This window comes from Ambystoma mexicanum, chromosome 7p, assembly GCF_040938575.1.
Source record: "Ambystoma mexicanum isolate Mex_15411 chromosome 7p, UKY_AmexF1_1, whole genome shotgun sequence".
Classification (NCBI taxonomy): domain Eukaryota; kingdom Metazoa; phylum Chordata; class Amphibia; order Caudata; family Ambystomatidae; genus Ambystoma; species Ambystoma mexicanum.
In genome coordinates, this window is record NC_090939.1 from 188,682,257 (window position 1) to 188,826,435 (window position 144,179).

Here is a 144,179-nt window from a genome sequence, read left to right on the forward strand (position 1 = left end):
GGGCCAACCAGTTCGCCAATCACCTTCCAGGACCTGCCTTGGTCGAATCGCCAATGCCCTGCACTCGGAGACCGGATAGCCAGGCACCCGTCCATCACGGCCGCGATTTAAAGGAGTGCACCTTTTATTTCGTTGGGCAGAACCACGCTGGTTTCATCTCTGAGCAGTGCAGTAACTCGAACCTTCCTCCACGATGAGAGCCTCTCTTCCTCTGCTGGATCTCCCGAACTGCAGGAACTGCCAGGGACTACCGCCACCGCAGGAGCCTCTTCTGCTTTTAAGGTACATTGTTCCGCCAGTCCTCCTGTTTCGTTCGTTAATGCTAAATGTGTTTTAAATCCTTTACCTACCTACTGGGTTGGCCGCTCCTATCATCTAACATTGTCTTTCACCTTCTGCAACCGCCTTTTCGAATCGTTTAACAAAGACTTGACTGCAGCTACAAGAACATTTTGCTCCTGGGCCCTTTGCCCTGTACCACTGATTCTGGCACAGGCCTTTTGACTCTGGCTAAATCTGTTACAACTGCCTTCTCTAGATTGCTTCTCACCTAGAAATGTGTTGGTGCACCTAACTCTTCTAACCACCTTTTTCTTCCTTCTTTTTAAACTTGTGAAGTGCCATTTTGCTCGGTTTTCACCTCAGTAGTATACATGCTAAAGTACTGCCTTTCCTAACTTGTTCACAATCTTCTTGGGAAGTGTTGCTGGTGTGTTTAAGAGTATATTCCTGTATAACTTGGCCTTTCCCTCCCTTTTGAGAAATTGATAGAGTGCCATTTCAGCTTGGTTTTCACTGTGCTGTTTTGCTCAGTTTTCACTTTTGCTCAAACTTTTCTACAATTTAAATAGGGAGTTGTGTATACTTTTCTCGACTGATTTAACTTGCTTTTATAATAGTGATTTGTGTCTGAACATCAGAGTGTGTAAAATAAATATATATATTCTTTTTGATACATAGCTTTGGTCAGTGTTTCCTTGTTCCATAGTATTGTAGACCTAATGTGTAAACCCTGAATACTGCTCATCTCCCTCTTGAGATAAGTCTGACTGCTTAGCCACATCTACCAACTAAATCTTTGTGGTACAGACTGATATCAAAGGGGATTTATTGCATTTACCTGTAGTCTTAATCTGCTGTAGTGTTCCCCAAGGGAACTGCAGTGGATTCTGCCGAACACCCGGTACCGAGCAAAGCTCATGCCAGCCAGACCTACAACCTCAATGTTTAGGGCCCTATATTCAATTTGTATTACAAGATCAGCTTAATCTGTAATTGCATCCGATTTTCTCCTGTTTTTTACTTGCAACCTTTCAGTGGTTTTAGTTTTTCCATTGTGTACTATTATTTATAAACCTTATTTTCTTTATTTCATAACAATTTTGCGTTATGCTCGCTGTTCCTTGCATACCCCCTCATCTCTCGCAAGGCTAAACCTTGATCTCAGTCAAGCTACCAACAGGGAGAGCCAAGCTCACCTTGGAAAGTCTTATGTCTCAACTCTATAAATAGTTGGATTAGGGGCCTTTAGAGGCATAGGTAGAGCAAATGTATTTTTTTGATCTTCTCTACCTGTCCTGATAGCGCCTTGTGCCTATCCATAATCGTGTGCGCGCACACAGTCACAAGCACACGCACGCATAGACAATAAAGGTTGTTAGGAAAAAACAGCCTGTGTTGTATGTAGTTTGCTTCTCTTACACTTCCCAGCTAGAAATCTTGAGACTAGAGTGCCTCAAACACAACCTGTACTGTCCTGATACCATATAATATCACTCATAAGGGTTTAGTAATGTTGGAAATTAGGTCTTGCTTTTATCTTTTAAAGTGTGTTCGCAATGTTAATATGAATATAACCATAGGTATTGTACTTTTGTAGCGTGTTTTGAAGACTGTATCACATGGTCCCTAGAGTTTCTGATCTCAAACGTTGACAGTCATGTTAGTCTGCGTCTAAACCTTTTTTTTTTGTTTTTATTGGTTTGTTCAAACCTACAAAAAGAACAATAACAACATTTCTCCACCCTCCCTCCTGTTCACATTGTCAAATCGTAAATCCGCAATTAGCTCGCAGTACTCAATGAGTCCGACAGACTCCTACGTCAAGTTTCTCTGATGTTTCTCTGATGTTAGTTGAGCAATAAGTTTACTTTCTGCTCATCCGAGTGGGCTTTTAGTACTCGAAGAAAATGTGTTAGTGCAAAGAGTACTGATCTATTTGATCCATCAAAGAGTGCTTACCACCACTCCTTGACACTCATGGTTTGATGTTTATTAATCACTGGACCGAAGTTGATTCCTCTTTGTTGCTTGAATGCCAGGAAAAACAATGTCAAATGTTTTAGGGTCTCCTTGTCCTTGCTGCAAAATTGACACGTGAGGTCCAGTTCAACATGCTTAGCCCAGGTGCCTACACGTTCTTTAGTTGCCAGTATGTTTAGCCTAAAGCGCATATATAATGCTCTTGCATGCTGATCCGGAAGACGAGTTAGGTAGGTGTGACGCTGACCGTAAGCTTTTGCTTCTCCTGGGACCTCATACATCAGTTTCGATTTGAATCTTAAATCGCAGGTGTTAATCCAGTCAAGTCTCCAAATCTTCCTCTTTGCCAGATCTGGATTTTCTATTAGCATCAGAAGAGTGATGTCATACTCTTTTAATAGATCTTGACAGAGGAGGTTCCATTGGGAGAGGATGGTATACACTTTGTTTGTGTCTGGCTTGTGCAGTATTTGAACTTGGGCCACTGGAACCTTCAACATCGTTTTTCAAAACAGGCTCAGTAAGTTCCATGAGACTCTTGCGTGGATTGAAATGAGGCCCAATTCATAGCGTAAACAGGCAGTTGAGGTGCCCTTAGGAAGCTGTAACACTCGAGTCCAGAATATATCTTTGAGTGAGTTCCACTGGTCAGTTGTACATCCAAAGGCATTTTCTCCTCCATAGATTAGCGCCGGAACGACTTTTTGCTCGAAGAACATGATAATTGGTTTCAATGAGAATTTCCCATGTTTTTTATTGATCAGAGAGGCTTGGCATGTCAGCTGCCGACACTTGCTTTTAGCAACTTCAGCCCATGGAGCATCGTTTCTACTGGCTCTGATCCTCATGCCTAAGGATGTGGTATTTTTTACAATCTGCAATTGTTCTTTAGCAAGGCACCAGTTCAACCTCTTTCTTCTTCCGCTGAAACCTGATAGTTTCTCAAAAATTACAATTTCACATTTTTGTTTGTTAATGTGAAGCCCCTTGATTGTTATATAGGCGTCAAGGAGATTCAGTTTACGCTGAAGTCCTATAGCTGTCAAATCTATCAAGATGAGGACATAAGCGTAGATCAGATAGTGAATGGGAGAGCCCTGAATTTTCGGAAGAAACGTGGCTGCGCCATTGAATGCCTCATTTACATCGGATATGAATAGATTGTAAATAATGGCTGCCAAGGGGCAGCCTTGTTTCACACCCTTGTGTGTACCAATTGGGGCAGATAGCGTACCTTTCGCATATAGTCGCATCTTGATGGAGGTATCCGAGTGTAGTTCACAAATTGCATCCACTATACTGGGGGGACAGTTCTACGTAGTCAGTTTTTTCCACAGCATCTCTCTGTTAATTCTGTCAAAAGCATGTGAAAGGTCTATTGGGGCCTAGTATATCTTAGAGTTTGATCTAATTGCTTCCATCTTTAGCAGGTTCAGTAAATGCAGGTTTAGGCCGCATCCAACCCCTCTTACAAACCCAGCTTGTCTAGGGTCTACATGATTGGATTCTTTAGCCCATTTTAAGAGTTTTTTTGTAAAAGCGTGGCATAAACCTTCCCCAAGACGTCTAGGAGCACTATGGGCCTATAGTTTTTTGGATTGGTTCAGTCCCCCTTTTTAAAGATTGGGACCACCACGGCGCTTTTCCGTGACTTTGGGGTAGATCGACTCTTGGCAATTCTGTCAAATAGGGTTACACAGAAGTCGGCCCATAGTTCCGGATTACGCTTGATAGTATAGTTCGTTAATCCGTCGGGCCCGGGAGCTCTGGAATCACGCACATTTTTGATTGCGTGTAAGATGTCTTCCCTCTTGAACACAAGGTCCCATTGGTTTAAGACTGTGGGTTCCCAATCTACGATTAGTGCATCTCTACAGAAAACATTTGTGTACAACTCAGCCCATTCTGCTTCTATGACTGCATTGGCCTGTAGAGCATGTTGAGGTGCCATGTTGTTTATCAACCTCCTATAGTCGGCTGAGTTTTTTCCTACCATTTTTGACAACATGTCTTCTGAGTCGTTTTGAAACATGGTGGCCGCGTGTGTTTTAAGCCAATTCTTGTATTTTTGTTTGATCACCCTTTTGCACTCACGCTTGGTTTTATTGTTTGGCCCTTTTAATTTCCTTATTTCTTGTCGCATGGATCTCTTCCGTTGGAGAACAGTCACGTTGCATTTGTGTTTTGGACAAAACTCGACACGTTTCAGAGTGTGTTTACGTTCTTCAAATTTGGACAAAAGATGTTGGTATTCCAAGGACTCTGATTTCTGCTGGAAGTTAGTTGTGATAGAAGATACTTCAACGTCTAAGAGGTTTAGACGGATCCTGCTAGAACCCGTGGTCACCGCCACCGCATACAGCCAGATCACTTGAACACAAGGGGTGTGGTGATCGAGTGTAAATTGTACCATATCGTGATCACTGTGGTTCATTTTGATGACGCCTAGGTGCATAGCCCTCTCATGGAGATTTTCAGATACAAATATATAGTCAAGGACCGAGTTTTGGTCAAGCTGTCACCACGTGGGCTGAGCCGGGATGTCACCTGCTGTGTTGCCGTTTAGCATTATCAGCCCACGAAGGTCCATTTCCAAGCACCATTGGAACACTGTCTGCTCTTGTTGACTCGCACCCCTGTTCTTGCCACGAGATGATTCTGTATTGCGGAAGCAGTCAATATTTCGGTCTCCACATATAATTAAGTCCAACGGATGTTCCTTTACAAGAAAATCATCGATCACCGTTGTTACTTGATCGATAAAGGTCATCACGTCATTGGTCAGATGATTCAAGTATAAGTTGATAATATGTAAGAGTGTGCGCTTGTTCTTACCTTTATATAGGACACTAATACTGGACAACTGGATAAATGGCGATATGTTGCAAGATTTCAGGATCCGGAATCCAGATACTTTTTTACAGCCAGGAGAAGACCTGCCATAGGTCTACCCTTTGGCTGGTTTATCGCTGGATTAATTGCTAGTTCGAACCCTTCTAGGAGAGGACTTTCGCTCAACCATGTTTCTTGTAAACGCAAGAGGTCAAGGTTGTTTGCCCACGCTGTTGCAAATAGATGCGTAAAGCCTCTAGTGTTCCAAGAGCCCATAGTACAGACACTGTTGCCCTCAGATGCCTGGCGTTACTTGTTCGATGTCGTATTTAGGGATGCAGCCAGCCAGGACTGATCGTCGGCTTTGCAGAACACATTGTCTTTAGGCTTCCCATCATCTCGAGTAGTGGTTGGACTCTGCATTCCATTAACTGTTATCCTTATACGTTCACCCATATGAAGTGACTCCAAGGAGTCCGAATTGGGAGGACTTGTGAACACAGGGCCCTGTGTCGATGCTGCGGATGTTCTGCTTTCCATTTTGTGTACTTGGTTCTGACTCACTGCGAGGTCTATTCTGCTGCCGACCCCGTCTTTAGGAGATTTAAACCGGAGGCCTTCATCTGCTTTAGCTATGTCGAACCCCAGGGACATCAGCAACAGCCCGGCTTCAAGCAGAGCATCAGCTATGAGTTTGGACTGTAGATGAAGGATCACTGCATCATTTTTCCTTTCGTTGAGAAATTCAACGATTTTCAGATCTTCAGATTCTATCGCTCTTAAACTGGGAATCAGGTGACACAACCATAACACGTTTAATTAAGTCGTCAGATGATTCTATGCGTTCTAATAACAAGCAATGGGGAGCTTGTAACGTTTGGGTTTGTGATTTTCTCCCTTTCCCATTTGTGTTTTGACAGTGCGACTTTGCGATTTCAGCGTATCCGATTGATTCTTTAGCTGGTTACATGGAAACAGAGGCAACCTGTTGTCAGGTTTCAGCTCTTTTAGTCTGCCGTTAGGTACAGGGTGTACTGACCGATGAACGGCTTGCAGCTTATTGGTGCCAAGCAGACGGTCTGTAGCGTCTTTCGCGCTTGACGATGCACAAGTTGGAAAGAGATTAGCAGCCAGCATTGTTCGTTTCTCGTCCAGAGTCAGGAATTGAGGCTCTTGTCCAGCTTTCACTTTTTGGGGCAAGAGCAGTGGTTGAATCAGTTGGCAGAATCTAGACGCTTTCTTGTATGGGGCCTCGTTGTTAGACTCCTCTTGGGCAGCCTATGAAGGAGGAACAAGTGGCAACTTGCCAGCACCCTGTACTGGTCTAATATTCTCTTCTTGGGCATCCTGAGAGGGTAAATCAGATGGCGTCATGAAGACACCATGTGCAGGATCCACGATCAAGACCATGTCAGTGACTTCTTCGTTCTCATATGTAGACACATTCATCAGATCATCAGATACGTCACTGATGCAAGTGTAGATTGCCCCTGGTTCCATCAGCCTTACTTTGGCGGCATTCGCAATCTGCTTTCTTTCTGTAATTGTGTCTTTTACAAAAGAGCCGTTGACAGTTACATTTACTGTTTTTATGTTATGCAGGAATTTCCGAGAGTTTACCCATCTCACTTTCCTTGCTGGTTGTTTTTTTTTTTTTTTTTGCAGATCCACTCATTAGTTGGGGTTTGACCGGAATCGCCTTTTGACTGTCCACCGGCTCCATAAATATGTCGTATAAGGCAGGAGCATTGCCCGGAACAGTTGGTTTGACTGGCGGCGTTCCGCGGCAAGGCTGCTCTTGGTTGATGATTTTCTTCGAAGTTGAAGCCTTTTTTGGGTTTAGTAAGGCTAAGTTGGCTACGGCCTGACAGTCCTTTACAACAGCTGCAAGCAAACTGCTTGGCTGGTTAACCTCCACGATTGTAACAATTGGTTGTTGTTGAATGGGAGAGCGTCCTTCTTTCTCCATGTTTGCAGGCAACAAGACGGGATCAAGGTGAGTGGTTGCGGCTGGGGGTATCGCACCAGACTCAACAAACTTCTCGTCAAAGGGTATAGCATCTGCTCGCACAGGAATGAGTCCAGAGACTTTGAGAGTCTCCGCTGTGCCACTAGACGGCCTTGGCTCTCTCCCATTTAGGAGAATGGGAATTTTAGAGGGTGAAACCTTATCGGAGAGAGTTGTAAGTTGACACTTTGCACAGTTGGCATCTGCAGCTGGACAGCCGTGCTCCTTTTTTTTGTTGAAAAAGATTCAGGGCTTGTTTGGCTACTTGAGCCAATAATTTCTTGTCCAGGTTTGCGTTTCTGGTGTGTTCAGTCATGGCTTCGAAGGCCCAGTCCGCCTTCTAGTGCATCTCATGGAGCACTTCCTTACAGTAAGTGTTATCGTTTCCCATGATCAGTGGTTTGTTATTCATAACAGCAACTACGGATGAAAGATCTTTAATGTTCTCGTTAAGGTGCTCATACATTTTGATAATTGGAGCAATTGATATTGACATGGAGGACATTATTATTGCCTGTAGGTCTTTCTCATGTTGGGCATTTCCCAATCCTTCTGCATCTTTGCCTCCAAACCGAGGGCTGCCCCTCCATCGTTTTACTGGCCGTCTGATCTTTGGAAATGGGCGTTCCATCAGAGAAGAGTCTGAAGAGGCTTGGTCAGATGAAGAATCACTCGTCGTCAATCGGGCGTCAACAATACCTCGACCTGGTGGCAAGTACACCATTGGAGAGACCAAGGAGTTTTTTAGGGAGATGTTAGACATTTTAACCTTTTTATTCTAGGAACAGCTAATACTGGGCGAGATGTTAGAGTCTATTCTCCTTCGTTTAACTAAGCATTTAGCCCTAGAAGCTTTAGTCTGATTTTGCTTTGTAATGGATCGGGTTTCAACGACAGGTGTACTCTTCACAGGCTCCTGCACAGCGGATCCTCCGTTTGATGTACTTTTACAGGTTCTTTCTTTATTGAGATGAGTGAGGTCTGTTAGCAGTTTGTTAACAACGTCCAAAGAATCTCTTCTCTCTTGTCCATATGGCATTTCAAAGTTAGATGGATTCAAGACGGGTTGAGGCTGAAAGCCATCTTGGCTTTTGTCTCCCCCCCTTGCCATACGTTCTTGTTGGGGGCAGAACACTGCAGCCTCATCTCCGCTGATAGGGGCAACTTCACAGGGGAAAGGTAACATATCTCCTGAATTCCCTACGTTGTCCAGCGCACTGTAAAACCAATTTCGCGGTGACTCAAGGTTGGGCTTTTAATCTGTTCAGTGCGTGGGTCGGAAAATCTTGGCGTGAGCGGGTCCCTGTCCCATGCAAGAACGGGTTTGCTGGGAAGCCGCCCCTCGTCGCTTACCAATGTCGGACGACCACGTTTGTCACGCAAGCATACCATCAGGCCACTTAGAGGGGCGACAACACCGGCAGCCGGCGCTGTCAGGTGGCTGGAAACAGTCAAAACATTGTCATGCCCGCCAGGCACAGGGGTTGCAACCACTCCACGCCGACCCCACCATCATTGCCACCATCATTCGCAATCGCAGTCGAAGGGAGCACACAATCCACGCCTGCATGTGGGTCCATGAGGTTTGGACGCACAACAATGGCGGGTGGCACCTCCATCGGGCAGGTACCAGCATTTGTTTGGTTTACACTACAGTGCGTGTTAAACAGACTCCTTCCACATTATCACTTCCTTGTTGCACAATTATCGTTGTCAGTGTCGTTTTTAAGAAAGTAGACAGAGGCACTGCAGGTCGTACACAAGGTCGCGATCTCGGGCACAGTCGTTTTCTTGCTCCATAGGCGCCGCAGCTTCGAGCCTTCATTGAGTGCAGGTTTTGGAAAAAGAGACAGCCTTCAGGCCGTCACGCATTGTTTGGCAATTCTGCGAGGAGTTCCAACTGCAGGCACAATCTAAGCACAGTCCAGTCCACCAGGCCACTAGTTCCACGGACTTCCTCGGACTCCTTCGACTCTGCCGTGACTCCGCGCTCATTCCACGGGGGGAACGAGTCTTTGTAGGTTAGGCACACCCACAGGCACACCCATAGCAAGTGGTAGACTGGGTAAACAGACTTGGGCTCAACAGCGGTTCAGCTCCAACAGCTCCTTAGACTCTGCCCTGACTCTGCGTCCGCTCCGCGGGGGGAACAAGTCTTTGTAGGTTAGGCACACCCACAGGCACACCCACAGCAAGTGGTAGACAGGGTAAACGGACTTGGGCTCGACAGCGCTTCAGCTCCAACAGCTCCTTAGACTCTGCCCTGACTCCGCCAAACCTGAATCAATTAGCCTCAAACTCTCCTGCTGCATATGTTTTTGACCTGGGGTGGTATAAATTGTTGTCCAGTCATGCAGTACAGAACTTTGGGGTGCCTTGTTTTTGATCAGGTGTGTTGCATTATATACACCCCAGAGAATACAGGTTTACTGATGACCAGTTCAGTGTGATTGCAGGATCGCCTCAGCTAGGAGATCGGATTAGGAGCTTTCTGCTGTGCAGCCAGACCACCACTGCTAAGAAAGATACAGTACTTGTACCCGACGGAGGGGGTGCGGCAGCCTCTCAGCTGATGAGGAGGCTCAGAACCAGGCATTACCAGCGGTAATCTGCTCCAAGCCGCCTCACAGCTCGATGCTGCCATCTTCCACCGCCGGGGAACGAAGTAAGTGTGGTATTCCCCCTCTCCCTTCCCTCCTCCCCAACCAAAGAATTCTATCCCTGCCCCCACACCCCACCACCCCCACTTACCTTCTTTTCAGTCCATTTCGGGACCAGATGTGCTTGGAAAACTTCTGTCCCCTGCGCGTCCACTCCTGATCTCCGGCAACACGTAGTCCCTTCTCTCCTTTCCATGGCAGACATTTTTTTTTGTTTACTTTTTTTCAATGGCGGCCATGGAAATGGACTCTGTTTTCCCTTCCTCAGTGGCCATTTTTTAACTCTTTTTTGTTCTGTTCCGAAAACGCTGGAGCGTTTCGAAACAGAAAGAAAATGCTTTTAGTACCCCGGTCTTACGGGCCAGGGTACTAATAGCAATAGGCCCCGAGCAGGGGGACATTACCACCTGAAGTGGTAATGCCCCGCGCCCCTGATCGGGGCTTATGGCTTAAGTAGATTCAAACATTTGCAAGATACCTGCCCCACCATCCTTGTGGTCTAATATTGGAGCTTTATGGGACTCTAAATAACTTTGTGTTAACTACGTGAATCTACAGCTGTGCCAGTGAAGTATTTGTCGTGTATCTAAAAAGCCTATTCTGTTGGGATCAGGTTATTGTCATAAAAAAATGGCACTATGCCATTGTTTTGTGTTTCAAAAAATGAATGCTGTTTTTTTTTTTCTTCTTTTCCTTCCAGATCAATCACTCGGATAACAACAAGAACCGCTACTCCGGATGGCCAGCCGAAATCCAAATAGAAGGCTGCTTGCCAAGAAATTTAAAATGAGTACGAATACCTCCAAAATGAAAACGTCTCCCCTTGTATTCTATGGTCATTCTTCAGCTTTGTTTAAGATGTAAACCAAATGTGTTAAGTAATACTTTTAATGACTTACTAAAGAAATCTGTAAATATTTTTCATCCTGTTTCGTGTCATTTATTGTACTTCAGTACTAAGAGTGTCTAATCACAAGATAGAAACTATGTGGGCCTCATTACACGGTAGGCAGTAAGGGTTAACGGTCACTGGTAAGGGTACAGGTGACCGTTAACCCTTACCGCCTTATTACGAGGTCCCTTTGCGGGTTGGTACTTTAACACCTGCTTTTAGCAGGCGTTAAAAAACGAACCCGCAAAGGGACCTTGGTGCTAACTACGGTACCGCAATTTGCGGTACCGTAATTAGCGCCTTCCCTATTCCCATTATGCCCTATGGGGGCAAAAATGGGAATGGGGAAGGACCTTGGTGAATGGGGAATTACCGCCCCGCTCACCTTGGAGTAGGGCGGTAATTCCGCCATCCACCAAGGCGGACACAGTAAAATACCGGCGGCAACCATGGCGCTAATAACGCCATGGTTACCGCCTACCGTGTAATGAGGGCCGTCACAAGCATGGAATGAGCTCAGACAGTGTGGGAGCTGCCGCCGGCGACCCCTGCGGTCTTTGCCCTTTAGCCGTCTTCTTCTGCCTCCCTGCCAGTGTAAAGTATTTGTAGGAAACGCCACAGTTGAAATTCAGACAGAGGTGGGGGGGGGAAGGGTGAAGCAGGAGATAGCAGGAGAGTCAGGGCATGAGCGGCAACTCTGATTCAGTACCCCACCATGCCCACCTCCACAGCTACCACATGTTGGGTATAATCTTTCCTGATTGGAGTCATCCACATAGTTCTCAACTTACATGCTTTTGGTGGGTGTCACCCACCTTGCAATCAGCTGACTCACCCACCAAGCCCCCTATACTCCCATTCACTTAGATAGGCTTGCACCCGCCCCAAGAAAAATCTTGATGACACTAAAGGTTGAGAGCTATGGCTCCATACATGCCTTAATGTGTGATGTTGTGTGGTGTTCATATGACTTTGTATGTACATTACGCCAGTTACGTTCTTTAAGTAGGTTCGCGCCACAAAGCCTGTCTGAACATGGCAGACCGTTTTGGTTTCAGGCTAAGAGCTGTTAAGGAAACCTGTGCAAAGTCATTGCGGAGTCCATACCCATTAAGAACAGGGACAGGGCTTTAGGCCTCTGACAGGAGGGTCCCTCTAATATGGACCTGCAAGAGCTGAAGCAGTCCACTGTCCCAACATGCATCTTATTGCGACCAGTTGCCACAACCAATGTCACCCATGTGCTTCCCTCACTTTCACCTACCTCACAGCATAGCTGCCACTATCCCATCATTTTCCATTATGGCAATACCACTACTCGGCTATCTCCAGCAAAATAGTAATTATCAGTGAAAAGAAGATGAAGATACTGAAAACAAATCGAGGACTACAGTATTGCCCGTTGTCCAATGCTGCTCTTTTCATGTTTTCACTACTTTTCTCACAGCGCAGTGTGATGAATGACCAGGGTATACGATTCAAAGTCAATGCCAGGTTTATAATAAAAACAGAAAATGAAGGGATTAGGTTAACAAATGTCCCTTGATGAGAATTCAACATAATTCAAACAAATTGGGCTTTTCCAAAGGCACGTGGACTTCAACCTTCCCTCTCTCCCTTAGGCCTCACATTCTCAACAAAAAGTCACTTAGCCTTAGGATTTTTAAGTGCTTTGCACTCCTTGGTGGTTGTAGTCACTTGCTTTGCATCTGTAGGTAGTGTCCGGATGCCACAAGTCCTCTTCAGGGAATACCTTCACCACTTCCACCTTGGGTCATCTTGAAAGGAGCCAAAAGTCAGACACTTTAAGATACCTTGCTGGACCAAGGTGGGGGCTGGGGTTGTTAAGCTTAACCCCTTCACAGTCAGTCAGTGGCCCACGTGGGTCCTACTCCTCCACCAAGCTAGGCGTCTCTCCAGGAGCTCAGGTCTTGTTCAGTTCTTGGTCTGGTTGCCACTCTTGTTAGTCACCTCCTACTCCTTATTGTTTCCTCCTTTCGGGATGGTAAAATGGATATGACCCAACGACATAGAACGTTAGGGAAATGTAATATGAATTAGAGTTTTAAGACGAACTGAACAAAATTGATGAGCGGAATTAAATATGTATAGGAATATATGCCCACATTATGTGTCTTGTCTTATTTTCTTTTCCCCTCTACCGTGACACGCCGCTGACCTTGCTTTTGACTCGTACGTATAAATTATCTATTATGTGCAACAATCATGCTCAGATGAATGTTATAAGAAGTTGGTTTGTTAGTCCTGAAGAAGACCAAGAGTGAAAGGTCAAAACATGTGTTGGCATTAACTATAGGATTGTTAAAGCATTTTAACATAGTTTGTAAAATTGCTAAGGTGACAAATATTGTAAGAGTGTCAAGACCTAAAGGCAATAATTGTACAATTGTCAAGATGTAGAAGATGTAAACTGGAAACTATCTATAAATTGCACATGATGTACCTATTAAAAAGTTCTTCAGTGTTTGGCACACTGGGAAGGCTTAGTCTTAATGAAACATGTATGAGTCATTTGAGTGACCAACTTACATTTTGAAATAACGTTTTGGAGTTTTGGAATAAGTCTGAAAGTTAGGGTTAATATACATGATTCCATACACAATGGACCATAAAATGAGGCCTAGGGCGGGGTTAAAGCGTGAATTTGTGTCTGGACTTATTAAACAAAAGAAACACTAAATAGTGCAAGATTGTACTCATAATATTTTTGTTCGGCATCAGTTTGCAGCCTTTCGGTCTTTCTGGTACCAGCATGTGTTTCATTAGAAGCGAGAATCCTTTGTATCCCTGCAATGCACTCGCTCACCAATGAACGTGTCTTATTGCACAGCATCGGGAACAGAGGCACCTGGAATTTGTGTCTGGACTTGTCTTATTGCACAGCATCAGGAACAAAATCACCTGGAATTTGTGTCTGGACTTATTAAACAAAAGAAACACTAAATAGTGCAAGGTTTTACTCATAATATTATTGTTCGGCATCAGTTTGCAGCCTTTCAGTCTTTCTGTTACCAGCATGTTTCATTAGAAGTGTCAATCCTTTGTATCCCTGAAATGCAGTCGCTCACCAATGATCTTGCCTTATTGCACAGCATCAGGAACAGAGGCACCTGGAATTTGTGTCTGTACTTATTAAACAAAAGAAACACTAAATAGTGCAAGATTTTACTCATAATATTATTGTTTGGCATCAGTTTGCAGCCTTTCAGTCTTTCTGGTACCAGCATGTGTTTCATTAGAAGTTCACAATGCAGTCGTTCACCAATGACCTTGTCTTATTGCACAGCATCAGAAACAGAGGCACCTAGAAGGGGCTGCAGTCCGCTCCTTATTGTTGGCTCAATATACATGAATGAAAATGGATGCGCATAGTTATTCATGAATATAAATGAGCTTGGAAGGCAGCTGATCCCAAGCTAACCATACTTGAAGTGCCAACATTTCCATATCTATTTTGAGGCTTATCATGGGCTTATCTCATCTGCCCACTTCCCGGGGAAGGTACCGTGTGAATTGTGGCCGCAACAGCCAGAGAAACCACAGGCAATGGACTCCAAAGCAGCTACCATTCCTCCCAGCCCCTCACCTATGATCTATCCTGCCAAGAGTGCATAACAAAATGTTTGAAGTCTGTGTTGATGTTGAAATGTCCTTACCACCTTCTCAGATGTCTTATATTCTCTCAATAGCATGGTAACTCCAATGGAAGCTCAAGAGGCCCCCACTCTGAGTCTTCAGTCCCCACAATTAATCTATAGTAATTAATTTGGTGCTTGCTGCTAAAAGCACTGACCCTGGAGCATAGGGAGCTGGGATTGTCACTATCTGCCTCGCTCAAGGTCTGGGGCATGTCATCTAGACTGCTGCTGGTGGCTATGACAAACCATCTTTCACACTCCATGGACACATCTTCCCTTATCATCTCATCAGAAGGCCATTTAGCAACTCGTTTACGGAAAGTATGTTTGTTTTTCAAACCTCTCGCAATGCTTCCCTTCCTCAACACCAGAGCTTGGGGTACCAAGCCAGCCACTCGCTTGTGTTCAAATGTACAAACTCCAAATATACATAAATGGATAATTATAAATGCTACAAACACATTTACAAAACAGAATCACATGCAGGCATGGGGTGCATAGCAAAAACGTAATTCAGCAAGTTGTGGTGTAGACATTGGGGGGTATAATGTGAAAAGTTTTGACATACTGACTCGTGTAAACATGTCACCATTTCTAGGCAACATGGATACATTATTGTGTGCCAACTACTCACAGGTCTCAGTGGCCACTCCTCTCTGAGCTCTTCTTAAAAAAGCAGAATCAGGTGGACCTCCAGACCAGAAGACCTCTTGATTCTAAGTACATAGCCACCTCAGAGCTGCTCCACAGGCCCCCAAACACCTTCACAAACAGGCTTCAATGGCAGACTGCCACAGATGGACTTCCAGTTCATTGGAATTACCCTAATGCACTACTACCATCTAGAGGGCAGCTGTGGACAGTGCAAATAACACATTCAAACATTTCAACCACAAGTGCGAGTACCGTGTAAATGGTACTTGACCTGCCTAAAATGTATTCGACTATGCTAGTGGTCGAGTGGATTTTGCAGGGCCTGAATTATAGGTGCTACTTGAAACCGTTCATTTCTTTAAAACAGTTAAATTGTTTATGATGTGATTCAACGTACATTTCATATCTTTTATATACAAATTATTTAACTTTTAATACTAAAGATTTATGTTGGCTCCTAGTAAAATTACTTTTTAATTAATTGATTAACTCAAATTGGTTTATTCACCCTTAACATGTTTTATGTAATATTTACATATGTGAATTTTATCAATACTGCATGGAAAAAAAAGTAATATACCCACAGTTGTTTTTCTGAATCGTCAACGAGCTACAATTACGTTCTCTTCATTTTTTTTAAAATAACATAATGACAAATTGCAAGCAACTACATAACTTTTCATATACACATTCTTTTTGTGAGTATGTGTGTGTTAGTACAAGAAACTCTGTCAGCTTGTTATATCAAACCCATTTTCCAGTATTCTATACATACTCCTACGTCCCGTCCCCTTTCCTCCATACCTGTGGGACATTCCGTCCTTCGGGACGGGACCAGAGCACTTTAGAGCATTACAAAATTAACTTGTTTGTTCTTCTTTTATTTTTACGTGGGACCACTGCACGTGAAGGTAGCCCGCCTTCCTGAGCTCCTCCCCGTTTGTCGCCCTTCAGTCCTTTTCCCTGCGCGGTTGTTGTCGGACGCACTTGCATCACAGGGAATATTTTTATTTTTGTTCCCTTGTCCCTCATTCCTGCTCTGGTTCCATGGTCATCTTTCCTCCATCTATGTCTGAGTGTCTGGGATTCGTATCCTAGTCATCATGCGAATGTCATTTCGCGAGGGGGATCCCCACTCTCTTTGCCTGGAGTGCTTAGGCCCGGAACACCATTGGGACTTGTACTTCTACGGTTACTCCCTTTCCTTCCGGGCATTCCAGCGTCGGCTTGTTAGGTGGGATGAGTTGTTTCAACGCATTCCTCCACCACATTTACAGCAGTTCATTGAAGGAAAAAGGAAACGGGCGGTTAGTTTGTTCCTTTTTAGGGCACCCCGGCCAGGGAACTCCTTCCCAGGTGTCTTCTAGTTCCGGGAGGGGCTCAAACGGCTCTATTACCAGGGATCTCCCCGAGGTGTCCCGAAAGGGATCTGACTGGCACTCCGGAGTTTCCTCCGAGGACCCCTGCAAAGGGGCTGACAAAACCGGATCTTCTTTCGAGGTTTCCCTTTTTGGTGGCTAAAGCTAGGCCCAGTACTTCTGTGGCTGTTGTCACCTTAGTCAACCCTGAGGTTTCCACATCTGGAACTAAGTGTACCAAGTCTCGGCTGAAGGTCCCTCTCAAGGTGACTAAACATACTGCGGTTATCCCTGGGATTCCCCTTCTTGGAGCTATATCTAAGACCAGCAAGATTGAGCGGCCCCCTTTGAGGGTTCTGGCTTCAGGGGGTGACTCTAAGCCTTCCCTATGGTTGAACCGATCCTGCTGAGGGGGCAAAGAAGCCGGTTAAGAACCCTAAGTCTTCGAGTACCATCTCTGCCAAGATTCCCTCACTTGGGGCTAATTCATCAGCAGTCTCTAAGGTGTCTCAGAAACACTCTAGATCTGCTAGCACCAGCTCTGCCGAGGTTCCTTGTCACACGGCTAAAATGGAATATAAGATCCCTGACTGCCCTGTGGTAACCACGGCCTCATACCTGTGATGCAGTTCACCTCAGGCGTTAACAAAATGGCAGTCCAACCCTGCGGTCCACAGTGGCCATTATGACTACCTCTTACACCAACTATCACCACGGCTGGTGCTGAGGGGCCTATTTGTGGAGCAGAGCAGCCTTTTCCATGTTTTGTGGATAGTAAGAACTCGTTCAGCCCTCCAATGGATTGGCGTGCTCTGTCTTGCTGCCACATACAGTCTGGCTCCCTCAAAACCAAACATACTAAGTATCACTGCACTAGATAGGACAGCTAAGTTACCTCTCTACGCTGCCTCCCTCATCATATTAGTGGTATTATCACTCTCCTCCCTGACCATGCCTATTCCTCAACAAACCATTGGACCTATAGTAAACCAATATCAAGATGACACTACCACATACAGGGCCTGTAGTACCATAGACAGAAACCTCAAACTTCGTGCTCGCTTATCAAAATTGTACGAACTTCCAGCAAAGCAAATTGAACAAATCAACTTCCTAAAAATGAACATACTGCCGAAAACCACTGCAGAACACACTAGGAAAGCTCATATCACTAAAAGACCCACACAAAAATGCTCCAAACCTACCATTATAGCAAGCACCATGCTCACTAAACATCACCTCAACGGTGCACTCATAAATGCTAGGTCCCTAGTCGCTCATGCTACAGAAATCTCAGATATTATTCTCGGACACCACCTAGACTTCCTAGCCATATCAGAATCATGGCTTCATGATGCAGCGGGTCCCGCCCTCTCCTTAGCAGTTCCCGACAATTATACCATCATACGAGCTGACAGACACACCTCCCGAGGCGGGGGTCTAGCCATTATTGCCAAGATCAGTCTCGACATAAGAGTCTCCACATCCCCCATCACAAAATCTTGTGAATGCCTCTCGGTCAAAATGGCCACCGCCAGCTCCCAAACACTAAACATTGTCCTGCTCTACAGACCTCCCGGTCCTATTGGAACCTTTGTTGAGGACCTCTCCACCACCTTGTCCAACAATTTGAAAAACACCTCCCAAACCATAGTGCTAGGAGACCTCAACCTAGGCTACAATGATATTAAAGACACCCAGTCCACAGCCACTGCTCTGATCCTAAAAGAGCTGGGCTTTGCCCAAAGAGTCACCTGTCCCACTCATAATAAAGGTCGCATCCTTGACTGGATAGCTGATCACAACTGTGGAGTAACCATTACAGACACTGTTCCCCAGATCTGGACGGACCACTTTCTTCTTCTATTTACAGTAGATACTAACTTAGCCACAGCCAAGCCCACACCTGCCCCTCCTATACCCACGAGGAACAAAAAGCTAATAACCACGGAAAAAAATTGTTGCCAATCATACTACCCCAACTAAACTCGCTCCCAGCTAACACGGAGCCTGATATGCTAGTTGATCAATTCAATGAAACTATGAACTCAGCCCTTGATCACATAGCACCGCTCAAATTACGGACTAGTAAACCGAAAAAACATCTCAACTCATGGTTCACCCCCCACCTAAAAAATCTCAGGTTAACCAAAAGAAAACTAGAATCCAAATGGAGACTTACTCCTACAGTTGAAAACAAACTAAACCTTGCAAAGATATCATCCCAATACAAAAAAGATATCCTACTAGCCAAACAGGTAACATACAATACCAGAATATCCCAATCTAAATCAAGTGTCACAGAACTGTTCACTATCTTGAAAGAGCTGGAAACACCCATCATTCCCCAAGAAAACTGCACCAAGGACAAAAAATGGTGCTCAGACATTCAATCTGCCCTTATCAACAAAGTAGTCAACTTACAAACCAAAATTGCCCTAAAAAAAGCATCTCTCACACCTCAGGACGCCCTAACCCGAGCACCCCTACTTAAAGCTAAACAAATAACACGTTTCTGCTTCTCCAAGGTTTCTACCATTGAAGTCGAAAAAGTGATCCTGGGACTTAAACCGTCCTACTGTAAAGGTGACCAATGCCCTGCCCAATTAATTAAGGATGCTGCAAGAGAACTATCGCCATTCATAGGTAAACTCATCAACTCATCCTTCACTACCGGCATTGTACCGAAAAATCTTAAAGAGTCGTGGGTCTTGCCACTCCTAAAGAAGCAAACCCTCGACCCTGCCATTCCTACCAATTTTAGGCCTATCACGACTGTGCCCTTTCTTCTAAAAATTTTAGACAAAGTGGCATACATGCAAATACAAAATTTCCTTGAATCCAACCACCTGCTCGGAACCCGCCAATCTGGATTCCGTCCCCAGCATGGTACAGAGACCGCCCTTATCGATCTCAAGGCCCAAATAGATCAATGTAGGGACAATGGCCAAGCAGCCTTACTCCTCTTGCTAGACCTCTCAGCAGCGTTCAATTTAGTCGACCATACCGTCTTATGCAGCCACCTAGACTCTGCTGCTCACTTCTCTAAAAGGCCATATTTTGGATAAAATCCTTCCTGAATAACCGTACCATGAGAGTCTTCTCTCCATCAGCCTCAGCTGACCCGATCCCTATAACGTGCGGTGTACCCCAGGGATCTTGTGTATCACCTACCCTCTATAACATTTTCACAAAGCCGCTCTTTGACGAAATGGATCATCTGGGTATCGCCTACACCAACTATGCAGACGATACCCAGATCCTCCTTCCGCTTTCAGGAGATTACGTCGTGGATCTGGCTTTAGTGAATAAAATTGACAGCATCGTTCAGGCATGGATGGCCACACACGGCTTATGCCTGAACGACGACAAAACTGAGCTCATAATCCTAGGCACCCCGACATACATAACTAAACTCAACACTGACTATGCCAGCTTCATTATCGATGGGAACAATATCAAAGTAGCAAAGGAAGTCAAGACCCTAGGCTTTTACCTTGACGCCACCTTAAACTTTGGCAAACAAGTCAACTCCCTAGCCTCTTCCACAGCATATACTTGCAAACTCATTAGAGCCAGCAAGCAATTCCTCTCTACAGACAGCTGCATCACGATTGCCAGAGCCCTTATTCTGTCCAAACTGGACTACTGTAATGGTCTTTACATTGGGGCTAACAAACAGACTATCCAAAAATCCAGGTCCTACAGAATAATGCCTTGAGTGCCGCACTTAAGATCAACAGGAAAGAGCATATCTATAAGAAGAGAATATAAATGGCTATCCACTCAGGACAAAATCCAACTTAAAATTGCCTCCCTTACTCACAAGTGCCTCAATAACATGGCACCACCCTACCTCATGGACAGGATACACTTAAGAACTTCACTTAGACCAACAAGAATGGTCAATGCAAATTGCCTCTATGTCCCTCGCTTTAAACGTGCTACTATTGGAGGACATAGCTTCGCAGTCAAAGCAGCACAGCTTTGGAACTCCCTACCACATGACATAAGAGAACCCCAGTCCTTTGCGAAATTTAGGCAGAATTTGACCAAGTGGCTGAGAGCTAATGACATCTAACTAATCCGACCTGCTTGACCTGACTGTCCCTACTAGCTTTCCACCTGCATGCCCCAGTTCTGATACCACTTTCTGTATTTTACTCCATTGTATATTACTGTACCTATTCCACTGTATATCACCTCCACATTGTGAATATTCCTGTACTTTGATCACCTCCTGTCTCAACCTTGCTCCAGCCCTGCTCATTCTTGCTTATTGTATACTGCATTATGACCATGCACATGTACCTGTATATATTTTATTTATGGCAGAATGTATTATGTTTATGTAATTGTACCTGTAACAAAGCTGAGCATATTCTTGTCTTGTGCGCCCTGATGCTCCAGGGCCTGGCGCGCCCTACAAATAATAAACTAAACTAAACTAAACTAAACTAAACGTCCGTGCCTTTGATCTACATGGATCCAGTTGGTGGGGACCATCCGGGTAACAATCCTCTTTGAGATCCTGGGGGTATGCCCCTTCCGAGCGGCCTCTAACCACTCCAGCGCCTAGACCTTCATCTGAGGATGCGTTTTTTGGCAAGTTTCAGATGCTTATGCATTCTGATCCCATGAAGGCGTACTTTAAGGATTTATTTAAGGAAATGTATCCTAAGCAGCCTGAACCTGCTCCGGCAATCCCTATGCAGGTCCTTGCACACCTCCTCCACCACGTCCTGTGGGGCCTCCTCCACCACGTCCTGTGGGGCCTCCTCCTCCACTGCCTCTTCTGCTTCAACTTTACCCTGTGGAAAAGACTCTCGTTGCGCAGTCAACCGTACCTTCGGGCCTGAGAAGCCACGTGCGGCAGATCAGACTTCTGATTCCGCCCCATTAGATGAGGACCAGGTGGACCAGGACAGCGATGACCCGCCCCACTATATTAGAGCCTTTCACGACCGGGTTGTGGATATGATTACTTTGCTAGTTATCCCAATACATGCGCCCCAGGCTCCACAAGAGGGGGTACTTTCTGGAGCCTTCACTCTGTCGACACAGGAGCACACTGGCCTGTTCCTTCAGAAGGACGTCCTGGCCGAGGCCTGTAAGGTCTGGGAAAAACCTCATTCTGGGCTACACCTTAAAAAGAAAATTGAGGCTCACTACGAGCTACACGCGTCTGAGGACATATCCTTGTCTGCATGTTCACTTCCCTCATCGACGTTGGTGGCAGCAGCTACGGTCCAGTCGAAGCCGGCCTCTACATCCTCCACTGCCGCATCTCAGATCCTTTCCAAAGAGGAAAAGCTTCTTGACGCCATTTGGGGAAAAAGGGGTTTTCCAATTCAGCTGTTCAGCTGCATCAGACTAATACCAAGCTTATCCTGGCCGCTGCTAATGTCAAACTGTGGAAGAGCCCGTGGAGTTTCAGGAATGTATTCCTCCTGATAGGCTCGAAGACTTTAAGGGCGGCTTATCCGATGCCAGGGTTCTGGCACATGATCTACTTGAGGCTACGGCCCATCATGTAGATACTTCCGCACTGGGCGTTATGGTCGGAGTAGACATCTCCCGCCAAACGTTGCTGTATGCTACGAAGTTTTCGAAGGAAGTTCAGGACAAGGTTCTTGATCTCCCCTTCGAGGGTAAAGAACTCTGCCACTTCTCCACGGATGAGGATCTCACAAAAACCAAGGCAAGCACTCAAACTGCCAAGTCATTGTCGGTCCTTGCGAAAACCTCAGCAAAGGCACCTTATACTCCGAGATCGGGGTCTCAAACGGGTCCTTCGCTAGTTTCAGAGGCTTTCAGAACCGCTGTACATGCTGTGCAGAGGCTCCAGCTGGTGGCCCTGCCGTAAACAGCAACGGTAAGGTGGCTGGCTGTTCTCACGGCCAACAGCCTCCGCTTCAGCAACGGGTGGTCTCTTCGCCGATAAAATACCTAAATTATATTTTCCATTGGTAGCATGAGACTCTGGTGGGAGGACGAATTTCATCTCATCTGGAGGAGTGGCAGACCATCACAGAAGACTGACAGGTTTTGCCCGTCGCCCGGGTGGGCTACTGCTTGCCCCTCCCCCCCTACTCCACCCTCTCACCCTCTTCTCCAGAAGACTGGGTTGCCCTCCCACAGAGCCGTGGTACAGAAACTAATAGACCTCAGAGCAGTGGAACCTGTTCCCCTGCGGCAGCAAGAGTAGGGCTATTACTCCCATCTGTTTACAGTGCCCAAACCCAACCAGGCTGGCCTGCACACAATCCTCGACCTCTTTAAGTTCAATCCCTTTCTACCCCAAGAGAAATTCAAGATGATTACGCCCTGCCAGATAAAATCCTCTCTCCGGAAGGGCGATTGGTTCAGCGTGGTAGACCTTCAGGATGCATGCATACATATTCTGATCTGGAGCCCGCATCGAAAATATCTGCGGTTCTTGTGGGAACAGAACACTTCCAGTATCTTGTGCTTCCGTTTGGTCTCAGCTCGGCACCACGTGTCTATACGAAGATGATATCTGTCATCGCAGTATTCCTCAGACTGCAGGTGGTTAATGTATATCCATACTTGGACAATTGGCTCCTGTGCAGTCCTTGCCCACAGGCTGCTACAGCCAATCTTCAGTCATTCCTTCATCTCCTGTTCCATCTTGGGCTGTGGTGAACTGGCAGATATCGCTGATGGTCGCTCAAGACCTGATCTTTCTGGCTTTCCGTTGGGATACTGTCAGTACCAGAGTGTTCCTGATGGAGGACAGGATTGCTGACCTTTCGAACACGTGCCAGCTCTTCCTGCAGCCCTCCCACATGTCGGCCTGGTGGTTCCAGAGACTCCTTGGCCTCATGGCCTCTTGCGTGTTAGCTCTACTTCTTGCACGCCTGAAAATGTGGCGCACTTCACTTGCTCTTTGGAGCTGCTGGTCCCAGGCTACAGAACCGGATTCCAAGATGATTCCAGTCCCATCCTGCATGACAGCAGATCTTCAATGATGGTCATCCACCAGAAACCTTTCAGTGGGGATCTCCTTCCAGGAGCCCTGCCCACAACCAATGGTTACTACAGACTCCTCCCTTCTGGGTTGGGGAGCGACACTGCATCACCTCGAAGTGTACCATTTGTGGACGCCTCAGGACAGGTGGTTCCATATCAATTACCTAGAGCTCCTGGCAGTTTTTCTGGTGCTCAAGGCTTTCCAACCCTCTATCACCAACAATGTGGTTCGAAATTGCATGGACAATTCTGTAGCAATGTTCTACATCAACAAACAGGGGGGCACCAAGTCTCCCCTCCTGGTGGACCTTACTATCCAAATTTGGAATTGGGATAATCTGCGGCGAGTTAAGAGTGGAAGATAAACACCGATGTTCTCACCAAGATCTTCCAGCAATGGGATACTCCAGCAGTGGACCTCTTTGCAACATCATGAAACAGGAAACTTCCTCTTTATGCTTCCAGGTATGGGCTTGGGGTGTCTTGCTCGGGGGACGCCCTCGAGATCCCGTGGGACAGCATGAAAGCTTACGCTTTCACTCATTTGCAGGAGTGCATCGAACTGCATTCTTCTCTTCATAGCTCCTTGGTGGCCAGCCAGGTTCTGGTTTTTGAAACTGCAGCACCTGTCTGTGTCCTCTCCGATCAGGTTGCTGCTAACGCCCAACCCTCTTCACCAGAGCAATCACCAGTTATGGTAGCCCTCCCCACAATCGTTCAGCTTGGCGCCCTGGTGCCAGAGTTCCGATCGTTAGCGCAGTTCAACCTCTCTGAGGACAATATGCCTATATAAGTGGCACGAAAACCCTCTACGTGAGCTCAATACAGGAGCAAGTGGCTCCTTTTTTGTCATTGGTGTCTAGTTAGAGCTTGATCCAAGGCATGCGGCATGCTTCTATTGACACTTTCTTGTCTTTTGTATCTGATCTTGTAGCCTCTGGCATCCATGTCTTATCATGCAGGACATATTTGTACGCCATTGCGGCTTACCTGTCTACAGACAGTTGCTCTCTTTCACAGGCTAATCCAGTCATCAAAAGACACTTTGCAGGTCTTCTCCATATTTTTCCGCCGGTTTGGACCCCTCGTCCCAAATGGGATCTGAATGTGGTCCTCACCGCTTTGTCATAAGCCTTTTGAAGCTATGGCCACTACCGAACTCAAGTATCTTTCTTGGAAGGGGGCCTTTTTGATTGCGGTAACATCTGCAAGACGAATAAGTGAGCTTCAAGCTCTTTCTGTGGAACATCCGTTCCTAACTTTCCCCAAGGATAAAGTTGTGCTTCACACTCAACTTTCCTTCCTTCCTAAAGTGGTTTCTGAATTACATTTAAACCTGTCAATATCTTTACCGGTCTTCTGCCCGAATCCGGTCTCTGATGCCGAGAGGGTTTTACACAACCTAGATGTCAGACGAGCTCTGAAGTTTTACCTCGACAGAACAAGTGAACTCAGAAGCTCGTCACAACTCTTTGTTACATTTGGTGACCCAAAAGGGAAACCAGTCTCAAAAGCATCCATCTCACGTTGAATTGATTCATGTATTTCTGAGGCCTACAAGATTCAAGGCCTTCAACCACCAAAGGGCATTCACGCACATCTGGTCCATGGCAAAGTGGCTGCTGTTGCCTTCCAAAAATACGTCCCTTGGGAGTCCTTCGCCAAGGCGGCTACGTGGGCCTCCTCATCAGCCTTTTGCAGACATTACTCTCTTGACCTGAGCTGATGCCCAATTTGGTCAGGCAGTTCTTCAGAATTTGTTCCAATAAGGGACATTTCCATCCACCTGTAATACCTATGGTCTGTGCTTGGGAATCTCCTACAAGTATGGAGGAAAGGGGACGGGACATAGGAGTATGACAAAGTTACTCACTGTACTGACTACCTTGCTCCTAGTCCTTAGTCCCCTTTCCTCCACACGCCTGCCCGCCGTCCCCTCTAAAAAGTATCCTCTATTATTGCTCCATGGTCCTGGACCTGGTGATAGAAAAGTACTGAAGGGCAATGTGCGGGGCGGAGCTCAGTAAAGCGGGGCTACGGTCACGTGCGGTGGCCCTGTGTAAAATAAAAGGACAAAAACGCTAATTTTTTGATGCTTTAAAGTGCTCTCGGCCCGTCCCGAAGGACAGAATGTCCCACAAGTATGGAGGAAAGGGGACTGTGGACTAGGAGTAAGGTAGTCACTACGGTGAGTAACTTTGTCATACCTGTCCCTCAAGGCACACACTGTATTAAATACAAAGATCATGGGGTTATCATAAAAATACATGTTGTTCAGGATCATGATTTAACCCCTCTCTTTAGCTTTTCATGTTAATGATATGATCTTTTTCCCAATGCGCACTTAGCGGTTGTCGTTCCTCTTTAGAACGTATCATGAACAACATAAATTGCCTAAGTTTAGTAAAGAGTGGAACTAAATCCTTGAATCCATTAATCTTGAAGATTAAATTTAAAAACTAAAAATCATGTAATGTTCTTTTATTTTACTTTTAGTCTCATCCCCTTTCCTCCATACTGTATGGGCGTCCCTTGCTAGGCACGGGAGACAGAACCTATTTCACCAGAAAAAACCTTCTCCCGCTTTAAATTTAGAGGTGTGCTCCCCTGACTCCGCCCACCAGTGCCACTCCTCAGTCCCCTTTTCCACATCGACGGGAACGGGCTGATTTCACCACCACTCCTGGGTTTGGCTTCGGCCATGTAATACCATGTGCTCTTCCCCGGATACTTTCTTCTGTGTTTTTGTCAATCTAGTACTTGGTCCTGCAGCGCCACGCTCCTCTCCGACGCATGTCAACTTCAGCGGGCTTCAGAGGGTGTCCAGTGTGCAAGGGGCTCTTCCCTTCGTCTGATCCCCATGCTCTTTGCCTCGGATGCCTTAGCCCCCGGCTGGGAAGGTTGTAGCACGTGCGACACACTTACTCCATGCTCACTGAAAAACAGGCTAGCTCGGTGGAGGGAGCTCTAGAACGGAGATCCCGATACAGAAGGACATTGTTGCCTTGGCCAAGAAGGGGTGGCTCAAGCCACACTAGTCCCAGCCTGTCAATCAGTGCCTCGATGCCAAGTATAGGCAAATGGAGGAGTATCCACTCTTGGTGTCGGCACACCCTCAACCGCACTCTTCAGTGATTGCTGCAGTGTCACTCTACTCGAAGCCTCAGTTGTCCTCGGCCACCTCGTCCTCTGTGCTGCTAGGCAAGGAGGAGAATATCTTGTAGGCGTACAGAAAGAAGCTGTACTCCAACGCCTCTCTACACCTATGTCAATCCAACACGGATTCCATGCTGGCAGCCGTTAACCAGAGCCTTTGACCGGAAATAGCCGACTTCCTTCCAGAACATCCGGTGCAGACCCAAGCACTCTTCAAGGCAGGGCTGGCAGAGGCCAAACTGGTGCCGTAGAACACCATGGAGCCCACCATGGCCCACATCGATACCTCTGGCCGGGCCATATACATTGCCACGGACATGAGACCTATTAGGGAGAATTCTCATAAATGGCTGATTTCCCTTACCTAATGAGTCCCTCAGCAGCTTTGCTGGATTTCTAGGATTTATTTTTTTTCACCTCGTAAGAGTGTGAGCCTTTTTCCCACTCTTACATGTGTTTTCCTGAGTGTATTTCTACTTTTTGTGTGATCTTGAGCACTGGAGCCTCACCTACTCCATGGCACCCTATTTTTCATGAGTGTTACACAGCACCTTCAGTGCAGTGACACAGGGTTGTCTTTTTGACTTCCCCCTGACTCCATTTTCTGGGGCTGACTACTGTCCCCAGAAAAGATAAAGTTGCCATTAACTTTATAATAGTCACTTTAACCACAGACCCAGTATACCCCAACTTACATGGAGTATTGGAAAGGGTTAATTCTTGTCCCTTTTTGTCTGTGTCTCTTGGAGCATAGTTTCGCTCCCTTTACACTAAGACTTGGCTGATGGCAGTGGTATCTACCCTATTATTTATACCGCAGTTATCTTAAATAACTATGGTATTGTTTTAGGCTATTATATTAGCCTCAAACATAATCCGCTTGACCATATATATTTTATTACGGTTCCGGCTCTGTTTATTTACCATTTCTTTTTGTAAATATCTTTCTCGTGTTTTACCCTCCGTGCCAAACCAGGTTTGGTCCCTTTGTTCGCCGTCTTTTCACAGGCTTCTCAGGCTTCTGCACAGAAGCCCTCCTTAAGGCGCCTGAAAGTCTTGGAGGGCAGGAAGAGAGGGAGGGGTTTTAGGATCCCTGCCATGGGCTCCCTTGGTAGCCCAAGTCGCACTTCTGTTTGATTGGCTTGGTGACAGTCCTTGCCAGGACAGCCACCCTGCTGTGTGATTGACAGCCAGGCTGTGTGAATGGGGGAAAACTGCATAAAAAGCAGGTCTCTTGACTGGAAGAGCAGAGTCACCACTGGAAGGAAAGAACCTATGAGGAACTGATGGAATAGGACCCCTACAACGATTGAACCGCCCGGTGAATCCCTGCTGCAGATCCGAATCTTCAGAATCCGACGACAGAGAAGATCTTCCAGGAAACTTCTTCCCTTGAGCTGGTTGGACCAACCAGTACGCCCAAACTGCAAGCCAGGACCCCTCCTCTGGTCAAATTCGCTGTACAGGGATAGCCAGGAGCACACCTTTTATTTGTTGCTTTGCTTTGCTGCTGGTTTCCTCCCTGGGTAGTGCAGGACCCTCCAGTCTTCCTTCGTCTGATCAGTCTGCTTCAGGAACCGCAAGCCTGCAGGAACTACAAGGAACAACTGCTTCAGCTAGAGCTCCCTCTCTGTTTTAAGGTACTGTGCAAATCCGGTTGTTCGTTTTGTTCAGCCGCGGTGAATGTGTTCAAAATCTTTCTCCAACTCGAGGGCTTTTCCTTCTCTTCTCTATGAACTAACTTTTCTACCAACCAACCTCGTCAGGAATCCGTGGCACTAACTTTACAGCGAACTACACTGAACTGTATTATCTTGAGCAAAAGACCTTTGAACCATTGACTTTGGCCCTAAGCCTTTTCTATCTGATTTTATCATTGTAGTATCATTGCCCTAAGTACTTACCTGTTAGTGTGATTCAATTTCTGTTAACTTCTGTCTTTCCCTCCCTTTTAAATTGCTGGAGTGCCATTGTGCTCCCACTTCATTTTGTGAGCTTAACTTGTCTGGAATTTAAGGGAAGTGGTGTGGTGTATTAAGAGTGTGATTTTTAGACTGCTTATAATAGTGTAATGTTATATAACTGAAGAGTGAAATAAATGTATATTCTTTTACTTGAAAACCTTGAGTCAGTGTTTGCCTGAATCATAGTAACTGCTGTCCTTTGTGTAACTATTTGATACTGCTCACTTACTCATGAGATCAGACTGGCTGCTCAGCCACTGCTACCACTTTAACTGTGTAGTACAGGCTTGTACCAAAGGTGAAATTGTACTGTCACTTGTATTCTTAATTGTGTGTGGTGTTCCCAAAGGGTACTGCATATAATTCTGCCTAACACTGGTGTACAGCGGTGAGGATCAAAGTATAGTAATTACACTGAGAATGCTGCTATTACCTTGGATCAATTAACCAAAAGGCTAACATCACTTAAAAGCAATATTAATCATGTCTGGTATGGGAAGCCACAGTCAGGAGATCCTCCTGAGTTACACTGCTGATTATTTAAGAAACATGTGTAAAGAAAGGAAACTCTCTGCCAAAGGCAAAACGTCTGAATTGATTGAAAAATTGTTAAAGAGTCCACGTCTAGGGAGTGGGTCTGAAATACCTGACTCCTTAGCAAATGTGGAAGGTATTGAGGATGATAATGTATCTGTTACTGATGAGTTGGAAGAAGTAGATGTGTCTCCTAATGTAGGTCTCTCTGCTCCCTTGCCTAATCAGCAACCTCAACCCTTGTCCACTGGGACCTCTAGAGGTCCTACACTCAGTCCTGAATTCATTGCTCTAGAGAAAATTAGGCTTGAACTGGAATTCAAATGTTTAAATGCTCAAACTGAACAAAAACATCAAGAACTGAAACTCAGAGAAATGGAGTTGAATCATGAACTAGAAATGAAAAGATTGTCTCTTAAAAATGCTTCTCTCCCAGAGTCCTCTAGGTCTTCCAGTCCTAAGAGACCCCGTATGCCTAAAGAAATTGTGGGTATGTATGAGGTTAAGCTTGATATTTTCGATTGGTTGGCAATGTTTGAGTATAACCATGGTATTCAAGGTTTTACAGGGAATCAATTACTTCCCTTGCTCTTCTCTAGGCTACCACCTGTTGCATCTGATGTTGTGATGGAGTTGGGGGAGGTGGATAGAATGGATTATGAATGTGTGAAGCTAGCTTTAATTGCTAGATTCGGGAAGACCCCTTCCCAGTACCTTAAGAGGTTTATGACCCTCAAAAAGCATGATGGTACCCCTTGGGCTACCTGGGTATGTGACTGTTTGAAAAACTTAGCTTAGATGGTTAGATTAAGGGTTACAGAGTAAACACTTATGAATGAATGAGAAATCTTGTAATGTTGGAGTCTATTTTTGATGTCTGCTCTCCTGAGTTCAGACAGCACTTGGCTGATTCTAAGGAGATGTATCCAAAGAAGCTAGCTAAGGCTGCTGACTTGTGGGTTGCCAACAGGGCTACTCACGAGGATTCTGGGGCTACTCAGACAAAAGGATGAGGGGAAACAGCCAAGGAAGACAACAAAGAGAATTCTAATACCTCCAATCCAAAAGAGGGCCAGAAACAACAACATAAGGGGAAACCACAAGGGAAACCAAATCAGGCTAGTGCACCATCTGGACCCAAACCAGATGGAGGTCAGAACAAACCCCCATTCATCAAGACATTTGTGAAATGTTATGTTTGTGGGTCACCTGATCATGTGAAAGGGGATCCCAGATGCAAGGGTAAATCTTCAGGGGTCCACACTGTCTCCTTAGCCTTCTCCCCAGAGGAAGAAGCACCTATGGCAAGTGGAAACTTTCACTTACTGGCTGATGAACCCATGAGAGTCTCAGCTAGTGTTTCTTTAGTGTCCCTGGGCTTGTGGGAACAACAGAATTTAGATGTCTATAATTCCATCCCAGAGAATACTAAAGAGTATTACAAAGATAGTGTTCTTGTGAATGGTCAGGTAACCCTTGCCATCAGAGACACTGGAGCCAGCATTAACTGTGGTGGATGAATCATTTTTCAAGGTAGAGGATTTTGCTAAGCACCCAAACACCTCACAAAGTTAGCTGGAGGCCCTGTGCAAATGTTTCCCCAGTTACCAGCTCTCATCCAGTGTAATGATATGATTGTCAAAATACCTGTTGGTGTTCAGAGTGACGTGCCTGGGAGAGTCCTGTTGGGTAATGACCTGAAAACTCTTGGAGTTGTGTCAAGCACCCCAGGCCTCCCACCAAGAGGAAACAGGAGCTCACTAGGTCTGCAAGGGAGAGAACCTTGAGAGGCTCTCCAGAGGAGTTGATAGGGTAAACTATCACTCCCACTCCACAGGAGTTGCTCACTGCTATTTCTAAGAAAACAGAGGCAAAGGGGAATCCCAAGACCTCCAGGAAAAAGACAGACAGCACCCCTGTGCTACCAACAAGGACATCACCGAGATTGTCCAAGATCACACCTGGGATCCCTCCACCTGCTGAGGCAGAGTGTGAGGTGCAACCTTGTGTGTTTGAGCCAGTTTCTGAAGAGTCAGATCTGGAAGAAGACACTGGTGGTCATTCCGAGTTTGGTGGTAGCCATGGTGCTATTAGCACCATGGTTTCCTCCAAACTTGGGTTCAGGTCCATGGTGTCGGAATGGGGACTTACCGGGACATTCCGACCTATGCGGACACGGTAAGTCCCCATTTTGAAAACCATTCCCCATTCCCATTTGAGCCCCCATAGGGCTCAATGGGAAAGGGGAAGGAACTTATAACGGGCCCGCAAATTGCGGGCCCGTTATTAGCTCCATGGTCCTTTAACGGGTCCCGCTAAGGGTGGCTGGTAAAACCAGCCGGCCATGGCGGGACCCGCTAAGGGACCTCGTAATAGGGAAGTAAGGGGTTAACGGTACCGGCATCCTTACCGGTGCTGTTAAACCCCTACCGCCAGGGTCGGAATGACCCAGACTGTCTTAGTTGGGGATCTTGACCCTGTTGACCATCCTGAGCTGCAGTCTTTACTGGCAGAAGGTGGACCCAACAGGGCAGACTTCAGTAAAGGACAGAGAGAGTGTCCTACTCTTGAAGGTCTTCGTCAACAGGCTGCTAACCAACTTGATGGGCAAGAAGTTGGAAAGCACAGGTTAAGCTGGGAAGATGGCCTCTTCTACAGTGAACCGACTGAGTCTACCCCTGTGGACGGCAAAAGACTTGTAGGGCCCCTTGCTAACAGACTCCAGCTCCTACAGTTAGCCCACAAGATACCTTGGGCTGGTCACTTGAGTTTCAAAAAGACCAAGGAAAGGCTCTCTCTTTACTTCTACTGGCCTAAGATGGGTTCAGAAGTTGACAAATTCTGTAGGAGCTGTCACACTTGCCAAACCTCTGGCAAGAGTGTAGCCAAGAATGTGGCACCCGTGGTGCCTCTGCCAGTGGTGGGAGTTCCTTTTGAGAGGGTGGCCACTGACATCGTCGGTCCCCTTGACCCTCCCACATCTTCAGGGAACTGGTTTATCCTGGTTGTAGTAGACCATGCTACAAGATACCCACAAGCCCTACCTATGTGAACTGTTATGGCTCAGGCTGTGGCTAAGGCTCTACTTGGTATTTTTAGAGGTCCATTGGCCCTGATCAAGGAGGGGTTGGAGAGTGCTCCTTCCCCCAAGTCAGTTAGAGTGACTGACTATATGATAGGTCTCTGGGGGAGAATGTCACACATGATAGCAGAAGCAAGTAATAACTTGAAAGCAGGTCAGTCTCTGGTCAAACATTGGCATGACCAGAAGGCCAGCATGGTTGAGTTTACTCAAGACCAGCTTGTACTAGTTATGGTGCCAACAAGGCAGAGAGCCTTGCAGGACAAGTGGATAGGACCCTTCAAGGTTGTGGGCAAACTTGGAGAGGTGAACAATTTGGTGGACATAGGCAGACCTAAGGAGGCGCCCAGAGTCTTTCACACCAAACGTTTATAGGCTTATGTCTCGAGACCAGAAGTGGGAGCTTTGCTTCTAGCTTCAGCTCAAGAGGAAGAGGAGAGTGAACCTCTACCTGACCTCCTCAGAGGCCAACCTTTAGATGAAAATATAGAAGGAGTTAATCTCTCTTCTCAGCTGTCTTCTGAACAACAGGAGGAGTGAAAAGTTCTGTTGAATCAGTTTGCCTCCCTGTTTTCATTATCACCAGGCTTGACCCCTTGGGGCCAGCATGATATCCTCACTAGTGACTGTTTACCTGTGAAAAGCATAGGTTATAGAATTTCAGAACATGTAAGATCCCACATCAAAGGAGAGGTCAACAAGATGCTCGATCTCGGGGTTATAGAGCCATCTACAAGTCCATGTTCTAGTCCAGTTGTTCTAGTACCAAAGGCAGGATCCAAGGAGTTGAGATTCTGTGTGGACTATAGAGCTCTAAATGCAGTCACTAAGACTGATGCCCATCCTTTGCCAAGGACAGATTAACTGGTGGATAGACTTGGTTCAGCCAAGTACCTCAGTACATTTGACCTAACCTCAGGCTATTGGCAAATAGCACTGACAGACCATGCCACGGAGAAAACTGCATTTTCCACCCCAGTAGGTCTCTACCAGTTTAAGGTTATGCCTTGTGGACAAACAATGCACCTGCTACATTTCAAAGGATGGTTAATCAAGTTCTGAATGGGATGGAGGACTTCTGCATGGCATACTTGGTTGACATTGCAGTGTTCAGCCCCACATGGAAACAACATATTAATCACCTTAGATATATTTTGCAGGCTCTTCAGCAGGCCCATCTGACCATAATGGGAAGCAAATGTCAAATTGGTCAGAGTAAAGTGGTCTACCTTGGTCATGAGGGAGGAGGAGGTGAGATAAGTCAATTTCCCAGCAAACTACAAGCTGTGCAAAACTGGGCCACCCCTACTACTCAAACCCAAGTGAGAGCTTTCCTAGGTCTCACTGGGTACTACAGGCATTTCATAGAGAACTATGGGTCCATAGCTTCTCCTATGAATGTGATCTCCTCTCAAATGCCCTAAAAAGGTTATATGGAATGAGGAGTGTACTCAAGCCATTGGAAACCTGAAGAAAGCCCTTTGTCAAGCTCCAGTCGTAAGAGCTCCTGATTACCACCAACCCTTCATTGTGCAGACAGATGCCTCCAAAATAGGTATAGGTGCAGTCCTTAGTCAACTGGATGAGAAAGGTAGGGAACACCCCATTTGCTTCATCAGTAGGAAACTGAAGGAACCAGAAACAAGGTGGGCAACCATAGAGCGTGAATGCTTTGCCATTGTGTGGGCTCTAAAGAGGTTTAGACCATACTTGTATGGATCTACCTTTGTGATTCAGACAGACCACTAACCCTTCCGATGGTTAATGCAAATGAAAGGGGAAAACCCAAAACTTCTAATATGGTCAATCTGCCCGCAAGGGTTTGATTTTGCCGTTGAGCACAGAGCAGGATGTCACCACCAGATGCTGATGGTCTCTCTAGGATGTTTGTAACTGACTAGAGGTAGAGATTCATCCAGGAGTGGATTAAATCCTCCTGTCCCTTAGTCATTAGGGGGCGAGTGTTAGGGAGAATTCTCATAAATGGCTGATTTCCCTTACCTAATGAGTTCCTCAGCAGCTTTGCTGGATTTCTAGGATTTATTATTTTCACCAATTAAGAGTGTGAGCCTTTTTCCCACTCTTACATGTGTTTTGCTGAGTGTATTTCTACTTTTTGTGTGATCTTGATTGATTTTTTTGATTGATATTTTATTTCTATTGTGCTCGTACACAAGTGTTTCAGAGCGCGACAAGGCAAGGGAGGGGAACAGGGGAGAACAAAACAGCGATCTTACTAGGCCCAGTGACATTGAGAACGCACAAGTGCATGGGAGAGGGGGGAGGGGAAAAGTGCATGGAAGGGGGGAGAGGTGGAAAGTGCGAAGCAGAGGAGAAACAGATAAATAACAATAAATAAATAATAAAGGCAACAAACAGTGGTAATGCAGCCAGCAATTTGCAAGTGCTAGGTTTAAGGCAGCAGACAGGGTTGGTCTGATAAGTGCAGGAAGAAAAAGGGGGGGCTGTATGGGTACAGATACAGACCCCAGTGCAAGGGGTGACCCGGAGGCAGTGCGGGAGGGTGGCAGGATGAGCAGGTACCTGGGCCCAAAAGACAGAGGGTGGCCAGGTGCACGGTGCCAAGAGAGAACAGATCAGCAGGGGAGAGGGAGAGCGAAGGCAGAAGAAAAGAGGAAGGTCTTGAGGTGCTTCTGGAACCGGAGATGGTTCTCCTCAAGTTTTAGAGTGGCAGGGAGGCTGTTCCAGAGGGAGGCCTCAGCTGAAGACAGAGCTCTACCCCCAGCTCGTTTCTTAGAATAATAACTGACCCTGAGTGAGTTGGAGGTAGAGGAGCGAAGAGCTCGAGAGGGGAGGTATTTGCGGAGGGATAGCTGAAGGTATTTTGGACCCAGGCCCCAGAAAGCCTTGTGGACAATGCAGAGGGTTTTGAACTTAATCCTTGCATCCACTGGGAGATAGTGGAGAGATTTCAGAGTTGGAGAGATACGATCCCAGGGCTTGAGGCCAAGGACAAGTAAAATGTATTTATTAACTTAAATGTCAGGATGGTCTAAGGCCTACCTTGCCCTATGCTAAGGTGGGATTTTGCTACCTAAAGAAATTCAGGATAGTCCATGTCAGTAAGTTCAACTTAAAAGTCTGTGTCCAAAACCTATACTTGCCCTCACAACTAAACTATACAATGTGTAGGAATGTCAGCAACAAATGAAATAGCTTTCTAAATAAAGTTTGGAGCTTCCTCCAGCTCTAGGTTTACTCTCCAACTCCCCTTCCCCAAAGTCAAAGCAGTTCCACAAAGCCTCAGGGTTCCTTTCCCCAAGTAAACAACAACATTCCAACATAGCCCCAGGACTGCCTTCCACAAGGCTATATCACAGCTCAAAAACGGCCTCAGCGTTCATTTCCCCAAGGCAGTAACAGTTCCGAAAATGGCTTCAGGGTTCCTTTCCTCATAGTAACAATTCTTCCAGCTTGCCAGTGTGCAATCAGTTCAAGTCTCAATTCTCACGACCAGTGAAGTTTCTTTATCTGAACTTTCCTTGACTTTTCCAGACAGGGATCTCTCAGTTGTTGGACCACACAGTCCATCCATTACAGGTCACGCAACCGATAACCCCAGGCTTCTTGACCACAGAGTTCTCTCTAATCACCCCTGTGCTTTGGTTTGCATACTCTCTGTATTCTCCTTGCCAGTCTCTTGGCTTTGCCATACGGTGGTCTTCCAACCAACTCACTCCTTCTTGCCATTCGCTTGACTTTGCTACAGTGTGTTCTTCCACGCACTTCACTTTGTGGTACTCATTCTCTTTTAACCACCTTGTTTTCACAAACTTCATAAATGTTCATCACTGATTTTTCACCTCATTCATAACATTTCATTCTGTGCCCTTTTGAAATATTCATAACGTGTGTGCCACACCTGTTTCCATGTCATTATTGGGTTTCTTAAAGGTTCCTTTAGTTCGGTATTCAATGATTCTCGTAAAGCATTTATTTACTTGGATTTTCAATAACACATGCCTTTCACTTTACAATTCAGCGTTCTGTTTGTAGCGTTCAAAACCCCTTTGCTTAAGGCTCACAGTCACTTGCACAGACATTGCCTTTCAATCGTCATCATTGTGGCTCATTAACAGGTTGCAGGTGCGAGCCCTTGTGTGCAATTGCCTGACTAAATTTACTGACATGCTCAGGACATGCCTGACACATTACAAAGGTTTCCAGGCCGTTTCCTCGTCTCAGTACCAGCGAGGTGCAACTGTAGGTTACTGTGTACAACTTCTAGTCGCCTCTTCCTCATCCCAGTACTAGAGTGGCCTAAATGAGAAGAAACAAAAGGAAGTGATTGGCAACCACATGTAGGGGGAAGATAAGGTTTGCTATCATAAGGGAAAGGGAGATACCACGTCTCACCTGCAGACACCATTTCCTTCAACCTTTTCCTATTGTTATAAGCTGGGTGGTATTTCCCAGCATTTTTCTGGAAAGATGAAAAGGGAAAAGGATGACCATACCCCATAAAGGCTGCTGGGACTGAAGGTTCACCATGGAATGGAAATGGGGGATACCGCATCTCACCCAAGGACGCCCCCTCTCCATTCCCCAGGTTCTCTCTACCCAGGTGATCCTCGCTCGCATCTCTACCCCCAGGGTCGGGATCCAAGAGTAGTGGCCTTTCCCTGGCCATCTAAGCAGAGGATGTTGGAGAGATGAAAGTGAGGACGCCCTCAGGTTCCTCACAGTACTTACAGATTAGTACCAGGGCATAGCAAAGCAAAGGCTCATAGGTGAAGAGGCAAAGAGGCTGATTAATGGCTGTTTTTCACACTTCACCGTTCCCCCACTTAACTGGGATGCCCCTGACTGGATGCTCCTATGGAGTTCAGAGGGGATGACAAACACAAAGCTGGGATGTCTTACCGACTGTGTGAGTGCCTGTTGGCCGTGAGGGGCTGGACAGGCAGCAGCTGTCACACTCAGCCCCTGTTCTCACCTGTTTGCCCTTGGTCGTCTTCTTCTTTGGAGATCTTTCTGTGTTCCGGGATGTCCAGGATTTATACAGGTAAGGTCGATGATCTTCCGTATCCAGCGTGGGACTGTAGGCAGACTTGGAAGGAGACAGGAGATCAGGATTCTAGGAGGTAGGAATCAGGTAGTTTATGTCCGGAATGAAGCGTGGAACCAGGAAGGAAATGGCTCAGTTCACAGAAGACAGGGAAATAGCTGCGAGCGTGGGAGAAATGGGCTGGTTTCCAGGAAGGAAGGAATGAGCGGCCACAGGCGGAGGCGAAGGCCACACTTAGAACTCCATGAAGGGAGAGGTAGGAATGAATATCCAATGGTTGCTACAAGGAGAAGGAAGGAAACAGCGAGCACACTAGCCGCAAACTCGAAGGGGAGCCTTGAGACGCGCAGTGCCGTAGAGGCGTGCCCGTTTTCTAGGAAGCCAGAGTTCCTGCGTAATCGCTGGACCGCTACGTGTCTGAGCCGCAGGCCATGTTGGGAGGATCGTGGCTCCAATGTTGCGGTGCACCATGGACCAGGTGTGGAATCAGAAAAAATACAATATTACGGCTGTTACACCAAGCAAAGGAAAATACACTGACACAGGCTTGTAAGGATTCCCAGAATCTTTATTACAAAACTGAACAGTATTCAACAAAGTACACAAATAGCTATTTGGCCGTCAATACATCACAGAGACCACCAGCAGGGTTCAATGTGAGCAGTGAACAGAATTTCCTAGCTGGACATCGACGCATTTATACAATTTGTAAAAATGATGTCCAGCCTCTTACAGGTTAATAATACACTGGGCTAGGGTCGGGCCAGGTTCATTTTCCTAATTTACATATCTCGTGCATGCGGTTTACTTTTGAATATATTTACTAACACACTCCATTATTCTATAATTTAACGTTACACTCTTTATATACTGTTTTAATACAGACCAAACAAATGTTTCACATATTATATTCGGATAGCATTACTGTTCTTGTATACTTGTAGTTTAACATTGCTGATGCAAGTAATCCCCTGCTCCCGAGGTCAACAAAGGACGAGGTCTACATGACCCTAACATGTAGCCTGAAGGCAGGTTGGACATTAACTCTCCTACAGAGGTTGGAGAGGTTAAGGCAAGAACAAGGGCACACGAGACGGCCATTTTAGATTACAGGGTGACTTTGTACAAAAACCCCAAAATGGCAGTTCTAACCTAAAATGCAGGCTTGATTCAAGATGGCGGCTTACATCAATTCCTAAGGTCAAGACCTTGCCGTAGAGAGTTATTCACGTACAATTTTAAGCAACTTGGCGTAGGCCAATATACATAAAAATCGTTATAATAGAAGGCATAATTTAATATCCAGTTTGACAAACCCTCCTTTTGGCTTATGCCAAGTGCCAACACTACTTCTGATCTCCTTGCAAGTAACTCCATACGTCATCGTCCGTACACCCTGAATCATTGTCTGACATATCTATTGCCATTAGATCTGACACCAGAGTTTCTTTTAACACATACTCTTTGGAAACCTTCTTTGGGGCGTATATTTTATGCCCTAATACACTTGTTGCTTGCACGCAACACCCCCCTAACACTGAGCATATACCAGGGAGACACTGTATACAACAACAAAGAAACATAAAACTTCCCAAGATAATCAGCAGGGCCGAAAACAACTTCCATCCCCATGACCATAGGAGGTCCCAAAACCATGTACCAAGTTCCCAGTTTCCCTCAGGAACATGTACTTCTGAACTAAGAACATGTAGATTTTGGATAGCCCTAAAGATCGTCAGAGAGGAGTCTGGTACGTAAACGCAGCAAGCGGACCCCACTAATTTACATACTCCTCCTCGCTCTGCCAGGATGACATCTAATGCCATCCGGTTCTGAAGAGCCACTAATCTTATTGCTCTCTGCTCTAACGTCATATTATAGAGTATGTCAGTGGTCCGGATGATGGTTCTCTCCAATACTCTCGCTAGTCCCCTGATATCTTCTGAATTCGTAATTTGCCCAAAAAATGGCACAAAGGATTTCATAATATCTCCTAGAGTTTGCGCTGGAGTATCCCCTTTCACACCTCATCGTGGACGAGTCTTCAAAATTTCTACAGTACTGGCAATAAATACCCCAGGTAATAGAATCCCTAAATAACAGGTTCCTTGCCAATCCCTGGGCAACCATGGAAATGCCACATTACCGCAAACAAAATAGACAGGTTTGCCTACGTACAGAGGTCTGTTTTCACTAGTCAAATTTGCAACGTTGGCGCACTTTCTATAATTACCCATGGACCGTGTTCCATTCTCTGTATGCAGAAGGATACTGAATCAGGGCTATGATTAACAGAATAAGATGGAGGCGTGGCATCCCTTTTGCCTATAGGAGCCATTTTGAAAGAGATTAAAGACTGAAAGGGATGAGACAATCTATCAGAGGGCCTAACAGAAGCAACGTTTGGCTTACTTCTATTTGCAAAAAGCGAGCATCCCAGGGGCATCAAAACATTATTTTCAAACTATTTAAATTTGTACCATCAAAATTCCCTGAGATGCTGTCATTCCATCGACCAAAAAATAGTGCTCTAAGAGAAGCGTAACAGGCAGTTGTCAAAGGTAAGGGATAAATATACCAACCTAGCCCCTTATCCCCATGTTGCGGTAGATGTGTGCAGATCCAGCAATTGGTCTTATTAAAAATTGCATGAGTGGCATTCATTATTAACAAAAAGGTGTTATTCTGATAGTTCCGTCTATGAAAAGAATCTCTAGGCGACAAAGTATGCAATTGCACAGAAGGAGTGGGAATAACAGATGCATTTTCAATAGGTAAAAAGTCCTCTAACGGATATGCTTCCTCCAGATACCATAACCCAAACCCAACAGTTACTAAAAATCCAGTAATTATCACAAAAAGGCAACAATACACTTTGGGGGTCCCCTTACATGCTTGATCATTGTCTCTGCTAGTCAAATGTTTATCTAAAAGTTTGGTACGAGTGGTTGCGGGTGCAGGCATTGTCGTCTTCAATCGAAAAAACACCAATTGTTTGTTTGCTGGCGACTCCAGTCACGCGTCTTCTTAATGTCTTTTCCACAACCCTTAGCCAACAGAATCTTCCCGCACAGTCGGGCCAAAAGGCAAGCCCTCAAATGATTTTCTCAATCGCACAGTCAGACCATGCTATACATTTACTTCCCTGGGCGAAAATTATATTTTGCAGTTTCTGGTGAGGACAAAGTGTCCTCACTTCCTCCTGGAAGTGGCGAATGGATGGAAATGGGATCAGAAAAGGATTGATCCGGAAGTTCCACTGTTGGGGAGTGCACAGACAAGATGGCCGTTTTGTCTGGCCTTGCGGATTCTGAAGCGGTCTCCGATTCTCCCTTGTTGGTTGTTGCTGTTTCAGGTACACTAGTTACAACAGTGGGAAGGGATTCTGTGTCTTCTGTATCGTACGGCACAGGCTGTGGGATCCGTTTGGTGTGCGTCGAATGGATCCAGTGTTTACGACCCGCTACCCGCACGGCAATCTGGGTGACTAGCAGGACTTGGTAGGGACCCCTCCACCGAGGTGCAAGGCAAGATGACCTCTCAAAAACCTTCGTGAGGATCCAGTCCCCCGGTCATAGACTGTGACCAGGACCCTCGTAGCGCACAGGTAATGCCTCTCGCACCTGGTGATAAATTAAAAACAGATTTTTAGTCAACTGGTTACAGTAATCTGAAAGAAGCACATTTTCTATATCCTGTAATGAGCGACTTTTTGGCATACCCCAAATATTAGCAGGTCTCCCCATTACCACCTCAAAGGGAGAGAGCCCAGTCTTAGTTTGAGGGGTTGTTCTCATCGACAGTAACACGATCGGTAAGGCGTCCGGCCATTTTAGCTTGGTGCCAGCACACGTTTTAGCGAGTTTGTTCTTTATAATGCTGTTGTGCCTTTCCACTAATCCGGCACTTTGGGCATGTCTAGCTGAATGGAACTGCTTGTCAATCTGTAATCTTTTGCAAATTTGTAGGATTACAGTGGCAATAAAGTGTGGCCCATTATCTGACCAGATGACTCGGCAGCCCGAACCTAGGAAAAAACTCTTTCAACAGAGTTTTTGCCGTGGTTATGGCCGTTGCATCTCTAACCGGGAAGGCCTCAACCCACTTACTAAAGGCACAAATAACAACCAATACATATTTAAGATTGTTACACCGTTCCATTTCAATAAAATCAAAGTGAATAACCTCAAACGGGACAGAAGGTGGAGCAAAACTTCCTCTAGGAGTCGAGGTACCTTTTCCTACATTGTTCTGCAAGCAAACCATGCAGCTTTGGACAAAACACTCCGCAGTTTTGAAAATATCATCATTGGTCCATACACTGTGTAACATTTTAGTCAATTTCCGCGCACAAACATGTGTCGGACCATGAGCCATAATAACCATCATTGTAATGAAGGCGTCAGGGAGTAACCATTTCCCTTCAATATTGTCTACCCAACACCCATCATCATCATCCAATCTCCCTGCACCCTCGATCCTTCTCTTAGTTTCCTCTATGGTAGCATCTGCTTGAATATTTTTTACAGCATCGATACTTTCACCCAAAGTGCAAACATTTACAATTTTTTTTACAGCATACATTTCTGAACTGAAAATCAGTGGCAGTTTGTTTAGCTATCTGATCAGCGAAAGCATTCCCTTTTCCTACATCATCTGTAACCTTTTGATGTGCTGAACATTTTGTGATAGCTAACTGAACAGGGAGTGCGAGTGCTGAAAGTAATCGCACTATTAAAGTGCCGTGCTGGTTTTTCGTTCCCTGCGAGGTCAAGAAACATTGTTCTTTCCAAAGTCTACCGAAATTGTGGGCCACCCCAAAGGCATACTGACTATCGGTATATATCGGTATATATATTCACTGTAAGCCCTCCAGAAAGTTCACAAGCTCGAGTTAACGCTATAATTTCTGCGGCCTGCGCAGATTTATGCATTATTCTTTTAGTTTCCACAACCGTGCTTAAAGTAGTAACAGCATAGTCTGGAAGTTTAAAACAAGAGCCATCACAAAATAGCTCTCCTTGTGGGCTATTCAAAGGTGTGTCTTTCAGATCGATTCTGCCTTTAGTCTCTTGTTCTGTCATATAAAGGCAATCGTGTGACGTATCGTCACCATGAACAGTATCTTGCGAGATAGGTAAAAGTTCAGCCGGATTTAATACACAACACCTCTGAATTTGAATGTGGGGGCAAACAAGATCAGTTCATATCTTGTCAATCGTGCAGAAGTGAGGTGTTGCGTTTGAGTTCTATTCAATAGAATATCTACAGAGTGAGGTACCATTAGGGTTAACGCATGACCCAGGACCATTCCCTCACTCTGTTTTACAGACGCAGCAGCAACAGCGTGCAAACATCTTGGCAAAGCGCATGCTACAGGATCAAAGGCGGAGGAATAGTAGCCGCACGGCCTTTCTTCCCTCCATTCTCCTGCGTTAACACAGCCAATGCACATCCATCACGTTCATGCACAAACAATACAAAGGCCTTGTCATAATTCGGAGTTCCTAAAACCGGCGCTGAACAAATGCTGTCTGGTGTTCCAAAGTCCATGGCAATGGCAAAGAAATGCCCTTCTTTGTCAAAGCCAGCACTGGTTTAATCGTTAACGAAAAGTTAGGGATCCACAATCTACAATAAGAAGCCAAACCTATCAAGGCTCTAACTTCCTTTTGCGTATTTTGGACAGACATGCCAGAAATGGTCTTTATTCGTTCAGGTGTCAACCGTCTTCCCTCCGTTGACAGGAGGTAGCCTAAACAGGCGACCTCCTGACAACAATATTGGAATTTTTTAAGTGAAGCTTTGTGGCCATGTTTTGCTAGATGACAAAGCAACAACACAGTGCCTTCTTTACAGGCGCTCTCAGAATCAGCAGCCAAGAGGAGGTCATCTACATACTGCAGTAATGTGCAAGTAGTAGGCAACTCGAGGGTATCGAGCTGCTCTTTCAATGCCCTACTATAAATACTTGGACTCTCAGTGTACCCTTGTGGTGCACGAGTGAATGTAAACGAGCGTCCACCTAGGGTAAACGCAAACAAATACCTGCTATCCTTGTGTATGGGAATACTGAAAAACGCGTTTTTAAGATCAACAACGCTAAAATGAGTGGTAGAAGCCGGAATCATGGTTAGTATCGTTGTAACATCAGGTACAATAGGAAATTGAGGAGCCACAATTTTGTTAATAGCGCGTAAATCAATTATAAAACAAAAGGGAATCGCATTATCACCTTTTTTGTATACTGGCAAAATGGGGCTGTTACATATGCTACCCGTAATCTCCTCAATTACTCCACGATGTACAAAATCAGAAACTATACATTTCAAAGCCTGTTTGCCTTCAACTGAGATCTTATATTGCGGGATGCAAGGCAATTTTACTCCATGTTTCAAAATAATTTTAACTGGTTCAATTTGAAGAATGCCCACATCATTATCATCAATTGCCCATAAGCATTCTGGAACATTACTAAATTCTGGCGGTAAAGGTCGAGTCAAAAACTGAGAGGCGAGTGATTGCTGAGGTGAAATTGTTAGCCAAATTCCGTCCAGAGAACAATGTATTACTGCATGCAATGCCTTCAACAAATTTAACCCCAGCAAGTTCTTCCCACAGTTTGTGGTAAGTAAAAATGGACACTGTTCCGTGAAGGGACCCAGTGTTATCGGTACCGGCAAAGAAACCGGGCAAACTACAGGTGTCCCTGAAAACCCTACGGAAACGTTGGACTGCCCTGAGAGGGGAATATTTGGAACCCGTGAATGATCAATGGAACATTTCTGTGCTCCCGTATCTACTAAAAATAGATGCTTCCTATTTCCCACCGCCATCTCAACGTAGGGGCCTTTCTGATGAACGGGAATAGGCGTAGGTTCCAAATCCTGCATTGGGCAATCCTAGGGAAACAGAATATTATCAAAAGGAAGCTCTTCAGAGAGGTACGCGGCAGAAGGGTGATCAAAAATGTTTCTATTATCCACATTCGAAACTTGCTTATCTTGTGAAGGAGGTTGCTGTGATTCTGGTGCAAACTGACCTCTGCCAGGGCCCCCTACACCTGGGCGACTTCTGGATCGTCTACCCCTGTTTCCAAATGACCTTTGCTGCAAGGTCGGACATTGTGCGCGCCAGTGGCCTTCCTGCCGGCAATAGGCACACTGGTTAATGGTTACCAGAGCCAAGGGCGCACTTCCCTGTGGAATGTACTGACCTCTAAATTGATTACCCCCTCTAGGGCTTCTAACAATCTGCTGTAATAAAACTTTGGTTTTCATGTCACCCTTTTTTTTCTCAAGTTTTTCCTTTTCAGTATTTACACAATTTTCATAGCACTGAGCCATATGCAGTACTTCTGATTGAGACTTCGCCTGCCAAGCGCTTTCAGAAGACATAATCTGGAACTGGATGTCAGGCAGAAATCCACGTACAAATTTGTCGATAAACAACCTTTTCCCTGACTCTGTGCCTAAGTCTTGTCCACTGAAATCTGAGAATACCTGCTCTAACCGATTGAAGAAATCGGTAGCACCCACAGACTTTCCTTGGACACAGGCCGTAAGCTTGTCCCAAATTATTCTTTTTTTCTGGAACCATAGTTTTCAATTTTACAATAATTCTATCAGGCAAGGTTAATATCACTTGGGGTGGTCGTTCGCCAGCTGGTCTTTCTCTGTTTAGCCTAACCATGTTATCCCATGTATCTCCCAACCCAGGTATGTCATCTATAGTCCTAATCTGTTTCCACAAATCTACTGGCAGGAGTACGGGAAATAATAGGTCAATATCACTTAAAGTGAATACCGACGACTGTAAGACCGACTCTATTTCTTTATAGAATCCGGTCGGATTCTTTCTTATATCGGGAATAGATTGCTTTATGGTGTTCACTTCCTGTCGTGAAAACGGGACGTGAACAAACTGTGAAACGTAATGTGCAGGAATTTCTCCGGCGACTAGTCCTCGTCCAGCATCGGCCGCAATCTCAACTTTCGGGACAAATGTTGGAGGGACCTCTCTCAAAGGCAACTGAGAGGTAGGCAGCTCCGAACGCTTACTAAGCAACAGAGCCAAATCAAGCGCTAAGGCAATCGAAGAAGTATCAATCGAAAAGGCTCTCTTATAAACACTGAACAATTCTGCGGGACAACAAATCTTTCTTCTTACACACTCATTCAGCAGGTGCTCTACCATCACCTGCATCACTTTCTTTTGCATTTCTAACATATACTGACTATATGTGTCATATACTTCATGTGGAGTTAGCGACATATCCGAAATCCATCTTATCGCATCCTTTATACAAATTCGCGCTTCCTCTCCTTTTAATTCTCGACAAGGAGAAAACCGTTTCTGTAAGTAAATAATACCTAAACTACCACCATCTGCTTCCTCATTCTGTAACTCTTCCAACTCCTTCCTATACTCAAAAATCCTCTCAACATGCTCATATACCTTCTCCGCAGTATCTCTGGAGAACGCTAAGGCGTTCAAATCCCGTAACCCTTGTGGGAAATCTACATCATTTAGTCTATTCCACATTATACTCAAATGAGTCCCTAATCCTTCAATAAAAACATTTTTCTCAGGAATACCTTTTAAATTTTCGAGTGTGGAAAAAACATCAGCTTGTTCACCCTTCTCCATACAATGTTTAGCCCAAGCAGTCAATTCACTCTTTTTGTCTGGGGACACAGTATTACGAGTCACAACCCTTGGTCTCGCTCCCTGGTCTACTACAAGCGATGCAGAATCACTTGGAAGAGGAAGAGTAGGCACATTCTGAATAACAACAGGTGAAGGCAAGGGGGCAGGCAAAGGAGCGACGGCTGGAAGAACAACAGGAAGAACAGCAGGGAGGACCGGAGGAACTATAGGAGGTGGAACAACAACGGGAAGGGGCAAAGAGCCATGAGGAGGGACGTACGGAGGAGGCGCGGAGGCATTGGGCCTTCGTTCATGCAAAAGTTTATCAATTCATCTGACGTATGAAAATCTTTTGAAGGGTAGATTTTCTGAATGCCTAATTGAAACGCCCTGTCCATGTTCCTAACTGACTCCAATTGTTCATTTTGATCATATAACCGTGCCTTTTCGACACTTGTCATATGTCTACGCATGTGTTTCTCTCTACTCTTTTGTTGCTGCAAAGCTTCTGTTTTCCAACTGTGTAACGCGTCAAATGCTGCAGGTCTAGCCTTTTTCTTTACTAATACAGCCACTAAATATTCTATACAAGGGATTTCAAAACTACCATTGGTTGGCCACCGAAGATTAGAATTATGTCTGGTCTGTCTGTGCCAAATGTCATTAAATGCTATACTACCAAAGCCTTTCTTACAGTACATAGCACATGCCGGCGACCCCTCTTGTGGTGTGGGACGGCTATCTTCCAAAGATTGTCTGTCGCTGCGGAATAATGCCCTAAAGCAGGCAGACAATTTCCCAGGCATATCAAAGTTCTGGTGTTACCTGGTTAAATAATTGTGCTCGTGAGTACAATGCTCCAAATTCAAATTGTCAGGGTTAGATTAAGAATCGGGACATGATTCACCTGACCAAAGGACTGGGAGGCCCGATCGGGTTACTAAGGACAATGCTAAGGACCCACGTGTCTGGTGATTTTCGGCAAATTTACCCACCTCAAATATATGGACCGTCGTCAAGACGTCGTCTCGGGCTACAGCTCACCGTCCAGGGATCGGATTGTGCAGTTTCGTCGAGGAATTCGCTTCTCGTCTAGAGGAGCCGTTTCTGTTAGCACCATCCGATCCCGGTCCGATAGCTGAGCCAAACTTCAACGAGACAAAGTCAATCTTGAGGGTCCCAATTCGGGCGCCATCTGTGGAATCAGAAAAAATACAATATTACGGCTGTTACACCAAGCAAAGGAAAATACACCAACACAGGCTTGTAAAGATTCCCAGAATCTTTATTACAAAACTGAACAGTATTCAACAAAGTACACAAATAGCTACTTGGCCGTCAATACATCACAGAGACCACCAGCAGGTTTCAATGTGAGCAGTGAACAGAATTTCCTAGCTGGACATCGACGCATTTATACAATTTGTAAAAATGATGTCCAGCCTCTTACAGGTTAATATCACACTGGGCTAGGGTCGCGCCAGGTTCATTTTCCTAATTTACATATCTCGTGCACGCGGTTTACTTTTGAATATATTTACTAACACACTCCATTATTCTTTAATTTAACGTTACACTCTTTATATACTGTTTTAATACAGACCAAACAAATGTTTCACATATTATATTCGGATAGCATTACTGTTCTTGTATACTTGTAGTTTAACATTGCTGATGCAAGTAATCCCCTGCTCCCGAGGTCAACAAAGGACGAGGTCTACATGACCCTAACATGTAGCCTGAAGGCAGGTTGGACATTAACTCTCCTACAGAGGTTGGAGAGGTTAAGGCAAGAACAAGGGCACACGAGACGGCCATTTTAGATTACAGGGTGACTTTGTACAAAAACCCCAAAATGGCAGTTCTAACCTAAAATGCAGGCTTGATTCAAGATGGCGGCTTACATCAATTCCTAAGGTCAAGACCTTGCCGTAGAGAGTTATTCGCGTACAATTTTAAGCAACTTGGCGTAGGCCAATATACATAAAAATCGTTATAATAGGAGGCATAATTTAATATCCAGTTTTAACATTGCTGATTCAAGTAATCCCCTGCTCCCGAGGTCAACAAAGGACGAGGTCTACATGACCCTAACATGTAGCCTGGTGGCAGGTTGGATATTAAGGGCCTCATTACGACCCAGGCGGTAAGTTACCGCCTGGGCCGTGACTTTACCACCATGGCGTAAACTATGTTTACGCCATGGTGGTTGGCGGACTTACCGCCCCATTCCGAGGTTGGCGGGGGCGGTAAGTCCCCAATCCCCATTTACCCTTCCCCATTCCCATTTTTGCCCCATAGGGCATAATGGGAGTGGGGAAGGCGTTAATTACGCCACCGTAAATTACGGTGGCGTAATTAACTCCATGGTCCCTTAGCGCCATGGATTTTAACACCTGCTAAAAGCAGGTGTTAAAAGCGCCATGGTGCTAAGGGACCTCGTAATTGGCGGTAAGGGGTCGGCGCAGCTAACGCTGGCGTAAACCCCTTACCGCCAGGGTCGTAATGAGGCCCTAACTCTCCTACAGAGGTTGGAGAGGTTAAGGCAAGAACAAGGGCACACGAGACGGCCATTTTAGATTACAGGGTGACTTTGTACAAAAACCCCAAAATGGCGGTTCTAACTTAAAATGGAGGCTTGATTCAAGATGGCGGCTTACATCAATTTCTAAGGTCAAGACCTTGCCGTAGAGAGTTATTCGCGTACAATTTAAGCAACTTGGCATAGGCCAATATACATACAAATCGTTATAATAGGAGGCATAATTTAATATCCAGTTCGACACAGGAAGTCCAAAAGGGGCATGAACGGCGAATCATGACAGCATGCCCCCTCCTGAACCTTGCTCCACCGGGTTTGCCTGGATGAGTTAGATGGAATCTCCACACCAAACGAGGGGCATTCATGTGGGAGACAGGTTCCCATATTCGTTCGCTGGGGGGAACCTGTTGCGACCTCTTCTATATCTAGAGTCACAAATCCTAGAAACCTCGAATTCAATCTGATCGTTGACAATCACAGGGTTAGGGCGATGAGTGGATCTGGTGGATTGGATATAAGGCTTGAGCAAAGAAGTATGAAAAATGGGATGTATCTTCTTCCAGGTGTCTGGTAACTGAAGTCGATATGCCACGGGGTTGATAATCTCTTTGATAGAAAAGGGTCCATAGAATTTGGGGGCCAGTTTATTAGGTCGTAGATGTCGAGGCAAAAGTTTAGAAGATAGCCAGACCTTGTCACCAATTCCATACATGGGACCAGGTCTCCGTTTAGCATCAGCATATCTTTTGGCATCCATCCTGGCCTTTTCTAAATGTTCTTTTACATCTTTATGTATAGTGAGCAGTCTGTCAATCCAGGAATCAACCGATGGAACCGGGGTGGAATGAGGTAGGATTGTTGGTAGGACAGATGAATGGAAACCTTGACTGCAGAAGAAGGGGCTTGCCTTGATGGTGGAGTGATCAAAATTGTTATAGGCAAATTCGGCAACTGGAATCAAAACCGACCAATCATCCTGGACCTTGGCTGAAAAACATTGCAAATATTGTTCTAGGGTCTGATTCACTCGCTCAGTTATTCCATTAGTCTGGGGATGGTATCCAGAGGACAAGGCACATTGAATACCTAACATGTGACATAGGTATTTCCAGAATTGGGAAATGTATTGAGGACCACGGTCTGAAATGATCTTGGAATGAAGACCATGCAGCCTAAAGATGTGATTTAAAAATATTCCTGCCATTTCTTATGCTGTTGGCAATTTGTACAAGGGGGTGAAGTGAGCCATGTGGCTGAATAGATCGATAGTAACCATGATGGTAGTGAACCCCTTGGAAGGGGGCAATTCCACAATGAAGTCGGTAGCGACTACTTCCCAAGGACGCTTTGGCAAAGTAGGCTGATGGAGAAGACCTTCAGGTTTTCTGTTATCACTCTTATTCTGACTGCAGACAGGGCAGGTTTGGACATAAGCCCTTACAGCGTGGATCATTTTTTTTTTAATTTTTTTTTTTTTAAAACTTTATTTTTAGGTATTTAATCCTCAATACAACTTCACACCCACATTAGGGTGGACTTTAAACTTTGCGCCATGACCCAGTACCCACCCGGTGGCCACCCCCTCACCTCCCCAACATCTCCGCCCCCCCAGATACAATGTCATCTCCTGCTGCGTGTGGGCCACCCCCAACTCACACTCCAAGGATATGGAATTACCAGAGGCCAGCCCTCACCGCTGGATAACTTCAGAGTCCGAGGAATCAGACAATTGGTCCTCCGCTTCACCTCTCAAGAATAGTGTCAATGGTCCCCAGATGTCAGGTGGCCGGGCATGCAGTGGGAGGATTTTGATGAAGTCTGTATCAACATCTTGGAAATAAAGCAGGTCTCTGCGCCAGGCGGCGACCGTCGGGGGGGGGCCCGACCCCAGGCCATGGCAACCCTCCTCCAAGCCAGAGTCAACAGAACCTCGGCGAGTTTTCTTGTTGGAGGTGAGAGCAGCCTAGTCATGCCCAACAGGGCCGCTGTATGGCTCGGTTGTATTGGCTCTCCCACAACGGCAGCCGTCGTCTCCAGGACTTGTTTCCAGAAGGACGATAGTTCGGGGCAGTCCCAAGCTAGGTGCACAAAGTTTGCTGAAGTTGTCCCGCATCTGCTGCATTTCGCTTCCGCGTCTGGGTGATGTTTGTTGGTTTTTGCTGGTGTGTGATAAGTTTGATGGAGGAAGTTGAAGTGTACAAGTTTTAGGCGTGAGTTAAGTGCCACTTTTTGAGTTTGTTTCAGACTATAACACCAGTCTTCGTCTGAAATGTTAACGTGCAATGACTTTTCCCATCTGGCTTTTGCACCTGCGATGGCGACGGTTGGATTGGGGATGAGAGATTTATAGATCTGTGACACCAGTCTACCTTCACCCTGTGCTTGGATAACATTATGCAATAGTTGCCAAGTTGGTGGTTGACGCGGGAAGTCTGGCAGCAGCGCCTGAATAGTGTAGCGGGTCCTGAAGTAAAGGAATACATCCAATGCAGTGTTGCCCCCTTTGTTTTTGGCTTGTTCTGGAGTTAGAAAGCCCTCTTCCGTGAAAAGATCCCCTAGGGTTCGTATGTTCAGTTTTTCAACCCACTGGTGGAACACCGACTCTGAGGTCAGTGGGACTCCGGGAATAAACTTGACGGGTAGGAGTGGGGAGTACCGAGAATGCACTCCAAGTTTCTGGGCCAGAGTCTTCCAGACTTTGTACGTCGTGAGCATTACGTTCATTGTGGAGCTGGGGACCGGTGTGTGACTAAGGACGACCGCGGTTAGGAAGTTCGGTGTGGCGAGGGCACGTTCGACTTGTACGTGTGGTCGGGAAGCTGGAGAGGCATACCAGTGGCTGAGGAACTGTGCTTGAGCTGCCCAGTAGTATCTCTCGAGGTCAGGCAGCGCCAGTCCCCCGTTTGTGACCGGGAGTGTCAGCGTGGTGTATGCCACTCTGGCCGGCTTGCACGCCCAGAGTAGTTCAAGGACCAGGCTTTTCAATTTTGTAAAAAAGGATTGTTGCAGCAACAAAGGGATATTGTTGAATAGATATAATAGTTTTGGTAGAATCACCATCTTTACCAGGGAGACCCTACCCCAGAGGGTTAGTGGAAGAGACTTCCATCGAGAAATCCTGTCTTGCAGAGACTTGACTGCCTCTTCGTAATTATCACGAAACACATCCTGACACTTTAGGGATAATTGTATGCCGAGGTACCGAACCTTGGAGAATTTCCATGTGAATTGGAAGTCGTCTGGAATCCGTTTGGTGGCTGGGGTCAGAGGGAATACAATGGATTTAGTCTGATTGATTTTTAAGCCTGACGCTGCTCCAAACTTGATGACTTCCCTCATGACTGGATTCAAATTGTCCTCGGGGTCTCGGATGAACAGTGCAACGTCGTCGGCATAGAGAGAGATGATGAGCTTGTGAGGACCAATAATGAGTCCCCTCTGCTGCCGATGTTCACGGAGTTTGGAGGCCAGTGGTTCCATCACCAGAGCGAAAATTAAGGCCGATAGTGGGCAGCCCTGTCTCGTGCCTCGTTGTAACTCTATTGGAGCTGACTTGGCTGTACCCACGATGATGCTGGCGCGTGGCCTGGTGTAGAGAAGGGAAACAAGGTTGATAAAGCGGGCTCCCAAGCCCATCCTGGTGAGAACCATGAACAGAAACGGCCACTCCACTGAGTCGAAGGCCTTTTCGGCGTCGAGAAGAACCGCCACAGCCTGTAGCGAGGGGTCCAGTGCGGCAATGACCCCGAACATTCTCCTGATTCCGAAAGTCGTGTTGCGGCCAGGTATGAAGCCGGCTTGGTCTGCCAATACGAGGGCTGGCATCAATGGCATCAATCTCCCCGCCAGCACCTTGGCGAGAATTTTATTGTCAAGATTGAGGAGAGAAATTGGTCGGTAGGATGAACAATCTTCGGGGGCTTGCCAGGTTTGTGGAGCAGAATGACATTGGCTTCACGGGAGGAGGGTGGGAGGTGTCCCCTTTCCAGTGCCTCTCTATAGACTTCCGCCAGGAGGGGGGCCAGGGTGCTCGCAAATGACTTGTAAAATTCTCCTGTCAGTCCGTCAGGGCCCGGCGCTTTGGAGCTGGGTAGGGACTTTATGGCTTCTCTAATCTCTTCCTGCGTGATCATTTCATTTAAGGGTTCACGGAGAGCCTGTTCGACCCAGCAGAGCTCTGTGTCTTCCAGGTATTCTAGTGGGGCGGTTGAAGACTTGCTGAGTTTCGCACTATAGAGGTCTTGGTAGTAGTTATGGAACTCCTCTGCTATATTTTCGTCGGTGTGAACCGACTCACCTGTCTTGGTCCGAATCAGATCGATTTGCACGTGCTTGCTATCAGCTCTGATTAAATTTGCTAGGAGGGCTCCAGGTTTTTGACCTTCACCGTGTTGACGGACTTGGTTGTTGCGATTCAGGAATTTGACCTCCCGGTCTGCTGCGAGATTAAATTTTAGCAATTCTTCTTTCAGGTCTGCTGTTATTTTGGGATCTGCCCCGTTTTTGGCTTGGAGTTCAAGAGCTTTTAGCCTCTCTTCGCTGGTTGTGAGCTCGCGCCTGATGAGTTTTAGGATGCCGTTTTCCTTGGCGTGGCAGATTCCTCTGATGAAGCATTTTAGGGACTCCCAGATTGTACTTGCTGAGGGGACTGATCCTACATTGACCTCGAGAAACATGTTGATCTCCTCCCTTAGTTCAGAGGCAAACACCTCATCTCCCATTGCGCCTGTTTTGAAGCGCCATCGCTGTAATGGCGGGGAAGGAGTGGCAGGTGTGAAGCTGAGGAAAAGAGGGGAGTGATCGGAAAGTGTTCTCGGATGTATGCAGCAACGATCACCTGAAAATGGACTGCTGGCTGAGACAAAGAAATAGTCGATGCGGGAGCTCGTGTTGTGTACTGGTGAGTGAAATGTGAATTCACGCGACCCGCCGTTCGATACCCTCCAAATGTCTAGCAGGTTGAAGGCCTTGCAAATTTCTTTTATTTGGAGTCCCGCTTTGGTAGGAGGTTGTGAAGAGGCTTTCGATCTGTCTCTTACTGGGTCCAAAACAGTGTTCATATCCCCACCCCAGATTACGGAAGCAGGGTCCTGCATGGAGAGCTGGGTGAGCACCCATCCAAAATTGTCTGGGCCATCCGTGTTTGGAGCGTAGGAGTTCACAAGGGTCACTTTCTGGCCTGCTATTATGCCGCTCACTAGGATCGCTCTCCCTTCTGCGTCTTTCGCCGTGCGTATCATGCGGAAGCTCAACCTCCTGTGGATGAGAATAGCGACTCCTCTGGAGTAAGTTGAGTAGGAGGAGTAGTATCTGTGACAGCCCCAACTCTTGGCCCATTGGTTGTCCTTCCCTGGGAGGAGGTGGGTTTCCTGAATCTTCGCCACGTCAATTTCGTGCCGTCTGAGGTATTGCAATATTTTCCTGGATTTAGCTGGAATGTTGCCGCCTCTTATGTTCCATGTTAGAACGTTGAATGGGAGGGGTACATCTTACTATATGACCAGAGATCTTCACCTGAGAATAGCCGTGGTGTGGCATCGGGGTGGGTTTTGCTGGAACTGGTGCTGAGGAGTTGGAACACAGCTTGACAAGACGACCCCAGCATCTGATTGGGAGGCGGAGAACAGAGGGGTGATTGAGAACTGGAGGCGCAGAACTTCCCTGATAAACTCAGAGGGCACCGGTCATGGGTAGACCCCCAATGGCCCGTGGTTTTTCTCTCTTTGAGGTGGGCAACCCCCAACTGGCCCACAGGGAGAACCCTCAATAACCAAATAGAACGGAAAGCGAAACATGTGGATACCATGTCGCTGTAAGAACTTTACCCCCAAGGGACTCAGCTTAAAACAAGAAAAAACTAAACTGGACGCTGAGTGAACTTTGGAGAATGAACTGGAGCTGTGCTAGGGGCGCCTGGGGCGTTCTAAGCATCCCTGCCCCGCGTTGTAAACAAGAAGAGTTGTACCTGTACTTATTGCAACTTATTGCGAGTTTGCAAGCCGACTCTGGTCGCTCCGGTTTATGGTGGGTTCCTGAGATTTCTGTCTCTTTGGGGCCTGGGGCGGCCGGGGCTCGGATCAGGGCAGCCCATCTGGTCGAGAAACATGCCTGCATCTTCGGGTGATTGGAAAAAATGGACCCTTTCTCCTTGCTGTACTCTAAGACGTGCAGGATAGAGCATCGAGTAGGGTAATTGATTGGCTCTGAGTCTTTGTTTGATGGCGGTGAAGGATTTCCTCTGGGTTTGAACTGTAGGAGAGAAGTCAGGATAGATATGGATTTTGTCACCATCATGGAACAGATCTCCTTTCTCTCTAGCTAGGCGTAAGATGATGTCTCGGTCCTTATAGTTAAGCATCCTTGCGATGATTGGCCTAGGCGACGCGCCGGGGGCAGGACGGGCAGAAGGGATCCTGTGTGCTCTCTCTACGATGAAAACTTGAGACAGTGCCTCTCTACTGAAGAGTGACGTGCAGAGAAACTCCACGAACTCCTCCATTCTACCTTGTGGCTGCTGTTCCCTCACCCAGATGATTCTTATGTTATTTCTCCTTGATCGGCCTTCTAAATCTTCGCATTTGGCCATTGTTGTTTTCATTTGAGCTTCGAGCTGCGAGACTTTGGTTGAGAGGGTCGAAGCGCCATAGTCTAGATTTGACACTCTTTGTTCGACCTCATTTAAGCGTTCTGAGTGTGTGTCCATGCGGTGTTGAAGGAGGTCGACTTTGGAGGCGAGGCCGTCCATTTTGTTGTTTAAATTTCCAATGCCAGCTTTCAGTTCCAATAGGAGTTCTTTGATTTCAGATGGGTTACCCTCTGATTGCATCTGGGGTGAATTACTGGGGGCAGGAATCTGATCCTCACGATTAACGGGGGCTTTAGGAGTCGCACCCCCCTCGAAAGTTAACTTCCTCTGAGATTTGTCGCTTTTCCCCATTTCCAACGTGAATCTGGGGATCTTAGAGTGAGACCAGCAGTGCTTTACTGTGCTATGGGTGATCTTTGGACCCACCCGGCTGGACCAATTTGGGGGGCTTTCGGTTGTATGGTGTGTTAGCTCCCCTCTCTTGTGCTGTGTTTCGTGCGTTCTGCGAAACGCTCTGTGGGACCGATTTTGGCTGACCTGGGCGGGAGGAAAGCGATGCACAGTGTGTTTTCTTTATGAGAAGCGCGTTGCTGAAGTCGCTATGGGGGGATGGATAACGCTGATGTGATGGAGCTACTGCGGCCCGGCAGCAGAGTGTGTGCGGAGAGGCCCGAGTGGAGCAATCCGCCCTCGAGTTGACACCTGATTTAGAGCTAGGTGGGAGGGGAGAGCGAGCTCTATACCCCGAAATCCGATCACTCCAGAGCCCTTCAATGGGCCCAGTTCGCTGCCCCGAGTCCACATGTAGCAACTTTTCCGGAGTGCCACGGGAGGCACGACAATCCCTCCGGCCCGGCGTGGTAGGGGGGGCAAAAAAGGGGGGGACGGGCCGGCTCGGGAAGGCCCGACTATTTCACGAAGCGCGACCCCCCCCTCCCCTCCGTACCTGATGTCTCTGCCGCACGTCGACGTTCGCCGAGGATCTCCGCTGCAGGGGAGCTTCACTGCGGGCCCGGGTGTCTCGCAGGAAGGGGGGGCGGGCTCCAGCGAAAGCCGCGCGCCGGGGGAGCGGATGTTGGGCCTCCTCCACTGCAGAGCCTCTGCGGCCCACCACAGCGCTGACGGGCGAATCCCCCGATCCGGCCGCTCCACCAGGCAAGGTCCGGGACGTCTCCGGGGCGGCCCCCCACAGACGCACCACGGGCGGACCCCTCTCGATCTTCGGGCACCCGCCGCGCCCCACGCACGCCGCTGATGCCTCTTCGGGGGTCCGGTGCGCAGTCCTCGAGGCGGAGGGGGTGTACAGCGCAGGACCAGCCGCCGCTGGGGGTCGGGCCCGCCACGCCGGTCTCGGGGCCCGGGTCACGCTGGGTCCCGAACAGGTAGGAATGGCCGATTTTCGCCGGGATTCCACTGGTAGGCTGCTGGGCCGGGCGGGTGACCAGGAGTCGGGAAATCAAGGCTTTTACGTACAGGAGGTGGGAGGATTGTGCAGGATTGATGCGGGGCACAACAGGAGCTCAGACCATGGCGGCCATCTTGGTTGGCCCTCTAGTGCCCTCTTACAGCGTGGATCATGTTAGGCCACCAGAACTGTCTCTGAACGAAGCAAAGAGTGGCAGTAACGCCTCGATGCCCGGAATGGAAGGTGTCATGACAGAGGTTTATAACCTTGGTTCTCAATCCTTGCGTGGGTACCGCCAGTCTCTTATCTTTGAAGAAGTGCCATCTTTCGCGACTAGGGTCCATTGGTTTGTCTTGATGTAATCCTTCCAGAGATCAGAAGGTGGTGTTGCCGAACGGATATTTTCCAATAAGGAGTTGGCTTGGGCCACAAAAACCGTGTCGGGAAACATCTTCGGGAAGGCGCAGGCCTCAACCGGCTCGTAATCAGGGCGCCTAGATAGTGCATAGGTGATTACGTTGTTAGTGCCAGGGACATGGTGTATGCAAAACTGATACTGAGCAAAGAAAAAGGCCCAATGAGCTTGGCGACTGTTCCTGCACTGTAAGGATTGCAGGATCTGCAGGTTTCTATGATCGGTTCGCACTTGGATCGGAAATTTGTCACCCAGAAGCAAGTGGCACCACTCAGTAAACGCCAGCTCCCGATCTTGAGTGGAGCCCAACTTCGGGAGTTGCATACTTGCTCCGCTTCTGTTCCTTCCTTGAATTCTCCCTGATTGAACACTTTGGTGGTCCTGCAAACATCCTTGTCAACCACCAATAAGGAAACTCATTCTATCCTGGCTCTAGTGGACTGTGGTGTATCAGGTTTTTGGGCGTCTCAAACTCTCACACTCAGCCCCTGTTCTCACCTGTTTGCCCTTGGTCGTCTTCTTCTTTGGATATCTTTCAGTGTTCCGGGATGTCTGGGATTTATACAGGTAAGGGCGATGATCTTCCGTATCCAGCGTGGGACCATAGGCAGACTCGGAAGGAGACATGAGATCAGGATTCCAGGAGGTAGGAATCAGGTAGTCTATGTCCGGAATGAAGCGTGGAACCAGGAAGGAAATGGCTCAGTTCGCAGAAGACAGGGAAATAGCTGCGAGCGTGGGAGAAACGGGTTGGTTTCCAGGAAGGAAGGAATGAGCGGCCACAGGCGGAGGCGAAGGCTGCACTTAGAACTCCAGGAAGGGAGAGGTAGGAATGAATATCGGATGGTTGCTATAAGGAGAAGGAAGGAAACAGCGAGCACACTAGCTGCGATCTCGAAGGGGAGCGTTGAGACGCGCAGCGCCGCAGGGGCGTGCCCCTTTTCTGGGAAGCCAGAGTTCCTGCGTAAACGCTGGAACGCTACGTGTCTGAGCCGCCGGCCATATTGGGAGGATCGCGGCTCCAATGTTGTGGTGCACCATGGACCAGGAAGTCCAAAAGGGGCGTGAACGGCGACTCATGACAGCAACTGGCTGAAATTAAATGGGGACAAAACGGAGATCCTGGTGGTGGGTTCCCATTCTGATTCTTCTCTCTGGTATTCTTTTTGTTTGGCCCACTGATTTCGTGGTCTTAGCCACTCCGGTAACGGTGGTCAAAAAGTAAGGGTCCACCTCACTTCCTCTCTATCTAGTATGGCTCAGGTCAACGCATTATGCAAGTTAGGTCACTTCCTACTGCGTGTACTCCAGGAGGTACTGCCTTATCTCCCCATCCATCTACGCCCCCGGGTCGTCGCTGCAGTTGTCATCAGTCGTATGGACTACTGGAACGCCTTGTTCTTGGCCAAGCCATTGCGTGTGATCCTTCAGCTGCAACGTCTCCAGAATTTGGCTGATAGGGTGGCCCTCTCCACTCCTTACAGTGCCCATATTAGTCTGGCACTTCGTGCCCTCCACTGGCTCCTAGTGGAAAAAAGGATTATATTTCAATCCTTGTTCATGGTGCACAAAGCATACTATCATCACTTTGATCAGGTGATGCTCTCCTCGTGGCCATTCCGAGATTTCATCGTCTGAGAATTCGGGGGTGTGCTTTCTCTGTCTCTGCGGCCAATCTTTGGAATGTTCTGCTCACTCCTCTTAGATGGGTTGAGACCCATCTGACCTTTCATCAGTTTCTTAAAACCTGGCTCTTTTAGGCCTGTGGTGGCCTCGATACTTTGTGTTTCCTCGCACCATGGTGCCTTAGGGTGACTGTGCACGTTATAAATGCTTTTACCACAAGATAACATAGCACTCATCACTTGATCACCTAACCCCATCACTGTCCGGTCTCTCTGATTTTGTCCTTTGTGTTGCTGGGATAAGGCGATTTCTTACTCATTGCTGTTCCCTGAGTTCATTCTTTACATCTCTTTTGAGAATTAGGTTTTCATGCAACTTGGTCTATCCTAGTGGATGCAATTACCTACCACATTAGAGGTCTACTTACAGGTGATATAATGTGGCTGGCTGTCCACAGGCAGTAAGGACAAAATTCTACTAATTGAGTACCTGGAAATTGTTACCACCCATTCCAGTCTGCTTTGAGATGCTCACATTTAAACTGTATATGGACAATACAGATTACACCGTTATTGGGCTTTTTTTCATATTGGTAGGAGATGTGTTTTGGTTTTCAAATATGTACGTTGGGAAACATCAGAGCCAATCATGTCTGAAAATCCAGCAAGTTATTCTAATTGAATCATGTATTATGAAGAAGCAATTGGGTGTAATACATCTCTAAAATTCACGGTATATTTCAAAAGTTATTTTCAACGATTAACAAATATATTTTTGCTTGCAGGCACTTTAGTAAGCATCATATGCATCTGCAATGCGGATTTGGAATATCATTATCGTAGTGCACGGCAGAACACTCAGTATATCCTTGCAATTAATTCCCCTTTCCAAGCAGGCGGGCTCCGTCGTCGTAATAGGTACTTCCGGTTTCACACAGCGGGCTTATAAACTTGGAACAGTGAATCACACGAATGCCGAGTTGAAATCCATGTGAGGCCAACTGGCAAGAGAGTATAGGTAGGCTTGCATACATATAATAATGTTTCCTTTTAATAATGTGAACGAAGGATAGCACAGGGGCAACGTGCTGGTCTTGGAAGCAAGACCACGCAGAGAAACAGACTAAATAGCTGCGTTTTTATGACTGTCGAATGTATTACTTTACACAGACGCGAATAATGTTGTTATTTTTCCAATTTTCAGTCAACAACCTAAACCCCACTGGCAGCATATTCATTTGAACATTCAAGTTATGTGTATCACTGGGGTGCTGTGACCGAGCCACATTCGTTAGGCACGTTTAGTTGGGTACCTTATGGTTTGTAATTGTTTGTTTCAGGCTCTTAATTGTGTACAAACTACCCAAGAGTGGATATACATTAGGAATAGGCTAAACTGCTGCTGTGGTGCTTGTTTCTTTTTGATTACGGTCACTTGGAATAACTCACTAACTGCAGGCATTCGCCCTCACGGTTAAGGTTACCAGATGAAGTGGGTATTGTAGCTAGAATAATGCACGAGGGGTTAGGACACTCACTGCAGAAGGACTCAGCTTTGCTCAGGTGTTAACCAAATTCGGTTTGACAAAAAAGACCCATCTCGTGCACTAATTACGAAAATGGAGTGGTTTAACTAGAAGTGTGTATAATTTGCCCTAGGTCATTTTGACCTCTAATTATCTGTTTTGTTTAGTTTTTCTTCACCCTTCTTTCTCTTATTTACTTGTTCATTGTCCATGTGTGTTTTTACCCAATGTTGTTGAATATACTTTGCCCGGGTCTTGTTCATGGTCCATGTGTGTTTTTACCCAATGTTGTTAAATATACTTTGCCCGGGTTCTGTGTTTGGTTGATTGCAATGATGCAACATGATTCACCATACGTAGGGCTTCATCACGAGTTTGGCGGTAACCCTTACATGCGGCGGTAATGCTATTGCTCCGCCAAATCATGGGCTTGGCAGATTTTCCACCAACTCTGAGCTGGGGGGTAAATCCGCCGTGATTTTGCCGATTTCTGTGCTATTCCGGCGGTAATAGCGCTGAACATTCCCCATTGGGTCCAATGGGGAATGAGAAAGTCCCGAATGGGGAATGGGGACTTAAAGTTCTGCCAAAACCGTGATCTGGTGCTAATATCGCCAGGGGGTTTGGTGGTAGGGCTAATAGCCCCGGCGGTAATACCGTCTGGGTTACCGCCCAACTCGTGATGAGGCCCTTAATGTGTTAAAATAATTATGGAAATGTATTACTTTAAATCATGATCTGTGAATGGCAGCCTGGAAAAAGACCTGTGGTTGAAACACGTGTTGGCTGTTTCTTTCATGATTAAAATTGTGTTTTCTCGTCTATAAATTGTTCAGCGCAGTGTGGTTGTGTATCCATTGAAATATCATATTTTGGACTCTTGGGGGCATAGAGTCCACCTTGAAATGACCACATGCAGCAGATACACATTATTTGGAATAGACGCAATTGAACCCCTTTAGAAGTCCTGGCGAGCGCTCTGGATCCTAGTCTCTTGCTCCACTATTGTACAATGTTCCCAGAGGAGTCTCATGTGGCCTTAGCCTGGAGATTTGGCTGATCTAAGGTATCCACAGGAAGTGATGTGGGCAATCCAAGGTGGCCACTTGAAGCGCTGTCACTAATCAAAGATGGCAGCTGGAAGTTGCTCCAAATAGAAAGAGAAGCCAAAAACCAGAAGGGATGACACACGCTCTCGTCACCTGCCATCAGTGTTTGGTCTCTCTGATTTTGTCCCTGGTGTTGTTGGGAAGAGGCGACTTCTTCATCATTGGTGTTCCCAGAGGAGACTCGTATGGCCAATCAACTTGATCAATGAATGTGGTTAGATGCATATTCTTTTTAAACCGTAACTATTTATTATAATCACAATCTTATTTATTAATCACTGTTTAATTAAGGTTTTCCTGTTTATAAGAATGTGTATAAAGTGTGTTTTTAATAAGTGAAATAAAAAAAAACGAGCATAATTACATCAAGGTTGATACGCTCTTTCAGGATGGGTTTTGAAACCAGTGCTGAAACGTAGTGCAGCACAATATTTAAATGTGGCAAATGGTAGTTATCGGAGTCCCAAGAGTTTATTAAGTTTAAAACCCATGTCTCGGTTTTTTAATTTCAGAAAACACTGCCTCGTTTTTTTGGGTTGACGGGTACTTGGATCACTTTGTGATCATGCGCAAAGCTGATTTACAGGCTCTGTGCATGCTCACAATTCCGTCTGCAGTGCCCTCCATGCTTCTCTCGAGATGCATAATTATGACAGTGTGGTCCTGGCTTCACCGGGCATAAGAGATCGGCCTGCCGGGGTTTCCGAGATGAGTCCCAGCTTTAAAAATGCTGGTCCTCCATTATTTCAGTTCCCTGTGGGGCCTTTTAAACTCCATCAGGAGTGTAACGGGATTGTGCACTCCTCTCTTCTTGCACAACCGCAAGGATTCCTGGACCCACCGCATCATCATACAGGTCAAGTTTCGCTAGGCACTGACTAGCGATCCTGGCTCTGCAGCCACAGCTGTAAACACCAGTTCCATTACCAATGATTTTTCAGTTGTTTGACCTGTAATGAGCACTCCATCTAAACTCATACTGTCACTCTGGCTCCGCAGCTGTGCCTCATCAAACCCTGAACCTGAACTACCGTTCACCTTAGCAGACAGGTCTTTGGCACTGTTCCCTACAGGATTTCAGCTCATATGAAATGCCAGAATGGTTGTGGGGTTGAGCTGGCCAACTAGGTATCCGGCCAGAATCGGCCCCAAACAACCCATGCCATGAGAGCGCTCTGCGCCGGCTGGATTGTTAAAAGAAAAAAAAGCTCACCCGCTACGTTACAGAGGAGGAGGGGGGGAGGATCAGCACATTGGCGCCATGAGCGTGTTTCTGGCTCCATCACCCCTAAGTATGTCACACAGACGGACACCAGGCCAAAGGTTGTTTTAAGGATGGCTGGGACTGAGTGCATTACCAAGCCGGCGAAGGTGGGGGCCAGCTCGGTGATCTAATCTGCCCTCCCCTGTGCGAGCGCACACTGTTAACACACAGAGCAGATTGCTCTTTGTGCACAGTGCTCACACAGGGAAAATTAGATCTCTGAGCCCCCACCTTGGTCTAATCTGCATTTTTATTTACAGTGTTGCAAAACTGAGGTACACAGCATACATAAAGTAAGTGTGACAAAGGAGTCATGTTGATACAACACATAGAAGGGAGAGGAATTCAGTTTGAAGAGCTATAAAATGTTTTATTGTAATAACATATATTGGGTGCACCACTGCCGTGGAAGTGGAATTGATACATAGGGCCTCATTACGAGTTTGGAGGTAAGTAACTGTCCTTACCGGCATGGAACAAATACCGTGTTAGTGTAGTAAAGAGCCTGCTAATAGAGGCTATTAAGAGTTCGTGGGCACAAGCTTTGCGCCATGCGGTAACGTCCAAAAAATGAACCTTAGCGGCATCATGGAAAGCGCTGACAGCACTACCGGCATCAATGGATACAGCATTAGCGGTGACCGTAAGTAAGCGGAACCGGAAGTAGCGTCATCGCACAGGAACGGGAAAGAGCACGGCGGCCATCTTGAAAAACACAATCCATTGCCATCCTCAGCACCCAGTACCTGCGTCAGCACAACAGCAGCCCCAACTTCACCTACCACTCCATCACCATGCCCAAGGCCCTGAAGAAAGGTGCTGTGTACCAGCGCAAGGTCCGTTTTTCGGTGGAGGAGCTAAACATGCTCACGGACACCCTTGCCGAAAATGGGGAGGTCGTGTTTGTGGCAGATATGCGGCGAGCTGCCCAGATGAGAGAGAAGGAGATCTGGGAGGAGGTGGCACGCAAAGTCATTGCGGCCGGTACCACTCCCCGCACCGCAAAGGACATGCGCAAGTGCTGGGTTGACCTGCGCCTAAGTGTCGGGAGCATTCTTGCAGCCAATCAGAGCCAGGACATTGGAACAGGTGGCGGAGGAGGCTCACCGATCAAGATGACTCACTGGGAGGAGACATGTGCCAGCACAATTTCCATGGAGACAATTGAGGGAGTGGGGGAAATGGAGCGTGGAACACCGTCATCGGCTGATGGAGGTGAGTGTCCACACAAACCACTGTAATGCAAAGCATGATGATGTCCCCCAAATGTGACAGTGAAATGTGCCAATGCATGGGCCATCACACACACATGTACACAACCCTGCCTATGGGCTGTCCACAGCAACATCACATCCACATGCATGCAGCACCTCATACTTGTGTCACCCAGATGTATGCCTGCATGACCCACCCATATGGTAAGCATCCTGTATGTCACAACTCCAAGTGCAAATACCCTCAAATGTAGAGAACTGCAACAATACCAATATATGCATGATGCACGTAGAACCATCACCAATGCGGTCCCTCTCTTGGTCCCCCACAGGCTCACAATCTGACAGCGAGGACCAGGAATCCGCGGCACAGGCCACAACACCCATGAAGAAGGACAGGGGCACGGAAGGAGGCAACAGGCCTACCACATCAAGGGGCATAGGCAAACCTGGACTGCCACAGAAGCCCAAAGCAGCTCAGGATGCAACGGCACCGAGACGTGAAAGGGGCACTGACATTGTGATAGCACCCACACCAGCTGCTACCACCGCAGAGGAGCCAGTGGCTGATGGCTCACTGTCTGTTGCCAACAGTTCTGTTGGACAAGCAGCTGCCACGTCACCCCTGTCGGATGAAGAGGTACACTGCCAAACACCCGGAACACATGGCACAGCCAGCCTGCAGCTGTCACACCACCTCATCCCACACCCCACATCCAATGCCAGCAGCCATGAGCTGTCTGGAGATGAGTGATTGCCAGGGAGATGGAGCCCCACGGAGAGCACACATGATGGGGGACCCATGCCCCATCAACATCCACCGGTGTCGGGGGACAGAGACCAGGGAATCGCCCTCATCCAACAGCGCCAGGAGGAGCTCACAGCGCTGGTCGGCCAGGATGTGAGCGAAGGTGCCCTGGTGAGGGAGGAGTGCCGTGAATATGGTACGGCCATTAAAGTCGCAATAGAAGTGAGTACCACACGCATCTGTGATGAGTTGGCTGCTGTGAGGCAGGACCTCAGCCGCATTGCGGATGCCATGAAGACCCAGCGTCCCGCACAGGGACTGGAGCAATCAGGCACCTCCTTCTCTGCAAGCTCCAGGCAGACCAGCCCCCTGCGCAGGTCTGCGAGGACCTTGCGGCGGTCAGACATGGCGCCACCCGATGCTGGTAGAGGACATGGGAAATAGGGGCAGCCTGATAATGGGAACTCTTGCAGACTAATGCTGCACTGAAGTGCACACTATGTGTGGGCGGAGGGGGAGAGGGTGTGTGGGGGAGTTGGGGGGGAGGGAGAGGAGGTAGAGGGGGGAGAGGGTGTGTGGGGAGTTGTGGGGGGAGAGAGAGTGGGGAGAGGGTGTGTGGGGAAGAGGGTTTATGCACTTTCTATACACTTTATGGTTAATACATCCGTTGTATCAAGGAAAATAACATAACTGGACATTGGTTATTGTGTATGTGTGCTTTATTGGTGAACAGTGCACAGTGTCCATGTCCTACCCACACCCAGTGCCCTGAGTCCCACCTCCATGGCACCCTCCGCATCCATGTGTATTAGAAATATTGGTCTATCACATTCTGGCGCACAGCACGTCCCTCCTGTGCATCACCACCTGCCTGACGTGCAACCACATCATCTTCCTCCTCCTCAGCCTCACCTGGCGGTTGCAGTTCAATGTCAGGGGGCAGAGGCAAGTTCCGTCGGATGCACATGTTGTGCAGCATGACACATGCCATGATGATCTTGCCACCTTCTCATGCCCGTACAGGAGTGCCCCACCCAACCTGCTGAGGCAGCCAAACCGTGCCTTCCACAGGCCAAAGGTCTGCTCGATCACCACACGGGTATGGGTATGTGCACGATTGTAGGCCTCTTCGTGCCTGTTCTGCGGGTTCCGGACAGGGGTAAGGAGCCACCTCTTCAAGGGATAGCCAGGATCACCTGCATGGGTGCAACATTGGTTATGTGTGAGTGATATTATGAAATGGAACCTGTACGTATCACTCACAAGCCTGCAGTTATTTGTTGCTCACATCCACATATACCTGCATAAATGGAGATGTTCAAAGTAACCCCAGTGTGTGAAGTCACAGGGTCCACAGGTGTGGGTTGCATCGTCAAGTTGATGCAGGGGGTCCTATTCCTTGCTAGTGTGGTTGCCTATGGCAGTAGTTGCCATGATCTATGTGATGTGTAGTTAATTGTATGCATTGATCCCGTCACCGTTGCCACCAGACTCTTAATGATCTGCCATTCCATGCTTGATGTTCTCATGCTGGCATGCTGCACTTCTGTGGTGGTATGCCAGTGACAATCTGTGAATTGCCTTCGTGTGATTCCTTTGTGCGCACTCATGGACGTATGTCCGGTGTGATACTGTTCAGCGGTCATTTGCATTGGGCATACTGACAGCATGTTGCTGCATTGTGTTGCAGAGGGTACGGTCTGATGATGTGCAGTGTACGTGTTGATGGATATGGTATGGTTGCAGTACTGGCATGTTGTGATTGTTGTGCAGCTTACGTCTTGCATATTGTTTTCAGGTGTCTGGGAAACTTTAGGGCACAGTGTATTGCAGTATGGGCATTAACCAGTCGCACATCTAATACCACCCAGGTGAAGTATGCATCTCACCCCCCTGCCCCCCAATCTCACCCAGGTGAAGTATGCAGCTCTCCCCCACCCCAATCCCACCCAGGTGAGGTATGCATCTCCCTCCACCACACTGCCATGTGCTTGCCATGCAACTCACCAAGTAGCCAGGCACGTCGTCCAGCATGTCGCTCCATGTTGCGTGGTATCGTGGAGTTCCGCAGGGCCATTGAATCATGGGTTGATCCGGGAAATCGGGCACAACAATGTGTGATGATCTTGGTTGAGTCACATACCACTTGCACGTTGATGGAGTGGTATAGCTTACGGTTGCGGTACACTACCTCCATGGAATGTGGGACCACCAATTCCACATGGGTGCAGTCGAGGGCACCGATGCAATTTGGCATGCCTCCAAGTGCATGAAAGCCAATTTTGGAATTGGAGATATCCTGGGCAGTCCGTGGTAGGGATATGTGGTCGCTTGTGTGCTTCGGGAGGGCATCTAGCACTTGGTTCAGCATGTGTGAAAATCATGGTTGTGATATGCCATGCATCTGCCCCACTGTGTGCTGGTAGGTGCCTGTGGCCAGGAAGTGGAGCACAGACACCACCTTCAGTAGAGGGGGGATGGCGGTACGAATGTCAATGAGGCTGGCGATGTCGTTGTGTATGATGTCCATGATGGTGGTGATGGTGTCCCGGTCCAGACGGTACTGGGTGTGGATCTGCTCAGGGGTTAGGTTGAATGGATTGGCTCTGATGCGAGGGATTGGGGGCTGCCTGTGTGGTACGACTGGCTGCACTGGTGGGGCATGCTGAGCCTGTCTCGCCCTCCTCCTCCTCCTGTGTCTCCTCTGTGGTGCCTGCTGTTGTTGTTGTTGTTGCTGTTGCTGGTGTAGCAATGCAAGCATGTCCTCCAGCCCCAGTATTGCTACTAGTAGTGGAATCATTTTGGTGTGGGAAGGGCTGTGGTGTGTGCTTTTTTTGTGCTGGCCCAGACTCCATTGCCTTCACCTGTGCTGATTGTGTGCACCTGTGGCAGTTGGGAACACTGCACATAGCAGTTTACAGGTGCTTCGCGATGCCGGTATTGCCGGCATGCCGGTATCCCCTATTAGCGCCTTCATGATGCCGGTATTTGCATGTCCGTCTGACTTGTGATGTCCTCCCATTAGCGGCATAACGGTATTGCCGGCCTGAAGGCCCGCATGCTCGCGGCCTTGCTGCCAATAGAGGCACCGTTATTAGCGGTGCCTCTAATACTGGGTTCTTAGGTCAGAATAGCCGGAGCGGTATGCGATGCCGTTAATCCTTTACCGACATTGTTTGTCCCTTACCTCCAACCTCGTAATGATGCCGATAGTTTGGGGTTTGGAAAAGAAGGAGCATGAAAGAAATTGTGCTGTTTTTGAACTAGTATTCTGAACATTTCCTTTGATCAGTGGTCAACTGCCAGCTCCACCCCCTCTGAACCCTGCCTCTTCGGACTCCGCCCCTCCTCCATACCCACCCCCACTGCCCGGCCTTTGTGGGACTCCCCTCTGAATGTTTCCATTTCCATGGGGTGGGGGTTCTAAATATACAAACACATTGTCATTGCATTGTAAATACTCGCTGACAGAGCAAGTCACCTGCTGTTGCGACGTGGCCGGGCACTCCTACGCAGCCGGTGTGAAGTCCAGCTGTCCTTCTCTAATAATGTTAATACGTAAAATTCTCAGTAGAGCTCTCCACACCCTCCAGGTCCAGATCCCACCCCTCCTCCTCACCTGAACCCTGACGTGCGTCTTGAGTCCTCTTCTCATTTTTCTTTCCGATGGCTCCTTTTTTTTGTAGAGATAAGGCCTACTCCGAGAAGTAGCCACCGTGGAAGCTGGTAGGCTACAGCGGTCCACTGGCTCCTCTCTCGGGACAAGCCCACACAAGGGGAAAAAAAGCTGGGCGGCTTAAAAAAAAAAAACCTACAGAGATCCTGGATCTTGAAGTGGATCAAGTACTGCAATGGACAGTAGGATTCTGAAGTCCAAGTTGACAGCACGGACAGCAAGCAGCAGCGAGGTATTAATGTAAGCGGTAGGCAGAGGGCGGAACTCTGGAGAAAATGAACGGATAACTTCGGTTGTCCAAAAAGGATCCGCAGAGATAGATAGGCGGGACAAGGGTAGGAAGAGAGGCATGGAGAGGAAAGGGGGGAAGAAGGAGAGAGACTGAGGAAGACAACGGAAAGGGGGGGAGATACTCGGGGCAGAGCAAAAGAAGGGCAAGGAAGGAGCACAAGTAATGAAGCAGAAGGGCAGCATATTCACCAAGGCTGGGAAAGATCTGTGGTTGCAACGCAATGGCCGCCGGCGTAAACAGGAAGTTAAACCTTCCGGCGGCCGTGCGACGCAACCACTAGACTGAGGACGAGGGTTGGGCTTCTGAATGTAATGGAATGCTTAATGGCGTCTGAGCCGCCAGCGATTCCATAAACGTTGGGAAGCCCAGCGCGTGACAGTATGCCCCCGTCCAAAGTCTGTTCCTCCAGGTTTACCCGGGTGAGCTCGATGAAACTTTCTAACCAACCGTGGGGCATGGATGAAGAATTTGGGCTTCCAAGAGTCTTCCGAAGATGGGTAACCTTTCCAGTGAATGAGATATTCCAAACGCCCCTTACGGTAATGCGAATTACATATTTGAGATACTTCATATTCATCAGACAAAGGATATAGGGGACAGGGACCCTCACCTTTAGGCAGGGATGCTGAACCTGGAGCTGTGGATTTGAGGAGAGAGGAGTGGAAGACTGGATGGATGCGGGCAGACTCTTAGGCAGTTTAAGGCGATAAGCAACTGGGTTAATCTTGGCAAGTATCTCAAAAGGTCCCAAATACCTAGGAGACAGCTTGGACGGACATACCCACCGGGGCAAGTACTTAGTCAACAGCAATACCCTTGACCCTACCTTCCACTCAGGGCATACTCTTCAGAAGCGATCAGCCTGGGCTTTGTATCTGTTACGAGCCTCCGTTGGAGCTTTACTTGCTCTCTGATGTGCGGCAGCAATGTTCTTGAGGGTGGCTACTATCGTGGGAATGTTAGTATGGATCGTAGTGTCTAAAGGTAGGCCTTGAGGATGCAGACCATAAGTACAATAAAAAGGACTGATACCTAAGGCCGAGTGCACCGAGTTGTTGTAAGCGAACTCAGCTGTAGGTAAGAGTGGCACCCAGTTGCCTTGAAACTGATTGGGATAGCAGTGAAGATACTGTTCTAATGTGGCATTGAGGTGTTCAGTTTGTCCATTTGTTTCGGGATGGAAACCTGAAGAGAGTGCCCTATCTATCCCTAAGGAATTACAGAGAGCTGTCCAAAAACGAGAGGTGTACTGACTTCCCCTGTCAGAAATAAGTCTCCGGTAGGCCATGCAGGCGAAAGACATCCCGAATGAACGTTTCTGCCATCTTGGAAGCTGATGGCACCCCTGCCAGGGGGGAAAAATGCGCCAGCTTTGAGTAAGAGTCCACCGTGACCATTATGCAAGTACACCCCGGAGATTCTGGAAGGTTCACGATGAAATCCGTGGATATCTGTGACCAGGGCCTGAGAGGGACCGGAGTCTGATGGAGTAAGCCGGTCTTTGAGTGCTGTACTTATTTCTGGCACATACTGCACAGGCCTTACAGAATGTGTCTACATCACTAGCCATCTTAGGCCAATAGAAAGAGCAGGACATTTATTTGAGTGTGTTCTTTACTCCTCGATGCCCGGCGGTCTTGCTGTCATGGCACCACCGCATTATCTTCTGTTGAAGGAGTGGAGTGGGTATGTAAACCTTCCGGTCAATGAACAAAATCCCATCTTTTTGTTCAACCTGGTGGGAACCCCGAGGTAAAACGGTTTGTGAGGTGGCTGTAGCGGTCCTTAGGTCTTGCGAAAAGAAAGCCACCCGATAGACAATCTTGTTTCGGGGAAACATGGGGTTAGATGGTTGTTCAGTGGGACTGTCAAATGACTCTCTACGAGAGAGAGCATCCGCCAACACATTCTGACTGCCAGGGATGTAAGTCACAGTAAATTCATAATGACTAAAGAAATGCGCCCATCGGACCTGCCTAGAGTTGACACACTCCATATTCTGTAAAACCATAAGATTTTTATGGTCTGTGCGGATGAGGAAGGGACAAACTCCTCCTTGGAGCAGGTGCCTCCACTCTTCGCAGGCTGTTTTAATTGCCAATAGTTCCTTTTCGATAACCGAATAATTCTGTTGGCTAGCCGTGAAGGTCTTCGACAAATAGACTATTAAATGTGCCACCCCATTCTTTTCTTGGAGAAGGACCGCCCCTAAGGCCCCTGCAGAAGCATCAGCCTCAACGATGAACTCTCTGGATTGATCTGGTTGACATAGAATTGGAGCTAAACAGGAAAGTTCTTTAAGCTTCTGGAAAGCCTGTTCCGCTTCTTCGGTCCATCGAAAGGGATGGCTTCCTTTCTTCAAGAGTCCCGTGATGGGTAACACAACTTCCGAAAACCTGACAAACTTCCGATAAAAGTTGGCCAAGCCTAGAAATCTCTGAATTTCCTTAACAGATGAAGGAGTAGCCCAGTCCAGAATGGCAGCTACCTGTGCAGGATCCATCTTCATTCCTTGTTGAGAGAGAATATATCCCAGATATGGAACAGTGGAAGCTTTGAAAACACATTTTTCTGGCTTGACTAGCAATTTGTTTTCCAGGAGTCGGTGTAGTACCGCCTGAAGATGCTGGTCATGTTCCTGAGGATCTCGGGAGAAGTCCAGGATATTGTCCAGATACACTATGGTATAGAGGTATAGGAGATCAGAATACCAGCGGTCCATGAATCGTTGGAAGATGGCCAGGGCATTCACTAGACCAAAGGGCATAACCCTGTATTCATACAGGCCGTAGGGAGTACGGAAGGCTGTCTTCCATTCATCGCCGCTCCGGGTCCGGAGCAGATGGTATGCACTTCTGAGATCCGACTTGGAGAATATTGATGCTCCCTGAACGGCCTCCAGGATGTCTGAAATAAGGGGCATGGGATATCGATCCCTAATCCTGACCTTATTAAGGCCCCGGTAATCTATACAAGGTCTGAGATCCAAGGAATTCCGTTTGGGGATAAAGAATAGGGAAGCGCCTGCTGGCGACCTGGAAGGCTGAATAAGGCTGTTCTGTAGGTGTGCATCCAAGTCCGCCCTGAGAGCCTTCTTCTCTACCAGAGATAGGGCGAACATCCAAATGGAACCAGTGTGTTGGGGATCAGGTCTATAGCGCAGTACTGGGCGATGGGGGGGGAGGGGTGAATCAAGGACAGTCTTGTTCACAAATACCTCCTGATATCTTTTCAATTCTGATGGAATGCAACAAAAACCCTTGGTTTGGTCTTTGTGGGTTGGCAACACTTGGGCAGTGTCCTTGGTTTCATGGGAAAAACAGTTGGCAATACAAGGAAAGGAAAGCCTAGGAGTTCTTGCACCAATTGATAGTCAGATTGTGCCTCCTGATCCAAGACACCCCTAGGATCACAGGGAAGTGTGCTGCCCGTATGATGTCAAAGGCTAGCTTCTCAATATGTTGTCCCACTGTAATCAGCAGCGATTCTGTAGTATGGGTGATGGGACCGGAGGTGAGGGCGTGCCGTCCATGCCTTTGACCTTTTGGTCTTCATTGCGCCTGAGGCGACGCAATTGCATTTGACCCACCCAAAAAGTGTCAATAAAGTAGCCTGCCGCTCCGCAGTCAATCAGAGCAAGGGCTTCAATGTTCCTTTCTTGTGCATGTATTCAGAGTTTGACTACCATCAAACGGGAGTCCTCTGAGTCATTCGGAGGTGCCACAGATAAGGTCACAAAGGGACTGTTAGAAAAACCTCGGTAGCCCGTCCCCATTAGGTCTGAGGTCGTTCGTTTCCTGATCTCCGGGGAAGAACCTCAGGGCAGTTCTGAAGCAAATGTTTGTCTGAGCCACAGTACATACATAAACCAGTATCTCTCCTATGACACCGCTCTTCCTGAGTCAATGGTCCCCTGGCGGCTCCTATCTGCATCAGTTCTTCTTTAACCGTTCGCTTCAAGGTGGGAGGCGGTACAAAGCGTGATGGGCTAGAGGCGGACAAGACTCGATTCTTTTTCCTCTCAGATCTTCGTTCTCCCAGCCGGTAATCGATCTTTAACACCGTTGATAGGAGATCGGATAAAGTTGCAGGTCGGGAGATTCGGGCCAACTCATCCTTTATCTCTTCTTTGAATCCCCTCCGGAGGATCACATACTGCGCCTGCTCAGCCCAACCGGCCTCGGACGCCAGCCTTTTAAATGTGGAGATGTAGGTAAGTAGAACCAAGGAAAAAATAAAGGGCGCCTGGCAGAGTCCTGATATGCCCAGGAGGGTACATATATTGATAACAAAAAATAATCAGGATGTGAGATCCTCACAACAATCCACAGTTTTTGGACATATTTATTTCAATCTCAAAAACCAATGTCTTAAAGTATTACAAAGCTTTTGCTAAGCACGAAAGCGGTAACGGTAAGATTTCAATACAAAAAACATAGGGAAGTGCAGTTGTGCACCCTCATCAGGATGTGGAGGATGAGTCCCCTATTGACAAGCACATATGAGTATAGAAGGTTGGTGAAACAAGTAACTCAAGCGAGTGCTGCCCGAGGCTGTTTTTCAACCCCTGGGGATTAAACATGCTTGAGTGGCCAGCGGGAAAAACACAGCATTCTATATAATCGTCAGCAAGTGTTTTGACCCTGCCAGTTGCTAGATGGTTCCTGAAGCATTTCTTGCTTTTTATGGCCTGTGGTGAAAGGGGAAGAGTATCTGCCTTTTGATGAGCAACCTAGCTGTGCCCGAAGAGTGTAGTGAGTCCTGTTGAATATCCCTCCAGCAAAATTGTACGACCTATGGTATGTTTATCTTTGAATTGACATCTATGGCACTCTCTCAAGGAGTACGTCCAAGAATCATCAGCCATATCTCCTTCAAAAGCAATGATTAACAAAACCACAAAATACCTTGCGGACTCCAAACAAATATTGTCATCCTTCAAAGGAAGTGGGAAATTATGGTATTCCCTCCAGAAATAATCTGAGACAGGTGTGACACCAGAGGTTAGGGCACATATAAAACAACTCCTCTGAACGAAAGAACAACCCCACAAAGAAATGTGCAGAATCTTTCGCTCATCAGAGGACCTTGCATAACTAGAACACCAAGCTGGTGATAAGTGAAGCCTCGGTGGCCTCATGCGTGGAAGAAACATGTGCAGCATGTCAGCTGAGGCAGAATAATCATGAAAACCGTAACAGAAGCAGCAACTTCAATATCAGAGGGAAAACCTTGAAATATATGTTTAAGACTTTGATCAATATATTCTATAGATCCAAGAATATATGTAAATACTAAATCAGACCCCTGGGGTTTTCAAAGCATCAAATGTGGAAGAATCTGTGCCCAGATGTTATCATTGGAGTCCACAACTTCTGGATTAAGGAGGACATCTTAAGCAAGAAAAGGTGGAATGAGGAGGGATTTTCCGAAGGGCGCAACTTCAGATCTTTCAAGATCTCCAACAACCCACAATGGCAAAATAAGGAGAGAAGACCAATGACTTGATTACTACAAGAGAAGGGGTGCGCTACTAATTGGACTTAACCTGTGTGTAACTTTTTTTAGTTTTAAGGTTCCCATTCTGCATTCTACATTGTAGGAGTGTGTTGCCAAAATTCAGAGCATTTTGTTGGATGAATGTTAGGGAGAATTCTCTGTAAGGCTAATTTCCCAAACATAGTGAGTCCCCCAGCAGCTTTGCTGGATTTTTGGGGTTTATTTTTTTTCTCTCCTGCTAAGAGTGAGATTCTTTTGCTCCCACTCTTAGACATGATTTGAGGTGTTCCTTTAACTTTCCATGTGTTTTATGGGCTATGGGGTCTTTTACTCCATAGGGTCACATGTGTTTTTTTGATGTGTGTTGACGTGCCGTAACCCAGGGGTGTAGTAGCGACCCCCCAACATAGACTCCATACCCTGGGACTGACTACTGTCTCCCAGGGCATGTAAAGTCACCATTGGCTTTGCTAGTCCCAAATTATGGACAGAAACCAGTACAAACCATCATATCGTGGACATACTGGTCGGGGCAATTCGAATGCCCCGTGGTCTGTTGTTTGAGGGGGCACGTCTCCGTCCCCCCTGGTCGAGTTTTGGCTGGTGGCAGTGGATACTACTTTTTATATTCGACCGCGAATATATCTCTGGGATTTTCCCATTGTTCGAGGCTACCAACTTTAATTATTTAATTCTTATAGCCTCGAACATACCGCTGGTTTATTTATTTAATATTAATTCACCGGTTGGTATTTTTTGCCAGAACTCGATTCTAAAATAGCGTTTGTGTTCTCTTCCGTGACTCCAACCCAAGTCGAGCCCTTTGTTCCACTTTTTGGCGGGCTTCTCCACAGAAGCCTCCAAAAGTGGTGCCACTCTGTCTGGGTACCGCAGGGAGTGTGGGAGGAGGTTTAGGCACCCTGGACTGAGTTACCTTGGTAACTCAAGTCGCATTCTTGTGTGATTGGTCCAAGTGGTGAGCCGGCCGGCTCACCACTTAGCATTTTTGATTGACAGCTAGGCTGAGTGAATGGGGGTGTGCTGCATAAAAGCAGGGCTTTGGGGACTGGAACTTCAGAAGTTGCCACAGGACCTAAGAATCCGAGGAGGGAGAAGCTGAGCCAGCCTGCAACGACAACACCACCGGTGGAGCCCTGCTGAACCGTCTCACCACTTTTCCCAACGACAGAGGAGATCTCCAGCCCGGAGAGTCTTCTTCCTTCCACTGGTGGGGATAACCAGTCTACCATCTTTTCGCCTTCCTGGAGCATCTTGGGGCCGCCTTGCCTGTGCCAAGCACCCCGGCAACCGGGATACCACGTTTTCACCACTACTGCGAACCGAAAGGGTAGTACCTTTGTACCGGAGAACTCCGCGGCTGGTTTCTTCCCTGGCAGTGCAACGACCTTCATCCTTCCTCCACGACGAGATCTTCTCTTCCTCTGGACAACGCTGTGACTTGCACCCACTGCCAGGAACAACTGCCCCCGCTGGAGGATCCTCTCCATTTAAGGTACCGTGTTCCGCCTGGCTTCCCTTGCAACCATTTGAACGGGTTGTATTAAATCCTCGTCTCTCGAACCTGGGTTAGCCTGGGACACCTTAGCTAACTTTTCTGCACTGAACTAAACCTTTTTCGAACTACCTCCACAAACTTCGAAGACTCTGTGCAACTGTCTGATCTTGGGCATCTTCCGCCTGGCTCCCTTGAAAGTGGACCTGGCACCCAAACTTCCTTGCTCACCAGTAGATTGTGCCTTCCTAAACTTGCTGTGGGTCTTTAAAAAGTGTTTAGTGTGTATGCTTCCATAATTCTGCTTTTCCCTCCCTTTTTATCTAACTTGTTTTTTATTTATTTATTTATTTATTTATTTGTTTGTAAAGCGCTGAAAGCCCACGGGCATCAGAGCGCTGACAAAAAGACAGGACAACGAATGGTGAAAAACAGGACACAATGTGAATTGACCGATTTCCTCAAGAATGATTTAGCCTGTTTCGCGAAGTTAATTGAAAAGTAATGTTTTCAATTTTTTTCGAAAGAACATGTAGTTGGACTCGAGCTTCAGTGAGGTGGGAAGTTCGTTCCATTTTTTTATGCTTAGAGTCGGAAAGGCTTTTCCAAGTCCCTGCTGCTTTTTTGTTGTGGTAGTTTGCAGTTGGCCTGTATTAGAGGATCTGAGCCGCCTCGTTGGCGCATACCACTTGAGATGTTTCTTGAGGTAAGCTGGTGCATTGCCGTATAAGCAGCGGTGAACCATAGTGAGAGATTTAAACGTAATTCTTTCTTTCATAGCTAACCAGTGGAGGGCCTTCCTTTCGCCAGTGATGTGCTCCCTCCAAGTTCTTCCTGTGATGGTCCTGATGGCGTTATTTTGGATTATTTGACATTTCCTCACGCAGTTGCTGTTTGCTCCTAGATGTAGGGCATTACCATAATCTAGTCTGGATAGTATTGTAGCCCTAGCGATGGTCGTGCTATTCTTTTGGTCTAACAATGGTCTAATATTTTTTAGTAGTATTTGGTGATATTGACAATTTTTCTTTAGGTAAGCTGTGTGTGCTTCAGCACCTAATGAAGCTTGAAGGTATACTCCTAAAGTCTTCACTTTTCCTGAAATCGGAATTTGGGTGTTTTTAATGGAGAATGAGGAGTAGAGTGGGCTCAATTTTTTTCTGACCTGTGTAGAACCGAATATCATGAGCTCGGTTTTAGAGCCTTTTAAACACATCCAATTTGCTTTCATCCAGCATTCTATGGTGTTGTATAAAGATGAGAGCGTGTCACTGCCCTTGTTGTAATCCCCACTGAGTTCGAAGACTAGCTGGGTATCATCAGCAAAGTTCGTAAAGAATATACCCATTTGGGAAAGCATGATACAAAGGCAGTGCATGTAAAGATTGAAAAGAAGTGGGGAGAAACTGGCTCCTTGTGGGACGCCACAATCCACAGGTTTGGTATTGGATGTTTTATTTCCCCAGACAATCCTCGATTGCCTGTTTTGAAGGAATGAAGCTATCCATTCGGTTGCCCCTGGTGAGCAATTTCCTGATTTTTCCAGGGCTTCTCTGAGTTTTGTGTGATCCAGCAAATCGAATGCTGCTGAAAAGGTCCAACAATACCAATAGGCCTGATTTGCCTTAATCTAATATTGACAGCATTTCTGTCTGAAGGTCTAGCAGAGCAGATTCTGTACTATGGCTGGATCTAAATCCGGACTGCTGTGGGTGTAATAAGTTGTTTTTGTCCACGTAGCTTTGTAGTTGTTCTGTGGCCACCATATCCAGAATTTTCAACAGAAAATTACAGTTGGTTATGGGTCTAAGGTTGGCTGGGTCTTGCTGGTTAAGGTCCGGTTTCTTTGGCAGGGGAGTGACCGTGACTGTTTTGATGATGTTGGGTACTATTAAGTCTCTAAAAGAAGCGTTAACCATTCTTCTAAAGAAGGGGGCGAAGATAGCTATGTTGTCCAAGATAAATTTTGGGGATAATACATTTTCCAAACACGATGTGCATCCTATGCTGGAAAGTGTTTTTTTTCATTTCATCAAGAGTGATAGACCTGAAATGAAATTTGGGGTTTTCTGGTTTGGTCTTATTCTCGAAAAGATTGGTGTCAATTGAGGTATTTGTGGTCTGGCAATTTATGATATTTTCTCTAGCTTTGACAATTTTATTATGAAATGCGGTTTGAACTTTCTCGTAATCCATATCGGTGGGTTGGAATGGTGGAGTGAGAGTGGTGGGTTTGTCCAAAGATTTTAGGATATGGAAGAGCTTTCCAGTGGAGTTTGCCGCATTACTAATGATGTTATTATAGTGATTTTTCTTCAAATCTATAATTTTGGATTTGTAGATGCGGTCTGCATTCTTCCAATTTGCTTTATTAGTTTCTGAAGGTTCTTTAAGCCATTTCCTCTCAAGATTCCTTTTGTCCTTCTTGAGTTCAATAGCTTCTGCATTAAACCATTTTTGGTGATTAGAGTTGAGTCGGACTTTCTTGTTTTTTAGGGGGGCGTGGAGGTCTAATAATTTTGTCATGCCATGATTGTATGTTGATATTAAATGTTCACAAGAGTCTTCATCATTAGTGATGTTCATCATTTTCAGCATTTATTTTGATAGCATGCTACTCGTAATTTTTTTAAAGTCCCGGTCCAAAACTGGTTTCGGTATGTTAGATGGTTTTTCTTTTTTAAAGTTCAAAGTCAGGGAAATTTCAATTTTGAAATGATCTGACCAGATGCATGGATAAGTGCCAAGCATGGTTACTTTTGAGCTGTTTGTGACAATCCAGTCCAGCTGGTTTCCTGTGATAGCCGTAGGGCCTTTGTTAATGATGGCAAAATCACTATTTTGTAGGTCCTCTTCTAGGGTTAGGGCTTGTTGGTCATGTTGATTTCCTCTCCATCTATTTATGTCACCCATCAATATAGTTTCTGTATTGGTGTATTTGAGGTTAGTTAAGATGCTCACAATTTCATTGTTAAATTCTGATGTTAGAGATGGGGGTCTGTATATAGTTATGATGTTTATACAGTTGTTTTGGGTGGGGGTCAGTTTGAGGTGAATAACCTCACATCCTGAGCACTGAATCGGGGTGGCAAAGAGCTTAATTGAGTTTTTTGCGAGTGTTGGAGTGCCATCGAAAGTTAAGCGCTCACCTCTGTCTGGAAATAAGTGGTGTTAACTAAGACTTGTCCAACAAGTAATCAGGGATGTACATATGATAATAGTGATTGTGTTTTGAACTCATCTTACCAATTTAGTGCTAGTGTGTTTTATAAGTGTGTGTTAAATAAATAAGTATATACTTTTGCACCCAAGCTCTGGTCAGTGTTTGCTTGTGCTACTGTATTTCTGTACCTATTTTGTATGCCCTGTATACTGCCTAACTCTTCTTGAGGGAAGTCTGACTGCTCAGCCACAGCTACCAAGTGAATCTGTGTGGTACAGACTGCTACCAAGTGTTTTTACTGCCAAACACCTGTAGTCTTAAATCTTTTGCAGTGGTCCCTAAGGGAACTGCACATGTTTCTGCCTGGTGGGATTTGTATTGAGTATACATTTTAGTGCGCTTAGAGATACCTTAGTGCAACTAACCACAAAGCTTAGCACTGAAAGAAGTATTTTCTAAAAACCTGTCAACTATGGAAAGTTATAGTCAAGAGTCCCTTGCTACAAACACTGCTGATTGTTTAAGAGTTCTCTGTAAGCATAAGAATCTCCTGACTAAAGGCAAGAAAATGGAGCTAATAAAAAGGTTGTTAGCAAACCAAAGTCTGGATGGTGGTTCAGAGGAACCTACCACTCCAGCAACTGTAGATAACAGCAATGATATTGATATGAATGTTAGTATTGATAACTTGGAGTCAGAAGCAGAAGAGGAGTTGGAAGATGTTAGAGTTGTCTCCCCTGGGCCTCTACCTGCCCTGCCAGCTGTGCCTACTGGACCCTTACCAGGTCAAACACTAAATCCTCAATATATGGAACTAGAAAAAATGAAGCTTGAATTAGAATTCAAAAGAATTAATGCTCAAACAGAACAACGGCATCAAGAACTAAGGCTCAGAGAAATGGAGCTCAGCCATGAGCTAGAAATGAAAAAATTGTCTGTGGAAAGTGCTTCTCTCTCCGAATCCTCTAGGAGTTCCAGTCCCAAAAGACCCCGGATGCCTAAGGAGTTGGTGGGTATGTATGAACCTAGGTTGGATGTGTTGGACTGGTTGAGTTTGTTTGAATATAATCATGGACTCCAGAACATTCCAGGAAATGAGTTACTTTCCTGGATGTTCTCTAGGCTGCCCCCTGTTGCAACTGATGTGGTAATGGAGTTGGGGGAGGAGGATAAGAAGGATTATGAATGTGTGAAACTAGCTTTGATAGCTAGATTTGGGAAGACCCCTTCCCAATACCTTAAGAGGTTTAGGACCCTCAAAAAGCATGATGGTACCCCTTGGGCTACCTGGGTGAGTGAAAGTTTGAAGAACTTAGAGGGATGGATTAAGGGTTACAAGGTGAACACTTATGAGGGAATGAAGAATCTTGTGATGTTGGAGTCAATTTATGATGCCTGCTCTCCTGAGCTCAGACAGCACTTGGCTGATTCAAAGGAATTAGATTCCAGGAAACTAGCTAAGGCTGCTGACTTGTGGGTTGCCAACAGGGCTACTCACAAGGACTCTGGGGTAACTCAGAAAAAGGATGAGGGAAAGCAGCCAAAAAAGGACTCCAAAGAGAATTCTAATAATTCCAATCCCAAAGAGGTCCCCAAACAGAACAATAAGGGTGAACCACAAGGGAAACCAAATCAGAGTAGTGTACCCTCAGGTGGTAAACCAGAAGGAGGTCAGAGCAAGCCACCATTCCAGAAAGCATTTGGTAAATGCTTTGTTTGCGGCTCGCCTGACCCTGTGAAAGGAGATCCCAGATGTAAGGGTAAACTTTCAGGAGTCCAGCTTGTCTCCTTAGCCTTCGCTCCAGAGGGGGAAGTACAAATGGCAAGTGGAAACTTTCTACTGCTGGCTGATGAACCCATTGGAGTCTCAGCCAGTGTTTCTTTAGTGTTTCTGGGTCTGTGGGAGCAATAGAATTTAGATGTCTATAACTCTCTCCCAGATAATACTAAAGAGTATTATAAGGACAGTGTCCAGGTGAATGGTCAGGAGACTCCTGCCATTAGGGACACTGGGGCCAGCATAACTGTGGTGGTTAAATCTTTTTTTCAGGCTGAGGATGTTGCTAAGGCACCCAAACGCCTCACCAAGTTAGCTGGAGGGCCTGTGCAGATGCTTCCCCAATTACCAGTTCTCATCCAGTGTAATGACATGACTGTGAAGATACTTGTCAGCATACAAAGTGAGGTGCCAGGAAGGGTTATGTTGGGTAATGACCTGAAAACTCTTGCAGTAGTGTCACATACCCCCAGACCTCCTAGTAAAAGGTTACAGGAGCTAACCAGACCTGCAAGGGAGAGAACCATGAGAGGTACTCCCCAGGAGATGATGAAGAAAGATATCACTCCTACACCACTGGACTTACAACTTTCTATCACTGAACAAAAAGAAGCAAAGGGGAAACCCAAGACTTCCAAGAAACAGCCAACAGCAAGCACTCCAGTGCTTCCAACAAGGACTTCCCTGAGGTTGTCCAAAGTTACACCTGTAACTCCACCTCCAGCTGAGGCTGAGAGGGAGGTACAACCCTGTATGGTGGAACTAGACTCTGAAGAAGAGCTAGTGGAAGGCCGGGAACTCATTGGAGATCTGGATCCTCTTGACCATCCTGAGCTGCAGTCTTTACTGGCAGAAGGTGGACCCAACAGGGCAGACTTCAGTAAGGGACAGAGAGAATGTCCAACTCTGGAAGGTCTTCGCCAACAGGCAGCTTCTCAGGCTGATGGGCAAGAGCCTGGGAAGTATGGGTTGCACTGGGAAGATGGCCTCTTCTACAGTGAACCAACTGAGTCTGCACCTGGAGACTACAAGCGGCTTGTAGTGCCTCACGAAAACAGACAACAGTTCTTGCAACTGGCCCATGAGATTCCTTTTGCTGGTCACTTGAGTTTCAAGAAGACCAAGGAAAGGCTCTCACTCTACTTTTATTGGCCAAAAATGGGGGCTGAGGTAGATAAGTTTTGCAAGAGCTGCCATACCTGCCAGACTTCTGGTAAGGTTGGGTCCAAGAATGTGGCACCTTTAGTGCCTCTCCCAGTAGTGGGTGTCCCATTTGAGAGGGTAGGGATTGACATTGTTGGTCCCCTTGATCCTCCAACCTCCTCAGGCAACAGGTTTATCCTTGTTGTAGTAGACCATGCTACTAGGTACCCTGAGGCAATTCCTATGAGGACTGTTACAGCTCAGGCTGTGGCTAAGGCCCTCCTTGGTATTTTTAACCAGGGTTGGGTTTCTTAAGGAAGTAATCTCTGACAGGGGGTCACATTTTATGTCCCACTACATGAAAGCCATGTGGAAAACCTGTGGAGTTACTTATAAGTTCTCTACCGCCTACCACCCTCAGATAAATGGGTTGGTAGAAAGGTTCAACAGAACCATGAAGAGCATGATAGGTGCTTTAGAGGATCCCCTTAGGAGAAAGTGGGACCTTCTATTGCCATGCCTTCTCTTTGCTTATAGAGAAGTCCCTCAGGAATGAGTAGGTTATTCTCCCTTTGAACTTCTCTATGGCCATCCAGTCAGAGGTCCATTGACCCTGATTAAGGAGGGGTTGGAGAGTGCTCCTTCCCCCAAGCCAGTCAGAGTGACTGACTATGTAATAGGTCTCCGAAGGAGAATGTCACAAATGATGGCAGAAGCTAGTGATAACCTGAAAGCTGGACAAGCCCTGGTCAAGCATTGGCACGACCAGAAGGCTAACATGGTTGAGTTCACTCAAGACCAGCTAGTTCTAGTTATGATCCCAACAAGGCAGAGGGCCTTGCAAGATAAATGGATGGGACCCTTCAAGGTTGTGGGTAAACTTGGAGAGTTGAACTATCTGGTGGACTTGGGCAGTCCCAAGGAGGCTCCTAGAGTCTTCCACACCAACAGACTAAAGGCTTATGTCTCTAGGCCTGAAGCAGGAGCTTTGCTTCTAGCTTCAGCAGCAGAGGACGAAGAGAGTGAACCTCCCCCTGATCTCCTCAGAGGCTTACCTTTGGATGAAAAGATTGAAGGAGTTAATCTCTCTTCAAATCTGACAACCGAGCAACAAGAGGTGTGCAAATCTATGTTAAATCAGTTTGCCTCCCTGTTCTCACTTTCACCAGGCTTGACCCCTTGGGGACAGCATGATATACTCACTGGTGACTGTCTGCCAATCAAAAGCAGAGGATATAGAATGTCAGAAAATGTAAGAACCCACATTAAAGGGGAGGTCAAGAAGATGCTTGATCTCGGGGTAATAGAGCCCTCTACTAGCCCATGGTCTAGCCCAGTTGTGTTATTACCAAAGGCAGGATCCAAAGAATTGAGATTCTGCGTGGACTATAGAGCTCTTAATGCAGTCACCAAGACTGATGCCCACCCTTTGCCAAGGACAGATGAGTTGGTGGATAGACTTGGTTCAGCCAAGTTCCTCAGCACATTTGACCTTACATCAGGCTATTGGCAAATATCCCTGACAGACCATGCCAAGGAAAAGACTGCATTTTCTACCCCAGTTGGCTTATACCAATTTAAGGTTATGCCTTTTGGATTGAAGAATGCACCTGCTACATTCCAAAGGATGGTGAATCAGGTTCTGAATGGGATGGAGGACTTCTGCATGGCATACTTGGATGACATTGCAATATTCAGCCACACCTGGGAAGAACATGTGAACCACTTAGGATATGTTTTGCAGGCTCTTGGACAGGCCAATCTGACCATAAAGGCAAGTAAATACCAAATTGGTCAGAGTAAGGTGGTCTACCTTGGGCATGAGGTAGGAGGTGGAAAAATAAGGCCTTTGCTCAGTAAGATCGAAGCTGTGCAAAATTGGACAACACCTCCTACTCAAACCCAAGTGAGAGCTTTCCTAGGCCTCACTGGGTATTACAGGAATTTCATTGAGAACTATGGGACCATAGCTTCTCCACTGAATGTGATCTCCTCTCCAAAATTCCCTAAGAAGGTCAAATGGAATGAGGAATGCAATCAGGCCTTTGAAAACCTGAAGAAGGCTCTTTGCCAAGCACCAGTACTGAGAGCTCCTGACTACCACCAAACTTTCATTGTGCAGACAGATGCTTCAAATGTAGGTATAGGTGCAGTCCTTAGCCAACTGGATGAGAAGGGTAGGGAGCACCCCATTTGCTTCATCAGTAGGAAACTGAAGGATCCTGAGACAAGGTGGGCAACAATCGAAAGAGTATGCTTTGCTATTGTGTGGGCACTGAAGAAGTTTAGGCCATACTTGTATGGTTCTACTTTTGTTATTCAGACTGACCACCAACCCTTGAGATGGTTAAAGCAAATGAAGGGAGGAAATCCCAAACTATTGAGATGGTCAATCTGCCTATAAGGGTTTGATTTCACCATTGAGGTCAGGGTGTCACTATCAAAATGCTGATGGACTCTCTAGGATGTATATCATCGACTAGAGGTATGAGGTTCATCCAGGAGTGGATTAAATCCTCCTGTCCCTTAGTCTGGGGGGGGGGCGAGTGTTAGGGAGAATTCTCTGTAAGGCTAATTTCTCAAACCTAGTGAGTCCCCCAGCAGCTTTGCTGGATTTTTGGGGTTTATTTTTTTTCTCTCCTGCTAAGAGTGAGATTCTTTTGCTCCCACTCTTAGACATGATTTGAGGTGTTCCTTTAACTTTCCATTTGTTTTATGGGCTATGGGGTCTTTTACTCCATAGGGTCTCATGTGTTTTTTTGATGTGGGTTACACAGCACCCTCCGTGCCGTAACCCAGGGGTGTCGTAGCGACCCCCCAACATAGACTCCATACCCTGGGACTGACTACTGTCTCCCAGGGCATGTAAAGTCACCATTGGCTTTGCTAGTCCCAAATTATGAACAGAAACCATCATATTGTGGATGTACTGGTCGGGGCAATTCAATTGCCCCTGGGTCTGTTGTTCGAGGGGGCACGTCTCCGTCCCCCCTGATCGAGTTTTGGCTGGTGGCAGCGGATACTACTTTTTATATTCGACCGCGAATATATCTCTATGGGATTTTCCCATTGTTCGAGGCTACCAACTTTAATTATTTAATTCTTATAGCCTCGAACATACCGCCGGTTTATTTATTTAATATTAATTCACCGGTTGGTATTTTTTGCCAGAACTCGATTCTAAAATGGCGTTTGTGTTCTCTTCTGTGACTCCAACCCAAGTCGAGCCCTTTGTTCCACTTTTTGGCGGGCTTCTCCACAGAAGCCTCCAAAAGTGGTGCCACTCTGTCTGGGTACCACAGGTGGTGTGGGAGGGTGTTTAGGCACCCTGGACTGAGTTACCTTGGTAACTCAAGTCACACTCTTGTGTGATTGGCCCAAGTGGTGAGCCGGCCAGCTCACCACTTAGCATGTTTGATTGACAGCTAGGCTGAGTGAATGAGGGTGTGCTGCATAAAAGCAGGGCTTTGGGGACTGGAACTTCAGAAGTCGCCAGAGGACCTAAGAATCCGAGGAGGGAGAAGCTGAGCCGGCCTGCAACGACGACACCACCGGTGGTGCCCTGCTGAACCGTTTCACCGCTTTTCCCAACGACAGAGGAGATCTCCAGCCCTGAGAGTCTTCTTCCTTCGACTGGTGGGGATAACCAGTCTACCTTTTTTTCGCCTTCCTGGAGCATCTCATGGCCGCCTTGCCTGTGCCAAGCACCCCGGCAACCGGGATACCACGTTTTCACCACTACCGCGAACCGAAAGGGTAGTACCTTTGTACCGGAGAACTCCATGGCTGGTTTCTTCCCTGGCAGTGCAACAACCTTCATCCTTCCTCCACGACGAGATCTTCTCTTCCTCTGGACGACGCTGCGACTTGCACCCGCTGCCAGGAACAACTGCCCCCGCTGGAGGATCCTCTCCATTTAAGGTACCGTGTTCCGCCTGGCTTCCCTTGCAACTGTTTGAACGGGGTGTATTAAATCCTCGTCTCTCGAACCTGGGTTAGACTGGGACACCTTAGCTGACTTTTCTGCACTGAACTAAACCTTTTTCGAACTACCTCCACAAACTTCGAAGACTCTGTGCAACTGTCTGATCTTGGGCATCTTCCGCCTGGCTCCCTTGAAAGTGGGCCTGGCACCCAAACTTCCTTGCTCACCAGTAGACTGTGCCTTCCTAACATGCTGTGGGTCTTTAAAAAGTGTTTAGTGTGTATGCTTCCATAATTCTGCTTTTCCCTCCCTTTTTATCTAACTTGTTTTTTATTTATTTATTTATTTATTTATTTGTTTGTAAAGCGCTGAAAGCCCACGGGCATCAGAGCGCTGACAAAAAGACAGGACAACGAATGGTGAAAAACAGGACACAATGTGAATTGACCGATTTCCTCAAGAATGATTTAGCCTGTTTCGCGAAGTTAATTGAAAAGTAATGTTTTCAATTTTTTTCGAAAGAACATGTAGTTGGACTCGAGCTTCAGTGAGGTGGGAAGTTCGTTCCATTTTTTTATGCTTAGAGTCGGAAAGGCTTTTCCAAGTCCCTGCTGCTTTTTTGTTGTGGTAGTTTGCAGTTGGCCTGTATTAGAGGATCTGAGCCGCCTCGTTGGCGCATACCACTTGAGATGTTTCTTGAGGTAAGCTGGTGCATTGCCGTATAAGCAGCGGTGAACCATAGTGAGAGATTTAAACGTAATTCTTTCTTTCATAGCTAACCAGTGGAGGGCCTTCCTTTCGCCAGTGATGTGCTCCCTCCAAGTTCTTCCTGTGATGGTCCTGATGGCGTTATTTTGGATTATTTGACATTTCCTCACGCAGTTGCTGTTTGCTCCTAGATGTAGGGCATTACCATAATCTAGTCTGGATAGTATTGTAGCCCTAGCGATGGTCGTGCTATTCTTTTGGTCTAACAATGGTCTAATATTTTTTAGTAGTATTTGGTGATATTGACAATTTTTCTTTAGGTAAGCTGTGTGTGCTTCAGCACCTAATGAAGCTTGAAGGTATACTCCTAAAGTCTTCACTTTTCCTGAAATCGGAATTTGGGTGTTTTTAATGGAGAATGAGGAGTAGAGTGGGCTCAATTTTTTTCTGACCTGTGTAGAACCGAATATCATGAGCTCGGTTTTAGAGCCTTTTAAACACATCCAATTTGCTTTCATCCAGCATTCTATGGTGTTGTATAAAGATGAGAGCGTGTCACTGCCCTTGTTGTAATCCCCACTGAGTTCGAAGACTAGCTGGGTATCATCAGCAAAGTTCGTAAAGAATATACCCATTTGGGAAAGCATGATACAAAGGCAGTGCATGTAAAGATTGAAAAGAAGTGGGGAGAAACTGGCTCCTTGTGGGACGCCACAATTCACAGGTTTGGTATTGGATGTTTTATTTCCCCAGACAATCCTCGATTGCCTGTTTTGAAGGAATGAAGCTATCCATTCGGTTGCCCCTGGTGAGCAATTTCCTGATTTTTCCAGGGCTTCTCTGAGTTTTGTGTGATCCAGCAAATCGAATGCTGCTGAAAAGGTCCAACAATACCAATAGGCCTGATTTGCCTTAATCTAATATTGACAGCATTTCTGTCTGAAGGTCTAGCAGAGCAGATTCTGTACTATGGCTGGATCTAAATCCGGACTGCTGTGGGTGTAATAAGTTGTTTTTGTCCACGTAGCTTTGTAGTTGTTCTGTGGCCACCTCATCCAGAATTTTCAACAGAAAATTACAGTTGGTTATGGGTCTAAGGTTGGCTGGGTCTTGCTGGTTAAGGTCCGGTTTCTTTGGCAGGGGAGTGACCGTGACTGTTTTGATGATGTTGGGTACTATTAAGTCTCTAAAAGAAGCGTTAACCATTCTTCTAAAGAAGGGGGCGAAGATAGCTATGTTGTCCAAGATAAATTTTGGGGATAATACATTTTCCAAACACGATGTGCATCCCATGCTGGAAAGTGTTTTTTTTCATTTCATCAAGAGTGATAGACCTGAAATGAAATTTGGGGTTTTCTGGTTTGGTCTTATTCTCGAAAAGATTGGTGTCAATTGAGGTATTTGTGGTCTGGCAATTTATGATATTTTCTCTAGCTTTGACAATTTTATTATGAAATGCGGTTTGAACTTTCTCGTAATCCATATCGGTGGGTTGGAATGGTGGAGTGAGAGTGGTGGGTTTGTCCAAAGATTTTAGGATATGGAAGAGCTTTCCAGTGGAGTTTGCCGCATTACTAATGATGTTATTATAGTGATTTTTCTTCAAATCTATAATTTTGGATTTGTAGATGCGGTCTGCATTCTTCCAATTTGCTTTATTAGTTTCTGAAGGTTCTTTAAGCCATTTCCTCTCAAGATTCCTTTTGTCCTTCTTGAGTTCAATAGCTTCTGCATTAAACCATTTTTGGTGATTAGAGTTGAGTCGGACTTTCTTGTTTTTTAGGGGGGCGTGGAGGTCTAATAATTTTGTCATGCCATGATTGTATGTTGATATTAAATGTTCACAAGAGTCTTCATCATTAGTGATGTTCATCATTTTCAGCATTTATTTTGATAGCATGCTACTCGTAATTTTTTTAAAGTCCCGGTCCAAAACTGGTTTCGGTATGTTAGATGGTTTTTCTTTTTTAAAGTTCAAAGTCAGGGAAATTTCAATTTTGAAATGATCTGACCAGATGCATGGATAAGTGCCAAGCATGGTTACTTTTGAGCTGTTTGTGACAATCCAGTCCAGCTGGTTTCCTGTGATAGCCGTAGGGCCTTTGTTAATGATGGCAAAATCACTATTTTGTAGGTCCTCTTCTAGGGTTAGGGCTTGTTGGTCATGTTGATTTCCTCTCCATCTATTTATGTCACCCATCAATATAGTTTCTGTATTGGTGTATTTGAGGTTAGTTAAGATGCTCACAATTTCATTGTTAAATTCTGATGTTAGAGATGGGGGTCTGTATATAGTTATGATGTTTATACAGTTGTTTTGGGTGGGGGTCAGTTTGAGGTGAATAACCTCACATCCTGAGCACTGAATCGGGGTGGCAAAGAGCTTAATTGAGTTTTTTGCGAGTGTTGGAGTGCCATCGAAAGTTAAGCGCTCACCTCTGTCTGGAAATAAGTGGTGTTAACTAAGACTTGTCCAACAAGTAATCAGGGATGTACATATGATAATAGTGATTGTGTTTTGAACTCATCTTACCAATTTAGTGCTAGTGTGTTTTATAAGTGTGTGTTAAATAAATAAGTATATACTTTTGCACCCAAGCTCTGGTCAGTGTTTGCTTGTGCTACTGTATTTCTGTACCTATTTTGTATGCCCTGTATACTGCCTAACTCTTCTTGAGGGAAGTCTGACTGCTCAGCCACAGCTACCAAGTGAATCTGTGTGGTACAGACTGCTACCAAGTGTTTTTACTGCCAAACACCTGTAGTCTTAAATCTTTTGCAGTGGTCCCTAAGGGAACTGCACATGTTTCTGCCTGGTGGGATTTGTATTGAGTATACATTTTAGTGCGCTTAGAGATACCTTAGTGCAACTAACCACAAAGCTTAGCACTGAAAGAAGTATTTTCTAAAAACCTGTCAACTATGGAAAGTTATAGTCAAGAGTCCCTTGCTACAAACACTGCTGATTGTTTAAGAGTTCTCTGTAAGCATAAGAATCTCCTGACTAAAGGCAAGAAAATGGAGCTAATAAAAAGGTTGTTAGCAAACCAAAGTCTGGATGGTGGTTCAGAGGAACCTACCACTCCAGCAACTGTAGATAACAGCAATGATATTGATATGAATGTTAGTATTGATAACTTGGAGTCAGAAGCAGAAGAGGAGTTGGAAGATGTTAGAGTTGTCTCCCCTGGGCCTCTACCTGCCCTGCCAGCTGTGCCTACTGGACCCTTACCAGGTCAAACACTAAATCCTCAATATATGGAACTAGAAAAAATGAAGCTTGAATTAGAATTCAAAAGAATTAATGCTCAAACAGAACAACGGCATCAAGAACTAAGGCTCAGAGAAATGGAGCTCAGCCATGAGCTAGAAATGAAAAAATTGTCTGTGGAAAGTGCTTCTCTCTCCGAATCCTCTAGGAGTTCCAGTCCCAAAAGACCCCGGATGCCTAAGGAGTTGGTGGGTATGTATGAACCTAGGTTGGATGTGTTGGACTGGTTGAGTTTGTTTGAATATAATCATGGACTCCAGAACATTCCAGGAAATGAGTTACTTTCCTGGATGTTCTCTAGGCTGCCCCCTGTTGCAACTGATGTGGTAATGGAGTTGGGGGAGGAGGATAAGAAGGATTATGAATGTGTGAAACTAGCTTTGATAGCTAGATTTGGGAAGACCCCTTCCCAATACCTTAAGAGGTTTAGGACCCTCAAAAAGCATGATGGTACCCCTTGGGCTACCTGGGTGAGTGAAAGTTTGAAGAACTTAGAGGGATGGATTAAGGGTTACAAGGTGAACACTTATGAGGGAATGAAGAATCTTGTGATGTTGGAGTCAATTTATGATGCCTGCTCTCCTGAGCTCAGACAGCACTTGGCTGATTCAAAGGAATTAGATTCCAGGAAACTAGCTAAGGCTGCTGACTTGTGGGTTGCCAACAGGGCTACTCACAAGGACTCTGGGGTAACTCAGAAAAAGGATGAGGGAAAGCAGCCAAAAAAGGACTCCAAAGAGAATTCTAATAATTCCAATCCCAAAGAGGTCCCCAAACAGAACAATAAGGGTGAACCACAAGGGAAACCAAATCAGAGTAGTGTACCCTCAGGTGGTAAACCAGAAGGAGGTCAGAGCAAGCCACCATTCCAGAAAGCATTTGGTAAATGCTTTGTTTGCGGCTCGCCTGACCCTGTGAAAGGAGATCCCAGATGTAAGGGTAAACTTTCAGGAGTCCAGCTTGTCTCCTTAGCCTTCGCTCCAGAGGGGGAAGTACAAATGGCAAGTGGAAACTTTCTACTGCTGGCTGATGAACCCATTGGAGTCTCAGCCAGTGTTTCTTTAGTGTTTCTGGGTCTGTGGGAGCAATAGAATTTAGATGTCTATAACTCTCTCCCAGATAATACTAAAGAGTATTATAAGGACAGTGTCCAGGTGAATGGTCAGGAGACTCCTGCCATTAGGGACACTGGGGCCAGCATAACTGTGGTGGTTAAATCTTTTTTTCAGGCTGAGGATGTTGCTAAGGCACCCAAACGCCTCACCAAGTTAGCTGGAGGGCCTGTGCAGATGCTTCCCCAATTACCAGTTCTCATCCAGTGTAATGACATGACTGTGAAGATACTTGTCAGCATACAAAGTGAGGTGCCAGGAAGGGTTATGTTGGGTAATGACCTGAAAACTCTTGCAGTAGTGTCACATACCCCCAGACCTCCTAGTAAAAGGTTACAGGAGCTAACCAGACCTGCAAGGGAGAGAACCATGAGAGGTACTCCCCAGGAGATGATGAAGAAAGATATCACTCCTACACCACTGGACTTACAACTTTCTATCACTGAACAAAAAGAAGCAAAGGGGAAACCCAAGACTTCCAAGAAACAGCCAACAGCAAGCACTCCAGTGCTTCCAACAAGGACTTCCCTGAGGTTGTCCAAAGTTACACCTGTAACTCCACCTCCAGCTGAGGCTGAGAGGGAGGTACAACCCTGTATGGTGGAACTAGACTCTGAAGAAGAGCTAGTGGAAGGCCGGGAACTCATTGGAGATCTGGATCCTCTTGACCATCCTGAGCTGCAGTCTTTACTGGCAGAAGGTGGACCCAACAGGGCAGACTTCAGTAAGGGACAGAGAGAATGTCCAACTCTGGAAGGTCTTCGCCAACAGGCAGCTTCTCAGGCTGATGGGCAAGAGCCTGGGAAGTATGGGTTGCACTGGGAAGATGGCCTCTTCTACAGTGAACCAACTGAGTCTGCACCTGGAGACTACAAGCGGCTTGTAGTGCCTCACGAAAACAGACAACAGTTCTTGCAACTGGCCCATGAGATTCCTTTTGCTGGTCACTTGAGTTTCAAGAAGACCAAGGAAAGGCTCTCACTCTACTTTTATTGGCCAAAAATGGGGGCTGAGGTAGATAAGTTTTGCAAGAGCTGCCATACCTGCCAGACTTCTGGTAAGGTTGGGTCCAAGAATGTGGCACCTTTAGTGCCTCTCCCAGTAGTGGGTGTCCCATTTGAGAGGGTAGGGATTGACATTGTTGGTCCCCTTGATCCTCCAACCTCCTCAGGCAACAGGATTATCCTTGTTGTAGTAGACCATGCTACTAGGTACCCTGAGGCAATTCCTATGAGGACTGTTACAGCTCAGGCTGTGGCTAAGGCCCTCCTTGGTATTTTTACCAGGGTTGGGTTTCTTAAGGAAGTAATCTCTGACAGGGGGTCACATTTTATGTCCCACTACATGAAAGCCATGTGGAAAACCTGTGGAGTTACTTATAAGTTCTCTACCGCCTACCACCCTCAGATAAATGGGTTGGTAGAAAGGTTCAACAGAACCATGAAGAGCATGATAGGTGCTTTAGAGGATCCCCTTAGGAGAAAGTGGGACCTTCTATTGCCATGCCTTCTCTTTGCTTATAGAGAAGTCCCTCAGGAATGAGTAGGTTATTCTCCCTTTGAACTTCTCTATGGCCATCCAGTCAGAGGTCCATTGACCCTGATTAAGGAGGGGTTGGAGAGTGCTACTTCCCCCAAGCCAGTCAGAGTGACTGACTATGTAATAGGTCTCCGAAGGAGAATGTCACAAATGATGGCAGAAGCTAGTGATAACCTGAAAGCTGGACAAGCCCTGGTCAAGCATTGGCACGACCAGAAGGCTAACATGGTTGAGTTCACTCAAGACCAGCTAGTTCTAGTTATGATCCCAACAAGGCAGAGGGCCTTGCAAGATAAATGGATGGGACCCTTCAAGGTTGTGGGTAAACTTGGAGAGTTGAACTATCTGGTGGACTTGGGCAGTCCCAAGGAGGCCCCTAGAGTCTTCCACACCAACAGACTAAAGGCTTATGTCTCTAGGCCTGAAGCAGGAGCTTTGCTTCTAGCTTCAGCAGCAGAGGACGAAGAGAGTGAACCTCCCCCTGATCTCCTCAGAGGCTTACCTTTGGATGAAAAGATTGAAGGAGTTAATCTCTCTTCAAATCTGACAACCGAGCAACAAGAGGTGTGCAAATCTATGTTAAATCAGTTTGCCTCCCTGTTCTCACTTTCACCAGGCTTGACCCCTTGGGGACAGCATGATATACTCACTGGTGACTGTCTGCCAATCAAAAGCAGAGGATATAGAATGTCAGAAAATGTAAGAACCCACATTAAAGGGGAGGTCAAGAAGATGCTTGATCTCGGGGTAATAGAGCCCTCTACTAGCCCATGGTCTAGCCCAGTTGTGTTATTACCAAAGGCAGGATCCAAAGAATTGAGATTCTGCGTGGACTATAGAGCTCTTAATGCAGTCACCAAGACTGATGCCCACCCTTTGCCAAGGACAGATGAGTTGGTGGATAGACTTGGTTCAGCCAAGTTCCTCAGCACATTTGACCTTACATCAGGCTATTGGCAAATATCCCTGACAGACCATGCCAAGGAAAAGACTGCATTTTCTACCCCAGTTGGCTTATACCAATTTAAGGTTATGCCTTTTGGATTGAAGAATGCACCTGCTACATTCCAAAGGATGGTGAATCAGGTTCTGAATGGGATGGAGGACTTCTGCATGGCATACTTGGATGACATTGCAGTATTCAGCCACACCTGGGAAGAACATGTGAACCACTTAGGATATGTTTTGCAGGCTCTTGGACAGGCCAATCTGACCATAAAGGCAAGTAAATACCAAATTGGTCAGAGTAAGGTGGTCTACCTTGGGCATGAGGTAGGAGGTGGAAAAATAAGGCCTTTGCTCAGTAAGATCGAAGCTGTGCAAAATTGGACAACACCTCCTACTCAAACCCAAGTGAGAGCTTTCCTAGGCCTCACTGGGTATTACAGGAATTTCATTGAGAACTATGGGACCATAGCTTCTCCACTGAATGTGATCTCCTCTCCAAAATTCCCTAAGAAGGTCAAATGGAATGAGGAATGCAATCAGGCCTTTGAAAACCTGAAGAAGGCTCTTTGCCAAGCACCAGTACTGAGAGCTCCTGACTACCACCAAACTTTCATTGTGCAGACAGATGCTTCAAATGTAGGTATAGGTGCAGTCCTTAGCCAACTGGATGAGAAGGGTAGGGAGCACCCCATTTGCTTCATCAGTAGGAAACTGAAGGATCCTGAGACAAGGTGGGCAACAATCGAAAGAGAATGCTTTGCTATTGTGTGGGCACTGAAGAAGTTTAGGCCATACTTGTATGGTTCTACTTTTGTTATTCATACTGACCACCAACCCTTGAGATGGTTAAAGCAAATGAAGGGAGGAAATCCCAAACTATTGAGATGGTCAATCTGCCTATAAGGGTTTGATTTCACCATTGAGGTCAGGGTGTCACTATCAAAATGCTGATGGACTCTCTAGGATGTATATCATCGACTAGAGGTATGAGGTTCATCCAGGAGTGGATTAAATCCTCCTGTCCCTTAGTCTGGGGGGGGGGGCGAGTGTTAGGGAGAATTCTCTGTAAGGCTAATTTCTCAAACCTAGTGAGTCCCCCAGCAGCTTTGCTGGATTTTTGGGGTTTATTTTTTTTCTCTCCTGCTAAGAGTGAGATTCTTTTGCTCCCACTCTTAGACATGATTTGAGGTGTTCCTTTAACTTTCCATTTGTTTTATGGGCTATGGGGTCTTTTACTCCATAGGGTCTCATGTGTTTTTTTGATGTGGGTTACACAGCACCCTCCGTGCCGTAACCCAGGGGTGTCGTAGCGACCCCCCAACATAGACTCCATACCCTGGGACTGACTACTGTCTCCCAGGGCATGTAAAGTCACCATTGGCTTTGCTAGTCCCAAATTATGAACAGAAACCATCATATTGTGGATGTACTGGTCGGGGCAATTCAATTGCCCCTGCGTCTGTTGTTCGAGGGGGCACGTCTCCGTCCCCCCTGATCGAGTTTTGGCTGGTGGCAGCGGATACTACTTTTTATATTCGACCGCGAATATATCTCTATGGGATTTTCCCATTGTTCGAGGCTACCAACTTTAATTATTTAATTCTTATAGCCTCGAACATACCGCCGGTTTATTTATTTAATATTAATTCACCGGTTGGTATTTTTTGCCAGAACTCGATTCTAAAATGGCGTTTGTGTTCTCTTCTGTGACTCCAACCCAAGTCGAGCCCTTTGTTCCACTTTTTGGCGGGCTTCTCCACAGAAGCCTCCAAAAGTGGTGCCACTCTGTCTGGGTACCACAGGTGGTGTGGGAGGGGGTTTAGGCACCCTGGACTGAGTTACCTTGGTAACTCAAGTCACACTCTTGTGTGATTGGCCCAAGTGGTGAGCCGGCCAGCTCACCACTTAGCATGTTTGATTGACAGCTAGGCTGAGTGAATGAGGGTGTGCTGCATAAAAGCAGGGCTTTGGGGACTGGAACTTCAGAAGTCGCCAGAGGACCTAAGAATCCGAGGAGGGAGAAGCTGAGCCGGCCTGCAACGACGACACCACCGGTGGTGCCCTGCTGAACCGTTTCACCGCTTTTCCCAACGACAGAGGAGATCTCCAGCCCTGAGAGTCTTCTTCCTTCGACTGGTGGGGATAACCAGTCTACCTTTTTTTCGCCTTCCTGGAGCATCTCATGGCCGCCTTGCCTGTGCCAAGCACCCCGGCAACCGGGATACCACGTTTTCACCACTACCGCGAACCGAAAGGGTAGTACCTTTGTACCGGAGAACTCCGTGGCTGGTTTCTTCCCTGGCAGTGCAACAACCTTCATCCTTCCTCCACGACGAGATCTTCTCTTCCTCTGGACGACGCTGCGACTTGCACCCGCTGCCAGGAACAACTGCCCCCGCTGGAGGATCCTCTCCATTTAAGGTACCATGTTCCGCCTGGCTTCCCTTGCAACTGTTTGAACGGGGTGTATTAAATCCTCGTCTCTCGAACCTGGGTTAGCCTGGGACACCTTAGCTGACTTTTCTGCACTGAACTAAACCTTTTTCGAACTACCTCCACAAACTTCGAAGACTCTGTGCAACTGTCTGATCTTGGGCATCTTCCGCCTGGCTCCCTTGAAAGTGGGCCTGGCACCCAAACTTCCTTGCTCACCAGTAGACTGTGCCTTCCTAACATGCTGTGGGTCTTTAAAAAGTGTTTAGTGTGTATGCTTCCATAATTCTGCTTTTCCCTCCCTTTTTATCTAACTTGTTTTTTATTTATTTATTTATTTATTTATTTGTTTGTAAAGCGCTGAAAGCCCACGGGCATCAGAGCGCTGACAAAAAGACAGGACAACGAATGGTGAAAAACAGGACACAATGTGAATTGACCGATTTCCTCAAGAATGATTTAGCCTGTTTCGCGAAGTTAATTGAAAAGTAATGTTTTCAATTTTTTTCGAAAGAACATGTAGTTGGACTCGAGCTTCAGTGAGGTGGGAAGTTCGTTCCATTTTTTTATGCTTAGAGTCGGAAAGGCTTTTCCAAGTCCCTGCTGCTTTTTTGTTGTGGTAGTTTGCAGTTGGCCTGTATTAGAGGATCTGAGCCGCCTCGTTGGCGCATACCACTTGAGATGTTTCTTGAGGTAAGCTGGTGCATTGCCGTATAAGCAGCGGTGAACCATAGTGAGAGATTTAAACGTAATTCTTTCTTTCATAGCTAACCAGTGGAGGGCCTTCCTTTCGCCAGTGATGTGCTCCCTCCAAGTTCTTCCTGTGATGGTCCTGATGGCGTTATTTTGGATTATTTGACATTTCCTCACGCAGTTGCTGTTTGCTCCTAGATGTAGGGCATTACCATAATCTAGTCTGGATAGTATTGTAGCCCTAGCGATGGTCGTGCTATTCTTTTGGTCTAACAATGGTCTAATATTTTTTAGTAGTATTTGGTGATATTGACAATTTTTCTTTAGGTAAGCTGTGTGTGCTTCAGCACCTAAGGAAGCTTGAAGGTATACTCCTAAAGTCTTCACTTTTCCTGAAATCGGAATTTGGGTGTTTTTAATGGAGAATGAGGAGTAGAGTGGGCTCAATTTTTTTCTGACCTGTGTAGAACCGAATATCATGAGCTCGGTTTTAGAGCCTTTTAAACACATCCAATTTGCTTTCATCCAGCATTCTATGGTGTTGTATAAAGATGAGAGCGTGTCACTGCCCTTGTTGTAATCCCCACTGAGTTCGAAGACTAGCTGGGTATCATCAGCAAAGTTCGTAAAGAATATACCCATTTGGGAAAGCATGATACAAAGGCAGTGCATGTAAAGATTGAAAAGAAGTGGGGAGAAACTGGCTCCTTGTGGGACGCCACAATCCACAGGTTTGGTATTGGATGTTTTATTTCCCCAGACAATCCTCGATTGCCTGTTTTGAAGGAATGAAGCTATCCATTCGGTTGCCCCTGGTGAGCAATTTCCTGATTTTTCCAGGGCTTCTCTGAGTTTTGTGTGATCCAGCAAATCGAATGCTGCTGAAAAGGTCCAACAATACCAATAGGCCTGATTTGCCTTAATCTAATATTGACAGCATTTCTGTCTGAAGGTCTAGCAGAGCAGATTCTGTACTATGGCTGGATCTAAATCCGGACTGCTGTGGGTGTAATAAGTTGTTTTTGTCCACGTAGCTTTGTAGTTGTTCTGTGGCCACCTTATCCAGAATTTTCAACAGAAAATTACAGTTGGTTATGGGTCTAAGGTTGGCTGGGTCTTGCTGGTTAAGGTCCGGTTTCTTTGGCAGGGGAGTGACCGTGACTGTTTTGATGATGTTGGGTACTATTAAGTCTCTAAAAGAAGCGTTAACCATTCTTCTAAAGAAGGGGGCGAAGATAGCTATGTTGTCCAAGATAAATTTTGGGGATAATACATTTTCCAAACACGATGTGCATCCCATGCTGGAAAGTGTTTTTTTTCATTTCATCAAGAGTGATAGACCTGAAATGAAATTTGGGGTTTTCTGGTTTGGTCTTATTCTCGAAAAGATTGGTGTCAATTGAGGTATTTGTGGTCTGGCAATTTATGATATTTTCTCTAGCTTTGACAATTTTATTATGAAATGCGGTTTGAACTTTCTCGTAATCCATATCGGTGGGTTGGAATGGTGGAGTGAGAGTGGTGGGTTTGTCCAAAGATTTTAGGATATGGAAGAGCTTTCCAGTGGAGTTTGCCGCATTACTAATGATGTTATTATAGTGATTTTTCTTCAAATCTATAATTTTGGATTTGTAGATGCGGTCTGCATTCTTCCAATTTGCTTTATTAGTTTCTGAAGGTTCTTTAAGCCATTTCCTCTCAAGATTCCTTTTGTCCTTCTTGAGTTCAATAGCTTCTGCATTAAACCATTTTTGGTGATTAGAGTTGAGTCGGACTTTCTTGTTTTTTAGGGGGGCGTGGAGGTCTAATAATTTTGTCATGCCATGATTGTATGTTGATATTAAATGTTCACAAGAGTCTTCATCATTAGTGATGTTCATCATTTTCAGCATTTATTTTGATAGCATGCTACTCGTAATTTTTTTAAAGTCCCGGTCCAAAACTGGTTTCGGTATGTTAGATGGTTTTTCTTTTTTAAAGTTCAAAGTCAGGGAAATTTCAATTTTGAAATGATCTGACCAGATGCATGGATAAGTGCCAAGCATGGTTACTTTTGAGCTGTTTGTGACAATCCAGTCCAGCTGGTTTCCTGTGATAGCCGTAGGGCCTTTGTTAATGATGGCAAAATCACTATTTTGTAGGTCCTCTTCTAGGGTTAGGGCTTGTTGGTCATGTTGATTTCCTCTCCATCTATTTATGTCACCCATCAATATAGTTTCTGTATTGGTGTATTTGAGGTTAGTTAAGATGCTCACAATTTCATTGTTAAATTCTGATGTTAGAGATGGGGGTCTGTATATAGTTATGATGTTTATACAGTTGTTTTGGGCGGGGGTCAGTTTGAGGTGAATAACCTCACATCCTGAGCACTGAATCGGGGTGGCAAAGAGCTTAATTGAGTTTTTTGCGAGTGTTGGAGTGCCATCGAAAGTTAAGCGCTCACCTCTGTCTGGAAATAAGTGGTGTTAACTAAGACTTGTCCAACAAGTAATCAGGGATGTACATATGATAATAGTGATTGTGTTTTGAACTCATCTTACCAATTTAGTGCTAGTGTGTTTTATAAGTGTGTGTTAAATAAATAAGTATATACTTTTGCACCCAAGCTCTGGTCAGTGTTTGCTTGTGCTACTGTATTTCTGTACCTATTTTGTATGCCCTGTATACTGCCTAACTCTTCTTGAGGGAAGTCTGACTGCTCAGCCACAGCTACCAAGTGAATCTGTGTGGTACAGACTGCTACCAAGTGTTTTTACTGCCAAACACCTGTAGTCTTAAATCTTTTGCAGTGGTCCCTAAGGGAACTGCACATGTTTCTGCCTGGTGGGATTTGTATTGAGTATACATTTTAGTGCGCTTAGAGATACCTTAGTGCAACTAACGACAAAGCTTAGCACTGAAAGAAGTATTTTCTAAAAACCTGTCAACTATGGAAAGTTATAGTCAAGAGTCCCTTGCTACAAACACTGCTGATTGTTTAAGAGTTCTCTGTAAGCATAAGAATCTCCTGACTAAAGGCAAGAAAATGGAGCTAATAAAAAGGTTGTTAGCAAACCAAAGTCTGGATGGTGGTTCAGAGGAACCTACCACTCCAGCAACTGTAGATAACAGCAATGATATTGATATGAATGTTAGTATTGATAACTTGGAGTCAGAAGCAGAAGAGGAGTTGGAAGATGTTAGAGTTGTCTCCCCTGGGCCTCTACCTGCCCTGCCAGCTGTGCCTACTGGACCCTTACCAGGTCAAACACTAAATCCTCAATATATGGAACTAGAAAAAATGAAGCTTGAATTAGAATTCAAAAGAATTAATGCTCAAACAGAACAACGGCATCAAGAACTAAGGCTCAGAGAAATGGAGCTCAGCCATGAGCTAGAAATGAAAAAATTGTCTGTGGAAAGTGCTTCTCTCTCCGAATCCTCTAGGAGTTCCAGTCCCAAAAGACCCCGGATGCCTAAGGAGTTGTTGGGTATGTATGAACCTAGGTTGGATGTGTTGGACTGGTTGAGTTTGTTTGAATATAATCATGGACTCCAGAACATTCCAGGAAATGAGTTACTTTCCTGGATGTTCTCTAGGCTGCCCCCTGTTGCAACTGATGTGGTAATGGAGTTGGGGGAGGAGGATAAGAAGGATTATGAATGTGTGAAACTAGCTTTGATAGCTAGATTTGGGAAGACTCCTTCCCAATACCTTAAGAGGTTTAGGACCCTCAAAAAGCATGATGGTACCCCTTGGGCTACCTGGGTGAGTGAAAGTTTGAAGAACTTAGAGGGATGGATTAAGGGTTACAAGGTGAACACTTATGAGGGAATGAAGAATCTTGTGATGTTGGAGTCAATTTATGATGCCTGCTCTCCTGAGCTCAGACAGCACTTGGCTGATTCAAAGGAATTAGATTCCAGGAAACTAGCTAAGGCTGCTGACTTGTGGGTTGCCAACAGGGCTACTCACAAGGACTCTGGGGTAACTCAGAAAAAGGATGAGGGAAAGCAGCCAAAAAAGGACTCCAAAGAGAATTCTAATAATTCCAATCCCAAAGAGGTCCCCAAACAGAACAATAAGGGTGAACCACAAGGGAAACCAAATCAGAGTAGTGTACCCTCAGGTGGTAAACCAGAAGGAGGTCAGAGCAAGCCACCATTCCAGAAAGCATTTGGTAAATGCTTTGTTTGCGGCTCGCCTGACCCTGTGAAAGGAGATCCCAGATGTAAGGGTAAACTTTCAGGAGTCCAGCTTGTCTCCTTAGCCTTCGCTCCAGAGGGGGAAGTACAAATGGCAAGTGGAAACTTTCTACTGCTGGCTGATGAACCCATTGGAGTCTCAGCCAGTGTTTCTTTAGTGTTTCTGGGTCTGTGGGAGCAATAGAATTTAGATGTCTATAACTCTCTCCCAGATAATACTAAAGAGTATTATAAGGACAGTGTCCAGGTGAATGGTCAGGAGACTCCTGCCATTAGGGACACTGGGGCCAGCATAACTGTGGTGGTTAAATCTTTTTTTCAGGCTGAGGATGTTGCTAAGGCACCCAAACGCCTCACCAAGTTAGCTGGAGGGCCTGTGCAGATGCTTCCCCAATTACCAGTTCTCATCCAGTGTAATGACATGACTGTGAAGATACTTGTCAGCATACAAAGTGAGGTGCCAGGAAGGGTTATGTTGGGTAATGACCTGAAAACTCTTGGAGTAGTGTCACATACCCCCAGACCTCCTAGTAAAAGGTTACAGGAGCTAACCAGACCTGCAAGGGAGAGAACCATGAGAGGTACTCCCCAGGAGATGATGAAGAAAGATATCACTCCTACACCACTGGACTTACAACTTTCTATCACTGAACAAAAAGAAGCAAAGGGGAAACCCAAGACTTCCAAGAAACAGCCAACAGCAAGCACTCCAGTGCTTCCAACAAGGACTTCCCTGAGGTTGTCCAAAGTTACACCTGTAACTCCACCTCCAGCTGAGGCTGAGAGGGAGGTACAACCCTGTATGGTGGAACTAGACTCTGAAGAAGAGCTAGTGGAAGGCCGGGAACTCATTGGAGATCTGGATCCTCTTGACCATCCTGAGCTGCAGTCTTTACTGGCAGAAGGTGGACCCAACAGGGCAGACTTCAGTAAGGGACAGAGAGAATGTCCAACTCTGGAAGGTCTTCGCCAACAGGCAGCTTCTCAGGCTGATGGGCAAGAGCCTGGGAAGTATGGGTTGCACTGGGAAGATGGCCTCTTCTACAGTGAACCAACTGAGTCTGCACCTGGAGACTACAAGCGGCTTGTAGTGCCTCACGAAAACAGACAACAGTTCTTGCAACTGGCCCATGAGATTCCTTTTGCTGGTCACTTGAGTTTCAAGAAGACCAAGGAAAGGCTCTCACTCTACTTTTATTGGCCAAAAATGGGGGCTGAGGTAGATAAGTTTTGCAAGAGCTGCCATACCTGCCAGACTTCTGGTAAGGTTGGGTCCAAGAATGTGGCACCTTTAGTGCCTCTCCCAGTAGTGGGTGTCCCATTTGAGAGGGTAGGGATTGACATTGTTGGTCCCCTTGATCCTCCAACCTCCTCAGGCAACAGGTTTATCCTTGTTGTAGTAGACCATGCTACTAGGTACCCTGAGGCAATTCCTATGAGGACTGTTACAGCTCAGGCTGTGGCTAAGGCCCTCCTTGGTATTTTTACCAGGGTTGGGTTTCTTAAGGAAGTAATCTCTGACAGGGGGTCACATTTTATGTCCCACTACATGAAAGCCATGTGGAAAACCTGTGGAGTTACTTATAAGTTCTCTACCGCCTACCACCCTCAGATAAATGGGTTGGTAGAAAGGTTCAACAGAACCATGAAGAGCATGATAGGTGCTTTAGAGGATCCCCTTAGGAGAAAGTGGGACCTTCTATTGCCATGCCTTCTCTTTGCTTATAGAGAAGTCCCTCAGGAATGAGTAGGTTATTCTCCCTTTGAACTTCTCTATGGCCATCCAGTCAGAGGTCCATTGACCCTGATTAAGGAGGGGTTGGAGAGTGCTCCTTCCCCCAAGCCAGTCAGAGTGACTGACTATGTAATAGGTCTCCGAAGGAGAATGTCACAAATGATGGCAGAAGCTAGTGATAACCTGAAAGCTGGACAAGCCCTGGTCAAGCATTGGCACGACCAGAAGGCTAACATGGTTGAGTTCACTCAAGACCAGCTAGTTCTAGTTATGATCCCAACAAGGCAGAGGGCCTTGCAAGATAAATGGATGGGACCCTTCAAGGTTGTGGGTAAACTTGGAGAGTTGAACTATCTGGTGGACTTGGGCAGTCCCAAGGAGGCTCCTAGAGTCTTCCACACCAACAGACTAAAGGCTTATGTCTCTAGGCCTGAAGCAGGAGCTTTGCTTCTAGCTTCAGCAGCAGAGGACGAAGAGAGTGAACCTCCCCCTGATCTCCTCAGAGGCTTACCTTTGGATGAAAAGATTGAAGGAGTTAATCTCTCTTCAAATCTGACAACCGAGCAACAAGAGGTGTGCAAATCTATGTTAAATCAGTTTGCCTCCCTGTTCTCACTTTCACCAGGCTTGACCCCTTGGGGACAGCATGATATACTCACTGGTGACTGTCTGCCAATCAAAAGCAGAGGATATAGAATGTCAGAAAATGTAAGAACCCACATTAAAGGGGAGGTCAAGAAGATGCTTGATCTCGGGGTAATAGAGCCCTCTACTAGCCCATGGTCTAGCCCAGTTGTGTTATTACCAAAGGCAGGATCCAAAGAATTGAGATTCTGCGTGAACTATAGAGCTCTTAATGCAGTCACCAAGACTGATGCCCACCCTTTGCCAAGGACAGATGAGTTGGTGGATAGACTTGGTTCAGCCAAGTTCCTCAGCACATTTGACCTTACATCAGGCTATTGGCAAATATCCCTGACAGACCATGCCAAGGAAAAGACTGCATTTTCTACCCCAGTTGGCTTATACCAATTTAAGGTTATGCCTTTTGGATTGAAGAATGCACCTGCTACATTCCAAAGGATGGTGAATCAGGTTCTGAATGGGATGGAGGACTTCTGCATGGCATACTTGGATGACATTGCAGTATTCAGCCACACCTGGGAAGAACATGTGAACCACTTAGGATATGTTTTGCAGGCTCTTGGACAGGCCAATCTGACCATAAAGGCAAGTAAATACCAAATTGGTCAGAGTAAGGTGGTCTACCTTGGGCATGAGGTAGGAGGTGGAAAAATAAGGCCTTTGCTCAGTAAGATCGAAGCTGTGCAAAATTGGACAACACCTCCTACTCAAACCCAAGTGAGAGCTTTCCTAGGCCTCACTGGGTATTACAGGAATTTCATTGAGAACTATGGGACCATAGCTTCTCCACTGAATGTGATCTCCTCTCCAAAATTCCCTAAGAAGGTCAAATGGAATGAGGAATGCAATCAGGCCTTTGAAAACCTGAAGAAGGCTCTTTGCCAAGCACCAGTACTGAGAGCTCCTGACTACCACCAAACTTTCATTGTGCAGACAGATGCTTCAAATGTAGGTATAGGTGCAGTCCTTAGCCAACTGGATGAGAAGGGTAGGGAGCACCCCATTTGCTTCATCAGTAGGAAACTGAAGGATCCTGAGACAAGGTGGGCAACAATCGAAAGAGAATGCTTTGCTATTGTGTGGGCACTGAAGAAGTTTAGGCCATACTTGTATGGTTCTACTTTTGTTATTCAGACTGACCACCAACCCTTGAGATGGTTAAAGCAAATGAAGGGAGGAAATCCCAAACTATTGAGATGGTCAATCTGCCTATAAGGGTTTGATTTCACCATTGAGGTCAGGGTGTCACTATCAAAATGCTGATGGACTCTCTAGGATGTATATCATCGACTAGAGGTATGAGGTTCATCCAGGAGTGGATTAAATCCTCCTGTCCCTTAGTCTGGGGGGGGGGCGAGTGTTAGGGATAATTCTCTGTAAGGCTAATTTCTCAAACCTAGTGAGTCCCCCAGCAGCTTTGCTGGATTTTTGGGGTTTATTTTTTTTCTCTCCTGCTAAGAGTGAGATTCTTTTGCTCCCACTCTTAGACATGATTTGAGGTGTTCCTTTAACTTTCCATTTGTTTTATGGGCTATGGGGTCTTTTACTCCATAGGGTCTCATGTGTTTTTTTGATGTGGGTTACACAGCACCCTCCGTGCCGTAACCCAGGGGTGTCGTAGCGACCCCCCAACATAGACTCCATACCCTGGGACTGACTACTGTCTCCCAGGGCATGTAAAGTCACCATTGGCTTTGCTAGTCCCAAATTATGAACAGAAACCATCATATTGTGGATGTACTGGTCGGGGCAATTCAATTGCCCCTGGGTCTGTTGTTCGAGGGGGCACGTCTCCGTCCCCCCTGATCGAGTTTTGGCTGGTGGCAGCGGATACTACTTTTTATATTCGACCGCGAATATATCTCTATGGGATTTTCCCATTGTTCGAGGCTACCAACTTTAATTATTTAATTCTTATAGCCTCGAACATACCGCCGGTTTATTTATTTAATATTAATTCACCGGTTGGTATTTTTTGCCAGAACTCGATTCTAAAATGGCGTTTGTGTTCTCTTCTGTGACTCCAACCCAAGTCGAGCCCTTTGTTCCACTTTTTGGCGGGCTTCTCCACAGAAGCCTCCAAAAGTGGTGCCACTCTGTCTGGGTACCACAGGTGGTGTGGGAGGGGGTTTAGGCACCCTGGACTGAGTTACCTTGGTAACTCAAGTCACACTCTTGTGTGATTGGCCCAAGTGGTGAGCCGGCCAGCTCACCACTTAGCATGTTTGATTGACAGCTAGGCTGAGTGAATGAGGGTGTGCTGCATAAAAGCAGGGCTTTGGGGACTGGAACTTCAGAAGTCGCCAGAGGACCTAAGAATCCGAGGAGGGAGAAGCTGAGCCGGCCTGCAACGACGACACCACCGGTGGTGCCCTGCTGAACCGTTTCACCGCTTTTCCCAACGACAGAGGAGATCTCCAGCCCTGAGAGTCTTCTTCCTTCGACTGGTGGGGATAACCAGTCTACCTTTTTTTCGCCTTCCTGGAGCATCTCATGGCCGCCTTGCCTGTGCCAAGCACCCCGGCAACCGGGATACCACGTTTTCACCACTACCGCGAACCGAAAGGGTAGTACCTTTGTACCGGAGAACTCCGTGGCTGGTTTCTTCCCTGGCAGTGCAACAACCTTCATCCTTCCTCCACGACGAGATCTTCTCTTCCTCTGGACGACGCTGCGACTTGCACCCGCTGCCAGGAACAACTGCCCCCGCTGGAGGATCCTCTCCATTTAAGGTACCGTGTTCCGCCTGGCTTCCCTTGCAACTGTTTGAACGGGGTGTATTAAATCCTCGTCTCTCGAACCTGGGTTAGCCTGGGACACCTTAGCTGACTTTTCTGCACTGAACTAAACCTTTTTCGAACTACCTCCACAAACTTCGAAGACTCTGTGCAACTGTCTGATCTTGGGCATCTTCCGCCTGGCTCCCTTGAAAGTGGGCCTGGCACCCAAACTTCCTTGCTCACCAGTAGACTGTGCCTTCCTAACATGCTGTGGGTCTTTAAAAAGTGTTTAGTGTGTATGCTTCCATAATTCTGCTTTTCCCTCCCTTTTTATCTAACTTGTTGGAGTGCCATCGAACGTTAAGTGCTCACCTCTGTCTGGAAATAAGTGGTGTTAACTAAGACTTGTCCAACAAGTAATCGGGGATGTACATATGATAATAGTGATTGTGTTTTGAACTTATCTTACCAATTTAGTGCTAGTGTGTTTTATAAGTGTGTGTTAAATAAATAAGTATATACTTTTACACCCAAGCTCTGGTCAGTGTTTGCTTGTGCTACTGGATTTCTGTACCTATTTTGTATGCCCTGTATACTGCCTAACTCTTCTTGAGGGAAGTCTGACTGCTCAGTCACAGCTACCAAGTGCATCTGTGTGGTACAGACTGCTACCAAGTGGGTCTACTGCCAAACACCTGTAGTCTTGAATCTTTTGCAGTGGTCCCTAAGGGAACTGCGCAGGTTTCTGCCTAACAATGAACATGGAGGGTCTATGCAGGGCCGAGTATTGACTGAATCCTCCTGGCAAAATAAATCCAGAAAATATGGAAAACAAAAATAGAAACAAGCAACACTGAAAAGAAAGGATTGCCAGAAAGCAGAGAAGCATTAGACACACTGGGGCAGCGTTGTAATGTTGGACAACACTTCCTAAAGTTCATCTGGGTGCATCACACAGGCCTGTTCAGGTTCTTTGGACATAGGTTTCATTTGATGGTCTACTTTACTAGAATGTGGTTGAGGTTCTTCTTCCCAGCCAACCCTGAAGGGAGTGAACACTCTTTAATTGAGAAAGCCAAAAATGTATTTAGTTCTTTTGTGCAGAGGAGTGCAATGGGTCTTTGCCCATGAAGTTGCGGGCAGCCGCATAACCATTGGTACTATATACTTGGAGAATTCTTTCATGGAGACTCCATCCACACCTTATGGTCGTATCTAGACCACACTATTGTGTTGTGCCTTATGGTCGTATCTAGACCACACTACTGTGTTGTGCCTTATGGTCGCATAGTGACCACACTACTGTGTTGTGCCTTATGGTCGTATCTAGACCACACTACTGTGTTGTGCCTTATGGTCGTATCTAGACCACACTATTGTGTTGTGCCTTATGGTCGTATCTAGACCACACTACTGTGTTGTGCCTTATGGTCGCATAGTGACCACACTACTGTGTTGTGCCTTATGGTCATATCTAGACCACACTATTGTGTTGTGCCTTATGGTCGTATCTAGACCACACTACTGTGTTGTGCCTTATGGTCGCATAGTGACCACACTACTGTGTTGTGCCTTATGGTCATATCTAGACCACACTATTGTGTTGTGCCTTATGGTCGTATCTAGACCACACTATTGTGTTGTGCCTTATGGTCGCATACTGTGCCCTGATTTTGCTGCCCACATTGCATTCTGTTTCTAGTTGTGCCATGTTGAACGATACCCTCGCCATGCCTCAACAATCCACCAGCTCACCAGCTGCCCCACTGGCATTCCTCTCCAACATTCCTCCCACCTACTTCCTACCATCATTCTTCACTGAAAGCATCCCCACAGCACGTCATCCTCCACCCAGCATAACTTCCTACACCAGACCCATCCACACCAGGAACCAACTCCTAGGTCTCCGTTCTAGATACCCTAGACTCACCCACCAAGCACCTCCCACCACTCTTAACACGCCTAACACGCCATCCCTTACAGTCAAAACACCCTTACCTAAACCCACCATGCCGCACCCCATCCCGGCGACACCACTCAACACCACCCCTACCTCGGCCCAACACACACACAACCTACAGTGTGCCCTCATAAACGCCAGATCCATCCCTGCCCATGCCATTGAAATTCACGAACTCCTAATTAGCTTGGACCTCGACATCTTAGCCATCACCGAGACATGGCTGCACAGCGCTGCAGGGCCAGCCCTCAACCTTACTATCCCACAGGGGTACGCCATTATCCGGCAAGACCGCCTCTCCTCAGTAGGTGGTGGGGTAGCATTCATCCTGAAAGATCACCTCGAGGCCAGACAAATCACCTCCAATCTAGGTGACAACATAGACTCTCTAGCTATAAAAATTGCCCTCTCCCCTAACTCCACCATCACCTTCAACCTAGTCTACCGCCCGCCCGGCCCCCTAACAGAGTTCCATGAGAACCTTGTACACCGCCTAACAGAAAACCTAAAACTCACCTCCAAAAGCATCCTTCTAGGTGACCTTAACCTGGGGTATAACGATAAAAAGGACAAGCCTGCTAAATCTCTTGCACTAGCCTTAAAAGAACTAGGCTTCGACCAAAAAATAACCTCACCCACACACAACAAAGGCCGTATCCTGGACTGGATAGCTGACCACAACTGTCACGTCGACATTAGCTCCATCACCCCGACTCCTTGGTCAGATCACCACCTCATTCACTTCTTTATTCCCGCTGTATCTAACACAAACAAACCTAACCCCATCCCCCCAGCACTGGCAAGATGTGTAAAAAATCTCACTAAAGATAAAATTACACCCCACCTTCACATCCTCTCCACAGACCTCAAGTCATCTGACCCGTCAGAATTAGCAGATATCTACAAGAGCACCATAAGCACCGCCATTGACGCCATTGCCCCCTTGCAGACCAAAAAAGCCAAAACTATCAAACACTCAAATACCTGGTTCTCCACTGAACTCAAAGAACTCCGCTCACAGAAAAGAAAAGCTCTAAACTCCTGGCAGAAATCGCCTTCCCCAGCCACCCTATCCTCCTACAAAAAAATCACTGCCCAATACAAAAAAGCCATAATCACAGCTAAATCAGTCTCTTATAATGATAGAATTGCTAATGCAAGCTCCGAATCCAAAGAACTCTTCGCCATTTTCAACAAACTCACCACACCGGCCACCAAATCACAAGACATTGTTAAAGACCAAATCTGGTGCAACTCCATACAATCTGCCTTGTTAAATAAAATTGAACTCCTACAAACAAAAATTAAGGAGCACCACAAAAACCTATCACTGCACCTCAAATCTCCCACCACCACGAGCCACATGCCCACCCCTAGTTCGGGAACCACATCCACCAAAGCCCCCACTACCCCGTTCAAATTCAGGGAAGTCACAGAACACGAAGTTATTGAGATAATGAACAAGATCAAACCATCCAATTGTAAAGGAGACCCCTGCCCCGCCAGCCTGATCAAAGACTGCACTGAAACACTCGCCCCTTTCCTTAAATCATTCATTAATGCCTCTTTCAAAACCAACACTGTCCCTGACAGTCTAAAAGAAGCCTGGGTGCGCCCGCTTCTAAAAAAAACCACCCTCGACCCTGAAGTAGCTACCAACTACAGGCCCATCACCACTGTGCCTTTCCTGCTCAAGATACTGGATAAAATGGCCTACACACAAATCCAGGATTATCTCGAAACCAACCATATCCTAGGAAAAAGACAGTCAGGCTTCCGACCAGGTCACGGAACTGAGTCAGCCCTACTTGATCTGAAAATACAGCTTGCTGACACTATGGATAAAGGCAAACCGGCACTCCTTCTCCTACTGGATCTATCTGCCGCCTTTGACCTTGTCAACCACGATATCCTAGGCATGCACCTAAAAAATGAAGCACACTTCTCCCCGGAAGCCATTGCATGGGTGGCCTCATTCCTAAATGGCAGACTCATGAAAGTCTTCTCAGACACTGCCTCGGCAACCCCTACCACCATCCACTGCGGCGTCCCACAAGGCTCCTGCACCGCCCCCACTCTCTACAATATATTCACCCTTCCTCTCTTCAATGACCTCGACTGTCGTAACATAGCGTATACCAACTACGCAGACGATACGCAGGTACTACTCCCTCTAACTGGGACCTACGAAGAAGATGCAACAGCATTAACCAAAATCTACACAGCCATCCAAACCTGGATGGCGGCCAACGGCCTCTGCCTAAACGGGGACAAAACCGAAATCCTCATAGTAGGGACCAATGAAATTCTCAACAAACTCCCCCCCCAATACAAATCCTTCAACATCGACAACTCCACCATCTCAGTCTCCAAGACTGTTAAAACCTTAGGCGTTCACCTAGATGCCTCACTATCTATGTCTCGCCAGGTCAACGCCATAGCCTCTTCCTCGGCACTTACCACCAAGATGATAAATGCTGTCAAGCCTTTTCTCTCCGCCAAAAACTGCCTGTCCATCGCCAGAGCCACTATAGGTACAAAACTAGACTACTGTAATGCCCTGTTCCTAGGCACCTCCGCCCACAACCTAAAAAAACTCCAAATCACGCAAAACAATGCGCTCCGGGCAGCACTGTCCATTCCAAAAAGAGAACACATCTCGCAAGCAAGGAAAGATGCCCACTGGCTACCCGTGAAGGAACGCATACTTTTCAAAGCCATGACCATCACACATAGATGCCTATCCCTGGATGCCCCACCCTATCTCGCAGAAAGAATCACACCGAAAGCCTCCATCAGACCCACCAGAGCTCACCGCACCAACATGATTGATGTCCCCACGTTTCAAAGATCCAGGGCGGGAGGAACCAGCTTCCAACACCTCGCACCTAAAAACTGGAACTCCTTACCTACCTCACTAAGGAACGAAAAATCATACCATACCTTCCGTAAAAACCTCAAAACCCTCCTATTCCGCTAAAGTCTTCCACATGCACTCTCATGCTTGCATTGTAACCACAGCATAGCATAACCTCTAAGCTCAATGTTTATTACCAATGTGAAATGTACTCGGTAACTCGGTTTACATCTGTAAACACATTCCTATGCTTGTGTTCATGACTAAGTCTGCTGTAACAGCGCCACGATGCCCCAGGGCAGTTCTGTGCGCTTTATAAATGCAAATAAATAAATAAAATAAATAAATCCATGCCCTTCCGCTTCACAAACTAAGGATTTCTGCTGCATTCACCAATCCTCTGCCCCAAACACCCCTGGCTCTGTCTTGTTGGCTCAGATCAACACTTAGAACTCCCCTCATCACACCTAAAGGGCATTCCAGGGTTGAGCCCAAGCCTGTCTTCTTCATTTGTGAGCGAGGGGTCTGCTTTCTCAGCAGGTTAAGCACACGTATTGTTAAAACTGGTATAGCATAACATTACCCTATACATGCCACACAACACATGACTTGGTTAATGTGGTGCCACATATCATGAGCACCTACCGCCCACAGCGTAGATTCCTACACCACAACCAACAGCTAAGTCAGAACATTTCAAATACCAATGAAGTTTTAACATGAGGCCTTTTTTTACAATGAACGTGAACTGCAAGCTACAGTGTTGGGCCTTGCAGTATTACTGATTAATATACTTTCTCTGAAGAGTACCTTTCACTACTGAGAAGGTCAGGGGTGGCACTAGGCATTTGTACAACTTTACTCAATCTAACGATTGCCAATAGTCTCTTAAAAGACGCTGAAATGAAAAGCTGCTACAGTTTCTCATGATCACAGTTTAGGCTGCAAGCAACTTTATTTCTGCATGGCTGTTACTTCACCTGCCCGCTGCTCTGTGAGAGATAAAGTTAGCCCAAGACGCCAAATCCAGGGGAAGTAGAGGCCTATCCTGCAGTGTCAAAAAGCCAAAACAAAAGACTTCAAGACCTTAAACTCCAATGAAGTGACAACATCAGAAAAAAAAGAGAACCAGGACAAGGTGAGGCTGGGGAGTGTCCCAAACTGAAAGCCAAAGTCACCAACACTGGCCTGTCCAAACAAAGTTCTGTTACTATAATACATATATAGACTTACATTTTTGTGTTAAGGCATCCTCATGGATGCTCGGTCACAACACAACCACTAAAATATGCATGCCCAATTATGCCATCCTTTCAGCTAAATTGAATATCAACAAGTTCTTACTCTATCAGAAGTAATTCGCCCACAAGTGACTTTGCTATGGTACCCTTTAACCAATGCATAATAAACCTTGAGAGTGCACATAATGCAGATTAGGATTGTTAGACTGAAACTTACATCATTTGCATATGACCTAATGGTTATGATGCAAGAAGCCATCCTGGAACTCCCCTGAAACTCCCCTGAAAGTCTGCAAACTCATTTCAAAGGGATTCAAGATTTAAAACCATCTAAGGATCACACAACCACATTGTAGGACTTACTCTGAAAAGATAATATTCCAACATTCCTGTCTGAGGAACTAGAACATCTGTAGAGGAGGACGGAATTAGAATAGTCTTGGTTTGAGTCATATCTCCTGATTAAAATTGAATGCATTGCCAACACTGCTTTATACGTTTCCCCTACAGTGATTGTAACATTATATGAGAATCCATCTGTTCATTTGGGCAAATATAGCTCCCCCAATAGCTTGATTTACTGGAAACCATGCAGCTCAAAATGGCTGAGGCCTGGAAAGACAAGTCTGCATCATGGCTGCACTACAAGCCCTCCACAGTGGAACACAGGATGGCCTTCAAACTACTAATAATCACCTACTGACCAATGGATCCATACATCTAATAAAAACAACAGTTCTCTAAACCCATTCAAAGAATTTAAGATCTGCCAACAACAGCAGACTCTGGAAGGGGAAATATTAGGAAATAGAAAGATGCAGTGGAACAATATTGGGAACACACGCCCCAAACTTTTGGCACAATCTAACACAGAACCAAAACAGTAAAAGGATCATTTTACATTCAGGAAGGCTCGGAAGATCGCACTGTTCCAACACACCCTCCAGAAGAGGGAGACTGCAATTTCACCCAAAAATATTGCTCATATGAATAGATTTATATTGTATACATCTGAAATGTGACGCTTACGCCTTCCCACTCATGTCATCTCTAGGATTAGACAGCAACCATAACTAATAAAAAAATAAACCGCTACCTCTAGTTCATTTCATTATGAAAAAGCTTACTTACTGAGGGAAACCATGTGTGCCCTCCTGGTCTACTACTTAATGAAAACCAAATTCAGAAGCTGAACAAACCCACTTCCCCACCAGCACCGACATGGAAACATTCTCAGTATCCCAATCAGAGACAGGGGAAACCCCCAGGTGTATTTTGTAAACACACCTAAAGCTCAACACTGGACATGAAGTAAACACGGCTAATGAGCATAGTCTAGAAGGGCAAGTAAGAAAAAAGCTATTCCTCAACTCTACATAAAACACAAAGGGACTCAAAATATCACCAAACTGCTTTAAACCAAGGTGCAAAATGTGCACTCGCCACTAGCCAGAGGCTAGTAATGATTGACTCCTGCCTAGTAAGAAATGGTGTGCTGTCTGTGTGTACAGCATTGAAGTGGCAAGTGTCTGCTGAGGCTAGCACTGGCTAGTAGCTTGCATATTGAAATGTTGACCCCGGTTTAGAAAGTCTTTCAGCAGAAAGGAGAGTATCCCATAGCAAGAATTACCACACCTTTTGCCACCACACTACATAACAGGGTGGATCCAGATGTCTCTGAAAGCCCACCAAGGCCTGTTTTCCTGCCATGAGGAGCAATGTAATTTTTTCACTGGTTCTTGAGCAGAGATGATATTTGTTGAACTGGCAAATCCCAAAGGATCACATCTGGTGAAGCTGGCAAGTCCACTCCAAACCTTTCTTGATCACTCTGAGAATATTGCTCCAAAAGGGTTTTAATTGGGGACATAATTATAATTGTTCTTTTATAACGTGTTTAATACCGGGAAAGGTTTCTAAGCGCGAGCCAGGATTCAAACCTGTGTTGCTATGTGTTGTCTTGCTTCCAAGTCAAAGCGGTTCCCTTGAGCTATCCTCCCAGCCCTAAACCACATTAAGTGACCCATCTAGACTCTCATGCCACAGCCCCTCAAACAATCTGGTGAAATGGTAGGATTAAAACCATTCATAGTGGAAGGAGAGTAATACCATCTGTATCTGATTTAATGCCACAGTGCCTTCACTTGTGGAGTGCTTCTGCTCCCTTCTCTGACATTTGCCCAACACATCTTTCCAACTTGTATAAAAGTTGTAAATATATACAGCCTGACTGTCCCTCTCCTCCTTCCCTCTCTTCTGTAGTGTACATAGATGTTAATGGGTGCAGTGATATATTTTTCAGGCTCCAGGAGATCCCCTGTGGGGAACAGCGCACACCTTGTGCATATGAAATTCCCTGACCGCCCCTCCCTACTCTTGGAAGAACAGCCCTTAGCATCTGGATGACTAAAGCATGGCCCAACATAGTCGCCATTTGTGTCCTATGTATTAAAGGGAGATTTAGTGATGGGGTTTTGGTATAGCACAGGTTGCCTATGCTGGTAGGAGTGGTTGGGGGTGCCAAATGCCACAGGAGCCTAGATGGGGACATTTTTAGGGACCCTCAACCTTTTACCCATCCATATATAATTCCACATGTCTTTCTGGAGCATTGTAAGAGTGGGAGCAGGGATCGTTATGAGGAGGGACAAAAATAAAAGTCAAATGGATTGCTCTAGATGCCCACTTCACAAACTCCTGTTCGTGATCCCTCATGAAAGGGTTCAAATTGGTGGACAATCCTGACACAAAAGATATACATTTAGCAAGTCAATGGGGCTATAGGAAGCACACCCTTACCATGACTATTGCTTCACACACAGTGGGTGTAACTGTTCCTGACTACAGAAACAAAATTTAAAAACTGGTTAGCGTACATGCTAAAGAACCTGGAAAAAACAAAATCAGATGAGACGCCATCAGGACCTGGAGTCTTATGCGGTTCAAATTTCCCAATAGCCTGTGGGAATGTTTGATTTGATTCTCGAGGTGGTCTGCATCTGCGTGTGAAATCTTCTGGAAAGAGACTCTGCTCAGCTAGGCAATCTGCCCCCCACACCCCCCTGAAGTATCCACTGAAGTATTCAGAGATTGATTAAAGTGTTGAAGCGAGTCCAACTTACTGTTTTCATCAAAACAAAGAGTCCTGTGAATTCCAATTGTATCATGTCTCTCTAGCGTGGCTTTCAATTTGCATTCCAGCAGCCTATGTGCATTATAGCCATATTTAGAATATTTCTGGCAGATCTAGGAGTTCAAATTCCACTTTTCTTCTTAGAACTCTATTCAACTTGCCCGTAGTAGATGATATTCGCTGCCAACTTTTTTGGTTTAAGGTTCTCTTAGCTCTTTCACAAGTTTATCCTGCACCAATTTGTTCGGTATCTTCAAATAAGAATTACTTTTGATTACGTTGTTTACAGGGCAAGTAAACATTGGGCTTTTCCTTTTAACTGTAAGTAACCACAGCCTTGTGCATAATCGCCACAAAATAAAGTGACAGACTCCGGGAAGGAGGGGATCAGTAGACTAAGGGGATCACAGCATTACATGTTTGAGAATGAGACTGTGGGGCTATAAATAATAGTCATTAAAAACACAGACCATACATGACAATCCTCATTGAGATCTTTCCTGTTGTACATCATCTTTCCCCTTACAGAAAACAGCACAAGGTCCACTATGCAGATGTTGACTTTAGGCTGAGTACTTTCCTTGCATTATTTGAGAACTTAGGTTTTTGCCATTACTAAAGCGCTGTGGCGCTATGTGGGTACAATCAAGGACATCTGTAGAGAATTGAGAATGAAGCCCAGGAATGGTCAATTCTGGGGTAGCTGTTGAAGAGGAATTCAATATCCAGTTGATTTGTGGCATCGCTCCATTCCAGAAAGTTAAAAGCATGGCACAGGACTAGAACATGTGTAGAGAATCACAATCATCTTTCTAACAGGTCCACCAGGTGTGGTAAGGAAAAGGCTTGCTCCGTTTCATCGTTAGCGATGACCAGTAAAGGTTGGAATTTACCCACTGTTGTGACGATCACAGATCTAGATCATACTTTGCTTTAATGGCAATAGCACATATCCTTTGATGATCCTATAGTGGAGCGGTCAGGCGAGCATCCTGCACAGTTTTGCTGTCACATGCCACTAGGTTATCGTTTGCTAGAGCCATTAGGGTATAGATAATGGAGGCTGATAGTGGGGAGATCTGAGAGTGTTCGTACAGTAAGTTGGGAGTGTAATGTGTATGGAACAATGTGGTTAGGTCAATAAACCAGTCCCTCAGTATCCCATACCAGTGGCTTTTGTTGTTTAATTCGTGTTTTTGAACTGAAGAAGCCAACAATTCACTAAAGAACCCTGAAAGCTGCAAATACTTTGGTCTGGTTTCCCAGTTTAGTTTCTCTACACCAATCCCAAGTAATCCATCAAAAGTTGATAGTTTACCTCTGCTCTGTGTTCTAAGACTTGCAAACGTTTAAGACCCGCCTTACCTCTGGTGGAGTCTTAGCGGTGGGCAAGAGGGTTTCCACAGAAAAAAAGGTAGTCAATGGGAGTTGATTGAATTGCCAATTCTACAGCTTAGTCTGATGCAGAGTTCTGTCTCCTTCTTCGGTGATCCAGTGGTGTTGGGTTCTGAGAATGAAAGCACTGTAGTATTGGCTCAAATCCAGGAATTCGAAACCGCCACTGGATATGGGGGTTCTCGGGACAGACATGGGACTCTAAGACCTCTAGCGGAACCCCACAAAAAGGTGTTAAATACCTTAGAAATGTTTTTAAGAACTTCAAGGGAGGTGAAGCAGCAGCGTTTTGAATAGGTCGATTTATCCTGGGTGGCGGACTCATTGTAATGGTCTCAATTTTGCGACAGCAAGTGATTAAGTCTTCCCTGTCTAACAAATCTCAACTATGGATTTTGCATTTTTATTGCTTATTCACCTTCTCACCCCACGATATCTTAAGAAGACATTGACCCTAAGCAAGGTGGACTTAGCAGTCCTATAGATGCTGTACTTTCTGGCACTCAGACCTTGCACAGTGGCTTTGAAAAAGCTATCTTCCTCAAGGTCATATTTTCTGTCAGCACAGTGACCAATCGATGGTTAATACAGACACTGCACCGCAAAGCTTGAATACGCACCTTTAAATGAACGGGTCTTGGACATCTTAGAAATCAGAATGCTGGGTTGAAGTCTTGAAATGCAGAGTGTTCACCCGTGTCTGAAGTCTTTTGTTTCTTCTTAAGCGGAATCTGCTCAATCTCGCAAACGTCCACACTAGCCTTCTCCATCACATACATACCGCCTTGCTACAAACCTTCCTTCACAATTAACCTGGTGGATGCGATCACTACTGTCTGTAGACCAGTAACACCACCATACTGGGAGAGAAAAACATCTGGCGAAGAAGGCGGCTAATGTGGCTGTTATGTATATTGCTGCAAACCTCTGTGTGCTCAACCTCAAACAACCAGTTAAAGGCCCTATCAAAAAGCAGGACACACCTTCGATTACATTTTCTGCAACAAGAAATTCATAACCATTACTTCCCCAGTTCACTTCCCTTGGAGGGACCAGCTTTCTATCCTGTTCAACAACGTCCCCGAGGATCCAAAGCCCGCTTTACACCTTCAACTGAGACCAGTAGATTGGATGACCACCTCTATGATATTCACAACTGGATAAACACGACCCTGAAAAGAACAGCACAAAATAAAACACCCAGAAGATCATAAAAGAAACAAGCCCTTGCATTGGGAGAGGAAAACTAGAAGGTTGAGAAGTCTGGAGAATGCCTAACTGCTCTGCTCTTAATAAGACTCCCCCAGAGAAGAAGTCTTTGGTTGGAGCACCTTCCCTACTTTTACTAAATACCCGTTCTCTCCCAGCTCACACTGAGGAAATACATGATCTTATAATGAACAAGCAACCTTCGGTGCTCTGCCTCACTGAAACCTGGCTTGTCCCGAGCTCCGCATCGGCACTGGTTCAAGCTATTCCGTTAGAATATCGTATCGTCCATCATGACTGCCCCCCCAACCCCTTCAGCATGGGGGTGGGGTGGCTGTTATATTCCGGGCTGAGTATGATGTTACCCTATTACCTTGCCCACATGAGCTTAATATGTAAGTGCTGTTTTTCAGATGTGCTATCTCGCCTTCCTGTGTCTTTCATTTTTTGCTGATATACCTCCCGCTGGGGCCTATAGGTCGTTTTGGGGTATCCTTCCCGGATCTACTGGCTGACATGTGCCTACACTATACTAATCTAATATTGTTAGGCGATTTCGATCTCCGTTATAACACTCCTAGATCGAACGAGCTTAGCTCCTTCTTCGACAATCTACTTGATCATGAACTGCACCAATTGACCCAAGTCCCTACCCATAGTCTGGCCAATACTCTTGACCTGATTTTTCTGAAAGATTCTTTGTTGAGTCTGGATACCACTGAACCAGCGGTATGGTCTGACCATTACCTGGTAACTTGTGTATTTCAGTCCCTGAGGCCCCCCCCCGATTAAGATCCTCCCACCTAAAATGCTGTGGCACTCATGGTGCTCGGTTGATACTAAAGAGCTCAGCGCCCGTATAAATAACAAATGTGACTCTGTGAGGCCTCTGTCTCTGAGCTCACTGCCTGTTATTTCAGGAATCTGCCGACTCATATGCTGCCCTGAAACTGGTACAAGGTCGTAGACTACCATCCCAACCTTGGTTCTCAGAACAAATAAAAATTGCCCATCTGAAGTTAAGACAGACCAAACGTAAATGGCGAAAGAACTTCGATCCCGATCTCAGAAAATCTTATAAAGCCTGGCTGTCCATCTATTTGGCGTACATTAAAACTGCCAAAGCCACTCTTGTCTCCCATAAGATTGAAACAGCACTCTGCCAACCCAAAACTCTCTTCTCTGTAGTTAAATCTCTAACCTCCTCTGAGGCTCTTACCTCCAGGGTCAATCCTACCCAAGAACTGTGCGACGATTTGTCCCTTTTCTCTATCAACAAAACAGTTTATTCGCACCAACATTGCTAAATCTCTAGCTATGGTGTCAGCAATACACCTTCTATCTCGTCCTCTGATAATTCTGCCATTTGGTCGACTTACCCTTTCTTTTCCGAGGCTGAAGTCCTATGAACTATTCAACAAATCAAATCCTCTTCTCCCGCGGATGCCATTCCTATGGAGATTATGAAGAAGATTGCTCCTGACCTTCTGGTAGCCCTCACTTCAGCTGTAAATGACTCTTGCCAATCTGGCTTCGTCCCCCCTGATCTGAAATCGGCTAGGGTTGTACCCCTTTTTAAGAAGCCCACGCTCGATCCCACGGTTCTTGTTAATTTCCGCCCTATTTCCTTGCTCCCTTTTCTCTCTAAACTCTTGGAACCTCTAATTGCTCCTTTATTATCTTCCTTTCTGGAAACCACTATAATTCTTAATCCTGCCCCGACAGGTTTTAGACCAGGCAGATGCATAGAGAGTGTGCTGGTGTCCATGCAGGACGATATGTCCAGACTGGTTGACTCAGGATGGGTTGGAGCCCTGATTTTGCTCGATCTCTCAGCGGCGTTCGACATGGTCGACCACCCCATCACGTCCACACTAGCCTTCTCCATCACATACATACCGCCTTGCTACAAACCTTCCTTCACAATTAACCTGGTGGATGCGATCACTACTGTCTGTAGACCAGTAACACCACCATACTGGGAGAGAAAAACATCTGGCGAAGAAGGCGGCTAATGTGGCTGTTATGTATATTGCTGCAAACCTCTGTGTGCTCAACCTCAAACAACCAGTTAAAGGCCCTACCAAAAAGCAGGACACACCTTCGATTACATTTTCTGCAACAAGAAATTCATAACCATTACTTCCCCAGTTCACTTCCCTTGGAGGGACCAGCTTTCTATCCTGTTCAACAACGTCCCCGAGGATCCAAAGCCCGCTTTACACCTTCAACTGAGACCAGTAGATTGGATGACCACCTCTATGATATTCACAACTGGATAAACACGACCCTGAAAAGAACAGCACAAAATAAAACACCCAGAAGATCATAAAAGAAACAAGCCCTTGCATTGGGAGAGGAAAACTAGAAGGTTGAGAAGTCTGGAGAATGCCTAACTGCTCTGCTCTTAATAAGACTCCCCCAGAGAAGAAGTCTTTGGTTGGAGCACCTTCCCTACTTTTACTAAATACCCGTTCTCTCCCAGCTCACACTGAGGAAATACATGATCTTATAATGAACAAGCAACCTTCGATGCTCTGCCTCACTGAAACCTGGCTTGTCCCGAGCTCCGCATCGGCACTGGTTCAAGCTATTCCGTTAGAATATCGTATCGTCCATCATGACTGCCCCCCCAACCCCTTCAGCATGGGGGTGGGGTGGCTGTTATATTCCGGGCTGAGTATGATGTTACCCTATTACCTTGCCCACATGAGCTTAATATGTAAGTGCTGTTTTTCAGATGTGCTATCTCGCCTTCCTGTGTCTTTCATTTTTTGCTGATATCCCTCCCGCTGGGGCCTATAGGTCGTTTTGGGGTATCCTTCCCGGATCTACTGGCTGACATGGGCCTACACTATACTAATCTAATAGTGTTAGGCGATTTCGATCTCCGTTATAACACTCCTAGATCGAACGAGCTTAGCTCCTTCTTCGACAATCTACTTGATCATGAACTGCACCAATTGACCCAAGTCCCTACCCATAGTCTGGCCAATACTCTTGACCTGATTTTTCTGAAAGATTCTTTGTTGAGTCTGGATACCACTGAACCAGCGGTATGGTCTGACCATTACCTGGTAACTTGTGTATTTCAGTCCCTGAGGCCCCCCCCCCCGGATTAAGATCCTCCCACCTAAAATGCTGCGGCACTCATGGTGCTCGGTTGATACTAAAGAGCTCAGCGCCCGTATAAATAACAAATGTGACTCTGTGAGGCCTCTGTCTCTGAGCTCACTGCCTGTTATTTCAGGAATCTGCCGACTCATATGCTGCCCTGAAACTGGTACAAGGTCGTAGACTACCATCCCAACCTTGGTTCTCAGAACAAATAAAAATTGCCCATCTGAAGTTAAGACAGACCAAACGTAAATGGCGAAAGAACTTCGATCCCGATCTCAGAAAATCTTATAAAGCCTGGCTGTCCATCTATTTGGCGTACATTAAAACTGCCAAAGCCACTCTTGTCTCCCATAAGATTGAAACAGCACTCTGCCAACCCAAAACTCTCTTCTCTGTAGTTAAATCTCTAACCTCCTCTGAGGCTCTTACCTCCAGGGTCAATCCTACCCAAGAACTGTGCGACGATTTGTCCCTTTTCTCTATCAACAAAACAGTTTATTCGCACCAACATTGCTAAATCTCTAGCTATGGTGTCAGCAATACACCTTCTATCTCGTCCTCTGATAATTCTGCCATTTGGTCGACTTACCCTTTCTTTTCCGAGGCTGAAGTCCTATGAACTATTCAACAAATCAAATCCTCTTCTCCCGCGGATGCCATTCCTATGGAGATTATGAAGAAGATTGCTCCTGACCTTCTGGTAGCCCTCACTTCAGCTGTAAATGACTCTTGCCAATCTGGCTTCGTCCCCCCTGATCTGAAATCGGCTAGGGTTGTACCCCTTTTTAAGAAGCCCACGCTCGATCCCACGGTTCTTGTTAATTTCCGCCCTATTTCCTTGCTCCCTTTTCTCTCTAAACACTTGGAACCTCTAATTGCTCCTCTATTATCTTCCTTTCTGGAAACCACTATAATTCTTAATCCTGCCCCGGCAGGTTTTAGACCAGGCAGAGGCATAGAGAGTGTGCTGGTGTCCATGCAGGACGATATGTCCAGACTGGTTGACTCAGGATGGGTTGGAGCCCTGATTTTGCTCGATCTCTCAGCGGCGTTCGACATGGTCGACCACCCCATCATGTTGTCTTGCCTGGCCCAGATCGGAATTTCTGGCCAGGTTCTTGCCTGGCTCACCTCTTTCCTGTCGGACCGCACACAAACTCTTGCCATGCCTCCTTTTCTTTCTTTACCCTGTTCTCTCACATGCGGTGTCCCTCAAGGTTCTTCCTTCTGTTCAACATTTACATCTGGGTTTTAGTGTGCCTCATCTGCACCCACGGCCTCAACTGTTACTCGTATGCTAACGACACCCAAATCCTGATCCGGCTAGATCGGGATCAGGCGTCGGTGTGCCTTTGTGACTGTTTGAGGGCCATGGGCGACTGGATGGACTACAACTGGCTCAAGCTTAATGGGGATAAGACTGAGGTACTGGTGGTGGGATGTCCCCCTAACCCCTCACTGTGGATCTCTGCCTTCTGGCCCTCTACTTCCTCGTCCAGTTAGTAAGGTAAAAAATCTTGGGGTTATTCTTTCTGACACTCTCTCCATGACTAACCAGGTGGCAGCTGTGTGCCAAGCTGGCCACTATCAACTTAAGATCCTGAAGAAGGTCCTTCCTATGATACCTGAACCCCTTCGTCCTCTGGTTGTTGCAACACTGGTCCTATCTCGCCTTGATTATTGTAACTCTCTGTACCTGGCCGAGCCAATCGGCCTGCTACAACGGTTACAACGAATACAGAACCTAACGGCTAGGTTAGCCACGGGCACCCCATATGGAGCTCATATTTCCCCGGTTCTGCGTTCGCTTCACTGGCTGCCGGTAAACCAGCGCATCCCTTTTAAGGCTATTTGCATTGTCCATAGGGCTATTCACGCCCAAGGAGCTGAGTTTCTGCAGGCTAAATTTCTTCGTTACCAACCCGCATGGGATCTTCGCTCCTCTTCCAACGACCTCCTGGTTGTCCCGAGGTTTCGGCGTACCAGGATAGGCAGTCGGGCCTTCTTCATAGTTGCGGCTAATCTATGGAACGGCATGCCCTTCGCTATGAGGAAAATGTCTAATCACCTAGCTTTTAGAAGAGCTCTGAAAACGACCCTCTTTTAGGCCTTTGTATTGTGGCCTCAACAGCAATGTCTCTGTCCTCCCTCTCTAGCGCCATGATGCCTTTTAAATGCATATAACATAACAGGTCAGCAGGGGCGTTGCTAGGGGGGGGCTAAGGGGGCTGTAGCCCCTGATCTTTTGGTTGCAGCCCCGGATAGAATCTCAGGAGCTACAGCCAAAAGACTAGCTAGCCCCCAGTCCCAACAGTTCCAACATCAGCTTAGCCCCGGGTCTTTTCCAGACCTAGCAACTCCCCTGCAGGTCAGGAAGGTATGTCAGAGGTTCGACTGGCAAACAAATTGCAGGGTCCCAAGATGTTTGTAGGTGAAACCCGTGGCACCTTTGGCGGGGAAAACTCTCTCCTGTATACCCCACAGTTGTGCAAGACCCCCAAGCAATGTAGGCAATGCAGTGAGCACATTAATACATGGTTTCCAATTCAGAATAGTTTGTAAATCAAAGAAAGCAATGGACGGATTACACAATATTTTAGTTATTGGGTCACCAAAGGCACAACTGCAATTCGTACTTTCAACTGATCCTCGGTGTGAGCCAATTAATGCAGGCTGGAGAGCAAGCAGTCATGCTAGATGGGCTCCCAGCTGGGTGCCTGGGAGTACCGAAGAGCAGTGTAAGGAAGAAGGGTGTATCGGCAGTCCAAGATCACCTCAGGACACTCCACTTTCACCATACTCCAGGCACGTGACAATGCCACCTTGCCAAGGTGTCAGATGAGGGCGCAGGCCCTCTCCCTCCCAAGAGTTGGGACTGGGCAGAAAATCGTCAACTCAGCCCCTCCCATCCTTGCATCTATTTTGGCCAATCCGCCGATTGGAGAGTGGGTGAGTATTCACTGGTACGTAGCCCTGTACTCCGTTTGGAACAGATACAACGCTCCGAAGTCAGTACAGACTGGCCTCGGACAGAAATGAGCTGACTTTGCAAACCTGTCTCGCATACATAGGCGCTTACTTCTGTAGGTTATGCAATACCGCACTCCATGCATACCAGTCCCCCAGCATAGACATGTGACTGCGTTCCCCTGGATCGCCCACTGCATCTCTGTGCTGCTCTACCTGCCCTCTGCCCTCCTACACCCAAAAGGGACTGAATACTGATAAAAACGGGCCTGCTGGCACAGGAGAAACGGATGCCTTACCCACAAGTCTTACCGAACACTGATTCCACCAGTTGTTGTTACCTTTCCTCTCTTTCAGGGAGCAGCTGAGAGTTATCTCCAGAAAACAGATCGCCGGCACAACCTGGAGCATGTGCCCAAAGGGTGTATGTAATATGCACCGAGTCTGAAAACGGGGCACTTCCTGCATTTGTGCCCACCAGGGCGAGGGAGGTTGGTCGACGGGACAGAGTGAGCAGTGCTGCGATTGTCAGTGATGATGTGTGAAAGGTGCTTTCTGTGCCTGCTGTCAACCTGTAGTTTTGCAAAGTGGGTGACTTGCAAGGAGGCCACCATGCAATATTGTAGTCAGTAGTCTTTAGAACACCCCTCTTCCACCCAAAGAATAAGGGCACGTTCCCATAATGAGCACATCAATCCTAGTGCCTTATTTGAGTAGTTCCTTAGTTTGGGAGCTTTGCATCGAGAAAACTGCACTTTTCTAGAGTTCAACACAGTGCTCTCGGATGGAGAGATATGCAAACACGCATTATTAAAAGCAAACCGTTTTTGGCTATTTTATAGACATTCGTTTGGCATTTGCAAGGCACTGCCATCTTGTACCCTGTCACCATTTGTCGGCTGTTGTCACCGTATGGGCAGGTAGCATCGTTTGCCATGTATTTTAATGTCACCAGCATGCACGTGCGCCTTAAAGTTTGTTGAAGGGGCTCAAGGGGTTAAAGAACCCTAGGTGCTGCCCTTTTACGTCCACAAGTCTCCCCGCAAACTTCACATCCTAAGGGAAGCTTCAGGCAGTTGGCAAGTTTGAAGATGATTTCTGTAGTGCTTAACGGGGAGGTTTGAGGCACTTTGAATGTTTCAGTGCACCAGTAAGATAGCGCAGTAGGTTAACAGACCAGCTGCAGACACTGTTTGGAACGAATAGTTCACAATTTCAAATGCTTCCTTTAAGAAGACCGCATTTTTACCTTCTGAAGTGGGGGACAAGTTCCCCAGTGACTTGTCAAATAACTCTTGTAGCAGCGCTAAGAAAAAATTCCATTTACTACAACAACTTAATTAAGACACTCCATAAATCTTTAAATTAATAACACCGCAATTACGGATACACCCATCATGGCTAGCCCCACCTGGCTCAATCAACTTCACAATTACAACACATGTACCGTCAAACTCCACCCGGGGAATTATTTGAGTAGTTGGTACGAAAGGGAAATAATTGATTTTGCAACGACGGGACAAGTTTTGAAGTGATTGACCAAATGTAATGCGCCAGGCTGACCCAGCTTCGGGCAACCGCCGCGTCTTCTGCAGGCTGGAGCAGCACGGGAGCATCCGCTCTCTAGTCTGCAGCGCCCCTCCCATGATAGGTTCCACCATTCCCACTATGGTATTTCCCACCTAATATGCTTGACTTGAGCTGCCCCCCCCCCTTTTTCAATTGAAAAACACGTGGGGCGATATGGGACAAAATAACCTTGCTTGCACGCTGCCGCGCGTGCCTAAGGCCGCTCTCCATCTTGTGTCAGTATATTGTTTGCGGCATGTGCATTATGCGAGGGTTAGGACAATGGGCTGGGGGCCCTTTCTACTATAGGCACCTGATGCAGCGCGTGTGGGTGCTGATCTATTTACACAAAACACTAGGACAGTGATGGCATCATTCACGGCATAGTGGAAGCTGCGGGGTGTCTTTGTACTCCAGGTCGTCTTATTGGTGATTGGGGAAAGAGCTGGTAGATGGGTTGGAAAATAGGGCCACCCGGGATTGGCACAGGGGAAGGCTCCCTGGACCAGTAAGTAATGCACACAGTGGCGTGCAAATTCAACCGAGAGGCCATGGAAAGGAATGGGTAGCGAGGGAGGCCAGAAGGGGACAAGCAGTTAGCGGGGCTGGCATATCGTCCACCAAATTTTAGTCATTGCCCACCGGCCCCAACCACTGGAGGTTTATTACAGGGTGGTTTGGAAACGAGAGGGATAGAATGGAAGGGCTCCACCCGTGTTAAGATGGCCAGGGTACCTGAGTAAAGAGCTGCACCTAGGGCGTGGAGAACGGGTTATGGTACGTCTTCCCGGTTGTACGTGGAATTACTGGCCGTCACGGGGATTGGGAAGTGGAGATAACCATAGTGGTAGGTGCATGTGGCTGGGTTGCGTAGCAGGGGTGAGAAGGATGATGCAGGTGAATCAAGGCTTTCAGTATGGGATGACACGCACATAACAGGGGCATCTTGAATACGAAAGGGAAGGTTTCGAAGGTCGGAGAAGTAATTGGGCAGCGGGCCAGTGCCCTTGAGGAACGATTATACGCTGGATATTTGTATGGCACGGTAGTGTTCAGCTGTTACAGGGGTGCGCGTAGGTTTTGCGGAGGGGGTTTCCTGTAGTTATGGTGCAAGTGGCTCGGGGTTTGCTGGTAAATGAGGGCAGGGCTTGCGATGCCAACAAGAACGGCAGGGCGTTGGGGCTACTCAGAGAGCTCACAAGGTGCTTGCTGCAGCTGAACGCAGAAGTCAGGGTACGACATATACCCGGGGTTCAGAATGTGGCCGCTGACTCTCTCTTTCTCGTTTACAGTGGGGAAAGTTTTGGGAAAATCATCCAGAGGCAAGCACAAGGATGACACCCTTCCAGACACAATGGTGGGTATTGGTTGGGGAGATCTGAACTCGCTGGGCGACACGGCACTCGCACTAGGCACAATGCAGAGATATAGAGGGCGCGGGGAGCAATTCATGGCCTTTCAAAGCAACATCTTGCCCGAGAGTGAGAAGGAAAGGCCAGTGCGGGCCTTTGCGGGATGGTGTTGGCACCAAGGAAGGTCCAGGTCTTGGGTGGCTTACCACCTAGCCGCAGTGGCGCATTTCCATAAATTGGGGGGCAGGCCCGATCCCATCAAAGAACATTAAATTGTTATGGCAATGAGGGGCTGGGCCAAACAGGCGACAGTTAAACCCGACGAGAGGCGGCCCATAGATGTGGGGAAGTGGCACGAATTGATCAGGAGTTTGGTGGTGGTGTGAAGGGATGATTATGAAATAGCATTGTGCGCAGCAGCCTTCTCACTGGCATTTTTGGGGCCTTAAGGGTGAGCGAGCTGGTGCCTGCCAACAAGAAGGGTAAAAGTGTAAGTTTTCTTAGGAGCTGTGATATGGGGGTACAAGGAGAGCGGTATACATAATTTTGAGGAGATCCAAGACCGATCAGAGGGGGAAAGGTTGAAGCATTGTGTTTGGGGGTACCCGGGACAGTACGGTTTGTCCAGTAGGATGCGTAAGCAAGTATTTGAGTTTGGAAGATTGACACGGAGGAGGAGCCCCCTTCTCTAGTACATAACGAGGGGTCAGCGCTAAGTCTGTTTCAGTTTAAAAAGGTGTTGGACATGGCGCTGGTGGAGGCAGGGTTCTCGAAAGGAGTTTATGGGACGCATTCCTTCAGGATAGGGGCAGCCACATTGGCGGCAGGGATGGGCCTTGGAGCAGAGGCAATCAAGCAGTGGGGGCTGGAGGTCCGGTTGTTGTAAGCGGTATGTCAGGCCTGGAAGAGAAAAATAGCACCAAAGAAGGGAAGGCGACGGTCCACCTGGGTGGTGGGCCATTCCTTTGTGTCAAGGGCCAGGGCAAGCTGGACAGCCTAGCAGGTGTTGACCCCCTGGGAATACAGGGTGCAGTGGCACGGAGTGCCGGGTATGAAATGAGCACAGCTACAGGGGCACGTGCACAGAATCCTGAGGGAACATCGGGGCCCCGAGGTGTTGGTGGTGCACCTCAGGGGCAATGGCTTGGCTGGTCTGGGAAGGGGATCTTGCGCAAGGAAATGAGGTCTTCCTTACAGGAGCTATCGGTGGTAATGGGAGAAACTGAAATTGTGTGGTCGGAAATCATCCCGAGGCACGAATGGAGGGGTGTGGAAAGTCAGGCGGCCGTGGAGAAGTCAAGGATGAAACTGAATTGGGCTATGGCTAAGTTTTGCAGAGGGAGAGGCTTTCAGCATAGCAGACATGGTTGGATCAATCTTAAAAACACAGAGTATTACGTGAAGGACGGAGTTCATTTGTCAGAACAAGGAATGGACTTGTTTTTCTGGAATCTCTGCACAAAATTTCTGGAGTTATAAGCAAGGAAAGGGGGGAGCCACGGTGGGCGGTAACCCACCTTTGGCGTGGCGGGTTGTGGCAACCTATGATAAGACAAAGACTCCGAATGAGCCATTGCTAAACCGGAAGGGGCTTCGCCCATTCTAGACAGCACCTCCTGGGAGCCTAAACGGCGGGGGTGTCTGGCGGTAGCAATTGGGGCTCAACTTCCCCCCAACAAACGGCGCTCCCCCAGTCCGCAAAGACCTGCAGGGGCAGGCGGTTCTCAGACTCGAAGGCCTTGGGGGAGTTGTGCCTGCAATCGACATGGAGGTAAAGGGGGAAGCAGAACGAGGAGCAGTCACCACACTTTTGGAACACTTTTGGAACTATTTTATTACCTGTTTGCAGTGGTTATGTATATGTAAAAATAAATCTGCGGCCTTGTTATGCCAAACCAAAGGACATGTCTCATGCAGCACCTTACTGGAGGGTAAGGAAAGGGGCTTACAGGATGAGAAATGTTGGATGAAAGTTTAAAGTGCACAGAAACTGCGAAGAGATTACACCACAAAACAGGTTTTACTGGCCAAACATGTTGCTCATTATGAAAACGGGTGAGCCTTTGTGGCCAACACTTCTTTCCTTTTAATTGCCTGAAAGTTGCGGAAGGAGCTGTGCACTTACAGTCGGGTACTCGATGGAAGTGTGCCCCTCGCCCACCGCATGACAGGCCGGAACTAGCATTGCATTATAGTTCTGTGCACGCGGTGAACCGGAAGCAGACATTTCCTCTTCACTATTGCACACCGCATGGTCTAATACCCTCCCGTTTAAGAGCTACGACCTGCTTAAAGTGGGTGCAACGCAGAGACGGTAGGTTACTTTGGGGGGGGGGTCAGTGTTTCTAAACCTACTGTTTCTTTTTCGTGCATTTCCAATACCGCAGCTCACATCCACTGTGTAAATCTTGGATTTGCAATAACTGAATACTCGATCATGGCACATGCTCACTCACATCAACAACCGTAGTACGAGTAATTTAAATTTCCCGATTTCAAACAAATGATAAGCTTCGGCTGCCACTGATAATTCCTGCAGACTTCAAAATGCCTTGTTTATATAGTTTTCACATTCCCAGTAAGAGAAACCAATTCAGTCCTATGACAATCTCTAGAAACGTAATGTTCCTCTGTCCATATATCCAGCACCAACTACCCTCCAATGAAAAACGTCTTTCAGAACATGCCCCACAGCAAAAACAAATACAAACTTCAAACCATGATAATAGTAAACCAATAACGCTCACACCATTGCAGGTGATATACAGTACATAACCCAAACCAGCCACATTGCAAATAAAAACACCACGAATGCAAACAATGGTCTGAAAAGCCTTGGGCATCTGGAACATTTTCTATTACACTAACAGGAGGGGCAACCAATTACAACTAAGCCATACGCACAGCATTTTTTACCTTTCAACAAACCAAAAGGTGAGGAAAAGACATAGGGAGGGACTTGCAAAACATTACTCAAGGCAGGAGATACTAATTTTCCGGCTGTTCCTATCTAACAAAATCATATTTGCTCTACAGAGTAACACTCAAATATTGACTATGAGAAACAACTAAAAAAGTAGGGTTTTGATGTTGGTATATTGTTTCCATATTTATTGCATTTGCTTCAATGCCTTGCTAAGTATATTTGTTAAATATTTATTGCAAAACAGAAACCTTCACATTTAGCTTGTATTTAAAGATGCATTGTTCCCTACACCAGCTCCTTCCATCCAGGCAATTAGCAAATTAATTAGCAACTAAAGCTTCACATAAAATGCACGCACATTTACTTGCATCTATACTGAGCTTTCATATTATCCCAAGTCCCACATCGTCGAGTTTTTTTGTACTTTGCATTCTACTACTTGTTTCATTTGCCACAATGCAAAGTAATATACAAGTTCTGAATCAGCTATTAAACAGTGAATTCTTACAGGAACTTTATAAAGTGAAAACCCCAGGTGGAATGTTTTATTTTGTGATCCATTTGCTAAAACAAATTCTGGGGCATCACTCTTTGCAATTTCACAAACAAATCATTTAACATGAATTTATTTATTTACTTACAGCTCATCTTCAAAACAACTTTTCGGCCAATACTCCTTGCTGCCACCATTGAGTAATCGATACGAGTAGGTCTCCGGCGGACATGCCACCCAGTGATCGCGCTTATGCCTCTTTGGTGGAGGAGCTGCCGTAAATAAAAGGAAAAAGGGGTGGTCATCAACCCGTACATGAACTCAAAGTACGGCTTCACAGCCTTGCTGCGCATTTCATTCTAGAGTCCCATAAAGATTTAATTTAGGTTATTGCACATTATTATAAATGATTTAACGCACACAGTATGCCACTGCATTACTTACCTCTTGGTAACTTATCAGAGGTTTTTACAGAACCATACATGCATTCCATTACATTCTCTGGTTAATTCAACATTTTTTGAAATAATTATAGGATTCTGCACAGCATAATAATAGGAGACAAAAATATTAGTGAAGAATGGGAACTAGAGGGCAAATGTTCTAATTCTGATGTGGAATGCTCTGCAAAAAACTTCAGAGTTGGCACCAGGCCGATATAAAAAACTTTTAAAAGTGAGATTGTGCACATGCAGTCCTATCCCAAGAGTCATTCTGAGGGAAGAGACTGATGAAATGCATCTTTCAATTATTCACAGAGCATGGGTGTGAGTGAGACTGTCAAATAAACTACTGGGCAGAATAATCCCCCGAGAGCCATACAAAAGACATTGCAGATATTGACAAACCATCAAATGCTAATTGGAGTATTGTACGCAAAGGCAACAGTGCCCATGGAGGGCCAACTCTATCTTTAAGACACACGTTCGTGAGTGACTAGACACATGTACATACACACACTTGAGCGAGTGCAAGCCGCATGTGTGTATCCGGGTGCCTGTGTGTGTAGAGAAAATGGATTCTCTGCAGAGTGATGACCAGGCGTCCACTGCAGCGTAGGGCATCATGGAGTTCTCTTGCTTAATCTATGAGGTGTCTGAACCTCCAAATCAAATTCTTATAATGTGAATCTGGTCAATTTTTTGTTTTGGCAATTAGGTGGCGCTGAAAGCGCTACCTATAAATCCAAAACTATTGCCATTAAAATGAGAACTTTAATATGAGAGCTTGAAATAGGTTCTTTGAATGTAGGTTTGTAATGGTTTTCGATGCAGGTTGACATATACCAGAATGGATTTATATAATTTGACTCTGTGTCCCACCCATTTAACACCTATCGCCAAGTGAAATCTCTAGAATTTGCCTCCCATTCCCACCAATTTTCCCTCCAACCACACTTCTTTTTGGACTCTTTGGCTGAATTTGTACTGTGTGGTGAATTTGTCATTTTTCTTCCAAAATGGCAGCCACCATGTTTTAATGTTATTAAAAAAGTTGACTTGATTGATGCTTTAAAATATATTTACTGCAGCTTTCAAGTTATGTTACACATCTTACTGTATTTGTATTTAAAATTAAAAAAAGAACTGTACTTGTTACGTTTTGGTTTAAAATGATTCTGAAAATGCCAATTTACTGATTTATGAGGGTTGCTGAAGTGCTTTGAGATAAGAAGTAGCTGATCTGGCTGTCCAGTTTATGAGTGCTGTCACTATAATGTGATTGTCTGTCGAGAATGTACTTTATTTCCACACACGGCATCCATTTTGTTTCCCTGAAACTTGGTTTGCAGCCCGAGCAGGGCTCTGGGGCTCTACGGCTGTAGTGAGTCAGTTATCCCCATGGTTACAGGTCATTTGATCGAAAAAAAGGTCGACAGGACAAAAACCCTTTTTTTCCTAAACGAAAACCTGAAAAATATATATAAAAATAAAAATAAAAATTCGACCATTTGTCTTTCGACCAAATTGCGTCGACCATTTGTCTGTCGACCAATTGTCTGTCGACCAAATGACTGGACAGCTATCTCCATCTTGCGTCACAGCGGTGACATTCCAATCAGGGCTGGCGCTGGGTGTGTGCCGTTGACTCCCTACCTCTCTTCCAGGTTGCAGCGTGGGCCTCTTCTTCCAACCTCCCTCCATACCTGGGACTAGACCTCCTTTGCGTTACAAATCAGCATTCGTGTGCGCAACCTCCGTACCAAGGACATCTGTCGCCACCTTATATATTTTAATGCATTAGAAAGGAGTCTAATAAGTGCTGTTTGCAGAATCTGCTCTCGTGATACGAGGCTGCTTGGTAGCTCTTGTGTTGGACTCTGACCTGCCGAGTAGCTGGACACCTCAGTGATTTGCTTTCCTTAAGTCCAACTCATTATTTTGCTGGTCCACTGTACCTACAAGGAAAGCTTGGTACACTGTGTAGCACTGCACTCTGTGAGAGTGCCTGCGCCAGGGATGCTTTGTGACTAATGTGGGGCAAAGGGGAATTGCTTGGTGGGGAAAATTAACTTGCGGGCAGCAGGTGCTTCATAATCGCAGTGGTTTGTGGTTGGCGCTTGCTCAAGAGGCTGCCCACACGACTAACCCTTCACCATGGCTTGGACCTTAAGGGAATGTCCGGTTGCATCTTAGATCCGGTTATTCCTAAAGGTTTTTGTTAGTGTTTTTACTATACGAGTGGAATTCCCCCCGCACCGCCCCCCACACCCACCACTGTTGCTTCTTTTCAGCACACGTTTATAGTGTAATGTCCAAAGACCTTTATGGTGCAGTTGTAGGAATCGCATATGTTTTCAACTGGAATTTTCACTAAGTCGAATTAGTTGTGCTCCAAAAGAAGTGTGCACAATGTAATCAACTGGGGGAAATGAAAGCATGTGTCGAATCTGTGATCTGCATCTTATAGTGTGTGCATCCACTCATTGAGCTATCTTTTATATTAGGAGAGGATGTAGCACCCAACCATTTTGCTAGTCGCATGCATGGAGTAAAAACATGGATTCGAATTATAAAAATGCTCTGCTCCACTTTGATTTAGAGCATCAAATTGGCTATTTTTAATATCTGCTTGCCCACAGTATTACTCATGGACAGTCTTCGTGCAGGCGAGGGGCGTCCGTTGATGGTGATTCGGCTTTAGGGTCTGGGTAACAACTGGGCTAAACCCAGAGACATGAAAGCACAAAAACTATTTGCTCAAAACCACTCGGCAGCTTGCAAAGGTTTGTTAAGAAGAAAGAAGCACATTTTTCACAAGCTGCAAAGAAATGTGAAATTCTTGCACAAATCCCTTTTTACATTTTTGTTTTTCAAGATCTTGTCTCTACACCCCCTTCCAAAACACACATGGCTGTGGACTTGCATGGGGCAAAAAGGTGTGGTTGCATCACACCTGCTGGCAAATATAGTATTTATTTTTTGGAGATTAGTTAGACACCCATTGCAATAAATGCAACTTTGTAAAAAGGGTCTATTGGAAAAAAATGCCCATAAGGAGTAAATTGAATGTTGTTGTGGGGGGTCTGTTTTGGTTAAGATTCTCCTGCGAAAGAAAAGAACTGCCGGTTGTTCTCGGCTTCCCATTTTCTTGGCTGTTGCTTAACCTTGAGATTGTGTTTAGTGCCTGCCTCTGGGCTGGAGTCCTCGTCTCTTAAAGTAAACGACTGGCTTTTGGCTCCCAGGTGGGATTTCTCCCTCCCTCCACGCAGCTCCAGACATTCATATCGTTCTTGCTTGTGGAGCAGTGCCACAGGAAGGCACTCTAATGTTCTTACTGCCTGATCTTAAAGGTGGACATTTGAATTATGCACATGAATTACCGGGTGCAAGTATGGATTACAAAACTGTATCTGTTTTAGAGTTAAATCAAGTTCTTTGTCCTTGCCCAAAAATACCCCCATTGGGAATAAGAATTACTTTTTTACCCGCAAAAATCAAAATCCTATCTTAAAGGGATAGTTCACTCAAAAATATTACTGTCCCAAAAGATGGGCAATAATCCATAACATGCATTAAACATAATTTTAATGAAAGTTCCTATGCAAACTGTTTAACAAACAAGGCTCAAAGCGTTTATAAGGGAGCATCCATTTTGCCATTTCAGGCAGCCTCCTGAGCTCATGGTAAGCTTTGCCCTGACGGCACTAAACCAGCAGCAAAAGCTCCCTGGTGGGAGCTTTTAGCTTACTGCAGCCAGAGCAGAGCTGTGCATGAGCTGAGAAGGCTGCCTTCACTTTCAATTTACATTTTTGGTGCTCCCCAAGCCCAGGGAAGCACAGAAAACGTAAAATGAAAGGCAAAAAGCAAAGACGCAGCAATTATAAATACAACGTTGTTGTATTTGTGATTGTCATGGTTGGAATTTGCCACCGCAAACGTAAATACAACTTTATAAATGCTGTGGTTTTCTTTGTAAGTTAGAAAGAAAACCGCAGCATTTATTTTCCAGTGCTTTTAAAAAAGAAATTTAAAGCACTTACCAGCAGCATGTTGTTTTCATCTCTGCTCTCTGGCAATAATGAAGCAAAAGCCACCTGCTGGTAGCTTTTGTGTATTACAGCTGGCTGGCTTTTGCTTCATTAGTGCTGCAAAGGCAGAAATTAACACAACCACAGGAGGCTAATCATTTCACAAAATGGATGCCTCCTAGTGCTTTAAATCTGTGACTTTGAGCCACGTTTGCTCAAAAGTTTACATAGCAACTTTCTTAATGAATATTTTTTATATATATTTTTTATGATGCCTATCTTTTGAGCCAATAACATTTTTGAGTGAACTATCCCTTTAAACCCAGAGTGTGTATTTGTGTTTGCACCTAGCTCAGGGGCATCAGAGCGCTCCGGGGAATTGCAGGGTTGTACATGCATCAGAGGGAGCAGGATGGCTGCAAATGAGGAGTGGAAAGCACAGACCAATGACCTTAGCCTGGAAATGCGTTAAATAGACCCAGAAAAATCGGAAAAACTTTAACACATTATGGGGGCGTTGCGCGGAAGGCAAAAGGACAGTAACACACATTGGCAATGCCAACAGTTTCAACTTTTTTGTAGGCATGGCAAAGGTACTTGCCAGGCACTGCCATAGTTGTACTATCTGGCCATTGATGGTATCAGGTGAGAAAATGGTGCGTGTACCTGGGTATCTAACAGCAGTGCCTGGGAAATGCCTAATACTTGTACACATGCCAAAACTGTTGGCTTTGCCAATGCTAGTTTCACTTATCAGGTACCTGTGCTCCTCTCACCACGCTTGCACTCTCTGCAGAAACTCTACCCCATCTACTCTTAATACCAACTCCGACTTTCTATGCCACCACATTCATTGCTTCCACCCGATTCGCCCGCACATGAAGTCGGCTCAGTAATGTTAAGCTAGTTGCTTCTAACTCATTCTCTGATGCGTATAATTCTCGGAGGAGGTCTGTGCATTGGGGACTGATCATGTGCACAGACCGTTCCTCAATTACGCCCTTTGTACCACTGTGGTGGATCAGAGGGCACAGCCATTGTATGCTCACATTCAAATCCTGATGCTGTCTGTATGAGCATACATATATACTTCATAGTTGCAAAAACTTTAATGTTCGAGGGAGTGCTCTGGAAAATTAAGAGTACCCATTGTGCATTAGTGAGTCAAGCAGAGACATAGTTCTCAAATATAAACTTCTGCAATCATTCTAATGTTCCCTTAGATGGTTTCATGTTTATTTTCCGACAGCACTTTTTCCTAAGTAATTTCCGACATTGGAATTACTTTGAAAAAAACCTCATTATAATTGTTCATTTTTAACACGCTTAATTCCAACAAGTGGTTTCTAAGCGCAGGATCAGGATCCAAACCTGTGTTGCGCTGCGTTGTCTTGTTTCCAACAATAGAGGAAGGGGGTGCTTGAAGGGGGACCCATTTTATTTTTTTAGAAGTAATTCCGACATCGGAAAATACTTCGGAAAAAAAGTCAGTCCGCAAAATGACATAGAAAATGACATAGAAGCATTTTGAAAGAATACAACCTGAGAATACCAGACTGTCCATTTTGGAATGAGCACCTGACAAAAACTATTCACATGGTTATTCTAGCTTTTAATTATGTAGTTTGATTTCCTTCTTGGAAAGGGATGCATTTGGAAGCAAACCAATTACCTGTTTCACCTGTGAGCACCAAGGCAACGTTACATTTTGGATGCTGTCGAGTGATTGGGAAAACAACAAACAACGATTGACAAAAAAGTACAACATAACATTCAGTAAGACAATCGAGGCAAGAGTAAAAACAATGCTCAGCGTGATAGAGAAGTAGTAAAACGTTGCCTTTAATTTGGAAAATTCCAGAGGCAGGCACCTGCAGAGTATCGAGATCTACCTCACAGTCTCTGCCCGGAGAAGCATCTAACCCTTAGAGAGTTGGAGGAAGCTGGGGGAAGGGCTTGAGAAGGAAGGTATTTTGGAAGAGAGCGTTGGATGTAGTGTGGGCTCGACCACGGAAAGCCTTGTAGACATTGCAAAGGGTCTTGAACCTGATCCTTGCAGCCACTGGGAGCCAGTGGAGAGATTTCAGGGCTGGAGAGTTACGATCCCTGGGCTTGAGGTCAAGGATAAGTCTTGCAGTCCTGTTCTGGATTCGTTGCAGAGGGCAGAGAGTAGAGGAAGGCAGATTGAGAAAGAGGTTGTTGCAGTAGTCCAGCTTAGAGGGAACAGTGCTCTGGCGACAGTGAGCTTCTGGAGGAAAGTGATAAAGGGAAGAGTCCCTTTGAGGAGAAGCAGCTGGTAGTGGAACCTCTTGGCGATGTGTGAGACGTGAAGAGAGGAAGAGAGAGTGGATTTGAAGATGACACCAAAGTTTTTTGCCCTGCAGGAAGGTGAAGGAAGAGGGCCCAATGTGGGTGGCCATAGAGGGAAAGCAGAGGCAGGGGTTCCAATGAGAAGGATATCCGTCTTACTGACATTAAGGCAAAGATCGTTGGAGGTGCGCAATCCTGAATCACGGATAGACAGTCAGGAATGAGCGAGAGAGGAGAGGAGACTGAAAGAAAGCTGAGTGTCATCCACATAACACTGAAAGTTAGAGGAGAAGGTAGAGATTAGGTTGGCAAAAAGGGCCAATTAGAGCTTGAAAAACCAGGATGAGAGGATAGAGCCATGGGGAACGCCACAGGTAGAGAGAGAGGTAGCAGAGAGAAAGGGACCAAGTTGGATTGGACCTCTGAGGGGCAGTCCAAGAGGAAGGAGGTCAGCCACTCGAGGGCCTGATCTGTGATGCCCAGGTTCTCATGTAGTCGACTGATCAGGATGGCATGGTTGACTGTGTCAAAATTAGAGGAAAGATCAAGGAGGATTCGGACGGAAGGAATGCAGGAATCAAGGTTAGACAGCAGATCTTCATGAGTGATCAGGAGAGCAGTTCCCGTGCCTCTGGCAGCTCTGAAGCCAGACTGATGGTCAGGGAGACAACCAACAGATTCAGTGTGGAGAGTAAGCTGGCAGATGGCCAGCTCTTCCAAGAGTTTGCCCAGGAAAGGGGTGATGGAGATTGGCTGATAGTTTGCCGGGAAGGTAGGATCGGCAGACGGCTTCTTGAGGAGTGGGTGCATAAGGGAGTGCTTAAGGGCAGAGGCAAACGTTCCAGTGGCGAAAGAGTGATTACAGAAATTGGCCAAGGCTGGAGCGAGGGTGCCAATATGGTCCTTGATGGTTCTGAAGTATTAGGGGAGCACCTGTTTGGACGACACTGTCATAAATTGGACTTGTCTAGAAACCTTGTCAGGTGTTGTCTGAGAGAAAGGCGAGAAAGGAGGAGTAGAGGTAGAGATGGCCAAAGGAGGGCCAAGAGAGGTAGAGGGAGAGGCAGAGGAGACAGAGGACAGGATGTCCTGAGGTTTAGCGGACAAATGAAAGGCAAGAGCCATAAAGAGGACCTGGGAGGGAACAGGAGAGCTAGAGGATGCAACAGGATTGACCAGTTCCTTGCAGATTTTAAAGAGTTTGGCCGTGTTGTTAGAGGCAGCAGAGACCCGGGCTTGAATATGGGCTCTCTTCTTGATGAGTGTTATTGATTCGACTTGAATTTTGGTGCAACCAGTCTAGGTATATATCTAAATGTGGCCTGGCATGCTTTACTGTAATGTTATTACGTGTCTACCCTGGTCTACGTTGTGCAGCCAGTGGGACATGTTTTCAATGTGGCATGGCATTTTTAATAACAAAGCATTAATGTTCCTGTGCACTGTTGGTGACTTGAATGTATTGGATTAGTGTTACCCTACAAAACAATTGCAAAAACTCTGGCTTTTTAGCCAATTTTTCTCAGAAAGTGTGCTGTATATTGCATTAAAACAAATATTTATATATTTCTCCTAGTACAGTGTGCAGCATAACCCTTCAGCCGCACGTTTGTGGATATTGTGCAAGCGTGATAATCTAGGCCGGCTCAGAGTGTGGTACGACATGTGATTTGTTGCTGAGTTGGAGGCAAGGGGCCCTCAGCATGGCTTGCAGGGGGGCCCCCCACATTTTGTGTTATGCCCTGCCCGTGCCGTTGTAAACGGTTTCTCGTTGGGTGTCACCCTTAGCGGGGAGGCCACCCACGCCTGGCCCCAGCCAAAAGGGGGAGGGTGCGCCTCTGCAATCATCTGCCCCGAGCATTATGGGGGGTAGGCACGTCACTAAGGGATGAGAGGGGGCAAGGCCAAAGAGCAGTCTATATAAGGTGGCCAGCGCTCAGGGGCACCCTCTTTGGTCCTGCTTCCCTAGTTTTGAGACACCCTCCCACCCTCCCTGTGGTTGGTTGGAACAATGTAATGATCTGCTTTCTCTTCCAGAATTGCCCAGCTGATGTTACATGGTGTATCCCTTACAGACAGCACTGACAGATGCCACAAGGGGACTGTGCAGCCTACAGCTTAGATAGAACGGCACCCAGGAGTACTAGACTCAGGGGAGAGCCTGTGTAAAGGGGACGTTTAGGGGGCTTGGAAGCAGGGACATCATTTGGGGGTCACAGCTGCGACCCCTGAGGTCTCCCTTGCAACCCCTAAAGAAAAAGACAAAGCTTGTTGGCTGTGGCCAGCGCCATGTGGCTCTTTGTTTCGGGAGTGGCTGGCTTTCGAGTTCAGGCCTTTTAAAAATAAATAAATAAATAAACAGGGGGTTCCACAAGTATAACACTTTGAGCAGTGCCCTTAAATCTGAAAAAATAGGAATAACAAATAATTTGTCTTTCTGGAATTCTATACAATAATTGCTAGAGTAGGTTTATTTCCGGCACACTTTAGGGGGTGAGTCATTGAGTTAGTCTGTTCTTAAACACCTCAAATTCACAATGCAGCCAAAAACCTCCAAAAACCATTTTGAGTAGAATAAGGATCCATTTGGGCTATGTATTTTGCTTTTCGCAAGTTGCAGTTATAGCAAGACATTCCAGCCCGGTGTCCTCTGTCATTTGACAAAATCCTTGTGCCTTAAAGCATGTGTACAGTGTAGAAATATTTAACTATAGCACATTAAGTGGCCTTTGATTTAATTGTGCCACAACTAATGCTTTATTGCAATGTGTCTATCTTTTCTATCTCCCTGGCATACTGTTCATGATGTTTGTTTGCATGTATCCGGTACAGAGCGCCCAGAGCGCAGGATTCCGTGTGAGTGCGTTGCATTCGCTGTGCTAATCTAAATTCTTTAATACAGTGTTATGAACCCTCCCAATGGTATGTATTTTGCAAACCTCTGAGGCCTGAAAAGTAGATCCACGCAGGCTTGACATGTGGCCAACTTTGGACCAGTCCTGCTGATTAACTGGCCTGCTGTTAAATCTCAGTTATCAGTTTAATTGTATCCACTACTGAGTGTAATTTGCTTTCTGACTTTGAGAACATTCAGACATGGAATTGCTAATTTTACTATAGCCGGTAAGATAGCTATAGCGGTAAGCTAGTTCAGTGGATTCACCGCTCGCTGCTGCAATGTGTCGGATCTGCAGGTTGCAGGTTCGAATCCTGGCAAGACCAGCTCAATCTTTCATCCTACTGAGGCCGATAAATGAGTACCAACACAGGTTGGTTTGTATTGTATGTATATTTGTTCTATATAAAGTGCTTCAGTGTAAGTGCTATATAATAACACATCATTATCTTTTGGCCTTGGACATCTACTTCCATTCACAGTAATTTGGTAATATGGGCCGACACACACTGATATGAACGATACATATGGTGATCCATTCTTGTATGAATTGTATATCACATTCACAGTATAATCGTAACCATATTGCACCTTATGACACAAGACCTAGTAAGATTGTTGTTTTGTCCTCCCTTTGTTTAACGCTCCTTGTCTTGACGCGCCTAGAAACACATGTACAAGCATGTTATGAATGCCATATCATATTTTTCGTAGTATAGTTAGAAACAATATTCTGTGATGCCACTTCCTGTTTTGTCAACGGGTGAAAGGTTGTGTTCCATCGCTTCCTGTGATGTCACGTTGGGGTGTGTCAAATGACATCACTTTCCGTGATGTCATCAGATGTTAAGGGTTGTGTGATGCCACTTCCGATACTCCTGGCATTTTGGTGAAATGACATCCCTGCTTGGAAGACCTTCCAACTCCGACAACACAGGCAGAGTTTGGAAAGATTATGAGAAGGTTAAATAAAAGAAAATGGGGAATGTGAGACGAGTGAAATGGAACTAATGGGGAGGGGTGAAGAACGGGGATATGGAAAGTATTGGGGAATCTAAGATTAGAGGTAGGGAAAGAATGGGGAATGGAGCTTGGGAGACGAGGGATGGAAAGAGCTGCAGATAGGAAGGAACTGGGGTAATGGAGGGTAACAGTGAAGGGTGAGAATTGGGAACGGAAAGAATGGAGGAATGGAATGTAGTGAGAAGAACAAGTTACTTACCAACTGGTAACGTTCTTTCGACTGGATGTTCCTCCAAGGCATTCCACATCTTTGATATGTAATGTCCACAGCTGTGCTACTTCGGAAATTTTCAGCAGAGGGCGTCCTGCGTCAATGACGTCGGGTCGATGTCCCTTGAAGGCCTCTGTCCAGGGTGACGTCACTGGATGTTATAAATCGGACGCACAGCGATTTGAAGGGTTTATTCTTTTCTCCTGCTAAGAGTGGGAACCTTTTTTTCCCGCTCTTAGACAGATTGCAAGTGTGTGTTTTTGGCTATCTTGTGTGCTTATGGTCTATGGGGTTTTTCTCACCCTAATAGGAATCATCTTTTTAACATGTGTGGTACACAGCACCCTCCGTGCCGTACCACAGGGGCGTCGTAGCTACCCCCAAACATAGACTCCATACCCTGGGACTGACTACTGTATCCCAGGGCATGTAAAGTCCCCATTGACTTTACTAGTCAATTCTTATGAACTAAACCAGTACAACCCATCTTACTATGGAAGTACTGGAAAGGGTTAATAGTTTTTCCCTAACTTTCATTTTCGAGGGGGTACCGTACAGACCCTCTCTCAGTTTCTGGCTGGTGGCAGTGGTTACTACTGTAAATATTCGACTGCAAATATTTCCCTATGGGATTTTCCCATTGTTCGAGGCTACCACTTTTACTGACAGCCTTATTAACTTTACTCTGGTAGGTTTTTATTGCCAGAACTTTAATAATATTTCTTTCTTGTGTCTTTCTCTATAATGCTAACCCAGGTCGGGGATCCTTTGTTCGTCCTTTTGGCGAGCTTCTGCACAGAAACCCCCCTCTTGGCGCCACTGAGTCTGGGGTAGACAGGAAGTGTGTGAGGGGGAATAGGCACCCTGGACAGGGTTGCCTACGCAACCCAAGTCACACTCTGCCCTGATAGGCTGGGGGGTTCACCCGCCAGGAGAGCCACCCCACTGTGTCAGTGACAGCTAGGCTGTATGATTGGGTTTCTTGCTGCATAAAAGCAGGGTCCTGAGGACTGGATGACAAGACATTGCCACTGGAACTAAGAAACCGAAGAGGAGAGAAGCTAAAGACATCTACAACAACTGAACCACCGGTGAAGCCCTGCTGCAAATCCTCACCACTTTTCTCCAACGACTTGAGAAGATCTTCCTCTGAAATAGTCTTCTTCCCTTGAGCTGGTGGGGCCAACCAGTTCGCCAATCACCTTCCTGGACCTGCCTGGGTCGAATCGCCAGTGCCAAGCACTAGGAGACTGGATAGCCAGGCACCCGTCCACCCGGGCTGCGATTTAAAGGAGCTTACCTTTTATTCGTTTGGCAGCACCGCGGCTGGTTTCATCCCTAGGCAGTGCAGTAACTCGAACCTTCCTCCACGACGAGAGCCTCTCTTCCTCTGCTGGGTCTCCCGAACTGCAGGAACTGCCAGGAACTACCGCCACCGCAGGAGCCTCTTCTACTTTAAAGGTACATTTTCCGCCAGGCCTTACATTTCGTTGGGTACCGCTAAAGGTGTTTTAAATCCTTTACTTACCTACTGGGTTGGCCGCCCCTATCATCTAACATTGTCTTTCACCTTCTGCAACCGCCTTTTCGAATTGTTAAACAAAGACTTGACTACAGTTACTAGAACATTTTCATCCTGGGCACATTGCCTTGTACCGTTGACACAGGCCTATTGACTCTGGCTAAATCTGTTACAACTGCCGTCTCTAGATTGCTTCTCACCTAGAAACGTGTTGGTGCACCTAACTCTTACAACCACCTTTTCCTTCCCTCTTCTTAAACTTGTCAAGTGTCATTTTGCTCGGTTTTCACCTCAGTATTGCATATGCTAAAGTACTGGCTTGTCTAACGTGTTCGCAATCTACTTGGGAAGTGTTGCTGGTGTGTTAAAGAGTCTAAACCTGTATAACTTGTCCTTTCCCTTCCTTTTGAGAAATTGATACAGTGCCATTTCTGCTTGGTTTTCACTGTGCCGTTTTGCTCAGTTTTCACTCTGGCTCAAACTTGTCTACAATTTAAATAGGGAGTTGTGTATACTTGTCTTGACTGATTTTACTTGCTTTAATAATAGTGGTTTGTGTGTGAACATCAGAGTGTGTAAAATAAATATATACATTCTTTTTGATACAAAGCTTTGGTCAGTGTTTCCTTGTTCCATAGTACTGTAGTTGTAATGTGTAAACCCTGAATACTGCTCATCTCCCTCTTGAGATAAGTCTGACTACTTAGCCACAGCTACCAACTAAATCTTTGTGTTACGGACTGATAACAAAGGGGATTTGCTTGCACATACCTGTAGTCTTAATCTTCTGTTGTGCTCCCTAAGGGAACTGCACAGGATTCTGCCTAACAGCATACTTCCCGTTATGATTTAGAGAATGAAGCTAGAATCATTCCCATTTTTCGTAACGCCCTTCTGTAATATTTTGTTTTTATAAGTGGTCATGTTTGGTAATGTGATTTGTGTACTTTCCAAGTCAGTTTTATAAAATTAGATTGTTTTAGTTCATAATAAGAACTGGAAAAGTCTTCAAATGCAGAAAACAGAGTTGGCCCAAATCAACTCCTTAACCAATGTGGGATCCTGGGCATCTCATTTAAACTTGTATTGCCTAACCTCTCAAAATTGGCAGTCTCTAAACCTTTAAAAATTGTCAGCCCTTCAGGTTGATATACTGTGCAGGGTATGATCTTCATGAAAGCCTCACTCATAGGTTCACAGGCTATAGTGTTCTTTCCACTGTAATAGTGAGCCTTGATACCTTGCACACCACAGCACTTGTTCCTTTGATCTCTAATGGCAACACTATTTGAAAACCATATCCCACTTCTTATCTCAGTCTGTCTGGATACAGATACCTTCCTGGTAGCTTCTAATCTCCGTCTACTATTCATCCTATGGTATGTGTAGATTTCTCTGTCCTTCCAATTGGTCTCTATCCATGCTTGAGCACTTTTGCATTCTGTGATGTAGCTAATGTGAGTTCTCTGTTATATTATTTGGCATTTATATAGAGCTCTGTCTATTCTAGGTTACATGTAACTTTTACATACGGTCCTGCATTAATACTACAGGCTGCATACCTTCCTGGATGCTATTGATAAAAAGTATCATGTATCTATACTATGTTATGTTATGTTACTTTGCATTTATATAGTGCCTTATGTACCATTGGTATGGTCTGAAGGCACTGGTAGTTTGAACGCCCTTGGGAACCGAAGTTCAAGTCAGTAGAGAGAGTAGAGGGAGTCAAAGGTGCGAGTGAGCACCGGATATGTGTGCAGCTGGTGTGGCATTCGTGAAATAGCTGCTTCTTAGCGGTAGGTGTGGTGGTAGAGGGGTCAATAGTATGTGTTTGTTCTGGCAGGATTTATCCAGACCAAATTGTGGCTGTGTTGGGCCTGAGGAGAACGCATGGCTGGGGGGTGTGCAACCAGCAGTGTTTAGTTAGACTGATGGGGAGTTTGAGGCAGATGTTGGTATGAGAACAGCTATACCGAATGGTGTCATAGTATTGCTGTGTTCTATTTGAGTGGTGGTGTAAAGAAGAGAGTAAGCGTGGAGATGTGAATATGGTGGTTTACTGTAGGTGCTTGCGATCGCGTCCACTCCAATAGTTCCATGAACTTCATCCGTTCCATGTACTCCGACTGTTCCGTGCATTACGATCGTTTCAAGCACTCAGACCGTTCCTTTCAAAGCTCTTTCAGACGTTCCATGCCCTCCAAACCATTCCAACGTCACGCGATTCTGTGCACTCCCATCTGTTCCATGCACTCCCATCCATTCCATGCACTCCCATCCGTTCCATGTCCTTCAACCATTTTATGCATTCCACCATTTTATGCACTACTCCTTTCATTCATTCTACCCACGTTATCCTTACTCCAAGCATCATCTAT